The 144,179-nt window shown below is 42.0% G+C and overlaps 1 protein-coding gene, 1 long non-coding RNA gene and 1 other non-coding gene across 3 annotated transcripts; 2 read left to right on the forward strand and 1 right to left on the reverse strand.

Annotated features, from left to right (window-relative positions):
- Positions 1-9,302: 9,302 nt before the first annotated feature.
- Csnk2a1 (casein kinase 2 alpha 1) lies at positions 9,303-91,693 on the reverse strand. The gene is given in 14 exon segments (XM_003476763.5): positions 9,303-10,587; positions 10,589-10,659; positions 15,772-15,858; positions 17,195-17,343; positions 18,222-18,322; positions 19,178-19,279; positions 21,240-21,350; positions 25,803-25,886; positions 27,342-27,401; positions 28,955-29,005; positions 29,553-29,654; positions 33,976-34,087; positions 36,025-36,234; positions 91,542-91,693. Coding segments are annotated over 13 exon segments (1,203 nt in total). The 5' UTR covers positions 36,126-36,234; positions 91,542-91,693; the 3' UTR covers positions 9,303-10,515.
- Positions 11,682-14,670, forward strand: LOC134476025 (uncharacterized). Its single transcript, XR_010047437.1, has 2 exons — positions 11,682-12,236; positions 13,620-14,670. It is a non-coding gene; the product is annotated as an uncharacterized LOC134476025 (long non-coding RNA).
- On the forward strand, positions 54,784-54,919 carry LOC111753471 (small nucleolar RNA SNORA2/SNORA34 family). Its single transcript, XR_002788262.1, has one exon. It is a non-coding gene; the product is annotated as a small nucleolar RNA SNORA2/SNORA34 family (small nucleolar RNA).
- Positions 91,694-144,179: the final 52,486 nt, after the last annotated feature.

Consider the following 144,179-nt stretch of genomic DNA (forward strand, 5'->3'; position numbering starts at 1 on the left):
ACATACTCACTCCTTTTTGAAGTTTAACATTCTGAGACAAGGGGTCTCATTAAGTTGTTGACTGGGTCAAACTTACTACCTTCCTACCTGAACCTCCCAGCATGCTGGGATTATAGGCACACACCACCACACCAGTTTGGAAAAGGGTTTTTACAGTGAGGAAATGGATACCCCTTTCTTCTAGTAGGTCTTTTGTGCAGGGGTTTTTAAAAGTCAGGTTGGGCTTAAGGTCTACTACAACTATGGTCATGCTTAACTGGGTTACAGGCTTCAAATCCCTACATGATGCGTTGGACAGAGCAGGCTGCCTTACAAAGGGGTTTTCCTCTTAATGTATGCTCCACCTTGGATATTAGTGCTTCTATATGTGCAATGCCTCAAAACAGGAGGGTTTTTCTGTGCTCTTGTCCTTTTCCAGGGCTCCTAGCAGCATTCTGGTCTTTTATTCAGTTAAGCATTGATGGGTAGGGGCAGAGGCTTTCATGGCTACAGATTACATCATTAGGCACTGCATCCTGCATCTCAGGGTGTGGCTTCCTGAGTGCTGGTATTACTTGAAGTTAGAGCGCTGAGGACTGTGTACTTCTACCTGTAAATGGGCAGTTTTGTTTTCTTCCAATTTCATTTTTCCAGGGCCGTGGGATGACTGTGGTACCCTTCCCTCCAGAGTCCAGCTTTTGTGCAGTACAGTCAAGGAAGGACAAGATGGTGTGCCTTTCACAACAGCTGCTGTTGCCCTTCTCCAGATCTTTACTACAGACACTGTGTATTCCCAGTGGGGTTTGTAGAGAGAACTCTGGAAGAGGTGAAGACTGCAATTCCATGGCTCCCTCTCATGCATCTACTTGTATTCACAACAGGTCACCAACACTGTCTTCTCTCCCACCTGTCTCCTCAGATTTGGAGCCAGCTGACTGTCCTGTGATTCCACTGCTCCAGACATCTCTTCATGTGCTATCTCTCAGTTACAACTACCCAAGTCCCACAGAAGCAGGGCTGACATCCTTCCTGCTCCCCAAACTGGGGTTCTGTCAACAGAAAAGAGAAGGAATGACTGTTGGGAGACAACTGATACCGTCTGCAATTGGGAGTCTTTGAAAGGCTTTTAAACGAAAGATGAGATGATTTATATGCCTGAAAGATTTTTCTGGTTGCAGGGTATAGGATAAAATCTGGAATCAAGAGATAGGAAGGGATCAAGATCAGTCATCTGCTGTCATAATCCAGGCATGACAGAATGGGGACCCAAGTAAGGAACTTGGTGGTTAGAATGGTGGGAAGAGGATGCATTCAAAATAAATATCCATTTATTAAAATTAAGTTTACTTCTTTTTAACCAGAGTAATACATACTTTTAAAGTACATAGTGCTATGTTAACAATAAAAACATCTCAAAATACCATGCATATAGTACCACTTGTTTAATCATTTACGTCCCATTACAAAAGATGAGTGTTTGGTGCCCTAAATCATTTATCTCGCTATCAACACTACCACACATACCCCAAATTCTCATCACTCACCCATTATTATACCTAATAGTGTAGTTTTTTTTTTTTTCGTTTTTTATTGGTACCAGGGATCGAACTCACGACTGCCTGCTTGCAAGGCAGGCGCTTATGCCACTGAGCTAAATCCCCAGCCCCCTAATAGTGTAGTTTTGATTAAAGTGGCATTCATTTCTCTTATGCATGTAAATTCTATTCATAGCTGGGCCAGTGGTATGGTATTTAGTTTAACTTCTTAATAGTTTCTTTTTGGTTTTAGTTTGGTTTTCCCTTGCTTTAAAAAATTTTCCAACATTTGAATTCTTAACAAATTTACCAAACATAAATAAATTATTACACAGCAAAAGTACATGTAGCCACCACTGCAGTAAAGAGAAACCACTAGCCTCCAGAAGCATCAAAGGTTGATTTGTTTTCTGTTGTTTAAAAACAAACGTTCAACTTGATAAACATATAGTTTGTTTTCTCTTTCTGTGGGTTCCACATTCACCGATTTAACTAAGAACCAAAAATACTGGGAAGAAAATTAAGACATAACACATAGACTCTCTTATCATTATTCCTTAAACAGCACTGTATAAGAGCTATTTACATAGCATTTACATAAGGTATTGAGTTAACTATAAAAGAGACTTGAACATCTGTGCATTTTTACATCTGGTTTGGGTATTAAAGCTATCGTCCATGGATACTAAGAGCTGACCTATTCATGTACAACTCAAGGTAACAACAATGAATTAAATTAACCACAATTCACGCTCTTCAGTTAAGATCTGCTGCCTTCTTTAAAATGTACACAAACATATACACATCACAGATGAGGTCTTTAGCTTCTACTGAGTCGGTATAGTCAATTACATTACATGGCTTGCTTTGGCTGCTGCAGTGTAGGCACATGTGGCACTAGAGGCTTGCCATATGCCTGTGCCTTTGTGGTTTAACTTGGCCTCCATGTTACAGCAATCCATCAGAAGAACACATCCCAGGCAGTGCAGCTTCAGCACAGGACCCAGAAAGAACCACATGAACAGGGAGCAGCCCACCCTGCTGACCCTCCACCTGAAGCACAGCTGCTTGGCTGAACCCAGTCCAGATCAGCTGATCTAAAGTTGACCTAGATAATCCAGGGCAAAAACAAGAATAGAGAAGAGGAGCAAGTTTTTCTGTTATTATTGGCTAGAAAGCTAGTCAGGAATTCCAGGCTGCAAAGTTACAAAAAAAATTGTCTAGGAAGCTGAAAAGAACCAGGAGAATCTAATCCCAGATGTGGGCCCTGGCAGCTCAAGCTTGCTAAGCCTGCCTGGGTTCTTCTCAACTAGGCCCTGTCTGTAAGAATCCTTTAACCTCCCAGAGTTCAGGGTTTTTTTCCTATTGAGTCTTTTAGAGATGCCTATCTTGATAGCCCAGCTTGGGCTTGAATTTGCAGTGATCCTCCTGCTTTAGCCTCTCAAATGCTGGGATTGTAGGCACATGCCACCATGCCTGGCTTGGGCATCTATATTAACATTACTTCCCTAAGTCAAGCACACCTATTACTTTTATTTTCTTCCACTTCTGTTTCCCTTTTTAGTAGAGGATTGTTTTGGTTTCTACCTTGATTCACTCCAAAGCTGTTTCCTAGCCTCTAACGCACGAGGCTCATCTTTCTCTATACCTGGTATCACTGGAGGCCACTAGTGATTTCAATATTCACTTGCCTTCAGGATAAATTTTTTCTACTACCTGAAAATTTCCATTTTTCTTTGAAATGAGCTTATATCAAAGTAAAAGATGTTATTTTGGTCACTATCCATGTGTTTGGACAAGAAGTCGGTACCTACAAGTTAGATCTGCCATGGTGACTGGAAATCTGCAATTTTCCTAGGCAACTGACTGGCTGTAGTGCTGGAGATTAAACCCAAGATCCCACATATGCTAGATAAGAAGTCTTACAATGACTACAGTCCCAGCCCTCCCTAAGGAATCATAAGACAAAACAAAGAAACCAGTTGGAACTGCTACACCCCTCTCCCATTTGTCTTTCACTTTTCTATTTAAGAATATACGTTTCTCCCATGGGCCTGCACCTCTTTTCTCAGTGCTCAGTGTTTTTTTTTTTTTTTATTGGATGTTTTGAGACAGGGCCTTGCTATGCAGTTCGGCCTTGCTTTGAGCTCACTTTGTAGCCCAGGCAGGTTTCAAACTCACAACGATCCTCCTGCCTCAGCCTCCTGAGTGCTGGGATCACAGGTATGAGCCACCACGCCTGGCTAGTCCTGTGTTTAGCACAGGATCAGGCACCAACAAATGTTTGTTCAAAGCTATCCTATGTAGCAATGAACTTCTGGAAAGAACAGTCACGATGGGTAGGTGAGGAAGCCTGGATGAACCCCTCATGAGTGAAGCATGGAGTATGTACACAGAATGGGCAAGAATAGCTGAAGTAGATTTGTACTTCATTAACAAACTCAACTTGGGAGTTCCCAGAAACTGTTCAACACACAGGAGCAAGGTCCTGTTTTTCCAGCTCTGGCAGAAAATATCTGTCTACAGCTGAGACCACTGCATAGGGTGAGACCAGGAAGCCACTTACCAGCTGCTGCTTTTTCCCTTTTCTCATTAGAGAAGCCAAGATAACTCTGTCAAAACAGGTGATGCAAAGAGTGCTGCTGACTCAGAAATACTCAATCCCCTCAGGAACTTCTCTGAGAAACAGACTGGCCATCCTGTAAGCTCTCATCTGGAGGCACGTGGGGAAGGGCTTCTTACATTGTGGTCAATAAAAATCTGTAGTGATTATGGCCACACGGAAGCAAATGTATGTTGTAATTTTTTATAGTGCAAAATTTCTTGGCTTTTAGTAGAAAAATTACAAATTCAGAGGAAAGAACAATAGAATCTTATGGAAAAAGTGACAGAGGGCAAGAACGGCAATGTCAGCCTCTGTGCAAATTAGAAACTTGACATCAGTATGTTGAAAACCTGTCACAATTACAGCATAAACTTTTCTAGTAAAGACTTTACTGCCATCTCCTGGAAAACTGTCAGAAAATTGCACAAATCGGTGTCATTCTTTTATTATACATCATTTGCACAACTATACAATTCAAAGTAGAAACCAACATTTGGTTCAACTCATATATTAGACACTGTGCTGGACATTTATCATCTACTCTGAAAAACTAGCATATAAAACAGTAATTTTTACTCCCAAATTTTATAGGTGAAAATATTAGAACTCCTGGGACAGGGAAGAAGAGAAGAGTGCATGACCAGGAAAGGATACATGGAAGCTAAATCTGTACTGGTAATGGATATTTAACCTGGGTGGTAGATTTATGGGTGTTAGTTTTCTTTATAATTTGGTACATGTCAAAAATGTTTTACAGTAACAACTCAAATCACTTTTGAAGATTTAAAAAGGTCAAGTAACTGATTCAAAAATCACCTAGCCAGATGAACTCTGACTAGAAGCAGAGGTATCTATAGTTCCTCTAGGCTGTCTCTGAGGTGGTTAAATTTACCACTGGGTCAGAGGAAGGCTATAAAGTCTATAAAGTACTTGTATACGTAGATGGATTCCAGAACCAAGAGGTTATCTTCTGCACTCTCATTACAAATCTGCCTTAGAGAAGAGTACGAATTCTGTATTATTCATACAAATGGCAGAAAGCAGAGATTTCAGCATATAAGTATACTAATTTGATCAGGACCACGGCTTAGCCTTTGGCTACTTATGATTTCACCAGGGCTCATTAAACACACACTTTAGTTTCATGTCGGTGCAGCCTTGCCTGTGGCTTTTAATTATAGTGGCAAACCTAAGGACAAGGTGCTAATGACCCATATTAGACATGTACATAAGGATTTACAATCCATTTACTTATTCTCCATATGTGCAAGGGAAGGTGACAGTGGAAGCAGGCGAGCCATGCATTTCTCTTTCATCCTGAGAGAGAATAGCTCTGTTTTTTGAAAAGACTTTTACAATAGACAAGATCAGTACACTTGTAAATTGGAAGATAGACTGTTACACAAAGAAATTCAGTACGCGTCCAACTGTTACCAGGGAAAAACTGTGTTCAGGGCGAGAGTAGCAATGGCGCTGGGGAAAGCAAGAAGAGACTTCAGATGGGTGGTGCATGATGAAGGCTCTTAGACTTAGTATCTGAGGGGACTGAGAAGACTTAAGCATAAGAGGCCCTGGAAAGGTAGCCTCTCTCACACAGACCAGGCACAATGCCTAGAGATGAAGCACAATGAAAGAGAAAACTGCCAGCACGGAGGCAGACAAGAACTGGTGATTATGAAGCAACTACTTAGAGCTAATTCTAATCTTGGGAGAGAATGTGCTGGTGGAAATTTGTAGGCAGTGGTGACCAAATTAGATTTTTCAGGGCATGCTCAAATGGTCAGGGCCAATTATGATCACATTTAACAACACCGAAGATGAAATTTCAAGAGAAAAAATTAAAATTCCCTAATCTGCTACTCAATTTCCAATTTTCTCTCCTTTACAATTATAGTAATTAGCCCTGGGGTTTTGTTTGTTGGTTTTGTTTTGTAGTACTCAGAACTGAACTTATGATCTTCACACTGAGCTCAATCCTTATTATAGTCTCAATTCTTATCATTTTTTTTTTATTGTGAGACAAGATCTCACTAAGTTAAACTTGCTAAATTTTTTTGCCTCAGCCTTCCAGGGTACTGGACATACAGGTGTGTGCCACCACATCCAGCTGAGTAATTAGCCTTGCTGGGAAGACCATTTTGCAAAGTATATTTTCTCTTTGGTAGACACACTATAACAACTTACTACTCCTCTCATATATACAATAGGAATAAATACATTAGAATTAGGTGGGCACGGTGGCACATATCTATAATCCCAACAGTTAAAAGGCTGAAGCAGGAGGGTCACTATGGATTTGAGGCCAGCCTGGGCTATGTAGTGTGTTCAAGGTGAGCTTTCTAAACTACATGGCAAGACCCTGTTTCAAAAAAAAAAAAAAAAAAAAAAAAAAAAGCAAAACAAAAAAGCATACAAAAGAATACATTAAAGTACATGTAAGTTGCATGGACATTTCAAATACATGATATTATACAATGCTTCTGTATATCTAAACCTTTCTTCTCAACCTCCAGTAACTTTTTAAATTCCAATATACTGTGCCATAAAACAGCATGCAGTGAACATTGAAAGGAAATTATAGAGTCTGCCAAAAAAATACATACATCAGGAAAGAAAGACTTGTACAAATATTTTAATATTAGATTTACTGAGACTAACACAAGTTAGCTTTGGCTTCTACTATTATAAGAGGTACTCAAAGTGGTGGCCATTAGTTTCCAGACATTTGTTAGTACAGCAAACTGTTGAAGCATGCACATATTTTTTTGGTGGACTCTGAAGAAATTGAGATACTAGCATTTCCTCTGGCTTCAAATTTTTTTTTAAACCTGTGGTTAAATGAGAAATAAATGGCAATTCAAATTTATCCTTACACATTTTTTACTCATTTGGTATTGATATAGTTGTAATCTTTTACCTGATTCTAGCCCTTTTGATATTTGTATTTTAGTTCATAAATACAGCATGTTCCTACAAACTAATCAGCGCACACAGTTCAGGTCCCCAAAGACTCTCTCTGTAAGTGGCCTCCAGGGCTGAGCCTCTTCCACAGAGGTTATGTTATTCACTGTACACCGGTCTCTCCTGCTAAAACAGTCTTCAAGAGTCTTTTATTCATTCACCACTCAAACTTCCTAAGAAACCAGGAGCAGAGCTAAAAAAGATCTCAGAAGACACCTTGCTCAGACATAAACAGTGGTCCTGAAGATGGAAGGACCTTTACCAGGCAGTATACTGTGAACTATGAGAAAGTTAAGACCAAGGACTAATCATCCAAAGGGCAGGGAAATTAGATTTATCAAGGGCCTAAAGGTGCTAGATTTGATATATACTTAATCCCAAGAAAAAAGTGGCCCCTAACCACTAGATGAAACCATTCATAAGTTACATGATCTGCCTAGTAACTAAGCACGTAAAAGGGTAGGACTTAAATGAGTCTTTTCAGCAATACAGGACTTCCTTCACTGTACCTCCGTATCAAAAACTCAGATTTTAGAGGTCCTTGACCAATCTCAATCCATCCCACTTAATATCTCCATCAACCCATTATTAAATTCAAATTATGTGAAAATTAAGCCATCTATCACACACGGTGTCGGTTAGAGAAGCATATTGCTCAGGCTGCAGGGACATTTCATTTATTTAAATGTTTTTATTTAAAAAAAAAAAAAAAAAAGACCTTCATGGCACAACTTCTTCCCAGCACAGGTATGTTTTAGTTATACCAATTACAATACAGTTACAACCAATAAATCAAAGGAGGAGGAACTTCTGACTTTAAACTTAAAAAAGAGGGGGGCCACTTCAAACAAAGTTAGAAAATACTTTATAAAACCTTCCAGAGTAACTGCCAGCACAGCTATTTCATATTGGCACTCCATTTCTTGCCTTCTAAGTAAGCAATGCAGACATAGGTAGTGCTGAGAAATAGTGTCCCAATACAAGGTATACAGATGAGGTAATTTACAACAACACAGAAGTTGTTACTCTGTAAACCCTTGGCCCCCTCCCTTTTTGGATCACTTAAAAACTCTCTCCATGCTTCTGCAGTGACCTTTTAGCATAAAAACAAAACAAAAAAACAACTCTTTATTTCAAAAGGCTCTTGGTGGCACTTCAGAGTCCTCTGCATTCACCTTTAGTTCTTCCAAGGTCTGATGGTATAAGTCCAGCATCCACATCAACCTCAGCTACACCTAGATTTCTGAGCTCCAAGACTGGAGTGTGAAATCCATCTACAACCCTCCTCCCCACCTCAAAAGAAAGACTTCATTAGTTATTAAGTGTCCTGTTCAAATCACAATCCAGTGCAAATGTAATCACAAATTGCATCTCTGGCACATCTGGTGCTTTTAGTGTCTGCACAAAGTTAATATGGTAACCCTCACAGCATTCTAGGGCATAATAAAAGAGTCAAGTACAATAAATAGTCACTGTAAGTGGCCTCAAGGAAGAAAATCACCCTGCCAATCAGAATGTTTTCTCTTTAGCGCTCCTTACAGTTGAGAAGCATTGTAAGAGGAGGCATTAGCTTCCTCTAAAGTTTACCTCTATATTCCCTAACGCCATTACCTTGATAAAGTTACTAAAATCAAGATGGGTTACAAAATTAGGTAAGTTCATTAAATGTAACTTCCAAAACAATTATGTTTAAATATGATGCCCAGGTGAGAAAGGCCTGTGAATCTATAAAGGTAGGAGCATGGGGAACTAAGATTTTAGGGCTTAAAATGTCGGAAGAATTTTTCCTAGTCCCCAGAAGCAGCTACTGTAATGAAATAACAGGAAAACTACAGAGCTGATGTTTTTACTATTGTGCTTAAAAAACTAGGCTTCTTCAGTGAAGCACCTGATAAACTTAGGTGGTTGGTTTACAGTGGAAAGTCCACTATATTATACACACACACAAACACACAAAAACTGGCAACTTTTTCCATCCCCAATCCCTGCACTGCTGAGACACAAAGTGAGTTTTATGGCAAAGGATCCTTAATCCCCAGAGACGCTTTGGCTTGTGGTGCTTTTTTAAGGCCTCTCTGCCCTGCCCGGTACCATGGGTCGAACGAAGGGTATATAAAAATGGGGGCCCTAGGAAGCCTCCATGGTACAGGGCTGCAGGCCCCTCAGATGTGAATGTGAGACACCCACCCAGCGAGACTTACACAGGGAACTTAAATCTAACCTTGATAAATAAAACCAAAAGTTTATTTACACCAAAGAATTCCAACACTGGATCTTTCACATATGATGGACAAAGTATATATATATACACATAGCAAAGGGTGGCAGGGCTGTAACAAGAGTTGATAAGTTTCCCACAATTACAAGTCTACCGTTTCCATTTCACAGGAGATAGTGGCTCTGTTCCTGCCTCTCAAGATACATTTACAAGACTAAGGAGCAGGTCTTCTCACTGGATGCCATGTGAGGAAAGATGAAGGTAGGAGGAAAAGAAGGTAGCTTAAAATGAAACCCAGTGTGGCTGCATCTCCCATTAACTCTTAAGATTGCTAGCATGAAACCTAATAGACAATGTTTCTTTTGTAAAAAAGCAGTAAGTTTTGCTCAGTAACTGACTCCAAGATGGCCAAGTCAAAGAAAACTGAAAAAGATTTTGCCTTCTCTCTCCTACCACTATGGAGCATAACATGTTGAGACATAAAAGGGGAAAAGACCACGGGTAGGAGCATCAGAGGGATATTATCACAATTTTAAACTAAACTGACATCAAAATTATAAGTGAGCTGAATTTACGGTTAGGTCAATAAAACATGATTCACATTGAACAAATGTTTTCAGAATCTGTCTGCCCTTTGGGTAGATTTAACATCTCCACAAAACTAAGACATGCTTTCACTACAGTCACCAGGGTAACCGCAATGAATCACTTATGGAACAAATGACTAGCAGTATACTGCTCTTACAGATTAGGTCTTCCCTGCCTCTTTTCCATCCTGCCTCCTTCCTTCCCACCTCCCTTGAGAAGCTACACTTTTGTAATCTCTGGAGAAGAGCACTAGATACAACCCCCTTCTCCCCCTAGTACAGGATGGTGGGGGAGCAATGGTAGGAATGGGAAATTTCCACCCAAATGCAGCAGCCAGGATTGAGGCTGGTTTTTTTGTTGTTCTTTAGTGATGAACTGAATTTGGAAGGGGAGAAAAAACATTTGTCCATGAAATATTCCACCTGCAGATAATCTTTCAGGGAATCCCCTGAGTTATGAAAAGTTCGAGTTTAAAAAAAAGGAAAAAAAAATCAGCCTATTATAATTTTTTATGACTGAACTATTATAAATCCACAAGCAACGGTTCAGACACGGTGCTTCTGAAGTGTTTCACCCTCCCCACCAGGCGCAAGCTGCATCAAGGAGAGGGTGGCCTTCCCCACCTCTGCTCAGGCATCAGGAGAAAAGATGGAGCCATTACTGCTGAGCGCCAGCGGCAGCTGGAACAGGCATCCCAAGGGGGTTGGCAGCAGCAATCACAGGCGAGCCTGCCAGAGGTCCGAGGGGTGACGGGGTTGGCACTGAAGAAATCCCTGAAAGAAAACAGCTATCAGTGAGCCAGAGACATCAACCACGGCAATTTTAGCTACCACTTTTTCATAGGCCTTATCTCAAAAATAACAATGAAAATTCATTTGTTATTCAGGTTTCTTCTCAGCCATACTTTAATACATACGTTTCCAGTATAACCCTTGTAAATTCAAGTTAAAATATTAAGTCCTACTGAATTTACCTTAGAGAGTTTAAGCAGTTTGTCAAATATACAGATAATAACTGGAGACTATACTTGGATTCCACCACAGGCCTGTCTAGGGCAGCACAGTACCACGCACTGCCTGCTCTGTAATCTGTGCTTTCTAACAGGGCCGCCACCAGACAGTCACACAGAACTACTGAGCACCTGCAATGTGGCTAGGGCAACTAAGGAACTCAATTTTTATACTTCCATCAATTTTAATTACATAGTCACTACAATACTGAAAAGCACAGGTCTGTGGTCAAAGCTCACATGCTTTTATGCCATGTCACCTTGATAACTGGCAGCTCTCAAAATTACAAGTTACTCTAAGTGAGAAAGATGTATTTTCCACCTCCAAGATGAAACTGTGCTTTGAAATTTATGTCTTGTGATTCCTTCTTCTTCTCTAGTTACCAGAACTACTTGTTAGCTTGCCTTTATTATTATTATTATTATTATTGTTATTATTATTATTTTGTCTTTTTCCTTTTTATCGGTACCGGGGATCGAACTCACGACTGCCTGCTTGCAAGGGAGGTGCTTATGCTGCTGAGCTAAATCCCCAGCCCCAGAACCAGCCTATTATTTAATTTTCAAAATGCTATACACAGAGTTATACAGTGTTGTATACCTGTTAAACCTAGCACTCTGGAAGGCTGAGGCAAGAGAATTGCAAATTTGAGCCCAGCCAGTATAACTGTTACTTAGTGAAATTTTATCTCAATCCCTCCCCAAGCCCATTGGGGGGGGGGGGGCTCCAATAATCCTCCTTATTGTGTTTCAGAATGCATAAAATTACAGATATACCATGTTGGGAGCCGCAGCCCCGAGCCCGGTCGCCTCACTTGGCGGACGTGAGGCCTGTAGTAAAGAGTGAAGCCTGAGGTAGATTGCCCCTCCCATCGAGCACGTTAGTTTCCTGCTCACCGCGTAAACAACCCGCTCAACAATATAGTCTGCCTGGCAACTGATGATGTTAGCCAATCAGCTTGCCTTGCTCACTTTAACATGATTGGACACTGTACCCGTATATATACCGGTGCCACCCCTGGGCGGAAGAAGAAGCCAGGTAGAAGCCCGGAGGTAGAAGCCCAAAAGGAGCCGCGGAGAGCGGACCGGTAGAGGCTTTGGGGCAGACTGAAGCACAAAAGGAGCCGCGGGGAGCGGACCAGAGGAGGCTTCAGCTGGGAGAACCCAGGGCAGGCTGTACGGAGAAGAAAAATAAAAAGAAAAGGTTGTCCACTACCAGACTTTGTCGTGTGTCCTTCCTGCCGGCCGGGAGCGGACATCGACATTTGGAGGCCCGCCCGGGGACTGATCACCCCCGCGACGTGGAAGTGGACAACGCTCCAGTACAGAGCTGCGAGACAGGTGAGTTGGGGATAAGCCTGGGCTCTGGGTGGCGCGCACCTACAGGGCTTTTAGACTCCCCTCAGGCTCACGCGTAAGTGGCGGATTCCTTGGGCCTCACGCGGTGAGTAACATATTAAAAGATGGGAAACATGCTAGGTAGCAGCACTAAGAGCGAGGGTGGTTGTGGAGAAAGCTCTCAAGAGCTTACAAAAGTACGCAGGGTATCTGAGCAGGCCCAGTCAGGGAGCTCCCGAGAGGTGTCTGTCAAGGGGAACAAGGATGCTAAGGAGGAGGACGGGGCTCTAGCCTCGGAGTCGTCTGACTCCGAGGACGAGGGAAAGTTGAATGGCAAGGAGGCCAAAGAGACCAGCTGTCAGGAGCCTAAATCGCTCAATAAGGAGTCGCAGGGTTCTTTTCCAGCGTTGCCCCGCGAATTGCGCTCTGCTCAACCTGGTCTGCGGAGGAGTAGAGAGCTCCTGAGCGCTCCCCGGCGCGAGAGGGAGGCGAAGCCTTCCGCCCCACCTTGGGGGCCGTTTCCGGAGGCGATTCCTCGCCACGAGGCGGCCGCCTGGGAGCTCTCTCCCCTTTCGCCAGAACAGGAAGTGATGCACGGGCCCCCATTTTCCGCCCAATCACGGCCGCTGTCTTATGCTCCGCCGCCGGTGGGTTGGTATTTTTACAGGCGGCTTTGGCAGGGGGGACGCTTGTCTCATGAGGTACATCCACCTGGGATAGATAGTGGCCCCTACGAGATATTTCCTGTACAAGTAGCTATGGGCCAGGGACGCAATGTATGGGAGCCTTTTGAGATAAAGCAGATTAGAGAACTTAAAAATGCAGTTACAACCTTTGGGCCGACTGCGCCTTACACCATTGCCATGCTGGAGAATCTGTCTTCTGGGCCCCTCACCCCCGCGGACTGGATTCAGCTGGCAAAGGCGTGTCTGCCCTCGGGCAGTTACCTGGATTGGCGAGCCTGGTATGCAGAGTTCTCTGCCGAGCAGGCTGAGAAAAACGCCGGTCGAGGAAAAAAGGGGCTGGGGATTTGGCTCAGCGGCATAAGCGCCTGCCTTGCAAGCAGCCAGTCATGAGTTCGATCCCTGGTACCACTAAAAAAAAAAAAAAAAAAAACGAAAAAGATAAAAATAAAAAATAAAAAATAAAAAACAAAAAGGGGGAGTAGGCCAAGGCCTGGCCCCAAAGGCACGATTATCCATGGCACTATTCACACACAATTTTTTAAATTTAAATAATGATAATCGCTCCCCAGCTGTGGAGCACTGCAACCCTTCCCCCAACCATAAAGGGTGGGTGAAGTGGAAAGATGTCCTGACATGACAATGGATGGGCCCGGATCCGGTAATCAGCTGGAACCGAGGCGCGGTTTGTGTTTTCCCACAGGAACCGGGACGAGAACCACTGTGGATACCGGAGAGACTGACACGGGCAACAAAGCCCTCGACTGAAGATCAGACCTGCCCTACTGGAGATCCATCACAGACCAACCAATAAGATGAATAGAAATAGCAGTAGCCCGAAATGGACAAGAAGATCCTCAGGCATATGCATGGCTTGCTCAATTGGCCCACGACCGAGTCTAGATATGGCGGGCATCCCTCATTCTCCTCCATAAGGTGACAATACACAGCAGGGTAGGTGAGTCAATGACGGGTAAGAGCGTGCCTCCCCAGCACGACTCGACCTAAGCCAGGCCCTACCCCATCCTGCACGTAAGCCGCTGGACTGTTAGATGCTGCCCAGGTCTAAATTTCTCTCCGAGGGGATTTCTTTACGGAGAGGAAATGAGTGCAAGCTTGTGTGCATCCAGGTTCCGTCCAGTTTGTGCCTGGCCCTAGAAAAAGGACGAGGGCCTCAGGGCCTTGGCAGACCATGGCATGGCCAACCAGGGTCTAAGCCAAGGACCTACGGTGGGCCTACGCATAGGGCATAAGCCTCTGCACCCAGTCCAGGAAGGGCTACGATGCGCACATTCATAAAAAATAAAATAGGGGGAGATGTTGGGAGCCGCAGCCCCGAGCCCGGTCGCCTCACTTGGCGGACGTGAGGCCTGTAGTAAAGAGTGAAGCCTGAGGTAGATTGCCCCTCCCATCGAGCACGTTAGTTTCCTGCTCACCGCGTAAACAACCCGCTCAACAATATAGTCTGCCTGGCAACTGATGATGTTAGCCAATCAGCTTGCCTTGCTCACTTTAACATGATTGGACACTGTACCCGTATATATACCGGTGCCACCCCTGGGCGGAAGAAGAAGCCAGGTAGAAGCCCGGAGGTAGAAGCCCAAAAGGAGCCGCGGAGAGCGGACCGGTAGAGGCTTTGGGGCAGACTGAAGCACAAAAGGAGCCGCGGGGAGCGGACCAGAGGAGGCTTCAGCTGGGAGAACCCAGGGCAGGCTGTACGGAGAAGGAAAATAAAAAGAAAAGGTTGTCCACTACCAGACTTTGTCGTGTGTCCTTCCTGCCGGCCGGGAGCGGACATCGACAATACCACACACTATATATATTATGCTTTTCTTATACATACATATGTATGATAAATCTTAATGTGCAAAGGAGACACAGTAAAAGATCAACAATACAGAATTAGAAACTGTATTGCAATGAAAATTATGGAAATATGTTCTTTCTTGAAATACTCAAGACAAATATTTTTGCACTGGGAATAATTAAAACTATCGTAATCTAATACATATTCACGTGATTTAAAATATAAAAGGTTCAAAGAATACCCAAAGAAAAATCTGGAGAATATTTCTGGGATATATTCTTCAAGAAGAATTTTGTGCATACAGAGGAATTTAATTTTATGAAAATATTAATGTAAAAATAATATAAAAGAATGTGATTATATTTACATACTCCTATTCTTGTATATGACTCTTCATTTCCTACTCCCATTTACATTATTTTAGAGCTCGAGCTCTAACAGCCCTGAACACTGACTCATCTTTTCTCTGATCACATCATATCCCACTGAAGGGGTTTGCCATAACCTATTGAACTAGTTCCCTACTGATTGCTGTTTTTAATGGTATGCTATTATAAATTACCTTGTGAATAACCTTGGCTATGTCATTTTGCACATAAGTACGATACTCAAGAGGATAAATTAATGGCAGTACTAAACGTGACCCCATGTGTACCTAGGAGGATGTTGTCTACATGTATAATTCCTCAATTTTATTTTGGAGGCCTACTCAACTGCTGTTATTCTCAACCGTGAAACAAAAGGATTTAATTTTTCACAGCTTCTTGGGACTTCAAGCACTTCTGTAAGAAACTTTTTGTTGGAATGCTGTGATTCTGATCTGAAAGAGACTGATGGTATTCTACTTAAAACAGTCTAACTAAAGTATACCAAGTGTCAAAAGCAACTTGAAATCTGGTGGGAAAAGCTACATAGGCCAGTATGTCACTGACGCCCGACAGAGAACTACACAAGAAATCAGGTCACGAAGAAGGGACAAAATTAAGAATAGTAACTGACTTCAACTCTTTTTTCTTTTTTTGAAAAAGGAATTTACCAAAGAACTGACCTGACATCATGTTGGCGCTGCTGACAGGTGTACTGCCCCCTGGCATGCTAGATGAACCCATTCGAGCCTGGTCCTTCACAACAGTATCTAGAAAAGAGAGAGGTTAGGCTCTGTTTTGCTTGAAAGATTAAACTAATTAGTCTGGGTGGCCTCAGAGTAGCTACCTTCAATCTTTTCATTCTATTTCTACTCAATTATTATTCCTGGAATTTACTATGGCAACTGCTTTCACCACAAATTACACTACCAGGACGAAACAGAAGTATCTTTCCTAAACAACTGGAAAGATCAATTCCAAAACTGAATGATAGGATGATGAAATAATTATCTGCAGTAGAGCTTATTTAAAATAAGGCTGATAGAAAACACCCACAGACACAGAACAAAAAAACAAAGCCAAGCAACAAAAAACAAATGAAGCTAGTCATGCTAGGTTTCAATGGAGATAATACAATCAATCTAATCAGTGCAAGACAGAGATTTATTATTGGAATGAACTTATTTTACTTATTATTTTGTTTTTTTTGAGAGGGTCTTGCTATGTAGTTGAGAGTAGCTTTGAACTTGCAGAGACCCTTCTGCCTCAGCGTCCTAAGTCCTGAGATTACAGGTGTGCATCATCACACCTGTCGCAGAGTGAATGATTTTAGTGGCTCACAGTTCAGCTGTTCAGAGCATGGTGCTGAGTAGGTCAAAGCCATAGGCCTGTGTAGGTTAGTGCTATGACCACAGACCTCACCTCACTCTCCACCCCAATCAGCCTGTCCATCTGCTTCATGTAAAGGAGACAGGGCAAAAGGATTCAGTCTAAAAACCATCCTATCAGTCCTCACGAATAATCTAGTGATGAAGCTGACATCACCACTGGGGTGAGGTAGGTCTAAGAGGCATTTCATCCAGATGGGAGTTTGTGAGCATAGTCAAGGTGTTCACACAAAACAGATATTTGTAGTCCGAAGATTGCTGCAAGTTCGAGGCTAGCCTATGCTACAGAGTAAATTCAAGACCAGCTTGAACCATGTAATGAAACCCTCTCAAAAAAGAGCTTGTGGAGTGGGGAGAGACATTTATAATCCTCACTGGCTCTAACTAATGATTACTAGTGACAGAACAGAAACAGATTTATTTAATTCAACTACTCCACACCAGACATTAGAAAATGTTGCCCACATAGAATTTCATAGGTAACAATCCTCTCAACAATTCTCTAAGCAGCTGATATTACTTTCTTTATGTGAAGAAACTGACTCAATGCAAGAGAGGCAATTTGGCAGTGAGCTAACAGGAGCTGTACTGCAATTCTAATCTATAGGACTCCAGGCTGGAGCTTTCTTCACATCACATTCTCCCTTACCTCATATAGTCTGCAGGGGAGTGGTGGGAGGGCTTTCCCAGGCTCTGAGGACTGGGAGGTTGGACTCACAGAAATAGGGATGCTCCATGGCTTCTCTTGCAGTGAGCCGTGACTGGTGGTCATATCGCAGCAGCTTATCCAGGAAATCCAAGGCCTCTGGGCTGACAAGGTGTTGGTTTTCACTGTGGACAAAGCGCTCCCATCGCTTACGAGAGTGTCTGTAAGGCCAAATGAAGGAATGAAAAATGGGCCACAGAAGCAGATAATCACAACACGTCATTCCTATACCATCTTCAGGAGCCCAGTGAACATCAAGGGGAGCTAAAACTCCAGCCAGTAATCTGTCCCACTCTGCCACAGAGGGAATGGGGGTCAAGAAAGCTAACTGGAAACTAAGAATTGAGCAATCTGGGTCCTCTCAATTTTAAGAACTGTAATTCATTGGTTACTTTATTGGATGTGATGTTTCTATGCAGTGGGACGGTCAGGTGGCTGAGCTAAACCAACCTCTTTCCTATCCACACATTCTTGACATCACTACCACTTGACTAGCAAAAGACTGCACTGGGAAAGTTCAGCTCCTGCTAAGTGGTTAACGTGTGTTAGTATTGTGTCTAGCCACTAACACGGGAATCATTTGTCTGCACTTTCTATTTCTTTCCTGGGGGAGGGATCTGACATTTACAGAAGCTAAATCAAGAGATTTTAAATTTCTGCCCATATAGGAGACTGAACCTAGAGGCCTGATCCTGAGCTATACCCCTAGTTGACCAGTCTAGGTTCAAACTTGGACTCTTCCTGGCTCATTTTTTTGAGTAGCTACAATTATAGGTGTATGCACTGTGCTTAGCTAAGATTCTGATCTTTCACTCAACAGTAAACCTTCTTTCAGTATCCACGTTTCATTAATTTTTCAGGAATCTTCTGACTACAATCCCCATTCTTGCCTGTTTAATACATCACCCTGCAACACCAGATACACTTTGCATTTTAGCCATATTGGCAAAGAGAATATGATTACATTGAGGACCCCAAATACTAGCTTATACCCATAGGGCTTACATCACAGATGTACAATTTTGTATTTATAACTTACCTGCCCAAGATATCATTGAAACGGGGATCTAATTCAATGTTGTATTTGTCAATATAGTCATATAAATCTTCTGTTCCCAGAACCTTGGCTATCCTCACCAACTAGTATTGAAGAAAGACAAAAACCCTCAAAACAATTTACATTACAGGATTAAATCAACAATTAATCATAAATGAATTAACAAAGGCATCATCATGCCTACAAATATGTTACCTCCTATCACTCTGAAATTCTGAGTGTCGCAGCAGATTTCCAAGTAAAATTCCTTTTAATGCATTATGAAGATATTATGAATAAACTTTTTTTATTATATGGTCCCTTCCCTCAAAACCCACATGAAGATGTCACTTCTTTTGGAAAGTTGCCTTCCATACCCACATTAACCACCACTGCAGCCTTCTTTTTTGTTATACTTCTGCTCTGACAATATTCCTTGTCTGTTTGACTCCCTTACAGACAGACTACAAACTATTTCAGAGGAAGAAGAAAAGACTACTCTTGAACTTCAGGTAATAGTCCTTGAATTATTAAAGATGACTATCGTGCTTAAAGGTAAGGTAACAAGATTGTCTATAAGGTTCTAGAACCTTTCAAGACTCTCCTCAATGAAGCAGTCCCTTAATACTGAAAGGGAAAATGGAGTTAGTCTTAAAAAATGTGATCTGTGGGGCTGGGGATTTAGTTCAGCGGCATAAGCGCCTGCCTTGCAAGCAGGCAGTCGTGAGTTTGATCCCTGGTACCGATAAAAAGGAAAAAAGACAAAAAAAAAAAAAAAAAAGCAATCTGTATTTCTATGAATATATAAACTCATTTATATACAGAGATTTTAAAGGATCACAGAAATATCATATAGAAACATGTTGAAGAATGTGTTAGGTTCTACAATAAGGCACTATTCTTTAGTATGGATGACATTCTATGATTGTTCATTTAAGTATTATTCTCTAAATTATTACCTGATCATAATTGTCATGCCCATGGAAAAACGGCTCCTTCCGGAAGATCATACTTGCCAGCATACAACCCAAACTCCACATATCCAAACTATAATCATACATCTACATTAAAAGAAATGCATAGTTATCATGTATGAATCCCTAGCTTGTCACTTCAAAATAAAAAATAACTTTTTGCTGGACACAGTGGCATATGCCTATAATCCTAGCACTCTGAGAAAGGAAGGTACGAGGATAACAAGTTGAAAGCCAGGAATGGTAGTACATATTTGTAATTCCAGCACTATGAAGGCGTAAGTAAGAGGACTTACAAGTTCAAGACTAGCCAGGGCAACACAGTGAGTTTAAGGCTAGCCTAGACTACAAAGCAAGATTCTGTCTCCAAAAAATATTCCATAAAAAACAAAAACAAACGAAAAAATTGTTTGTGGGAGTGCATTCCTATAGTCCCAGGACTTAGAGGCTGAGGCAGGCTTGCTGTGAGTTTTGAGGCCAGTTTGGGCTACACAGTGAGTTAAAGGTCAGCCATAGAGACACTCTATCTCATAACAACCACCACCAAACAAAATTAAATGAAAATAAATAAATAAAGTCAGTAAGTCAAAATATGAGTAACTCCATGTAGTTCTTTTCAGGCTTCTGTACATTCTTTCATCCAGTTTAAAAACAATCTATACATACTATATTGAACTGCTTTTTTTACTTACATAAGAAAATTCTGAATCTGTCAGCCTATGAAAAGCTTTTAATGGGTACAATTATTTTATAAATGCCGCAATTTAAGCTTTAAATTTTCCTATATTAGGACTGTTTTTGTTTGCCATTATTTTGAAGTAATGTAAGGAACATTTTTAAGTGCAAATTGTGTTTTTGTGCTTAGGGTTGCATTCTTTAGGCCCCAGAAATGGAAATCTTAGGACTATTTTGCTTATTTGGTTTTGGTTTTATGAAGCATAGTTTTGCTTTGTAGTTCAGAATGCTTTGAACTCTATGTAGTCCAGGTTGGCCTGAAACTCACAGAAATCCTTCTGCTTCAGCCTCCTGAGTGCTGGGATTACTGATGTGTATTTCCTCAACCTAGCAGACTTTTTTGAGACAAGCTCTTGCTGTGCAGTTCAGGCTGGCTGGTGGACTTTTAAGTTTTTAAAAACACTTGGTAAAATACATTACTAGTAATTATAAACAATTTTCTGTGGGGGGGGGGAGGAATCTTTTTATATTTAGGGTGCAATTTAGTAGATATATAAAGGAACAATTTGGGGTTTATTCTTAAACTTGGTTAAGGTTAGCTTGAAATTCAACCAGTTCTGGAATTTCTGATTAGAAAAAAGTATTTTGACCAGGGATTTAGCTCAGTGGCTCAAGTGTTTGCCTGGTAAGCACAAGGTTTTGAGTTTGATCCCTGGTACCAAAAACAAATAAATAAACATTTAAAAAATGTATTTTGGGTGTGCTTTTTCTCTTACGATCTGTTATGGCTGATACATTATGTCAACTTGAAATGCTTAGAAGTTTAAGAGACTCAGCAGGTAGCCTGGTTCCTTACTTTGTAAATATGCTTATCCTGTGCAAGGGAAGGGCACAGATATTTTGTGAGTGCTACACCCGCCTGGGGGTGAGGAGTGGGGTTGGTGGACTGTGTACAACATGAAGGAGGAAAAGAGGCTTGTTCTTGCTCCTCTTTTTGCTCTGGCTGCTGCCTTCAAGTGTCGTCCCAGTGCCATGCCACTTTGCTTTAGTGCCAGCTGATTATGGACTAAAACCTCCACAAACAGTGAGCTACATAAAACTTTTCTTTCTTCATTTTGAGTGTTGGGTGTTTTGTTCCAGCTACAAGAAAAAAGTAACCAAGACAGGATCAAATGCAGAATGATTTATATTCTACTGAAAAAATACAATGTAAATTGTGCTGGATGAAGTCATTTAGATATTACACTTCACATACAGTGAACAGCTATGAATGTATATAAAGGGCTTGCTTGAAAGTATAAAGTGACATTTTTGTAAGTTATGAGCAAAGTGAACACAGAACTGAAACTATATTTGCCCTTTTTCTTCTTACCTGATAATCTACAAGTAGCTCAGGCCCTTTGAAGTATCGAGAAGCAACTCGGACATTATATTCTTGACCAGGATGATAAAACTCAGCCAGACCCCAGTCTATTAGCCGCAGCTGAAAGAAAAAAAAAAAAAAGAGAGAGAGAGAAAAGAGAGAGACAGAATAAACCATAAACAGTTTTATCTTCTTCTAAGCTATTACCATTCTGGTATTAGAATACTCTGTAAACACACACAATCTCAATCTCAAAATGATTACAGGGGTGGGGTGGGGGAAGCAGCCAGCCAGCCATTAATTGGTTGTCTACAGTGTTTAAGGTAAAAATAAAATTTGTCAGCTTAATAGCCTTCTCCACAATCTAGTTCCTGAAATAGAGACTCACTGAAAGTTTTCATAAATTTCTTAAACTGTTCATTTCAATAAAAAGGTCCCTGCTATCCAATATCCTGTTATCTACTGGTGAACAGCTTCTTATTTTGGGGGATATGAATTTAAGTTAGCTCCTCAATGAAGTCTTTCTAATCATGCAAGTAGAATGAAAAAACTACTAGTTTTCTGAACCCTAGACATACTTCTTTAAAAGAACCTGCAGCTCATTATGGTGTATTTATTTTTACCTTTCTTTTTAAATTAAGTTTATCAATATACTTTAGATATATATAATGATCACATTCATCGTAAGGAATTTGTGTCTGTATATATCTTGTTTCTTTGATCTCATTCCATTACCCTTCCTTCAACACTTCTTCTTCTTCTATTTACAAAGCTTTATTTCCATTTTCCCCTCCTTTCCCTCTCACCCCTCTCTAGTTCAACTTTCCATTAATAAATGAGTTCTGTTCTTGCAGAACATTCATAGATCAGATTCATTTGTAATTCGATAAAGTGAGTCATGCAGCACATCTGTAAAAGTTTGCAACTCCAATGTTCATAAATTGGGGACTAACTCAAAACTCAACTTCTAATTTCTAGCAAACTCAACTCCACTCATATTATCCCCCTTGGTAAAGGTGATCTCAATCATTCTGACATTTAATTCAGATGAGAACAAGACTGCCAGGATTCTTGTTTCCTTCACAATTTTATCTGCCAGCAAATCCTGTTAGTGTTACTATACTCTTCATTATGTTTTTTTGTCTTTGCCTCTGCCAGTCTGACCATTACCATCATCTCTTCTGATTTAGTCAACAGGCTCTTGTCCTAACTGGTCTACTTAATTTCATTCTTGCCTCTTATTCTCTAGATAGCATCCAGAACAATCCTTTTAAAAAGCTGTTTTAAAATAATTATAGATTCATAGAAAGTTGCAAAAATAGAAGTTCTATGCACTCTTAGTTGCCCTCAATCACAATACTTAATATACTTACAGTACAAGAAAAAAAGGAAATAGACAATGGAAAAATTCATACTCATAACTCTGATTTTACTAATTTTACATACATGTGAATGTGTAGCACAATTTTATTCCACTATCAAATTGTATTCCACCATCACAGAATTCTTTCATCACCACATGCTATTCCTAGTAGTCTCTGTTGTCAATCAACATATCTTTATCAAGAGGAAAATGTTATATAAGTAAGATCATTAAATATCACTTTGTTTTTCTGAGACTGACTTATTCTGTATTCTAGACTTATTAGCAACCCTTCCCATGATGCCAGTTATTGGAAATCCCTGCAGTGGGCTTCAATCTCCTGCCTGGGTTATGGTGGATGGCAGGAAAGTAAAGAAAAGAAAGAGCAAGAGACAAAGTAGAGGGAGGCATAGCAGGATCTGGGATCACTCTTCAGCTAGAGAGCATTTTATTAGCCAATGCAGGAGAGAGAGTAAGGGTCTTTTCTCCTGGAATAGCATTGAGGAAGAGGCCAAATGGGCAAGTTTAACATCATAAAGGAAATAGGCCAGGATTCATCGGCATGCCTGGGTGCTAATCTCACTGACCAGGAGGAAGACAATTTCTGCATTCCAAAACCAGTCATGAGGCAGGCAGGGCAAGGACAGTCTAGGACATACTACGTCAATTTATGATTTGTGGTCCCCAACAGACTGGCCTTGAATTCATGGTGACCCTCCTTAACTCAGCTGCCCAAGTGTTGGGATCACAGATGTGTGCGATTAACATATAATTTTTGGTACAGTTTTGTTTTTTTTTTTTTTCAATTACCATAAGATCATTCAAGTGTTCACATGAAACGGTTCTTTCCTTTTATTACCGAGTGATATTCAAACACTTAATACATGGTAGGGATACAACCATTCATCTACTGAAAACTATATCTTTCCTCTTTCAAAGCAGGAAAGGATCCTGCTTTGCAGTTCAGGATGGCCTCAATCAATTTGGAGTGATCCTCCTGGTTCAGCCTCCCCAAGTGCTGAGATTGCTGGCATGGAACATCATGCCTGACAGTATTTCTTCTCAATTTTTGAGCTATTAGAAATAAAGCTCCAATCACATTTATTGGTTTTTTGTGTGGAACCAAGTTTCAGGTAAACGACACATTATACAGTAAGCATAACTTTAGATTCTTATGAAATTGGCAAACTATGAAATTTTGCCATTATCTAAAAGGCCAAAAGTTTCACATTCTCACCAGCTATGTTACAAAATTTCATTGATCCTCTCCAACACCTGGTATTGTCATTTTTTTTTTAATTTTAATGAAGTGAAATAGTGAGAATATGCTAACTGTTCTCAGATCCTTCAAAAGTTTCAGAGGTCTGACAACAACCTGTAAGTGTTTACATGATTTGGTTTTTTTCACCTCTTTGACCTCCCTTCCTGCTCCTTTCCCTTCATTCTATCCCTGTTGCTATTCCAACATCCTAGTCTGCAATATTATCATGTATTTATATTCTGATTTTTTATCCTGGCTTATAATTTCCATGGCACCTGTTATACCGTAAATGTCTAAAATTATAAGGATATCTTTTGTAAAGTATGTGACTTTTTGGCCTTGGTTCCTGAAACAGGTTTAGAATAATAAAAGCAAAGACAGCAATTCTAGGAACTTTAAGCTTCAGCAAAATTTCTTCCTCTGTCCTCCTTTTCCATGTTTTTCTCCCAAAACAGACGACCGAGTAGAATCTGTTTTCCCTAAATTGGATCATAGAAACTGAATGTGTAGGGGCTGGGGATTTAGCTCAGCGGCATAAGCGCCTGCCTTGCAAGCAGGCAGTCGTGAGTTCAATCCCTGGTACCAGTAAAAATGAAAAAGACAAAAAAAAAAAAAAAAAAAAAAAAAAAAAAAGAAACTGAATGTGTTTGAAACTGGTCACCATTATAAGACTCCCCTATTTTAGAAGTTGTCCTGTGCTTAGGTCTAATCCAGGAGTAGGTTGTGAGAACTCTAAATTATAGCCTATTAGTCAGAATCTAGGCTATTCTGAGAGGAATGCTACACAAAGAAGTCAAAAAGAAACTGAACACACAAACCTTAGTGAATTTCTCCACTCAGTCTATTAGCATTAGGTCAGATCCTTGCTGTTAAATCACTCTGGTGCATGGTTGTACATGTTGCAATCAGTTATGCAATGAAATCTCCATAAAAACCCAGAAGGACAGAGTTTAGTGAGTTTCTGAGTAGCCAAACATGTGGAGGATACAAGATGGTGGTGCACCTAGAGATGGCATGGAAGTCTCTCTGCCTTTCCTACATGTCTTGTTGTATGCAACCTTTTCATCTACATCTTTCACAGTATCCTTTCAAATAATCTCGTAACTGTGTTTTAGGTTCTAGCCACTTTGGCATGTGAACTGAACCCAAGGAGTTAAGTTGTAGTAACTCCAAATTACAGCAGGTGCTTGCAGGGTATGTGGGTGGAGTGGGAGATTGTGCACCAGAGCACCAGTCCTGGGATCTAATGCTATCTCCAGGTAAACAGAGCCAGAGCCCAATTAAATTAGCGACATCTAGTTGGAATTTTCTGCTATTGAATTAACCACTGACTTACTAGCAAGGATGAATTCTCATCTTTGGGGGTCCCAGAATTGACTTGAGCTGTGACTATATACTAGGACTAACTGAATTTAATTGGTTTCCCTTCTGTTCATTCACACAAGCACACATTCTTACCTTAGGGCTTTTGTAGTTGGTATTTCCTTTGCCTGTGAGATGTTTCTTTTTGATACCACAGGCCCAGACCCCCGTTAGCATTCTCTAAAAATACCACCTTCCCAATGAAACCTTGCTTCACCCCTTATTTTAAAACGGAAACACTCTTGCCATTTCCTATTCTCTTATTTATGTTCCATATCACTTTAAACTTTCTATCTTAACCAGCCACCCACAGGATAACTTCTTTATGGATAAGCATTTTTTAATCTGCTTTGTTCACCTGAAGGCAAATGAGTAGAAGTTTCTAAGGAACCTAGTTATTCAGTAAGTTAAGAAAAGCCTCATTTTCTGGCCTACACAAATACTTTTGTGCATTATACAAATGTTTCCTTGACAGCATTCTCAGAAATATAAATAATGATTTAACTCATTCGTTAGAGGTAAGTGTCAAAGATGGGTTTTACTGCATCATAAAGATAAAATCAAATTTGTCAGTCTGTTACTTTACCTTTCTGTGCTCATGATCAATCATGACATTATGGGGCTTCACATCTCTGTGCATAATTCCCATGCTGTGACAATAATCCAAGGCCTATGAGAAAAAAGGTAAGAAAGAAAAAAGCCTGCAGAAGGGTGATTTATTTTTTTATAGTCCCAACTTTTTATTCCATGTATATATTCATTTTGGCTCACAACAATCCTGGGAATCAGGATCGGGACCATCACTCCCACAGCTATTTTTTTAAGAATTTGTTCAGGGTCTCAAAGTCAAGCAAACTCAGGTCTCTGAATCTCAAATTCTGTTCTTTTTTTAAAACAAGGGACCGCAGTCACAACCTTGTACTTGCCAGGAAGGAACTTGTGCCACTGAGCTAAATCCCTGGCCCTCAAATTCTTTATATACCAATTGAACCAGTTCTAATTTCCCCCTCTTATTCAAAGGCTAGATTATCTTTATAAACATAGCCTCTCAAAATATTTGAAGAACAGTAATTCTTCAGAGGCTAAGACTATACAATAGAGGTTGAGAAACTATAACCATGGGTTATATCTAGTCTGCTGTCCTTTTTTTGTGAATAAGGCTTTACTGACCACAGTCAGCTTACTTATTTGCATATGAGCCATGGCTGCTTCGGTGCTGTAACAGCAAAGGAGAGAATACTATGATGAAGATACCCTCGGCTCACAAAGCTTAAAAGTACTGTTTGGTCCCACTGAGGTCTTCATCGGATTTAAAAAGTTGTTAACCTCAAATTAAGGTGAACTCTGTGACATAACTTTTGGTTTGTTAATCCTGGCCTTTGAGTCAACTGATGCCATTAGCCAAGTTTCTGACCTTCCTCAAGGGCAACTTGAATTCCTGCAGTTGGCAAAGTTAAGCAGACATATCTGTAACTTTCTCAAACTCTGCTTGGCACAATGCTGCATGAGCAAATGGAAAGGTGAAGTATCTATACTAGTACAATTTGTTTTCAGTAACTTCTAAGGCTTACGTAACAGGCTTGATGTGAACCCTTGTTTAATAAGAAACCTTAGCCAGCTCCTAGCAATTCTTGCCTATATAGAGCTCATGTTGTAACTACTAGGAGCAAGATACATTTGGTGATCCCATCTTAGAAATCAAAGTTCACTTTCAATCAGTACTTCCTAAGCAGAGATTTACACAATCCTTAGGACAATAACCCTTTAAAGGCTAAATTAAAGTTTGTAGTTTTACTTGTTGGATCTTTTTAAAATAAAGTACACTAGAAACCATCAGATCAAGAGCTATTTTTTTAAGTTTTGACAGTATCACTTACACTTTCAGCTCTTTTTCAAACCCCCTGAAAAGCATTCAAAACTGCATTCCTACTGAACACCATTCTATAACCCTTACATTAGACCAAAGGTACGAATACTATTAAATTATTATTAAAAACTTACAAGTACAGGCCCTTTTTTTTAATACTACTTTGCAAAGTTAGTTCACTGGGTTTTCTTTTGTCAGCAGGACTACTTAACAAAGCTAAGGTTAATTTAAAGCTACTTAATATCCAACGTTCCTTACCTTCAGAATCTCATACATGTAAAATCGAATATCATAGTCTGTTAACGTCTGGTACAATTGCTGTTAAAAACAAATGTAACAATTCAGTCATGTAATAAAGCTAATAGGCAATTTCTCATCCTTACAGTAATTCAAAGTAAGATTTAGCTCATCTGCCACTGTTTCTAGGCTCAAATATCACTTCTATTTCTCCAACATAATGTTCATTTTGAAGAGGTACTATGAGTTTTCAACTGGGAATGTACAAGTGCAGAAATACTTAATAAAACTTGTATCAGTGAAATCATAATTCACTGTTGGGAGAAAATAATTTATAATTTATTTTGCTTTTCCAATTACTTTCAGATCTTCTTAAAAGATACCCTGGCAAAAATATAACCCCCTGAGGTGGGGAACTAGCCCACTTTCCACAGTACTGCTGATCATCAGTAGGTACGTAGACAGCATGATGCCAAATCTGTGGAGCCACTTTAACAGAACTGTTCCTGTACTACACTGAATGAACTCTGAAGAACTGTTATGTAACCTGTCCAGTTTGTACAGGGCTACAGAATCTTTATTTGTACATATCTTTAAACACTCAATGGTACACTCTGACAGGTTCGTTTTTTTTTTTTTTTATGAAGTTGTCATTCTAATTCTAAAACAATTTCCCTTTTCTTGGGAACAGGGTCTAACCATGTAGTTTAGGCTGGCCTCAAACTCACAGTGATCCTCCTGCCTCATCACTCCCTTTTTCAATAAATGTTCTTCCATTTATTGATACATAACATTCTGAATACTGTTACAAAAGCAAGTCAAATACCTTTATAACTTGTACTCCAAGAAAGTGTCCATATTCTTCTGTTACACTGGAATTAACAGGTGTTTGAAATGAAGTAGGCTACTGAATATGTGCTAGAGCAGAAATTTGACATCATCCTATCCCATTTCTGATCTTTTAAGATCTATAGCACAAAGGACTGCACAATAGTTCAGTGATATCAGTGCTTGTCTAAGCCAGGTGTGGTAGCATACACCTGTAATCCCAGCATATGGGAGGCTGAGGCAAGAGGTTTGCTGCAAGTTTGAAACCAGCCTGGGCTACAAAGTGAACTCAGAGCCAGCCTGAACTGCACAAAGACTCCCTGTCAAAAAATAGTGCTTGGCCTAGCGTGAATAGACTCCTAGGTTCAATTCTCAGTCTCAATGGTGTGGCAGTGGGATTTATAAACCAGTGTTTGTGAGAAATTTTAAGGAATAAGCAGTTTCTACTATTATAAACACAATGTGTTTGTTCTTGAACATCCTTGTCTTAAAATAACTTGCCACACAGCCAGACCCTAGATGAACACATACTGCTGCCTTTATTAGAGTGGACATGTGAAGAAACTTAATGAGTGGCAAAAGTGATTAGAGCTAAATGTAGTAACAAATAAATGGGCAAAACAGTACTATGTGGAAAATGAGAGCTACTTGTACATAAGCTTTTCTATCTTAAGATTCGGTAATGTTAGGATGAAAAGTTCTTTTAAAACAGTGAGAGACACATTCATCCATCCTATCATCCCCATAAATGGTTTTCTAGGTGGCCTAAAAACCCCACAGTTTTAAATATTTGGCTCATACTATACCTTGAAGTCTGTGTTGTTTACATGTTCAAAAACCAGGGCAGGGGTTCGTGACTAGGGGAAAGAAAAACACACACACACACACACACACACACACACACACACACACACACACATATTAGTAATGGAGTCGGCAAGTTTAGCAGATACAATGTTTGCAGATGCTGCATGGCGAATTTGGGGGGCCTCGCCTCAGTAGTAAGAAACCCTCTATTGCTAGAAGCCCTCCCCACTCTGATCAACACCACTTAGGTCATTTTAAGGATGGATTTCAAACAGAAGACATGGAGCTGAAGTCTCACCAGGCTCTAGGCAGCCCAACAATGCACCCATCGCCCATCAGCATCGGACATGAGTTTGCAAAATAGATTAAGACATTTCAGTTTCCAGTGCTATCAGTCTCTTAGCCTAGAAGAATAAGAAATAGTCTGTGGGTCTCTTTGAAAGAAAGACCTAAGCTAGTTTAAATGGTGTATTGGATTAAGCACTTATAAAGCAGGACTTAATGCTGACAGTGGGGGAAACAGCAAGAGGCTAGCTGTATTCTGGGTCCAACACCACCTCAGGCCTTGTGGGCCTTGCTAATGCCTGCAATACTCACCACAGGATCTTTTACAATGTCTGCCAATGTGATGATGTTGGGGCCTCCTCTCAAATTCTCCAAAATCTTTATTTCACGCTTAATTTTCTTCTTTTTAACTGGCTAAAAGGGTAAAAATGTATTAGGGAAAAAAATTTCAGAACATTCCAACAGGTAGTACAATAAATGAAGATGTCAGATATCTTTCTGAATCCCCTTTGCCTGGGAACTTTGCAGATACAAAAGTTAAAGGAAAAAAGATGTCCATTTCAAAGACCAGAGCTAATACACAATTAACATTTCATCTCAATCAACAGTCTTATATGCTGTTTAAAAATTTTACTTACTAGCAATTTAACTGGTTAATAATACTAAGACCTATCGTTAAAAAAACCAAATACAATGAGACATGAGTCCTTTTATTTCCACTTAAGTCTATAATGTTATAGTAGGTGGAGGAAATCAGGGCCAATAGCAAGACAAACAAACTGTCTGTTTAGTATAACCTATGGGTAAAGTGTGGGGTAAAGTGAGGCCTTCTGCTCAGACTGCATCATGCAAATCCTACCATCAACCTGCTTGCTGTGTGCTCATGGATAAATTATATAACTTCTCTAGGCCTTTCACTGTTTGTAAAAAAAGTAGCAAACACATTGCTAGAATCAAATAAAATACCTGAAAAGATTTAAAAAACAAACAAAAACAAAAAACATGGCTGGGACATAACACATATAAAGAGCTGCCTCCATTATCTCCAATACTAAATCCCTTCAATTTAAAAGACTGCTATACAAAGTCAAGCTTGGTGGCACATGCATATAGTCCCAGCAATTTTAGCACTGGGAGGCTAACGCAAGATGATACAAATTTGAGGTCAGTCTGGATTATACAACACCAAGAATAAAAACTAAAACAAATTTAAAAACTCTCAAACTGCTATAAAGAATCTACAGAATGTAATTTCCAAGTTCTTTTGTCTTTATTCGTCTTTTCCACATCTGTTTTGGGATAGAAATCTTTTGTGTTTTTCTGAAGTTCTTGCTTCATCTATACTTGTGCTGGTGCAAGACAAATCTAACACAAGACCTGTGTAATTTTAAGGATTCTAGTTGCCTTATCAAAAAAGTAAAAACCAGCCAGGCGTGGTGGCTCATGTCTGTAATCCTAGCACTTGGGAGGCTGAGGTGGAAGGATCATTGCGAGTTAGAGACGAACCTGGGCTACAAAGTGAGCTCAAGGCCAGCTTGAACTGCATAGCGATACCCGCATCTCAAAAAAAGACAACAAAAGGTCATGAATTTGAATCCCCAGTACAAAAAAAAAAAAAAGTAAAAACCAGTTAGGTGTGGTGGCCACACCTATAATCGTAGCACCAAGGCTGAGGTAGGAGGACTGCTGTGAGTTTGAAGCCTGCCTGGGCTACACATCAAGACACTGTATCTCAAAAAAACAAAACAAAAACCAGAGAAAAGGTTTTTTTTTGGTGGTGCTAGGCATTCACATCAGGGACTATCACATGCTAGGCAGATGCTCTATCACTGAGGTAAATTTTCAATCCCTTTTTAAAAAACTTGAGATACTGTCTCTGTCTCAGGTAGACAAGGTGGCCCTTGAATTTGTGATCCTCATACTTCAGCTTTCTAGAGGGCTGAGATTATAGGCATGTACTACCACATCCAGCTAATCCATAGATTCCTTATCCTTGCTCCTATCAGAACTCAATGCACCGGCTGGAAAGCAAGGTGATCAATTTTCTTTTCTTGCTTCAAGTATTCAGATCTTTCTGATGTGGTAGCCTATTTGAATGATCTTTTGTTCCTTCAGAGACTAACCCATCAACCTATTTCCTACTAAGTTACTACTTCCCAGTAGCTGACTTATGGCAAAAAGCTACTGGCTTATATAACATGTTTACAGAATCCTATAAATTTATAAAGCTGGCTCATGATATGACAGATCAGTCAGGTGATTTACACTCAAACATGATCACTGTAACTTTTCTTACTAGATGAACAGGGAGAGATGAAAAATTTTAAATGTAGTTAATGAAAGAACTTTACCTATACATATATCACCTATTGCATACTTGTAATATACAGTATAGTTAGGGAAAAAAATATTCTAAGTCACCCTTCACTCAAAAACAACAGTAAGTTTCCACCTACCTAGAGGATATATAGTCTTACAATATTTAAGACTGAAAGGAATTGTATGATTAGAATTTTAGGACTTTACCAATTTAATCTCCCTTTTCAAGTTCATCTCTCATTTACAGTCACATGACATCTACAATTCAAGTTTGCTGAGCTTTCAGCTTGCCTGTCTGGGAGGTAACGAATAAAGATGACTTGTCTTAAGCTCCATATCAAATATATAATAATAGTTAATGTATGTAACTAACAAAACCTTACCTCTCATTCTGCCTGAAATCAGTGTAAGAAGCGTTCCCTAACTTCCAACCTCTTCTGTACCACAGACCCACTACATATGTCTTTTATATAGGTATAAATAATATGCTATCTCAGTCTATCATACACCTTTCCATATGAAAACCATGCTATAAATATACAACTTCAGTCTCCAAATATGTTTCCTTATAATAACCCTGAGAGAAGTAAGTAAAAGAAAATTATTTCATTTTCACAGGTAAACTTCCATAGTTAACTGTTTTTAGAGTTTGGATTAAAATCCAGGTATTCTGATTTCCAGCCGAGTGTTCTTTCTATGTGTGATACAAATATTAAGCTCCTTGGTTCTCAAAAGGCATGAGGCATGCTAGCAAATTCATAAGGACACTTGTGGGATATTTTAAAATTGTCAGGAAAATGTACCCATCAATATTTGATATTTGCCAGACACTAAGTGTATTATCGGCTTGAAGCAGTTCATAAGTTCAATTTAGATTGAACTACGTACTCCTTTTGAGGATCTATTTTTATTTTTATTTTTTTAATTTTTGTTTTGTTTTCTGAGTCAGGGTCTCACTATGTAATTCAGGTCAGTCTTGCATTTACTATGTAGACCAGGTTGGCCTGGAACTTGCAGTGATCTTTTTGGCTCAACTTTCTGAATGCTGGAATTACAGGCATGCATTAACACGCCCAGCTGAGAACCTACTTTTATGAAGCTGGGTTTTCAGTAGTTGTTATGACAAATCACAAGTACGTTGCAAAACGAAAACACAAACAAAACAAAAACCAGCCAAAAAGCAAAACAAACAAACAAACAAAAAAGAATGTGTACCAGAAAATGAGTGATGATGTCCACCACAATTCCAAGATCTGAGAAGTTACACAGTGATTAATAGGTGCACATACCTCAATAGTAATTATGGCTACATAAAACAGATTTAGTTTTTCTTTTAATGAAGGTATCTAATTTTAAAAATGGCTATGAAGTTTACATCACAGTTATTTAGCTGTCGTTACTTTAGGTATTTCTTGTGATTCAGGGGTACCATAAAAAATTACTGAGACCAAGAAAGTGCCTAGTTGAAAAGGCTGGAAACTTCTGCCTTTCAGGGTCACTGGGAAAGTTCCTGTGGTAAGAAGCTCTGTGTATTCTTAGTATATGTTCCTAATATATGATGGTATGCAGTGCAGTAATATCTAAATCATAAGCTGTACACTGGCAACCCATTGACAAGATATTTAGTGTCTTTAAAAAAATCTTGAGTCAACATTGAAAAATCAGAGTTCATACAAATACTCTGTTACAAAACACAGCATCAACCCACACTGACTTGCACTGCTACAGGATACCAACAGCTCAAACTGAGAAGCTGCTACCTTCTCCTGAAAGTTACATTCCTATTTGCCTCAAGCCCCATCACTCACTAATCTAAGCATGAACAATTAGAGCAGACTAGCTGCACTGATGTCATCTGCTTCCCTTTTAGAGCCTGTATTTGTGACTCCTCATCCCTACAAAGAAAGGTTATCTTTTATTTATCGAAAATAAAAACAGAATATGATTAAAAATATAAGTGACTAAAAGGACAAATGGAAGTGTTCATACCTTTGTTCCCTTCCTCTACCATGACTTGACTGTATGACTTGAGTCAAATCATTTATCTTGCTTCAATTCCTGTCAGATAGGTACAATCTATTCTTTTTTTTTTTTTTTTTTTTTTTTTTTTTTTTTTTTTTGCTTGTTTTACTTTTGACACAGAATATATCAGTATAGGCTGGCCTTAAAGTTCCTTATGTAGCCCAGACTGGCTTTAAATTTGCTTGGACTCTCCTGCCTCAACCTTCTAAATGCTGGGATAATGAATGAGTACCACCAAATCTAATGCAATCTATTCTTTTGATTTTAGAAGATGATAAAATACAGGGCCTACATGACTCCAAAAAGCTTTTAAATGAGATTTAGTTTTAAGAAGCCTCACTTTTTAAAAAATCTGTATTCTAAATATCTCTGAAATAGTCTCTGTTGTACTCACCTTGAGAATTTTAACAACAACTTTTTCATTATTTGTGATGTTGATGGCTTCAAATACTTCACTGTATTTACCCCTGCCTAGTTTTCGAACCAGCTGGTAGTCATCTTGATTTCTGTGGACAAAAAGTAATAATTACAATAGCATAAGATGTTCAAATGTTTCGCTCTATTTTTAAAAATTAGGCCATTAAAAAATCTGTGTTAAGAAAAATGTGTATATCAAATCCTAGAAATAGAAAAAGTTGTCTTTCAATTACTTCAAACTGCAAATTGCTTACAACACTATTAGCAAACCACACAGAGATTGATTGCTTTCAAACATATGAGCTTTATCTTCTGCTTGCCCTCCAGAGTAAGCTGTAAGGATCATCCATGTAATAGACTGTCAACCATAATACATACACATCATAAACCCTAGTCAGAAGCCCTTTCTTTACTTTTACCCATATTCTGTGCCAATGAATATCAAAGGTCATAGGGATAAAAAATAAGGGAAATGTCAACACTTTGCCTTGTCTCCAACTTAAATGACTTTGCCCTGAAGAATGACAAACTTGGTTTCTTTAACAAGGTTTAAATTCCCTTTACTCTTAGAAAATCCAATATGCACTAAATCAGTCATTATTACCTGTTCTCTGGCAGTTAAAAAGAAACTAAATAGGGCAGGAATGTAACTCAGCTACAGAGCGCTTGCCTAGCATGCATGAGGGCCTTGGGTTTTTTTAGTACTGGGGATTGAACTCATGACCTTGTGCTTGCCAGGAAGACACTTAAGTCGCTGAGCTAAATCCCCCAGCAAGACCCTAGGCTTCAAATCAAGTATAAAAAAAAAAGAGAGAAAACGAATAGAGAATGCAAAAGGCCTAAGAACAATGGTCAATGTAATAATCCTGACAGGTACAGGGGAAGAAATCTTAGTTCTCATTGAGTTCTTCTGCAGAAAACAAGCAAGCAAGCAAATGGTACCATGTCAAAAAACTTTAAGGGGACTATTTAGTGAGTGGCATTTAAGTAGAAGTAAAATAGCACTCAATGTGACAACTGTGATGATATATACAGCTTAAAATTAAGTGTTACCCACAATTCAAAGTCTATGACAGAAAAATTGCTAGATTAAGAACTATTAGGTTATTAAGAGCATTAATATTTATTGATATTGTACCACTGGTTCTTGATGAAATCTTTTAAGGTATACAGTATCTCTTTATGCAAAGACAAAGTACTTACTATATAAGCATCATAGTATAGCCTAGATGAAAAATACATTCTATGGCAATTTATGGAATCTTCAACTAGGCTATGGAGTCATATGTAGTCCTTATAAAATTTGGTGTATAAAAGCTGTATCTGAATTTTCAAATTTTTTTTTGCACTTTAATGTCAAAACACTTTTATCAAGAACAGTATAATCTGATCAAATAAATGCATGCCACATTGGGACACGAAACGTAAACATTCAAATGAGTCTGCACAGAGAATTAGGAGGACAAACACAGCTGTTCAGGCAGACTATAACTGTTCAAGATGGAATTTGGGCTAAATTCCCTTGTCTTATGGTAAAGGCAAATGTTTAAAAGGATTTAATTGTGCTTTTCACCAAAAAGAGGACAGCTTCTTGGAAAACTGTTCCATCTTTTAGTATCATAAGAAAACATTTTCAAATCTAAAAAATACGTAAAAATTTTGTTTTCAAAATTGCTCAAGTAACAATTTTCACCTATCTCCAATATCCTTAATTTGACAGGCAAGCTGATGGGGTTAAATCTTTGTACCAGCTCCACCTCAGAATATATAAATAAGAGAAAAATTTCAGAGATTGGAATGATTTTTAAATGGTAAGCCCCTCAAAACCATTGTTAACCTGCCAAATCAATACTCTGCTTCCTCACGACCGAACAAAACCTACAGCTCAAAAAAAAAACACAGGTTGGGCTCCAACTTTGAGGTTTAAAGAAGCAGAATCAGGGAGATTTACCAGCATAAATTAGTCAACAAACTCAAAAGATTCAGCCCTTTGAATAAGTATAGGGAAGTAAATGGAAACAATTACCCCCATTCCACCACATGTGACTCATAATCCCAGTACTCTCGGGGTCTGTGAGTATTAACATCTGTGTAAACTCTGGCCCTGCTTGGCACGGGTCCCGACATGTCAGACAGGTTGGCGGACAAAGCTGAACTTGATGTCTGATGATCTGTCAAACACTGTATTCAGAGGCAGCTGGGAGGTAAGATTTGTTTCAGACTTGTTTTCTTCAAACTGCAGAAACAAAATGCAAAAGGCCAAGAAATTATTTAAGTAGATGAGAAGATTTTTTTTCCCCCAAATAATACCAGTCTCAAATATATATTACTTTCTGGGGGTTGGGGATTTAGCTCAGTGGCGTAAGCGCCTGCCTTGCAAGCCTGTGGTCATGAGTTTGATCCCTGGTACCAGTAAAAATACACACACACTATATATATATAACTTTCCTACCTGCTAATCAATGACTGTACCCCAACTATATCAATTTAATATTTCCTATTAAGGGAAGGGAAGATATATTAAAATTGGTGTCAGTGCTAACCATATTTTTGCAAAGCAGTCTCTAACTTCTGCAAGGAATGTTTAGATGCTCTTTGTAAGGTAATCTGGAAAGTAAAAATGGCATTGGGGATAGATGTCTCAGGATTACCAAAATTATTTACCCATTCCACAAAAGATATTGTCAACAACGATACTTTCCTTTCAATAGGAGCAAAGGCCAACAGCACAAACTGCCAGTCTAATTTGAGTATGTGATGAAATGGGAAGGAAATAATGACTTGCTCTCATATATATTTAATGCTATCTTACAATGCTCTAAATCATTTAAGGGACCTTATGTACTAATGTGTAGACACTTAAATATCAAAAATACAGTTGATTTCATTCAACTTAAAAGTAAAAAGTACTAATTTTAGTTACTTAATATAAAAATGAGCTAAACAAAAACTGGTATCAGAAGTCATACATATTAGCTGACCTGATTAATCTTAAAAGGATTAGTAAATTAAATTAAGACTGAGGCAAAGCCGGGCATAGCGGCAAATGCCTGTAATCCCAGCACTGGGAAGGCTGAGGCAGCAGGACTGCAGTGAGTTTGAGGTCAGCCAAGGATACGAGATGAGTTCAAGGCTTGCCTGAACTGTGTAGTGAAACCCTGTCTCAAAAAGACCATAAAGCCTGAAGGAAACCTAGAAAAAGTTTAGAAACATAATTTCAATCAATTTTTCTCCAATAAGCATATGCTACCTTGACTTCAAATTTTTTTTGTCATTGCTCTCCGATATTCTTGCAGTTTTAGCTGATTGTGTTTACTGTGCATTTAATTTAAAATGTATTGAGCCTTCAAGTAGTACTCTGAGGAGGACATCTATCACCTATGTAGTTTTCTGGTTCAGAATAACCCTCGATTTAATCGTTAACAAACACCAGACAGACAAATGAGCAAGTTTATTACTATCTTTTTAAGACAAGGTCTCACAGTATAGTTCAGGTTTACCTCAAGTGGCAATACTCCTGCCTTAGCCTATGTGGTAGTGAGATTACTGTTGTGCTACTCTGTCTGGATCTTAAAGGGTGTGTGTGGGGATAGGGGGAAGGGTTAGCTTGTAATCCCAACTTTCAGAAAACTGAGCAAGTAGGATCAAAAGTTAACAGTCCGTGCGCAGGTGTGATGGCACGACCTGTAATCATAAAAACTTAGAAGGCTGAGGCAGAATGACTGCCTTGAGTTCACAGCCAGTCAGGGGTACAGGACTTCAAGGATAGTCTGAACCAGACAGATCCTGTCTCCCTCCCCACCAAAAGATGGGTTATGGTGGTGGTGGGGTCTATAGTTTTAAAAAATATCAACTATCACATCAAAAAAGACTAAGGGAGGCTAAAAAGATAGAATCAAGACAATTAAATGCAATACCCTACTTACTGCAGACTATCCTTACTGACAAAACTGGAATTAAAATGGCAGACTAAAGTAACATAAATATAAAACGGTAAATTAGCACATAATCTTAGTTAAGAGAACATATCTCTGCCTAAGAAAATTGTCTGACTCACAAGTAAATAAGAGGATGATGTATACAACACATCCTTAAATTAAATGTTCAGGATAGAAGTGTGCCCATATGTACATACATATGTATATACAGTGTACACACAAAAGCACATTCACAAATGATAGAACAAAAGGGGTAATAGGTAAATTTAGGTTAAGGGATATAGATGTTCTTTGCCCTATACTCATTTATATATTTGTTGAAACATTTAAAAAAATTATATTAAAATATACATAAAATGAAATTTGCTATTTTAACCATGTTTAAGAGTATAGTTTAGGGGCTGGGGATTTAGCTCAGCGACATGAGCGCCTGCTTTGTAAGCAGGCAGTCGTGAGTTCGATCCCTGGTACCGATAAAAATGAAAAAGACAAAAAAAAAAAAAAAAGAGTATAGTTTAGGGCTGGGGATTCAGCTCAATGGTTTAAGTGCTTGTCTGGCAAGCTTGAGGCTGTGAGTTCAATCCCTGGCACCAAAAAGAAAAAAAAAAAAGGAGTATAGTCTAGTGGCATTGAATATACTTACAATATTGTGCAATATCACTAAACAATCTAGTTCCAGAAATTTTCACTCAAACAAATTCCACATCCATTAAAACACTATCTCCCAGATATCATGAGGCATTATGGTAGCTGTTGTTGATTTTCTATTATCTTGTTTTGAAGTCCTGTATTGTGCTTGTTGTTTTGTTTTGATGGGCTTTGTTTCGTTTTTTTGTTTGTTTTACTCTTTAAAATAAAAATTTAAAAAAATCACTACCTCCCCACACTCATTTATAATGCTATTTTCTATACACTAAGTTTTTGGTGCTTACAATTTTTGTCACTTTTGGGTAGACCATCTTTTTTTTTTTGTCGTACCAGGGACCAAACTCACAACCTTGCACTCGTCAGGCAGGCACTTATGCCACTGAGCTAAATCCCTGGCTATTTTCTATATCCTGTAGTTGACTATTATAGGTAGCTCATCCATGTAGAGTAAGATACCATCTTGTCCTTTTACATTTGGTCTATTTAATGTCTTAAGACTCGTCCATTTTGTAATATGTCAGAATTTCATTCCTTTTCAAGGCTGAAGAAAATTCCAATACATGTAAAATGCCACATTTTGCTTACCCATTCATTTATTGATCTGGGTTCTTCTGTGTTAGCTATTGTGAAAAATGCTGCTATAACAATAGAAATGTTCTAAAAGAAGAAGTGGGGACACAAACAAATGAACTATAAAAGCTATAAATAATAATCACATAAATAATCCAGGAGAATTTCCCTAATTTAGCAAAAGGTAAAGATACTCAGATGTATGAGGCATACAGGACCCCAGCCACCTACCACCCAAACAGAGCTACACCCAGGCATATAATAAATTCCAGAAATTCAATATAAGAACAAAATATTAAAAGCTGTCAGAGATAAGAAACAGATCACTTACAAGGGAACACCCATCAGAATTACAGCAGACTTCTTGGCACAAACCATCAAATCATGAAGAGCATGGGGGGAAATAATTCAAACTTTGAAAGATAATAACCTCCAGCCAAGATTGATATATCCTGCACAACTGTCCCTAGAAATTGATGGAAAAACAAGATGCTTCCAGGATAAAGAGGAACTAAGGGAATTTGCAACCACCAGTTCAACTCTACAGAGAATATTGCAGGATATTCTAAAAAAGAAAAATACCAAGATTCCAAAAACAGTGGCAGAGAGGCCAGAATGAATGGAGCAGAAAGCGAAATGAAGACAAACTGACAACAAATGACAGAAAAAGAGCTCAACAGAAATGAGGCAGAGAAGGTTGGATGGTAGGAACAGCTATTTTGGAGAAAACAAGACATCATAATAGCTAGTGCTGATTTAATATCATCTTGTTTTGAAGTTCCATCAAGCTTTTGTTCTTCTATCTCCATAGGTCTTAACATGTTGTATCTTACTGGATTTTATTATATGTGATAATATAAACAAAAACTTTTATATACAAGGAAATTATACAGAAACCATTGTTCATTTTCTGTTAGTTGATTCTAAGTACCCTGTAATACTGTCATTCCCTTGAATGGTTTTACATTGTCTTGATATGTTTGATGCTACAGTATATACGAAGTTATACTCAAAGATTTCAAGGAAAGAGACACTATGGTAACTACTTTTATGTCGGGATTATCTTGTGGTGAAACACTATTTTGCTTAAATGGTTATGTTTTGACCTGCACTGTTTTGTTGTTATGTCCTCTTTTATCTCAGTCTCCTTTTTTAATTACTTTTTTATTTTTATCCTTTTAATTAAGGGAAAAATAAAAAATAGCAGGATATATTATAGTAACCCACTTTGATTTCCTATTAAACTTGATTTGAAACCCTGTATTGCTCTCACCATCTTGTTTTGACTGATCTTCCTCTATTCTGTTTTGCTTGATAGTACCAAGTTCGAAAGTATAGACAACAACTGTGAAGACAATAAGATTCATTATGACACTCATTCTGGTTGACTATTATCTTCTTTTGAAGACCTGTAATGTCTCCAATGTTTTGGTTTTATTGGTTTTGTTCTTTACTGTTTTGTTCAATTTTATTATGACTGATGATATAGGCAATCCTTTTTAAGATAGCAAGAGGCATTATGGTAACCACTGTTGATCATCTTGTATTATGTTTTTACATTATATATTATGTCCATCCTTTTGATTTGACTGACTCTGTTCTGTTATGTCACATTTGGTTTTACTCTCTTCAAAAACAGTAGTAAGAACTGTGGGAGTAATAAAACTCAAAATGTGTAGTTGTCATTGTACAAAAGAGAGGAAAAGAAAGTGCTCTAAAGGAGTACTTTAGAGCATGTATATTTAAGTGTATAAGATAGATAACCATATTACTGAGTTTTGTGGGATCACTGAACAGAACTGTTTGCATTCTCACTGTTTGAATGTCCACTTTATATGCTTTAATTTTGTAACTTGAACAACTATTTCTAAGATGACAATATGTAATGTATTAACTAGTGATTTCCTACTGTTTATATTTTCTGAAATTCTGTATAACTTGTACCCTTTTTCTGCTTTTTTTTTCTCCTTAAATAAAATTAAAAAAAAAAAAAAACAATAGAAATGTTCAAGTATCTGTTGGTTTTTTTTTTTTTTGGTACCAGAAATTGAATTTGAAACCTTATGTCTGTCAGGCAGATGCCTGTGCCACTGAGCTGTATCCCCAGCTCAATGATCTGTTTAGGATCCTGCTTCCAATTCTTCCAAGTACTTATTCAGAAGTGAAAATGCTGACGCAAATAATAATCTTACATTGAATTTTTCTTGAGGAATCACCATCTTGAGTCTCAAAACAACTCTTACGTTACCTTTGTATCAATCAGTGTATAAGGGCACTAATTTATCTTAATAGATGTAAAATGACATCTTACTGACAGTGACTCTTAATTTGTATTTCCCTAATGATTAGGAAATGTTGAGCATCTTTTCCTATGTATACTGGCCATTTTGGGGAATGGCTATTCAAGTCTTTTTTTCATTTTGCTGTGAATGCTTTTTGTGTCACCTGTATACTAATATGTACTTTTGTCTGCTATATAAATTTCAAATTATCTCCAATAAAAGTCTGAAATGGTGCATATAAGAATACTGATAACCAAAAAGGGCAATTTAGCTAAAACATACAGCTTTTTAAAAGAAATAAAAAATAAAAGGAAAAAATAAAATAAAAGGAAAAAAATAACTGACCAAAAACTAAATTTCTGCTGGACATGATGGCACTTGCCTATAATCCCAGCACTCTGAAGTCTAAGGTAGGACTGTCAGGAATTTGAGGCCAGCCTGAACTACTTACACAGTGACACCTTGTCTCAAAAACAACAAAAAATAAAACCCCCAAATTAATGAAAAATTAAAAAAACTTTCTTGTCACTGTCTCAGGACAATGAAACATAGCAATATAAACAGGCTGTTTTGCACAGTAATATATCTACAAGTACTTATTATTTCCCAAATACTATTTTGTAAGGATTATTCCATTTAATGCTCATTATACAAGGAAGTGGTGAGCAAGTTGTCATTATCCCTATTCTACAGTTGAAACTGCAATAAAGAAAGGTCAACTTCCCAAAGGACACTGGAGGAACCAAGATTCTCACCTCTTTGACCTGGCATCAGACCTTAAAATAGAGATAACCATGTGTACCTTCTAGGTTTCTAGTTAGAATTTGGGGTTAATAGACTATGCTTATTTGAGAACTCTTGTGGGAAGCCGCCTGAGATGGCGCCCATTTCCTGCTTCCGGGTTCTTCCCGGCCTGAACAAGCCCGCCAAATTGTCATGTCTGCCCAGTTACCCGTGACGCTAGCCTATCAGCTTGTTAGACGCGCTTCTCTGTGATTGGATACTGCTTCCCCTATAAGAGGTTGTTCCTGCCCCCAACGGGCGGAAGAGGAACCAACGTTGAGGGTGGCGGACCTTGTTAGGTCCGGTTCGCTGTACGCAATAAAGTTTGAGAGCTGATCCTGCTCGAGTTTGGTCTCCTGTCTCCCGCGGCTCCGGTCATCTGGTGGCCCGTATGGGGAAAAAGGTAAAAGACTCAGCGACGTGCCTCTTCGGCCGGGAGGTGCGATTGCTGTCGCCTGCGGTACGACGGAGGACCTGGCCCAATAACAACGGAAGGCCGCGAGCGCCTCTTCTCTTCACCCAGATCAGCTACGTGAGATACAGCGGTTCCCGGGACAGGTGAGTACTGGGTCACCTGGGTTGGGTGGACGCACCTAACAGATTTTGAGCGCCACACGAGTGGACGCTGGGTTTTTTTTTTTTTTCTTTTTCCCTTTGCCTCTGTTTTGCTTTCGCTTCGCTAATACAGCCCGACAGGCTTTTGATAAAGCTCGATCGGAATGCTCAGAGGAGCCCGGAGCCACTGCCGATTGTGGGTCTCCGGAGGACCCTCAGGGCTCTAATTCTGATTCGGATTCGGAAGGCTCAGAAGAGGAGGTCGTCTTTGCTAAGCATGACCCTCCTACACCGTTAAAAGAGGAACTTAGGGCTCGGGAAGATAAAAAGGGGAACCAAACACCACCCTGCCCGAGCTACTCCGCCTTACGGGAGGAGCTTAAGCCCTTCCGCTCCTTGGCAAGCTCGCGACCCATGGTCGCCCCCTTCAGGGCGCCAGGCCCTACTGCACCGCCGTGGCCGGAAGAGGAGTTGCTCCCTGGGCTGCCACCTCCACCCGTGGCCGCCAGAGGGCGCCCACAACCTATGGCACCGCCCTGGTTAGAGGGAGAGCTACTTCCCGGATTACCTCCTGCGCCCCCTTCTGGGGGAGGGAGGAGGACGTTCCTTCCACCAGAGGGTATGGTCGCGGCTTCCCTTTGAGTGTTCCGGTCTCCATGCATTCCCGGTAGCCCTTAGAAATTAAACAACTTAAAGCTATCAAGGACGCAGTTTCAGCTTATGGGCCCAATGCACCATTTACCATGGCGCTTTTAGAGGCATTGGCAGGTCTGTGTGATCTCTTCACCTCAACAATCTATTGGTGTTAACCCGAGAGGACTGCGCCCCAATCATATTTGGCAAATGGATGTTACACACATCCCAGAATTCGGAAAACTCAAATATGTACATGTTTCGGTTGACACCGCTTCTCAGGTTATGTTTGCCTCGGCAGAACCCGGAGGAAGGGCCACCCACGCTATTAATCATTGTCTTGCAGCCTGGGCTGCTTGGGGAAAGCCCAATATATTAAAAACAGACAATGGTCCTGCTTACACCAGCAAAACTTTTGTAACATTCTGTCAACAAATGGATGTTGTCCTTAAGCATGGCATTCCATATAACCCTCAAGGACAAGGCATCATTGAACGGGCACATCGGACACTCAAGGGTGTCTTACAAAAGCAAAAAGAGGGGATAGGCCACGGCCTAACGCCCAAAGGAAGAATATCATTGGCACTCTTTACCATAAATTTTCTCAATTTAAACCACAATAATCATTCCCCTGCCATGGAACATAGCAATCCGTCCCCAACCGACAAAGGGCTGGTGAGATGGAAAGATGTCCTTACAGGACAATGGATGGGCCCGGATCCAGTGGTTAGTTGGACCCGAGGTGCGGTTTGTGTTTTCCCACAGGAACCAGGTCGCGAGCCGCTGTGGGTCCCGGAAAGATTGACGCGAGCAGTAAACTCCCCACCAGTTCCTGATAAAGCACAGAAGGATAAGCCCGCGGACACAAGTCAACTCGACCCTTCTGGGACCGACGCTCAGCGCCCGAGACCATCTACAAACTAAAATGTCTGGTTTGGAGCTTTTTCTATTCTGTAGGTTCCTATTAATCACCCCTGTTTGCACAAATTTGACCAACACTGTTAAAAATATGACAGCTTGGCTGCAAGACACCTACCTACCTAAGTTTCACAATTTGTCCCTCATAGTCGGTCAGGAACTTGACAATATGGACGGTATCCAACTAGGTCCAGTCAGGTTCGATTTATCAACTTTAGGCAGTGTTATAGCCAGTTTGTGGGAACACGTCACCTCCTGGTTCTCCTGGCCCAACCTGACTACTTGGATCCTGATTGCCGTGGCCTTCCTAGTGGGGCTTGTGGTTATCAAATGCTTGTTAGATTGCCTCATACAAACTCAGCAGCAGGTTAAGATCACAGCCATGGCAGCCATGCAAATGGCAGCAGGTGGCCCATCAGGCCAGCAGGCCGCCGCATATCTCCTTCACATTGCAGAACATCAGCTATAAGATCTGAGTGGCAAGCCAATGACGGGTAAGACGGGAAAAGCCCTCCCGGTCAACCTAAGACAGGCTCCACTCAGATATACATGGCCTATAAGGCCAGGGGTCCCTCCCGGAGTCAAATTATTGGCATTGAGATGCGAGACCAAGGGTACTGCAGTGCCATCCGCCCCAAAGGTTGGGGGGAAGGCAGGAATGAATGTCTATATGCATCCAGGTTCGGTTCACAAAAGCCTGGCCCTGCGAAAAAATGAACCACTCACCTTGAGCATGGTGCTGGCGCAAGGATATGCACAAAACAGGGTGATGCACAGCAGGGTATAGACCTCTACATTCTCTCATGCCTCGGCCTACAAGGTAGGCCCACTCCTAGGTGTCTAACAGCAACAAGGTCATAGACACCTTGGAGGGACCCACAGACCATCCTATTTTAATAAATAAAAAAGGGGGAGATGTGGGAAGCCGCCTGAGATGGCGCCCATTTCCTGCTTCCGGGTTCTTCCCGGCCTGAACAAGCCCGCCAAATTGTCATGTCTGCCCAGTTACCCGTGACGCTAGCCTATCAGCTTGTTAGACGAGCTTCTCTGTGATTGGATACTGCTTCCCCTTATAAGAGGTTGTTCCTGCCCCCAACGGGCGGAAGAGGAACCAACGTTGAGGGTGGCGGACCTTGTTAGGTCCGGTTCACTGTACGCAATAAAGTTTGAGAGCTGATCCTGCTCGAGTTTGGTCTCCTGTCTCCCGCGGCTCCGGTCAAACTCTAAAAGACCTGTGCCCTTCTAAGGTCTTATTTAAATTGGAACTTAGACATCATACTAAGAAAAATATGTCAGATAACCATTTAGGGGTTTAACACTTTTAGAGGAACACCAAGTGACTGGGATGAAGAAAAGGTGTTGATGCTATATCCCTTAAACTTGACAAAGTCAGTGATAACAGTGCTCCTGACCCAAATACATAGGAAATCAAAATATGCATTCTCTCACCCAAGAAACTCTTTTAACTTGCTTCTGTTTAATGTAAACCTTTAGGGTTCTATGACTGTAAGATCTTTTAAGTGGCTAGGGAACAATTAACTCATGCAAGTACTAAAGCAGAAAGCAGGTCCTTTTTCTCACAATTTTTTCTGGCCCACAGAATTACTTTTTCTATGACTACTGTATCTGAATTGACAGTAGCAAAATGAATCAATAAAAGTGTTGTATACAAATAAACAGCAGGAGTAAGAACAGTAGTATGCCTGGCAAGAGCAATCCCCAGTACCACACACACACAAAAAAGAACAGTAATATTCAAGCAACAGAAATACTGATCCCAGGAATTTATAAGTTTTGATATTCTCAACTTCTGAGATGAAATAGATACATTAGGGTAGGAAAAAAAAAAATAGCTGAGAGTAATGGGTCCAAATCCTGAATGGCTACACAAACTCCACTGGGGTTCTCTTGTTTTGGTTCATCACTTCTATAATCTGTCTAACTGCACTTGAAGACTAAAGTGAAGATCAAGTAAGAGGATTCTTCCATAAAGGATTTAGAAACACCAAACATATATAAGTTAAAATTAGATAATAGCTATATCATAGCTCCAGTGAAAATGATTAAATAGAGCCGGGTGTGATGGCTCATGCCTGTAATCCCAACACTGGGAGGCTGAGGCAGGAAGACCGTTGCGAGTATGAGACCAGCCTACGATACAAAGTGAGCTCAAGGCCAGCCTGAACTGCATAGAGATCCTGTCTCAAAAAGACCAAAAAAAAAAAAAAAAAAGGATTACGCAGAAACTTATTTTTACAAAGTTGTAACCTGCTAGGGTAGTGATGCACAGCTATAGTCCTGAGGAAGGAGAACAACTGTGAGTTGAGGAAGGCCTGGTCTACACAGTAAGTTGAAGGACAACTTAAAACTACATGAGACTTTGTTTTAAAAAGAAAGAAAAGGGTGGGGAGAGGACTTCTGGGAAAATGGCGCAGTGGTATGCAGCAGAGAAAGACGTATTCCAAGATTTGGCATCTAGCCACTGGAATTAGCAATGTGGGGAAGAGAAGGAGGGAAGTGGATTCCTGGAACCTAAGAAGGATGTGAGTTAAGAACTGAAACTCATGAGGAGAACAAAGAGGTGGCAGGCAGTGCTTTCTCCCTGAGCCCTGACTCACAGTATGAGAGGGGCGGCTCAAACCTGCAGGTGCACAGGTGACTACTGGTGACCCCAAAGGCCTTTATGGGGAAATCCATCAGTGTAACAACAGAGCAGTTCAGGCAGCAGCCAAGAGCGGCTGGTGAATTATTTGGGTTTGTATGTAACCCTGGAGAGGGCGACTGCCCAAAAGCTATTTTGGGGAGGAGCTGACTTACTCAGTTGGGGTCCATGCTGGTTCCATCTAGGAGCTTAATTCAGATCTGGGCTCTGTCTGCCCACACTGTGTACCAGTAAGAGCAGAGATACTCCTTTAGGTGGACATTCTCTATTTCTTATTTTCTTTCTTTTCCTGTTTCTATTGTTTTTATATGAGTGTGAACATGGTTTCTAGTCTTCTTTGTTGTTCTGTTCTTATTTATTTCTCCCAACTCCATCTTCTACACTAGTTTCCCAAATTTTACATAATCTTTTTCCGCCAGCTTTGCTTCTAATCTCTTCCTCTTCTTCTGTTTCTATCCCTAAACCCTCTTAAGCTTTCCCCCAAGATAAAACCACCATATTGAAGACTTATTGACTGTACAGTTTAGATTTAATTTTAGATTTTATATGACCACAAATCTAGTTCATACAGTTAAAGGTGGCAAATTAATAATTACCATAGTTAATCATTTTCTAGGCTATGTTTGATGGTATTGTTATTGAGTTGATTGTACTAGTTATGTCAAGGTGACCTAACTGTTCTAATCAGTTGTTTTTCCTGATATAATATGACTGAGATTGCCTAAGGATCATAAACAATACTAAAGGACACTGCCTAAGAACCAGGGGCTGGACCAAATAGGTAACAACTTCTCATCTCCAAATAAATTGAAGAGGAAAGGGTCCTTCAACAGACTCAAAATTCCAAACCCAGCTACACCTGGAAGACATTTCTGAAAAGCAGTCATTTCTTAAGGCAATAAGCTGTGCAATAAACTAGCAAAAACTGGGTGCGGTGGCACATGTCTGTAATCCTAACTACACACTGAGACCTGTCTCAAAAACATCAACAAAAAGCTACCAATATGAGAAATTTACAAGCATTAAACCTAGGAATTTAAGGAACAAGAGGAGGTAGAGGAGGAGGAGGAGGAGGAGGAGGAAATAGCAGTAGTAGTAGCAGTAGATTTTAACAAGATTCAAACCCAGATTTCCAGCTTTCCAAAGGCAAACCCAGGATCAATGAGGGAACAATTTGAAAGTCACCCACCTGAAGTGGTAACAAGTAACAAAACTGATGAAAGTGGCTCTAGAAAATAGCAAATCAGAAATAATTTCTCAGATAACTACAGAGATGGTGACCACAGTTAAGACATGCTTAGTGATTCTAGAGTAGACACAGATTAAAATCAGACAAAGTTGGCAAAATGATAGAAACTGCAAACAGCCATCCAGCAAATTAAAAATTCCACTGAAAGTATACATAGGATGAGTCAATGCGAGGCCAGACTATCTGATGCAGAAGACAGAACTGTGGTTAGAAATCATGAAAAAAGGGGCCAGGGATATAACTTAGTAGCACAGTACACCTGCCTGGCAAGCACAAGGTCATTAGTTTGATTCCCAGTACCAAAAATAAAACAAAAAATCATGAAAAGAAAACTTTTATTTAAAAAGTTAGGACTACGAGAAACCAATCCAGCAGCTGCCAGGTGATGCAAAGAAAAATAGCAAGAGATTGAAAAGAAAAATAGCAAGAGATAAATTGACATACAAATAAAGCAGGAAAAAAAAAATTGACACAGGCATCAGATCAGGCCTGAAAGAAGCCAGTGCAGCAGACACCTTGCAACTATGGGAGAGACAGACATTTCCTGCTGTGGGCTAGACCTCAAGAAAAAAGATAAAACAAATATATTCACATTAGGATAAACATCAGGGATGGATCACGTTGAGGAAGCCAGAAGAAGCCATTAACCTAACCCTCTAAAGGAAAAGGCCCTGTTCGTATTCATGCTCACCTGCTACTGGACTTACTTCCCAATTTGATCCAGATGTAATTAATTTTACCTGAGCAATTATACTCCTAATCTTATCAACTGACCATAGTTCTACCCCACCTCAAGCCCACCTTGCAATTTCCCATTTTTCCCCACTTTAGACTTGCCACTTTGAGGTTTTGTTCTATAAAATCATCCCTAAAATACAGAGGGTCTTTGGTAACCACTTGGGACCCTTTCTGTCTCTCTCTCTTGGACAGAAGCTTTCTTTCTCTCAATAAACATATTCTGTTCTTTAAAAAAAAGTGAGGCATATAGAACTTTAATTAGCCATGATAAAAAAACAAACACCCCCCTGAAAAGCTACACCAAAGCATATAATAATCAAGTTTCCAGAAATTCAACACTAGAACAGAGTATTACAAGCTGTTAGAGAAAATAAATAAATCATTTATTTATTGTATCAGAACTTCTTAACACAACTATTTAAGTCAAGGAGGTAAAGTATTTGGAGTAAAGTATTTCAAGCTGTAAAAAATCAACAACCCCACCCCAGACTGATTTACTCCACAAAACTATCTTTCAAAAGAGATGGAGATTTAAAATACTTCCGTGACAAAGAACACCTGAGGAAGTTTAGGATTGCAAGACCAGCATTCCAAAATGTTCTGAAGGACATTCTATAAAGAGATAACAAAGACTAACTCTATGAATCCCAAACAAATGAATCCACCAGGTAAGGCAAGCAATTAAACTGAGGGGGCAAAAGAAACCAACAATAGAAAAATAATATGATGAAGATAAGTCAATAAACATCAGTTATAGCCATTAATATAAAATGGTCTCAATTTATCAATCAAAAGAGATAGACTGGCAGAACTGATCAAGAAACAAGATCCAAGGGGCTGGGGATTTAGCTCAGCGGCATGAGCACCTGCCTTGCAAGCAGGCAGTCGTGAGTTCGATCCCTGGTACCGATAAAAATGAAAAAGACAAAAAAGACAAAAAAAAAAAAAAAAAAAAAAAAGAAACAAGATCCAACAATACGCTGCATAAAAGAAACACATTTAATTAAAAAGCAAATTCAGTCTGAAGGTCAAAGGATGAAAATAATACTCCATGCAACAGGAAATCAGAAGAAATCAGAGGTAGCCATTCTATTTAGCAGACAAAGTGGATTTCAAACAAAAGACTGAGAGATGAAGGTGGTCACTGCATTCTTGCTAACAATCCAAGAAAACAATCCAAGAAAAAGACAAAACAATCATAGATATGTATGTACCAAATACCTGCACACTCAACTATACAAAGCAAATATTAATGAACATAAAAAAAATCAAATAAGCACTGATTCAATTGTAATGTGGGACCTCAATACCTCACTATCACAAACAGATAAACTAGACTCAAAATCAGGGGCTGGGGATTTAGCTCAGCGGCATAAGCGCCTGCCCTGCAAGCAGGCAGTCGTGAGTTCGATCCCTGGTACTGATAAAAATGAAAAAGACAAAAAAAAAAAAAAAAAAAAAGAATAAAAAATCAACAATGAAATATCAGAACTGAAAGAAATTTCTGAACAAATGTCTACAAGGTGTTTCACCCTACAATATCAGAATACACATTCTTTTCAGCTGCACACAAAATGTTTTCCAAAATAAACCACATATAGGCTCACAGAACATGCTTAATAAAAGGAACTGAAATTCTCTCATGCATATTATCAGACAATAGTGCATAATTAGAAATCAATAGCAAAAGAAATCACAAAAACTTCAAAAATGCATGGAAATTAAGTAACACTCTCCTGAACAACCAATAGGTCACAGGTAGAATTAAAGAAGAAATGAGAGAATTTCTATAATCAAATTGTGCCACTACAACATACCAGAATGCATGAACACAACAAAAGCAGACCTATGAGGGAAAGGTGTAGTGGTGAACTCTCAGATCAGAAAAACAGAGCAAGCGCAAATAACCTAATGTTGAACCTCAAACTTCTAGAAAAGAGGAGCGAATCAAGACCAAAGCTATTACAAGGAAAGAAACTATAAAAATCAGAACAGAAACTAATTAAATGGAGACTAAGAAAACAACAGCAAGAAAAAACTCCAATGAATCAGAGATGGTTCTTTGAAAAATTAAATAAACCGGACAAACCCTTAGCTGACCTTATCAAGAAAAAGAAAGAAAAGGGTACAATCACAACAGATTCTGTAGAAATTCAGATTACCAACTCACTTTGAGAAGTTGTACTACATTAAGTTGGAAAACACCAAAAAAACAGATTCCCAGACACACATGAATCACCAAAGTTGAATCAAGACACAAGAATTCTAAGCAAACTAGTATCAGTCAGTGAGATTCAACATACAATAAAAAATCTACCAACAAAGAAAAGCCCTGGCCCTGACAGATTCACTACAGAATTCCACAAGAAATTTATAGAGGATCTAATACAGCTACTTCTCAAACTCTTTAATGAAAATGAAAAGGACGCAATACTCCCAAATTCATTCCTGGAAGCAAGCATTACCTTGGTACCAAACCAGAAGGATCAGCCAAAACAAGAGAATTAGAAGGCGGTCTTCCTAATGAATACAGATGCAGAAATTCTCAGTTGTATACTGGCACACAGAACACAGCCAATCATCAAGAGGACTATATACCATGATCAAGTATGATTCATTTCAAAGATGCAGGGATAGTTTAACATACACAAATCAATAAATTTATATATTATCACAGCCGCATGATCATTTCAGTAGACACAGAAAAAGCATTTGACAACACTCATGAAAAAAAAAAACCCTACAGAAAATTAAAATACATGGTTTTTTTCTCAATCTTTTCTTTTAATTTTTATTTTGAAAGTATACAACAGAACAAGACAGAATAAAGCCAACTAAAATCGTACAGTGAAATTGGTACAGAACTTCACAGCAGGTTACCAGGATAACAGTAATAGGTATCACAGTATATTTTGTTATCTCTCGTAATATCAAAATGAGATGAAATATAGAACACTAATAGAACTTATCAAAATAGAATATTGAATAGAGCAGTACCATTAATCAGAAAAGAGCAAAACAGTAATAAAAATATTTGCCTTCAAAGAAATGGTAGAAGGAAGTCCCCCTTATCTGCTATGGTCAACCTCCCAGGAGATGCTCAGATTTCTGATTCCCATTTGCTAATTGGGGGGGGGGGAGAAGGAGGATAGGGGAAGTGGGATATCTGACTCTAGGCCATGTAGCAGTAGGTTCACTATTGCTAAGCAGGGAGGCAGAATGGTCATTTGTTTTCACAGTGTCCTCAGTTCCAACATGGCGTGGATCTCAGTAGACACTGCTAATTCTCCCCCTGGAAGGGCTGCAGTGGGCCACACTGCTGCCGCTTACCAGGGAGGGCGGTTTTTTTCTCAATCTGATAAAAAGCCATCTATTAAAATTCAATAGCCAACATCATACTGAATAGTCAAAAACAAAGCTTTCACTATAAAATCAGTAACAAAACAAGGATGTCCACTATCATTCCACTTATTTTACACAGTTCTGGAAACATTAGCCAGGACAATTAGACAAGAGAAAGAAATAAAAGGCATAAAGATAGGAAAGGAATAGGTTAAATTATCATCATGTGCAGGAGACATGATACTCTACACAGAAGGCCCCAAAAACCTCACTAAAAGACATAATAGATTAAGAAGTAGATTTAATAACCAAATTCAGTAGCACAGCAGGATACAAAGTCAACACTCAAACATCAATAGCATTGCTGTACACAAATAACAAATTCACAGAAAGAAGAAAATAAGATCTTTTGCTATAGCATCAAAAACAAAACAAATGAACATCTAGGAATAACTATGTCAAAAGAAGCTAAAAAGACCCCTGCATTAAAAACTACAGTACTCTGAAAAAAGAGATCAAAGAGTATATCATAAAATGGTAAAAATAGCTCGTGGTCTCTGGTCAGAAGATCCAATATAGTGAAAAGGATCATACTTTCCAAAGCTGATATACAGATTTAATACAATCCTGATCAAAATACCAACAGCACACCTCATAGGATTAGAGAAATCAATCCCAAAATTCATTTGGAACAAGAGACCTAGAATAGCAATAGCAAACACAATTCTGGGCAATAAAGCAAAGGCAGGGCATCACATTCCTGACTTGAAATTATACTATTAAGCTACTGTGATAAATGCGGCATGGCACTGGCAAAACAACAAGACCAAAAGATCAATGGAATATATTAGAGGATGCAGAAACAACTCCAGATACACTCAGCCACTACATCTTTAACAAAGGAGACAAAGAAAGATAAGAAGATAAATGGTGCTGGAAAAACTAGCTTGCCACACGCCACAGATTAAAAGTAGACCCATTTTTCTCATCACGCACTAAACCAAAATTGAAATGGATCGAAGATCTAAATATTAAGACAGAAGCACTTAATCTGCTGGAAAATAGAATAGGTAGAACTCTTGAAGACACAGATGTAGGTAAACATTTTATGAACCAAACTGCAAAGGAAGTGTCACAAAGAATCAACAACTTGGATCTCATCTTATTAAAAACTTTTGATAAGCACCTGCCTTACAAGTGCGTGGTCATGAGTTCAAACCCTGTTACCAAAAAAAAAAAAAAGAAAAAAAAAGAAAAAACACAAAACTCTTGCACAGCAAAGGAAACCACCGAGAGTGAACAGACAAGCTTACTAAGAGGGAAACAATTTTGCCACCTGTCCCTCACACAGAGGACCAGAATATATATAGAACTCAAAAAAAAAAAAAAAAAAAAATCAGATCCCCCAAATTTAAACACCTAATCCAAAAATGATCATCTTAAATGAACATTCCAGATGAAGTAGAAACAATATATGAAAAAATTTTCAACATCACTTGTTATTCAAGAAATGCAAATTAAAGTAATTCTGAGATTCCATGTCACTCCAGAAAGAATACTATGAAGAAATCAATCAATAAAAATACTGACCAGAGCCAGGTGTGGTGGCTCACCCCTGCAATCCCAGTACTTTGGAGGCTGAGGTGGGAGGATCGTCGCAAGTTCAGACCAGTTTGGACTAAAGTGAGCTCAAGGCCAGCCTAAACTGCATAGTGAGAACCTGTCTCAAAAAGACAAAAAGACCAAAAAAAAAAAAAAAAAAAAAAAAATGCTGACTGGGCTCTAAGGAAAAAGCAACCTTGCTCCACTGTTAGTCAGATTGCAGACTGATGCAACCACAATGGAGATTCCTCAAAAAGCTAACTAGAGTTTCCATGTGACCCAGGTATTTCCCTTGTCGGTACTGTCTTGAAATAATTAAAAGCAATATACCAATAGTGGTGTATGCACACCCATGCTTATGGTGGCAGTTTATAATATACCAATCTTTGAAACAGCCCCAAATGCCCTTCACCCAATGGATGCATAAAGATATGGTTTTTTAATACAATGGAGTACCACAAGCTAGCTAAATGGACATACCTTGAGATCATACTCTTAAGTGAAATAAATCTGATGCACATGTTCAAATATTGCATAGTTCCTCTGGTGTGAGAAACCCAAAGTATAAATAAGAACCAAAATGTATAACAGATATTGGGAAACAGGAAGAAGTTGTTCAACTGAGTAGGAGAACAAGGGAAGTGAAGGGAGAAAGGAAAGCTGGGACAAGAGAAAAAAAGTATAGAAGCAAAAATGGAAACAAAGCTTTTGCAATTAAAAGGGAAAAAGGGGTAAAAGGGAGGAGAATGAGAAAAAAGAACAATTAAGATATATTTTGTATAGGTACAAACTCTCTATGATGAATGTTATCATTATGTATATCTAACATGTATCAATAAAATAAAAAGTTAAAAACAAAACAACAATGGCCCTGAGTTGAGGTAGGCAGTTTTCTGAAGCTGTTGGTTTCAAGCAAGAGCCGATCGTGGTATCTTTCTATGGTCTGTTGGCCATTTCAGAACTTTGGAAAGCAATGGTCAATTCATTAGAAATACACGACTCGGGGCTGGGGATTTAGCTCAGTGGCATAAGCGCCTGCCTTGCAAACAGGCAGTCAAGAGTTCGATCCCTGGTACCGATGAAAAAGAAAAAAAAAAAAAAAAACACAGAAATACTCGACTCACCTCCCACTCATACCCACCACAAGCCCTCTGCCATAGGCCTGGAGAAGACATGACCTTTGGTGAGCCAACTGCTGCAGGCCCAAAGGAGAGGAAGCCGTGACCCTGGGGGCCTATGGTTATCAGAGGAACATCAATGAGCAGACATCTCAGAACCTCAGATCAGAGAGTGAAGCAGGGTACAATCTTAGATCTCCAGCCCACCCAGGACAAGTCCAGAAGATACAGACACAAAAGAAACTAGAAGTCACAAACCTGAAATTTCTGGAATGGTAGCAAATGAAGTAAAGTGACAACTTAAGTGCTTACTTTGCATGCCATGTCTGGTGGTCTGAGCATCTATTTAGAGGATAACAATGTACATAAGAATAACTATGGTTGGTTTCCTACTGTCATTTTTGAAATCCAGTATTGTTCTCATTGTTTGTTTGTTTTATTCTTTTTTAAAATAAATACCTTACCTTTAGAAAAGAGAAAAATTGGAAACTGCTTAATCCTACTCACCAAAGCCTAACTCATGGCTGGACATGAATAAGTAAGTTTTTTATACCTGTCTCTGAAAGCAACCTGATTTGTGTGCAAAAAGAGTTCCCAACCCCTACTCTAGTACTAGTCCATGTGTCTACTCATCACTTTTATCCTTATCACTCAATCTCCTTCTGTTCTCTTAAGGCCGTGGCACTCTGTAATGATCAGAGCAATACTAATTACAATAATAAAACTCTTGAGATTCTCAAATACTCTTCTGAATTAGCTGGGACCTAATTTATGAACTGATGGATTTCATTCTCCACTGTGAAGACAAGTAGCTATTTTGCAGCAACCCCTCAAATGCTCAACTTAAATGCCATGTATATAAAATAACCTGCTTACACTAAGAGAAACTCACATGAATTTCAAATGGTTGGCCTTCATTAATTACATGGGGAGAATAGGCAGGGTTCATGAGCCATGAGTGGCTCTCCGAGTTCAGATAAATAAAAAAACAGGAAGAAAGGGATGGAGATAAATGGGATGAGCAGTGGATTAGTAACTGATGGTCAACTTAAAACACCAGCTGAACTGTAATAGCATGGTGCTGAGCAGGGAAGACTCACCTGAGGACTGATGTCAGCATCAAAATGAGATGAGGAGGAGCACTGTGGGTTCTCTTAAGTGTTGCTGTCTGGAGCTGCTGGCTCCCCTAATATGAACTTGGCTATCACGGGAGGAGTTCAGGACCTTGTTGCAGAGAATGGCTGCAGCTCACTTTGGTGGAGTTTTGGTACTTATTTTGAGCATTGCTTCCTGGCTCTGGAGGGGAGGATGTGTGTTGTTTAATCTCTAGGAGAAGCTTGTCGTGCAGGCTTCCTGATAGGTATTTGACTGTTTTCACCATCCAAGGAGGCTGGGACATCATTGTTGCTGAGGATGGCTATGGTATTTTTCAGGGGAGCCCTGCTCCTGATTTTAAGCATCACTTCTTGGCTCCAGTACAGAGCTCTTGGCCTGCTGGCACAGATCCTTCACCTTCCTGGCATTGACTTTCTAGCTTCCACCACTGATCTTTGGGCTTTCCCAGCACAGATGTGTGGGACAGATTTGGCGTGGGTTATTGTTGTGGGCTCTGGGTTTTCAGCTGAACTCATGCACGTTATTGCCATGGGATCCAGGCTCTTGGCTGAATTTTTTACATGTTTGGTATCATGGACAGATTTCTTGCACTTCCTTTGTATTTGACTCCTTGGGTGACCATTATAAATAATACTATAAATTATGTGCCCTGTATATAATTGTTCTCCCTGCAACCCCTAACTACAATAGAGTATAAAAACAAAACAAAAAAATCATCAAAGATAAACATTACTTTATTGAAATATAGTATTGTACTTGCACCTCTGTAAATATGTGCATTTCACTTGCAGCCTAGTACAAAGAAAACCCAAAGACAGCCTAAATGTCTGTTTAGTTCTTTCATAAATTTCCCTCCCTTTGTTCATCCATATGCTCAAATCCTTTATATAAAATAACTGTGAGAGATAGAATAGGCTTGTAATCCCGCACTCAGAAGGCTGAGGCAGGAGGATCACCATGAGATTGAAGCCATCCTGGGCTATACTGTGAGTTCAAAGCCTGCCTGGGCTACACGGCAAGACTGTTTGAAAAAACGAAACAACCCAACCAAACAAAAAACAATATATGATGCACCCAATACATTGTAAATGAAACATAAAAAGCTGTTAGAGAATATTTTTTAGGAAATAATAAAAATCTATACATGTTCAGTACAGATGCAACTTGTTTTTCTCAATACTGTATTTTTGACCTATGGAGGAACCTATAGATACAAAAGGCTGACTTAACACTGAGCAAGCAAGGCAGACTGAATGGGAGACAAATTAAAGATTTATCTGTATTCTGTTTATCTGGAGAATAATGGAAATCCATTGAAAAAATTTTAGAAAAACAAGCTGCATGTACATTTAGAAAACATTTACTCTGATTAGGTGTGGGACAGGTTTCTATATGGAATAAAATTTATAGTGTTAAATCAAGAGCTGCAGGTAGATTGGAAAATGCAGTAATTAGTGAAAAGTGACTCAGATTTCTGATTTGACAGTCGGGCGTGGTAGCATATGCCTATAATCCCAGCACTCGTGAGGCTGAGGTAGGAGGATGGTTGTAAATTTGAGACCAGCCTGGATTGCAAAGTGAGCTCAACAGCAGCCTAAACTGCATAGCAAGGTTCTGTCTCCAAAAAAAAATTAAAAAATAAAAAATCTAGTTAGATAGATTGTTGACATCACGGGGCTGGGGATTTAGCTCAGCAGCGTAAGTGCCTGCCTTACAAGCGCATAGTCTTGAGTTCAATCTCTGGTACTGACACATAAAAAAAAAAATTGCTGACATCATTCATGAGGACAGAAAAGATTTTAGAAGAGAACTCATGACAGGTTTTAGACTTAAAATGGCTTTAAAACACTCAAAAGGAGATTCTGAACAGGGAGTTATATATTACAAGTCTAAACCTAAAAAGCCTTTCTAGCTTTAAATACCTACTCCTCTCAACAATTCTATGAAACAAGTTTTACTTTTCATAACCTACAAATGAGAAAAGAGTCTAAGTAAATTCTGTAGCTTGATGTGAGGTTATGAGTTTGATCCTCAGTACTCAACCTCCACAAAAAAAGTTCTGTAGCTTGAGCACAAATACTCAGTTCAGATAGAATTGGGATTTAAAGTCAAACTGTTAAGTCTTTCATTCTCTACAGAACTTACTTTCTCGGTTGTTCTGTTTGTTTGGTGGTACTGGGTAACAAACCCAGGGCCCTTGTATTGAACTACATTTCCAGCTGTTTCTATTGTTTATTTTGAGACAGAGTCTTGCTATGTCACTGAATTGTTCAGGCTTAGGTGAATTTATAGTCCTCTCGCCTCAGTCGGCCAATGTTGAATTAAAGGTACATGTCACCATGCCCAAATTTAGTATCTATATATGCATACACAAATCTTCAAATCTTACTTTTTCTATTGGACATTTAACTCCCTTTTGAAAGTCAAGACCCTTATCTAATACAGCCTTTTAAACTTGTAGTACCTGGATCAAAGTTTTGCATTTTGTAGTATATTCAGTAAATATTTGTTGATCAAGTTAAATTAATGCAGGTTTATATTTAAAATCAAATGAAAATAAAGTTGTCACAAAGTGCAGTGTCAGTTAACACTTCAGACATGTACAAAACTGAACTAAAAAAAAGGTAAGAGGTTCATGAGGTAATTACTCTCTTTGCTTCCTTTCCCCCCACAGCTTCTTATATTGACAGAAGTAAAGTTAACATTCTTTTTTTCCCCCTCTAATTCAGTATGACACATTACTGGAAAATTTTTATTATGAACCCAGGGGCCCTGGCATTGTGCTGTATCTATCCCCTTAATTTTAAAACAGAGTATTGCCAAGTCATTAAACAGCGCTACCTGGGCTCAAACTTGCCATCCAACTGCCTCTATCTTCCACAGTGCTGGGGTTACACGTATATGTTATATGTCACCATGCTTAGCTTGTTTTTATAGTTTTTGTAACAGCTTACTAGAAGCTGGGCAAAGTGCCCAAGTACTGGATTATCTGGAACATCAATTTTCCTACCAACTGTTCATAATGCAAGTACAGTGAAAACTTTAGTAACAAATTCAATTCATTTGTGAGGGCTGGTTGTAACTCCAATTGGTTGTAAGTCAAGACTATTTTTCCCATAAAAATAATGGAACTATCCATAATGTGTTCTGAACCTTCCAAAGCACCCCTTTACTAACCTCTTCATAATAAAAAAGGGTGGTATATATACGCACGATTTACTAGAAACACCAAAATTTTCCTAGTGTATCCAACAAAAAGTTATAAAATGTCTGGCTTACCAGAAACAACAATTTCATATAGCACTCACTATTCAACTACTCACTATTGACACCTTTGGCTTAACAGGAATAAAAGATGAAATGGAAGGTGGTTACTGTTTGGAATGAGAATTTCCTTCTCTAAGGACATCAGGAATCTGGCTCTGTGGTGCCCTTTCTCTCCTTGGGAGTCTGTAGCTCACTAGAACCTGTTTCTAGGTTTCAACCTGTTTAGCATTAACAATTGGTCTAACATTGTTTCTTTTGTTTAACACCATTCTGTAGTATGACATGACACTGTCATTAAACAAGTGAATTCAATAACTGGTTTTCTTCTCTGAGTGGATCTTCTTTACAAATGGCTGTAGCTCTGTCCATTTTTTCTGGATCTTTCAGAACTTTGCTGCACTGATTGTTAATACTCTCCTTTCTCTTCAGAAAGCTCCTCAGTTGCAATTTCTCTGTTACTCAGTGAGAAGTTGCTGAAGTTCTTCTGTAAACAGTCCCCAAGTGTTCCTCCACCAGTTCCTTAACATTACCACTGTCTACCTGGAAGCCCATGTACTCTGCTATAATCATATCATCAACCACAGGGTCAACTGAAGGCTCAGGCTCTTCTACATAGACTTCAAAGTTTCTCTCCTGTATAATTTTAGGCCACACTTTCTTCTAGGAAGATTTCAGTGTCCTCAGAGAGACACTGGTCCAGAATTTCTCAACCTCACAGGCAAGGAAGTTGCAATGCTCCTTCCAGAGCTCGTTAGGGGTTAAACTGCTATCTGAGACCATCTGGAAGCACTTCAGGTACAGTTCCTTGGCATACAGATTTAAAGTTAGCTACAACCTGCTAGTCCATAGGCTGCAGTAGACGAGCTGTACTGAGTAGGAGGGAATTAGGCTGAAACACATGAGAGTTCTTCAGTCAATTCCTCCAAATCTTGTAGTAAGCAGTGGTATTGTTCATGGTGAGTACAATTTGAGTGGTAAACCTCTGTCCTCTAAATAGCGCATAACAGTAGGACAGAATGCCTCTCTGATCCACTCAAGAAAAAGTACCCTTGTTACCCAGGCTTTTGTGTTACATGTCAACATGATGCCTAGACTATTCTTCATGACTTTATGTTTTCTGAACACTAGAAGTCTCGGAGTGAAACCAAGAAAGACTTTACCTTGAGGTCACCAGTCCCATTGGTACATAACAGTAAGGTTAGCCTCTCCTTCACTGGCTGGTGGCCTGGCATTTTCCTTTTCTTGGGTAATATATGTTCTCCTGGGCATTTTTTTCTAGAAAATGATAGTTTCATTATAGTCGAAAACTTGAAGAGAGCAAGTTATTTCTCTTTGTCATTGTTTTGAAGTGATACATGCAGTTTTCAGCAGTCCTTTTATCGGCACTCACTAGTTATGCTATGAACCCCAGTTCTTGCTTTAAAATTGTGAAACCATACCTCACTGGCATGAAATATTTCACCATTATCATTTGTTGATGGATTATCCTTTATAAGATCTGCATTTATAGCCTAGCTTTTTCACAAATTATAGACTCAGATAAGTTATCATCTACCATTTGCCTTTTCTTCATCCACACTAGTAATATAATAGCCTTTGTACCTTGTCTAACACCTATTGTGACTTACTAATTTGAGTAACACCTTTAATAACACTGACTTTTTTATACAAATCTTTTCTCGGTAAGATTGTTAAGATAGTGGACTTTGACATATGTATTAGACTGATCACACAAATGTCACTCTCATATTTCTCCACAATTTCATTCTTTTTGATTGTGACTGCTCTCTTTACTTTGCTTCCTTAGTGTTTTCTAGCTTTGTGGAGGGTTACTTTGATAAATCATAGCAACTATATAAAACACTGACTGAAATCACCTCCATAAACATGTGCATCTAAGTTTAGACTGATATTGATGTTTACATGTGCTACATACATTTTTCTGGCACAGCAAGTCTTTGTTTACAACTGCACAAGGGGCTGGCATAAAACAAGATTTTGGTCATACATTAAACCTAAAATTCTAGTCATAACCCAAGTTATTGTTCATATGAGGCCACTCATAACTAAGATGGTCCAAAATGTAGCTTAAGAAAATCTGAATTACTAAAGTATCATCTTTTCTAACAATTTCCATTTTAAATTATCTTAATCCTTACTGTACCATGTAATTAATTTGAAAAGGTATCATTTCAGTGGCTAACAATTTCAAACCAGTATGTCTAACTAAAGGCTCAGATTGTTTAAGTTTAGTCTAAGAGAAGCTTGTGAGAAAGTATTTCATCAACAAAGTTTTCCCTGTTAATGCCAGACCACACTAAAACCTATTATGTGACTTTCCATGACTTATTCAATAAAATAAATGAAAACTATTAAACAATATGGCAAAATTATGCACTACCAAGATCTTAAATTTACTCACATAAATAGAATTTCAATATATGTTTGTCCTGCCTTTAGTTACCTTTTCTCTAGTCTTTTCTACTCTATTTAATTCCTATTTTCCAATAGAGCCATTAAAAAGAGATCTAGAGCCTTGGCACTGGTCTAATAGTATTATACACAGCTACATAAGGTAGAAATATAGTAGGAAGTCATACATGGCTGGGCCATCAGTAAGTCAATGCAATGAGATGGCATCAAGACTGGCTAGAGGCCCATCTAAAGATTAAAATCACAATGGCTAGTTTTACATAAGAGATGAATGGAGATCTAGGATTATTGGTATCACCCTTTTAAACTTTCCAATGATCTCATTAGGGGTCAGTCATCCTCTCCTACCAATACTAAAACTACTAGGACTAAAAACAAGACAAGACTAAGAATACTAAGATTATTAACAAGACTTAAAGACTATCGATTACTGAACAAGGTTAATAATGTCACCCATGTACCCTTACTAACAGTCAGTATTACCTAACTGTACTTGCAATCTTATTGATCATAATTTTAACCCATGTTGTACGTACCTGCCTTATGATTTTGCTCTATAAAACTTCCTTTGAGAGGCAACTCATTCAGGACCTTTTTCCTGTCCCTCAGGAGTTATCATACTCCCTATTCCTTTTCTCCAATAAATTTTCCTAATCTTAACCTTTGTTGTCCTTAGAATTTATTTTTTGACTTCAGGGGACTTGAACTCTGTATGTGACTTACAGCATTTCCCCTACATTAATACCAAGCAACTGTATAATTCTGATTAGTCTTTTCTGCATATGTATGTTCACACACATAAACACACACACACACATTTTTTTTTGAGACAAGGTCTTTCTATATACTCCAGGTTAGCCTCAAACTCATGGCAATCCTCCTGCCTCAGCTTCCCAAGTGCTGAGATTACAGGTGTGTGCCACCAAACCAGGCTGGATGAATTTCCTAGTATTGAAATCAGAAAGAAAAAAAAAAAAAAAAAAAAAAAAAAAAAAAAAGCTAGGCATGGTGGTACATTCCTGTAATCCCAGGCATGGGATTAATGGGAGGCTTAAATGGGAGAATCACTGTGTGTGCAAGGGCCAGCCTGAGCTACAAGACTGTCTTTCAAAATCAAACTGAACTTAACCAGGAAAAAAAAAATTTTTTTTTTCCTGGAACTTAGAAGGAAAGCACCTGTGTGAGGACAACATCTTTTAAGTACTTCTGTGGAAAACAAACATTTTTGTAGCAAGCCAGTATCATGAATGGTAAAGATGAACAAGAATTACAGAACTCACAAAAAGTATAACTATATATTCCTGTCTCCTTGTAAAAGCACAGATAAAGACTTAAGCAAACATGTTCTTTTCTCCTTTTAGAAAAGGGCTACTGATTAGAAGGCCAATGAACACAAAGAAGCACAAATAGATAATGTCTGAATTACTTGTTTCAAATGTCCATAGTTACCCGTAATTTCCAATTCTCTTTCAAATCAACACTAGAAACCTCAGTCAGTAAGCATTTAACACTTACCATGTACCAGAAAACTCTGCCTCACTGCCAGAAGGCTTTTTCTTTAGACTGTGAAAAATAAAGGGAAACTATCGCTGTTTCCAGACAAAGAAAACTGATCATTGCCATCTCAAAAATCAAGCCTTGGTGTTCATCAGACATTAAAGGATATTTTAACCCACCCACCCACCTACTCATTCACTGAATACACTCAGTACTTAAATGTTTGGGCAAAAGCTATGGGGGAGCAGGGAAGAAACCACTTAATTTTTTTTTTTTTTTTAAAGTACTGGAAATTGAACTCAGGACCTTGAGGCTTGCCAAGCAGGCACTTATGCCACTAAGCTATATCCCTAGCCCCTAAACTTAGTTTTGGTTTGAAATGTGACCACATTTATATCCCTCACCACTATTTGCTTTCTTTTTCTTTTCCCTTTTCTCTCTGGAACTCCCCAAACCCTAGTCTTGAAAACTTCACTTATGACTTATAGATTATAGTTTAGATGCTTAGTTAGCAGACTTCAAACAGCGAGAGAACTTTGGCCAAATCCACAAAAGGCCTCCTCCTCTCCCTTAACTGGCCATAAAAACTAGGAAAAGAAGAACAAACGGGTTTATCTCAAGGTGACCAAACTGCCTGGTACCCACATTCTGTGTGTCAATCACCCAGATATGTAACCTTCCAAAGCAATGATAGTGATATAAAAAAAGTGGTATCCATAGGAACCTGGTAAACTTATACAGAGGTATGTAAGAAAAAACACAGGAATCTGAGCCAGCCAGCCAGCAGTTTCAATTGCTTAAGCTGACTGACAACTAACTAGTTTTAATAAACCTTACTTTGTTTCTTGAATCTCAGTATCCTGTGGGTAAATTTACTGAACACGCCATAACAGAAAGATGTATAGGAATCATTCAGATAAAAACCAATGAAACAAGAAACTGTAAAGAACTGTAAATGATAAAAAAAAAAAAAAAAGAGCTGTAAATGATGAGAGGATTATTTTTTCAGGCAGGGTCTCACTATACAATCCATGCTGGCTTTGAACTCAATACACTGTATAGGCTGCCTTCAAACTCAGGGTCATACTCCTGCCAGCAAGAATTCCAAAGATGTGCAATTTTGTCTTCTCAGCTGACCAAAGCTCAGCATACTTTATTATCTCCTATAAGAACAACAGGTAAACAACCTTGTTATATATGATTTTGGAGCCTACCAAAGTCTATTCAAACAGTACCATTTGTGCTAAACAAACAAACAAAATAAACCACTTATTCATAACCATTCAAATTTTTCTTCCTTTCTCCATCTCCCACAAAAATCCATGTTACTGTTAAAGTCACAAAGCAAAATACCTAGAAAGACAACTAGCTAAATAAAAGGGTATAGACCACTTTTTAGATCTTTCAATGATAAAAATGGCTTTGGTGTGGCACACTTGCCATAGATTTGTCAACACTGAAGACTAACACTGAAAATGTGTTTAGAGCTTCTTAGTTTTCAAAACAAGAAATCAAGATGCAGGGGGAGGTCATCTCCCTGTTTCCATTAGTGGGCTAAATTATTTGAACCAACCCATCCACTGAGAACTAAAGAGAATGGATTAAACACACACACGCTTTCACTCTTGCAAATGCGAAAAGAAAATGAAAACTCAAGAGGAACAAGGAAGCCCAAAAGGCCTTTGCAAATCTCTAAATTTTGTTCTGATAAAAATCAAAGCCTGATGCCATCACAAGACAAGCAGTCTAAGAGAAGACTTTCCTCTAATATGGGACTTGGAGGGCTATACCCATAGAGTAAGAGTGAAAGTGTAATGGAAGGTCCAGAATAAAGGTCTCCTGGAGAAGCTATCATATCTTAAGCTTGTTTTAAAATGGTCCCTCGATACCTGATGCAGAAAGTATCTGGCAGAAAAAAATTGCCTTACTGTGGGTCTTAACACTGATTTCTCATACTGGGTCCTAGATACCCATACTATACTTTTCTAATGAAAATAATGTACGTTAGTGTAACAGTAGCTGACTATGATCTCAGTAGCTGGCCTGGGGGATTACAGGAAGCAATCTTTGCCTTTACCCACTTGGTACAAAGAATGGCAAGATGTAGACACATATGTCAAAGTATAAACAGGTGAGTTTTACGTTATGTCCTGTGTTACATTTTTGTGTATTAATATGAAAAAACGTTCAATATCAATAGTTATTCAAGAGATGCAAATTAAAACAACACTGAGATTCCATCTCAGTCTAAAACAAATGGCAACAATCAAGAAATCAACCAGTAACAAATGGCTGGAGGATCTGTGGGGAAAAAGGAACCCTTCTCCACTGTTGGTGGGAATGCAAACTGGTACAACCACTGTGGAAATCAGTGTGGGGATTCCTCAAAACTAGGATTGGCTGGGTGTGGTGGTGCACTCTTGTAATCCTAGCACTCAGGAGGATGAGAGAGGCAGATCATTGTAAGTTCGAGACCAGCGTGGGCTATAAAGTAAGCCCAAGGCCAGCCTGAACCAAACAAGTGAGACCATTTCAAAAAAGACCAAACAGGACTGGGTTAGCTCAGTGGCATAAGCACCTGCCTTGCAAGCAGGCAGTCATGAGTTGGATCCCTGGTAACAAACAAAAAAACTAGGACTGGGGATTCCATTTGACCCAGCTATTCCCCTTCTAGGTATCTTTCCAAAAGAATTTAAAACATCATACCACAGTGACATATGTGCACCCATGTTTATAGCTGCCAGATCTTGGAAACAACCTAAATGCTCACTGACTGAGGGACGGATAAAAAACATGGTATTTTTATACAACAGAATACTTACTACTCACCATGAAGAATAATAAACTGGACACTTTTATAGGTAAATGGATGCACCCTGAGAACATACTTATTAGTGAAATAAGTAAGTTACATGTGTAAACATCATCCTATTTCATTAGTGTGACAAGCTGAAAGAAAAAACATGTATATATGTATGTATATGTTTATAGGAAGTTAAGACAGTTGTATTACCGATTTCTCTGAGTTTACTGAAGAGAAAGGTTTGTACTGGTATTATTTGGACAATTGAAGGCAGATGTCTTGTGTTGTAGGTGAATAATTTGGGGATGACAATGCGCAATGTATGCACCATTGTTACCCTGATTTTGCTTTGAAATTTTGTTGCATTTTTTTCTTTTTCTTCTATGTTTGAATAAAAAATGGATTTGAAAAAATATTTTTGTGTATTTATATTCACTTAATGTTTTCTTGTAGAATTAGCCTAATTCAGTACAAGCATGAAAATCTGCTTTTATGACTATTGGAGGAGGATGAAAGTGAGTCATCATATGTAAACAGCCAAGTTAAGTAGAAATATTACTGGCAGTCAGACAGGGTTGGGACCTTGAGGGAATGAGTGGAGAAGATGAAAACATACTACAACTTTGGGTGAAGGTGCATTTGTTGAAGGTCAGGCCTAAACACAAAGATGAAATGATTACACCTACCTCCCCAGGGACAAGTAATAATGATTGATATTCTAAATAGGCATCAATTACCTGGATGGATGACCAAGACCTTGACCTATCCTTTCCAGGAAAGGTCCTTCTTTCCATGCACACACCCTATATGGCGTGCTTCCCCGCTGCATCAATATTATCTGTGTGACTATGCTTGTAATCTTATTAGTTTATCAGTTTTGCCCCACCTTGTACCTACCACATGATCAGTATTATCTAAGAAATTATACTTGTAATCTTACCGGTCAGTTTGTCCCATCTTATGATTTTGCTCTATGAAAAGTGGGGTCTGCAGCAACCCACTTTCTGGGTCACCTTCCGTTTCTCTTAGAAGCTATCTTTTCCTCAAGTATTTCCTACTCTTAACCTCCACTGTTCCTTAAAATTCATTCGATTTGGAGAACGTGAACTTGGTACATCAGACATCCAGCAGTTTAGGAGTTACAATATATTCCTTGTATTACTTGGTGGTCCTATATCATCTCTGTATCAATCAGACAACTTGGCTACCAATTATGACTTACATTCATGTAAGCCAAGAAAGTTAGCAAGATATGACAAAGTGCAGAATGAAAACCTTAATTTAGATGAGAAAGAAAACAGTAAGGTAAATAATATTTGACTAGTCAAAATACTACAAAATGGTCATATATGCCTGAATGATTCAATTTAGAAGTAAGCCAGAAGATGTTACTAGGTTTTTGTTGAGTGAGACCCAGTGGATGGAATGCCAACATTGCAATTTGATCTTGGAAACTGTTTCTGATGATATGCTTGCTACATGATGTTTTGAAATACACTAATAATGACATACAAGTAAAACATTAGTTATATAGACATCAACAGTAATATTGAAAAATATGTATCACCACACCTCACTATCTGAACTAAAAGCTTTCTCAACAGGATTTTATCATTCTAATTGTCATAATGTAAAGGATTAATGGAGAAATGACAGACATGCTGTTGAGATTTTTAAAACAATAACAATGTATATACTGTCTGAATATACGAGGATGAATAACTTGTATCACTTTGTGGTTGTTGAAGCTTTTGGTAATACATACCAAATAAACCTCCAAAATATAGTATGAAAATATATGCCCTGGTGGATGCAGACATTTTACACCTTGAATTTAGAAATTTATCCTGGAACTCAGCCACCAGGTCTTCATTTGTGCAGTAATAAACCCTCTGATTCTGTGAAAAGTCTTGTTGCACCTATTTCAAAAAGCAACCCACATTGACAACTGTTCACTAGTTACCTACTGATGTTACATTTGTTAAAGATCAGCCAACCAGCACAGAACTACTTGCAAGAACAAACCTGAGATTCCTGATAAAATGTTGCAAATTCATAATGGAGAAAAGTACTGTACAATCTTTGGACTTCAGAAAGATAGGACATTGGCTTCCTATATAGTGAAGAAAAGCTAAGTAGTACTGATACTGTCAACATTACATTGTGATGATAATGTGGTGCATACACCTGTAATCCCAGCATTTAGGAGGTTCAGGCAGGAAGATCCTGAGTTCAAGATCAGCCTGTGCTACACAGTGAGTTCCAGGTTAGCCTGGACTATATGCTTGAGACTGTCTCTGAAGAAAAAAAAATTGCTAGTAAATCCTCAACACTAATGAAGCCAGAAGTGATCACATTTTATAACAAAAAGAAAGGTGGAGTAGATGTTGACAGGTTATGTATGATGCAATTATGATGTCACTTGAAACACAGTGTTGGCCAAAAGATGTTTTACTCAATCCTAAATATGTCAGGCATAAATAGTATAGCTTATAAAAAAAAATAACAAGCACAAAACATCACAGATAAATTTTCTTTCAGGATTATGTCTGGAATTGATAAATGGCAAAAGACAATTGATAAATGACAAAAGTACGTATCTGTCCAAAGTACTCCTCAAAAGAATTCTGGAGCAGACTGGTAAACAGACAGGTGAGACATCACAAGAAACTTTTAAGAAAACAAGCAGATTGGGGTGTGGTGGCACATGTTTATAATTCTAGTACTGAGGCAGGAGGGTCACTAAGTTTGAGACCAGCCTGGACTACACAGTGAGCTCAAGGACAGCCTGAATTGCATAGTGAGACCCTGTCTCACAAACACCACTCTCCCCACAAAAAACCCAGGCAGATCAGCAAGATTTCAAGTATATCCTACCAAAGAAGACATTGTCTGTGTAAGCAATATGCTGTTCTTATGTGTGAATACTGCCTTAGGTGTGATAATTCAAGTAAAGATTATTTTTGTGGTAGAGTTTTATTTGTATTTTCAATTGTAGCTCACATAGAAATTTGTTAGTTTTTAAATTTAGTAAGCAAACAGCTGACAGAAAATGCTGATTATTTTAAACACTCAATATATTTCTGGCATTTTATTTTATTGACATTTTATTTTCCTGCTAAGTGCACATTGTATAATAGGAAGTTCCTGATAAAAGAAGACAAGAGAGGTGACACATACACCTGCCAACAGGAAAAGAAAGCTAAACACACATGCAGCAATGTAAGTGAGACTTGTGTATGAAACATGCTGTTCTCATGTGTGAAGACTGCCTTAGGAATAGTAACTGAAGCAAAGACTATTTCTATGGTAGAGTACTGTTTGTATTTTCATTGTAGTTCCACAGCAACTTATTGCTGCTCTTATTTTTCAGATGTTGTAAGCAGGTTAACATAACGAAAATGTTGGAAATTTATATATTCTAAATTCTCATATTAAAAGGATGAAGATTTTATTGGCATCTTATCTTCTTGCTAAATATACATTATTTAATATAATAAAACTCCTAAAATTGAAATTAATTCAACAGAAAAATATTAAAAAAAAAAAGTGGGCATTATACACCCACCATAAAGTGTCCTTTAAAAACAACTTGCCATGATGCCTCTGAGGGTTATGATCCCACAAATAAAATTTTAAATGAAAGTCTTCTGGAATAAGAATTGTCAGAAAAAGATCAAACAATAGAAATGGCCCACAGAGTCTTCTGATCACATCAGGTTCAAACTATGAAATACATTATGCCAATGATAATTCCTGATAGACTTTAAAATATCTACAGGGGGACCAGGGATATAGCTCAGCAGCAGAAACAGCTGCCTTGCAAGCACAACGCCCCAAGTTCAATTTCTGTAACCTCCCAAACCCACCTCTCCAATAAAGAATATATATAGGGAATAAGACACTCCAAATAATAACTTTTTTTTTGGTCTTTTTGAGACAAGGTCTTGCTATGCAATTCAGGCTGACCTTGAGCTCACTTTGCAGTCCAGGCTGGTCTCGATTTTGCAATGATTCTACTTGCCTCAGCCTCCCAAACGCTGGGATCACAGGCATGCACCACCACACCTGGTTTAATAACAGATTTTTTAAAAAAGCAAAATAGAACTTTTAGCAATAAATAAATGAAATGGATCAATTTAGCAGTAAAAATCAAAAAACTAAAAAGAAAATCAACTGGAAAAACAACTTATTGCAAAGACATTTTGAGGGGCTGGGGATTTAGCTCAGCGGCATAAGTGCCTGCCTTGCAAGCGGGCAGTTGTGAGTTCGATCCCTGGTACTGATAAAAAAGAAAAAGACAAAAAAAAAAAAAAAATGACAAGACATTTTGATATAGTTTTAAACAGGTACTAGAACAAAAAGAGTCGATGGAACAAAAGAGCTTTTGGAGACTGTTTCCCAGGAGGAAACAGATTCCTGAAGCTAACAATTTCCAAGCAAAGTCAACAAAAATTTACAAAACACATAGTAATGTGGCAGGAAAAATTAAGATGAAAATCTGAAAACAAGCAGAAAAAAAAACCCTTTTCATTTGAACATAAGAACAGCTTATTTTCCAAAGTCAACAATGAAGCCAAAGTGAATACTTACAGTGTGCTAGGAAGAATAAAAGAAAGTTTTAAATTATATTTCTACCACCTGAAAAATAACATTCTAAACTAAGCTTAGAGATACAGGCATGCAATCCAGCCCAGTTGCTCAGGAGCCTCGGCAGAAGGATCACATATCTTAGGACAGCATGGGCAACTTAACTGATTCTGTCTCAAAATTCTGTTTTATTCAGTTGAGATACAATCCAGTTTCCTACCTTTTTTTCCAGACAGGATCTCACTAAGTCTCCAAGTTGCCTGAGAAGGGCTCAAACTTGGTGATCCTACCGCAGTCTCCCAGAGTGCTAGGATTCCTGGCACGCATCACCATTCCTCATTTCAAAATAAAAAATTTAAAAGGGCAGAGAAGTGGCCCAGTGGTATAGCACTTGCCTCACATGCAGAAGACCCTGGGTTCAGTTCCCAGTACTAAAAACAAAAAGATACACTCAAACCTCAACAAACAAAAACTGAAATTCTATCAAGCCTATATTTTTAAAGATGATGATTATATATAAAGTAACAATGCCGTGGATCTCTAAAACACAAGATTTTAACTACATGACAAAAAAGTGAAACAGATGCCTTTAAGGTGGTTTAGCTGATTTTATTAACTGAAATGAAGATAAAACTTATTAATATTAGATTTGGACAAGCTATCACTACAACATCTATGATGACAGCTAACACAGTATTTCCAAACTAGAAAGCGGAAAAATACAAAAAGGGCAGTAAAACTAGGTGTGGTGACACAAGCATGTAATCCTAACAATCAGGAGGTTGAGAAAGGAGGATCATTGCAAGTTAAACAAGTCTATGCCACAAATCAAGCATGAGACCAGCCTGAACTGCATAGCAAGACCCTGTCTCAAAAAGACAAAAGTCTCCCCCCTCAAAGACAGTAAAGAGCTTTAAAATAACTCAGAACATACGATACAGGAGGGAAAAAGTGTTATACTGAAATATGACTAATTATAGTAAATGTAATAAAGTACCCAAGTAAAAGACAAAGACTACTAGGTTAGATTAAAAAAGAAATACAGCCAGGTGCAGTGGTGCATGCTGGCTGCCCAGGCTGAAGTGGAAAGGACTGTGTGAGCTCAGGAGTTCAAAGCCAACTGGGGCAACTGTAGTCAAATCCCACATCACTCAAAACAAAAAAAAAAAAAATCCAAATGAACTAGAATGACCAAAACTATTTTGAAAAGAAGAAGTTAGAAGAATCACATCTGATTTTAAGACTTATTACAAAGCTATAATTATCAAAATAATGTGAGACTAGCAAAGGGATAAAACAGAGATTAAGGGAACAGAATGAAAACAACAGAAACAAACATACACAAATATGGCCAAGACTTATAGACAAAGGCAGTTCAAGAGGGAAAGGGTAATTGTTTCTACAGATGATTTTGGAACAGCTGGAGATCAATACTCAAAAGTCATGAAATTCATGATCTTGTCTTCAACCTAAATCTACATCTTATGTAAGAAATAATTTGGCTAGCAAGAGTGGTAGATGCACTCAGGAAGCTGAGGCAGGAAGACTGCTGTGAGTCTGAAGCCATCCTGGGGCTACACAGTGAGCTCAAGATCAACCTAAAATATATTTTGTTAAGTGAAAAAATTAGACCAAAGAGTACATATCAAATATGTCTGAGTTAGAAAAAGCCAAAACCACAGAAATGCAGAATAAATGACTAATGGTTCCACGGCAATGAGACAGTTCTGCGTAGTACTGTACTATAAAGGTGATTTTGTAAAAACTCACAGTATACTGCATACCACAAGTGCTCATTACTGGATCCAAATTTCCAGCCTTGACTGTTGAGAGGAAATAAAAGCCTTAGAGTCCAGAGTTCGGCTCCTAATAAGATTGAGGCAGGAAAAATACGAAATAGCCTATAGAAAACCTTGCAGTCAAAAGGACATGGGAACCAACCTGAAGGAGTGACAATGGTCAAAGGAGGAACAATGTGAACAAAATAAACAAGAGTATTGGATTATATCTTTTATGTTGTACTTGACATACACCTTTTAAGTCTGTACTCAATTGTATTATACCAATTAATGCTAATTTCTTAGTTTTGATACAGTTTTTTGAGACAGGGTCTTGCTATGTACTTCAGGTTGACCTTGAGCTCACTATGTAGTCTCAACTGGCCTCAAATTCATGTCAATCTTCCAGCCTCAGCCTCCCAAGTGCTGGCCTTATAGGCATGCACCACCATGCCCAGTTTTAAGTATTAAGATTATAGTATTGTGTGTGGTCGTGAGTTCAATCCCCGGTACCGATAAAAAGAAAACGATTAAAAAAAATTATAGTATTAAGATTTAACCCCAAATTAACGAAGTATCTAGTTATAGCTAGTCATTCATATTACGATTAACTATTTAATGTGTCATTTCAACCAGTCAATTCTCTTTTTTTCATTTTTTGGTACCCACAATTGAACTTAGTTAGGACCTTGTGCCTACCAGGCAGTTGCTTATGTCACTGAGCCATAACCCTGGCCCAACCAGTCGATTCTTGTATTGAGTAATGTTGATAAAACTGTCATTTTTATATTTTTCTTGTTATCTTATAAAACAATTTTAAAAGGCAACCTTTGCTTATCCTGTATTTAAATAATTGGACCAGAAAGTCCAATTATTAAAAAAAGTTAAATTAGAAAAACTCTAATATATATATCAAGAAATAAAAGATCACCATTAGATCAGCACAGTTAACTGCTGCAGCCACAATCCACTGACATACTAAAATGATTAAAATTTTTTGGAGAAACATGGTACGAGTACCTCCTCAAAGATCTTCTCTATGATAGGTATTTATTACCTTGGTAGTTTAAATGTATGTCTGTAAATTATTTGATATATCTCTGTTGAGGAGGGAGTTTAATTTTTCTACCCTTTCAAAGTGACTGAACTTAGGAGAGTCCTTCTGGTGAGTAAGCATAGAATGGGAGAAATGTTAACCCTACAATGGAGAAACTTGGGAGACACTACAGAAGCAGGTAAGTAGTAAGTCATACTGACATCATATGAACCTAACATACTGTGATGAAAAGGGCCTTTACCTCTATAGATATATTCTCAAAAATCCATAACCACAATCTAATCTTGAGAAGGCACTAGTTGGGCCTACACTGAAAAACATTCTATAAAACCTTCTTAAAAGACGGTCCAGTTATAAAAATCAAGACTGAGAAACTGCAAAAGAATAGAACATAGTAGGAGACCTGATGGTTTAATGCAGTATAGTATTCTGAAATCAAGTCTATATTAAACTGTATTGTATCAATGTTAATTTCTTAGTTTTGATAAAGTATCATGACTATATGAGATGTTAACTCATTAACTTTAGGGAAAGCTGAGTAAAGGGTATATAATGATTCTGTATTTTCAACTTTTCTTATATCTAAAATTATTTCAGGGCTGGCAGTGCAATTCAGTGGTAGAGGGTTTGCCTAGCATGTTACAGGCTGCGGGTTTGATTCTAGCATTACAATAGTAAAATGATAATGATTAGTAAAAATTTAAAAGTGAAGACTAGGCATGGTGACACATATCATTACAGTAATCCCAGCTACCTGGCAGCTGAGACAGAAAAATTCCAAGAGACAGACCTGGAAAATTTAAGACTATTGGGTGAAGGGTAGGGGTGTCCTAGGGATGTACCTCAGTAGTAGAGCACACTCAAAAGAGTCAAACCTTAATACTGTGAACAGTTTCAACATTACAAGTTAAATACTGACAATACCAGGTGCTAAAGAGGATATGGAGCAACTGAAATTCTCCTGTTGCTCGGAAGAATTCAAAATAGTACAGTATAGCCATTCCAGAAAAATTTGACAGTTTTTTAAAAAGCTTTTAGCATAATCAGTAATCCTACTCAGATACTGACCCTAAAGAAATTAAAACATCACTTGCAAAGGCCTACATATATGTTTACATCAACACTAATCATAATCAACAAAGAATGGAAACCAAGGGGATTTAACTCAGCAGCATAAGCGCCTGCCTGGCAAGCATAAGGTCGTATGTTTGATCCCCAGTACCAAAAAAAAAAGAATAGAAACTAAAATATTCAAGGTTTATTACTTAATCAGCAATAAAAAGCAAAAAATTGATAAACACAACTTAGATGTATCTCAAAGGTAATAGACTATATTAAAGATGTAGTTACAAAATACTGCAAAATAAATGGCCATTTATATGACACTCTTAAAAAGGTAAAACCACAGTACTCAGAGTACTGATTACCAAAGTGACAAAGTGATTACCGGGGTGACAGGGTGGATGTGACTACTAACACGCAAAAGATAATATAATCATTCTGTGTCCTAGCTGTGATGGTAGTTATTAAAATTCATGTGTGCTAAAATTTCTAAAACAGTACACACAAAAAGGAGTCAGTTTCACAGCAAGGAAAACAATTCTATTACATGCTTCTAGAAGACACATCTAAACCTGAGTATGGCGGCACATGCCTATTTTAAGTTCGGTCTTTTCCAGCAGAGGTAGAGCATTTGAGCTCACAAATTTGACATTAGTCTAGGCAATATGGACTTCCATTTCAAAATAATCAAAGCTAGGTACAGTAAAAAATACATCTCAAAGTATGTAAGATAGGATAAGATGGGCATGGTGGCACACTCCTAAATCCCAGCACTGGGGAGCCTGAGGCAGGAGGATATTGCAAGTTCGAGACCAGTCTGGGTTACAAAGTGAGCCCAAGGCCAGCCTAAACTGCATAGAGACACCCTGTTTCAAAAAGACAAAAAAAAAAAAAAAAGATGGATGTGGAAATTTATAAATATAAATCCATATACACACTATATTAGAAAAGCAAGCTAGAAATGAAGAAGTCACATAGATCTCAAATTTAAAAGTTGAAACAAAGAGAAAGAAATTTGGAAATACAAAAGCAAAACCAGAAATTAAAAGTCAGTGCTAGGCATACTTATAATCCCAGCACTCAGGTGGCTGAGGCAAAAGGATCACCGGAAGTTCCAGGCCAGCCTGGGCTACACAGTGAGTTCAAAACCAGCATGAATTACATAGTGAGACATGGTCTAAAAAAAAACAAAACAAAATAAAAATCTGAGACAAAATCTATATAACATTAAAAACCACTATTCAGGGTACAATTTAGTGGGTTGACAACATTGTGCAACTTACTATCTGATTCTAGAACATTCCTGTCACCCTTTCAAGACACCCTAACTGACTCACTCCCAATACCTACTCTCCTGCATTCCCTAGGCAATGATCAATTAGCTTTCTGTCTCTATGGATGTAGCTATTCTGGACATTTCCTATAAAGAAATCATGCAACGCTTGACTTTTGTGTTTGGCATCTTTCATTTTATCAGTGGTTCATTCCTTTCTATGGTTGAATCCATACATATCCACTGATATAATCAGGCATGATGGCACATGCCTGTAATCCCAGCACTTACTGTGAATTTGATACCAACCTGGACTACAGAGTGAGTTCAAGACCAGTCTGAACTACACAAGGAGACCCTGCCTCAAAAATAAATAAATATCCATGGAAATATCTTTTTTTTTTTTTTTTTTTTTTTTTTCCTTTTTATCGGTACCGGGGATCGAACTCACAACCGCCTGCTTGCAAGGCAGGCACTTATGCCGCTGAGCTAAATCCCCAGCCCCGGAAATATCATTTTTAACTCACTACTCATCAGCTGATAGATATTTGGGTTGTTTCTACTTTTGGAAGACACAATTTTTTTTTTTGAGACAAACTCTCTGCTGGGAGTGCTGAATTACAGGTGTGTGCCACCATGCTCACCTTGCTAGGAATGTCTGTGTATAAATTTTCCAGTGCTTTTTAAAAAATGAACCAGTGCTTGCTTCATGAGCAGCACATGTACAAAAAAAAAGGAATCAGTTGTTAAGTTGAAGTATATATTAAAAATATTCAATATTATTTTAAAAAGTGGTTTCAGTTAATTAATTTTATTTCTCAAAGGAATGAAAGCAGAAGGGAGAAAAGGAGGTCTGTCAGACTAGAAAACACTGAATTCCTGACTCCTGCACTGACAAAAATCAGTTGTATTTGCTGAGTTGTTACTATGTAACAATGGGCTCTTTTAAAACACACCCACTGGAGATGTCACTTGTAAACCCAGACAACTCTATTTTTGTTATTGCCCTGACTCCTGAAGGCCTCCAAGTTATCAATTCTTTTTCTATACTAAATATACATCTCTAAGTAAAATTTAAAATAATTAAAGGAGAAATGATTATTTGAACCACACAAATTATGGCAATGAAAATTAAGTTCACAAATGAGCTGAGAGCCCATAAACTCCCTGCAATGTTCACAAAGTAAAATGCACATGTACATTTTTTTGAAGAAAAAAAAAAATTATTGCAGGTTCAGAGGGATCTACAAGCTCCACAGCAGAACTAGTAATAGCTAAGACAGCAGGAAATGTTTTTTGTTTTTTTTGTTTTTTTGAGACAAATCCTCACTATCTAGTCCATGATGGCCTGGAACTCTATGACAAACGCCCTGCCACCTGAGTACTGACAGATTACAAGCGTGCATCACCACAACCAGCAGAAATGTACATTTTATGTGCTTCTGTGTGTGTGTGATGTTGGAGATTAAACCTAGGGCCTAGCACATGCTAAGCATGTGTTCTACCACTGAGGTACATTCTACCCCAGAAATGTACATCTATCTCCCATTAACCCTCCCTCCCCCCAATCCAGGAATGCTGAGCTATGCCTTCCACACTTCTTACTTTAATTTTAAAAATTTTGAGACAAGGTCTCCCTATGCCAACGATGGTGAACCTTTTTGAGCTTTCAGTGATAAAAACAGCCCACTGTGCCACATGTGCCAGAGGTTCACTATCACTGGCTAAGCTGCCTAGTCTGCCTCAAACTTTGCATCCTCGTTCCGCAGATTCCTAAGCAGGTAGGGTTACAGGCATGCCTTGTAAACACATATTTCTACATGGTATATCAACTTTTAAAAGTTAACTTGGTAAACTTAAATATATATATAATGTATTTTAAAATTAGGCTACTCAGGGCAGCTCAAGTGCCCTCCTGGTAAACGTGAGGTCTAAATTGAATCCCTGCCTCCCCCCCCACCAATTTAGGCTACTCAAACTAAGCACACAGGACCTTCCTGAGTGAAGAGAAGGAAACAATGAAGCATAAGCTTCAAGTTCTATTTTGGTGTGAAACTCAAGCTTGATGAAATGATTTAGCAAAATGTCAGTTTCAGAAAAGATACAGTGGCATTTAGTTAGATGAGGACAAGATTTATAAAAACTAACTTTATTGGCCAGGTGTGGTGGCACATGCCTATAATCCTAGCACTTGGGAGGTTGAGGCAGGTGGATAGCGGAGTTGGAGGCCAGCCTGGGCTATACAGTGAGTCTAAGCCCAGCTTTAACTATGTAACAAGACCCTGTCTCATGGAAAAAACAAAAAACAAAGTAACAAAAATAACCCAAACTTCATTTTGTCTCACATTATTGCTGAAGAAAAAGACCAGGTATTTCTTCAAAGTGTTTAACCTTAAATGGTTAGTTTTATGTTTCTACTTATACAAGTATCCCTTAGACATCAGAGATACCTTAAAATGGCTGTTTCTAAACCTGAAGCCAAGATCAGTGACTCCTTGAATTTCAAAACAATTATAGGATATTTAACTTCTAAACCTCTGAAATCAGTGTTTTTACCTTTTTTAAAAAAACAGTTAAGGCACAAAGAAAATACAGTACTATTTTTATGGCACACTAGGGTAAATGATCAAAAGTCACTGTCTTGGATGCACTGTACTCCACACAAATGATCAGACACTAACACATCAGCATATGTGTTAGTTTTATCACATGTGTTTGTAGCACATAATGATTACATTTATCATGTCCATATACATAATATATCTTAATTATTTTTTCATTCTCTATCCCTCCCCTTTTCCCCTTTCCTTCGAACTCTTGGTCCCCTCTATTTGCAAACGCTCTATTTCCATTTTTTCCTTCAGTTCCTTCTTCTGTCCCTTATTCTTCTTTTCCTCCATCTCTTATTTCCCTTCCCACTTGAAAATTATCTCCTTACTTCCTCTTACCTATTTTTTATTTTGCTGTTTATTTACATTTTGGGTTTTGCATATAAGAGAAACTATACAATATTTAGGCTTGTGCCTAATTTATTTCATTATTATGGTCTCAAAGAGCATCCACTTACCCACAAATGCTTCAAGTTTACTGAGGCATATATGTAATTCCCCAATACAGTATATGGTTGAGAAATTCTAGTTTAAATAACTTGTGGAAACAGTACAGTGGCACATGTGTATAATCTCAGCTCTTGGGAGCCTAAGAGTCACAACTTTGAGGTCAGCCTGGGCTGCATAGTGAATTGAAGGCTAGCCCAAAATACATAGACTATCTAAAAAAAAATTAAAACAAAAACAAAACAACACAAAGCCAGCATCATGGTGTGCTCCTGGGGCAGGAGGATTACCCCTGGACTATATGTAGTGAGTTCAAGCCCAGCCTGATCTACACAATTGGACCCTATCTCAAAAAACCAAACTAACTTGTAGAGCTCACGACCTGAATAGTAAAAACTCATGCTACAGGTTAAAAAACTGCTTCACAACTCCCTGTATTTCAGCAGATACGCAATCACCTTTTGAGCTTTTCAATTATAACCCATAAATACCACTAATGTTTAACTACCATTTTTTTGGAAGACTACTTGGAGGTCACTGGCACAAATACAAGAACAAACACAAAAGAGATCTCCAAATTCCTAGGTTGTAAGAGTTGGTCAAAAGAAAACAGGTTAATAATAAGGGGTCAAAGTATCAATATTATATAATGGGAACAGTGGGAAGTCTCCAATGAAATTAGGTATTATAAGAGAAGGTATTATAAGAGAATTCCAGAAGTTTGACTTAGACTAACACATCTGTACCTTAAAAACTGATCAAAACTGTCAAGTTTAGTATTGTCTCTTGTAACATAAAATTAACAATACGCAGAAATTCATTGTATAAAATACCTTCTGACCACGTAACATATAAAATGAAGTCAGACTATGAAACTTTATTTCACTGGTCACACCAGCTTCTAAAAGTTAGAGTAATCTAGCATTTATGTGTGTAACAATTACCGCTACCATTGAATGCCTCTTAAAAACAGGCATGGTACAAGATGCATACTTCAATTTTAGAAATAAACAGGTTAAAAGTTAAACAACTTGCCAAGACCACAGGATTACTAGGGCCATCCCATCTATTCAGGATTTAGAACCCTAAACAGATTTACTAAACTCAACACTGTTTCCATAATTCTGCACACTGATTTATTGGTGCAGGGGATGGGGTTAGTCTCAACAGCCAGAATTATTCTTTATTCATTAATCTGAACAGGATGATCACCAAACCACTACAGTATAAAAACTAGGTTTCAAAGATGAAAAAGCTTTTGTGTGCTGATTGAGAAGTGGAGAGAGGAAGATGGTTCGTGTCTCTCCAGATGCTGTGCTGGGGGTAGCAGCAAATTATAAGCCTTGGCATTTGGCTCTACGAGATACAACAAAACCTATGCGTGTTAAAGACGTATGAAGGTTTTTCTAGTAAAATGTTTGCCAAAAAAGTCACAGAGAATGGCAGTTAAAAAAAAGCTCTACCATCATAACTATGGTACATGAAACAAGAGCACAGAGGTAGATGCAGGTGAATGCTCAACATCTTAGCTATGGTATGTGGAATTTCACTGCCTCAAATATGGCATGCAATATTTTGGAAGGAAAAATGAACTGATCAGAAGACAGATGAAAAAAAAGCAAATGATTAAAATATTTTGACATCGATAATTTCACAATAAATTATGTAGAAAAATACATGTTTAAATATTTACTATTTTAAATGCTAGGCAATAAAGGCTGTATTTATTTTTAAAAAGATGGGAGAACAACTCCAACTCAAATAGCTATTTATAATTACTCAATAAAATAAAAAACACACAAAGCCTAACTACTTTTAATAGGCATCGACTCCTGCTATGCCTAATGAGGCTATGACTTAAGAATACAGAGCAACAGCTGGACATGGTGGCACATACCTGTAATTCCAGCATTCTAGAAGCTGAAGAGGATCACCCGGAATTCAAGGCCAGCCTGAACTACATAGCAAGACATGTCTCAAAAACAAACCAGGGGTTTAGCTCAGCAATGTTAAGTGCCTGCTTGGCAATCATGAGATTGTGAGTTTGATCCTTGGTACCAAAACAAAACAAATAACAAAACAAAGAATACAGAGCAAGAGTGAGAATTTATCTCAGTGGCAATATGCATGCTTACAGAGGCCCTGGTTCAATTTTACCGTCACACACACAAAAACTGTGATGGGAGGAGACAAAGAAGGCAAAGTAGTGGTACTAGAACAGAAAATGTGTGTTTGTGCAAATGCAGTATATCCCAAACTGTGATTAAAGTACCACTGAGGAATCAAATTAAGTAGCATAGCTGGATACAAAGTCAACACTCAAAAATTAACAGTGCCAGGGATACATCTCAGTGGCACAAGCTCCTCCATGCCTGGCAAGTGCGACATTGTGAGTTTGATCCCAGAAAAACACAACAAATGAAAACAACAACATTCCACTACAACACCATTCCTGTACATACACAAACTGGGACACATTGAAGAAACAACATTTTTCACTATAGCATAAAAAAAGAGAAATATTTAGGAATCAATCTAACCAAAGAACTGAAAGACCTTTACAATGAAAACTAGAGTACTGGGCTGGGGATATAGCTCAGTGGCATAGCCCAAGGTCCTGAGTTCAATTTCCAGTACCAACAAAACAAAACTATGGTACTCTAAAAAAGGAGATGAAAGAGGATATTACAAAATGGAAAGAGAGCCCTTGCTCTTGGGTAGGAAGAATCAATACAGTGAAAAGAGCCATAGTTTCAAAACTGATACACAGATTTAATGCAATTCTGATCAAAATACCAACAGTATACCTCACAGGACTAGAGAAAACAATCCTAAAATTCATTTGGAACCAGAAGAGCCCTAGAATACCAAAAGCTCTTCTGGGCACAAAGGTAAAGCAGGGGCATCACATTCCTGACTTGAAATTCTACTATAAATTTACCAAGATAACAGCAGGTTGGTATTGACAAAAAAAAAAAAAAAAAAAAAAAAAAGGGGACCCAAAGATCAGTGGAACAGATTAGAAGATGCAGAAACAACTGCAAGCACTCTCAGCCACCTTATCTTTGACAAAGGAGTCAAGAATGTCCACTGGAAGAGCCTCCTTAATAAATGGTGCTGGAAAAACCGGCTTTCTACATGCTGAAGATTAAAATCAGACCCGTATCTCTTACCATGCAGTAAACTAAAACCAAAATGATCTAAGTATTAAAATAGAAACACTAAGTCTGCTGGAATAGAGAATAGGTAGAACGCAAACACACAAATGTAGGCAAAGACTTTATGAACAAAACTGCAAAGGAAGTATCACAAAGACTCAACTGGGATCTCATTTTATTAAAAGCTTTTACACAGCAAAAGAAACCAACAGAGTGAAAGACAATGTACAGTGTACGATCCACTTAGGATATGTAATATCTAGAATATATAGAGAACTAAAAATATGTATCAGATGCCCCCAAATTTAAACACCCAATCTAAAAATAGTCATCAAAAATACACTTCTCAGATGGAGTAGAAATGGTGTTAATAAATATATGAAAAATTTTCAACACCACTGGTCATTCAAGAGATGCAAATTAAAACAGCAGAGATTCCACCTCACTCCAGAAAGAATGGTGTTATGAAGAAATCAAGCAATAACAAACGCTGGCAGGGCTATGAGAAAAAAGGAACCCTTTTCTACTGTTGGGGGGAGTGTAGACTGGTGCAATCACTGTGGAAATCAGTATGAGTATTCCACAAAAAACTAGGACTAGAGGTCCCACATGACGCAGCTATTCTTAGTACCTTCTCAAAAGAATAAAAAGCATCATACCACAGAGATATATACGCATACCCATGTTTACAGCTGTATACAGTTTGTAAGAGCTAACAGTTTGGAAACAGCCCAAATGCCCATTAACTGATGAATGAAGACGTGGGTTTTTTTTTTTTTTTTTTATACAATGGAGTACTCTCTGCCATAAAGAATAAACTTGAGACATTCTTAGGTAAATGGATACACCTTGAGACCACACTCTTAAGAGAAATAAATCGGACTCACATCTAAAGAGTATGAGTTCCAAAACGATAGTAGCTACTGTGAAACAGGAAGAAAAGATCAAATGGGAAGGGGAACAGGGAAGGGAAAGAAGGGAAAAGAAAAACAGAAGGAAAAAATGGAAACAAAGCTTTTGTAAAGAAGGAGAGGAATGGGGAAAAAGGAAAAATCAAAATATATCATGTACAGGTAACAATTCACTAATAATGAATGTACCAATTAAGATTAATTTTTTTTAAAAAAGTGGGAGAAGGCTTCTTAGCCATTTTTCTTATCTTTGATGACCTAGATTGTTTCCTGACTTTGCGACACGAAAATTAACTCCTTTATCTAGAAGCAAGAGAAACCTAAATTCACAGACTACTAACTACTCTGGCAATATACACAGTACCTGAATAATGGAGGCAATCTATATTTGAGTATGACTTACATATGCACTCCTAAAGCAGCAGTTCAGCCTTTCACCCATGCAGTGGGCCACACCAGAAACAAGAAGCACAAGTCAAAACACTCATTAAAAAAGTAAGAATTCTTAGCAAGAGAAAATGAAAATAAAGAGTGAAGAGTAGCAGCATCAGCATTAAATATATTCTTCTCACAGACAGGGAGGAAAATAACTAAAACTGAGCCTGGTGTTTTATAAATCATCTCTTTTAATCCTCAAAGTAATCTTGAAGTGATAATCTCAGCTGGTGCTTTCATTATTAATCTTCAGAAGACTCCTCTGAGGCAGGGGCTACAAAATTCTATTTTATAGGTAAGAAACTGATGGTCAACTAAGTTGTCCAAGGTTATTGTTACTCCAATGGTAGAGATGACAAAACGCAGCTTGAGAAGTGAAGCCCGAACTCTCACTCCAAAGGTACAGTTAGTTCTTCACCACTAGCCTGCTGCCCTGCCCTCCCCACCAGCAACCTGGTAATTCTAAATTCTAACCCTACCCCTCACTGCCCAACTTCGAAGCTACTTTAAAAACTATACCTAAGATCTGAATTATACAGTTTTCTTAAGACAATGCCTCTTAAACAAGCTGTGGCATATTTTATGACAAAATGTCACTTGATTGTAAACTGGAACACAGAGACAATCTGAGGATCCTTTGCACAATACCTGCCAGAAATGTAGTGGGTATTCAAGTGGTGCTGAACAATCAGCATCTTTTGAATGATTATAAATTCAACAGTTTTGGGGCTGGGGATTTAGCTCAGCGGCATAAGCACCCGCCTTGCAAGCAGGCGGTCGTGAGTTCGATCCCCAGTACCAATTAAAAAAATAGATAAATAAATAAATAAATTCAATAGTTTCAAATGGCTATTTTATACGTTCTGATATAACCTAAGTTTTTAGAAAAATAATTTATTCATTTTTATCTGGTAGTTTCCTTAAAATTTACAGAATACTAGTGAAATTCCTAAATTGAGAAATGCCCATTAATGCATTAGCCTTAATTTCAGAAAAATTCCAACTGTTTATTTTCCCAAGGAGACTAAAATGTTCAGCTAATAAAAACCCATCAGAAAAACAAATACGACCAGAAAGTGTTAAAAGAACAGCCAATATAGGGCATTTCAGTTGAGACACATACAAAATTATAAAAGATTAATCTAGGTAGCTGTACATGCCTGTAATCCCAGCACTTGGGAGGCTGAGGTAGGAGGACTGCTTAGAGTTCAAGGCCAGCCTAGGTTACATATCCAGACCAAACAAATAATAAAAGATTAATCTAGGTATTTAACCACAAAAACCTCACTTCAGGTAACACTCATTTTCTATGCAAAAAAGCATTATTACCATTATGTTTTTTAAAAAGTTTGTCTTTTTTGCCTTGCAATTGTTTTTTCTTAATGTCTAAAGTTGAAAGACACAAAATTTGTAGAAACCAGTAAAATCTCACTCCCAGCTCTATCTCCTGATATTGTGAATTGTTTCACTCAAACTTCTTAAAGATAATCCTTGTGCCACATACCAGTAATCCCAGCTAGTTGGGAGGTAAAGGCAGGAGAATTACAAGTATGAGTTCAGCCTACACAATTTAGTAACACTCTCATCTCAAAACTAGAAGGAATGGGAATACGCACCAAAAGAGGTGGTGAGATTGCCTACAACGGAGGAGGTACTGAGTTCAATTCCTAGTACCACAAAACAAACCCAATGCTTGACTTCAAAAACATAAAAACAATCTATAATAACATCTGGTGAACAACTATGTGGAATTCTACTCTGGACCTTATCTCAAAATAAAAATAAAGGGCTGGAGACACAGTTCATGGCAAAACCCCTAGATTCAGTCCCCAGTACTAGAAAACAAAAACTATCAAATGTCTATAACCAAATCCAAATATATCCTTTGTTACCATGACAACAGCTAATTTTCCTTTATAATCTTAGAGGAATTTCTTCATTGGAGAAGCTAGCTGGCCCATATTTCTATTAAGAAACAACTACATGATATGTACTTTTAAAATTACATCCATCTTAGAAACTTAAAGAAATTTAAGAGTAAACAGAAAAGGCAATTACAAACTTGGTCCAAGTCACACAGTAAACTAATAAATCAAGGGTTTTTTTCCTTTCTCTTTTTTCTTTTGTTTTTTGAGACAAGGTCTCACTTTGTAGTTCAGGCTGGCCTTGAACCTGTAGAGACCCTCCTGCCTCAGCCTAAGTGACTGTCCCACTATGCGCAGCTCTCTCATTTTAAATCAAGCACTACATATAAGCTCTTGCTTAATTCAATGGTAAATCACAATTTGCAGTTTCTAAATTTGTACAAGTTGTACTGTTATATTTATGTAAAAGCTGTCATACAGCTGTTTAAAAGATCATAAATGTTATAAACCATTAACATCATGGAAGCAATTACTTTCTTAGATACCCTGTTAAATGTTATATACATTATCTCAATCCTCACAATGACCCTATAAAAAAACAGGCACAGAGAGACAAAATAATCAGTTCTAAGTAATACTAGAAAAGGGGCAAGACAGGGGTGCTCAGGGAATGTAGTTTGAAAGCTACAACCTTTTACTGCCTGAGGATCAGGGTTCTTTGGCCAACTCTAGAGCTATCTTGCTGGCCACTTATCCTTCATATAGCTCAATTTCCCTTACTCTAAATCAAGGTCAAACATAATCTCTCAAGTCTTTCATACCCTGAAATGTTTATTCTGATAATAAAAAGAAATTGTCTCATTTCTTCCATGCTCTGACTAAAGTCTAATTAATCTATCTTATAAATCTAATCAGTAGACTATCATTAAAGAAAAAAACAAAAGACCTTTCTTAAAATCTAAAAATTCCATTCTACAGTTATGATTTCTAAATCTCACACCCCCAAGTGACACTGACAGAAAAATCTTACAATTCTGGGGTAAAATGGAAAATGTAAGAGAACAGGCTACTTAAATGTATAACTTTTATTAACTAACAAAAACATATCACCCATTTCCATCCTGTTTAAAAACAGAAAATACCTTTAAAACATTGTTATACAAATGAACCTACCATTTTACTAGGTAATAAAAATTAAGAAATTACAGCCAGGTGTGATAGTGCACATCCGTAATCTGAGGCCTTGGGAGGCTGAGGCAAGGAGGAGTGCTGCAAATTTGTGGCCAGTTTAGGCTATACACAGTGATTTCAAGACCAACCTGACCTACATATTGAGACTGTTTCAAAATAATACAGTAAACTACGTTGTTTAGCCAAGAAGTTCACTATAGCTGGTTGTGGTGGCACATGCCTATAATCCCGCACTTGAGTGGCTGAGGCAGGAGGACTGTTGCTAGTTCAAGGCCAGCCTGGGCAACAAGGTGAGTTCAAGGCCAACCTAAACCACACTAGTGAAACCTTGTCTCAAAAGAAAACAAAAATTCACTATAGATGCAGAAGAACTTCCAATTTACAGAAATTCTACCAAAAATAGACCAGAGCTTTAAAAAAAGAAAAATCTGTATTTTACCAAGCTAGTCATATAGTCCCTTCAAACTGCCTCTAAGGACAATTAAGAGCATTTAAACAGCAAAGAAAAGTGTATGTTTCCTTTTTCTGCAACATCTTTTAGGACTAAATCAGAGAATAATTGTCTTCTCTAGAAAATATTACAAGATTGTGAAATAAAATCCTCCATTTTAGTTTCTTATTGTTGCTGTAATGTATTATCACAAACCAAATAACATCAATTTATTATCGCATAGTCCTACAGACTAGCAATTAGGTAGACTTGGCTGGATCCTCTGTTTAGGGTCTTATAGGCTGAAATCAAAGTATCTACCTAGATTCCAGCTGTATTCCTTGCTGGAACCTGGGAGGGCGGGGTCCTGGTGCCTGCTCATTCAGGTGGCTGGCTGAATTTAATTCTTTGTGGTTGTAGGACTGAGGTCTCCATTTCTTTGCTGGCCATCAGCTGAAGTGACTGGCCTTTGCTACTAGAGGTTGCTGCTTGTATTTTCCATGTAGCCTCTAGTAACAGCAGGTGGAGTCCTTGTCACACTTCAAATCTACCTCATCCAACTCTAGCCAGTCAAAATTTTGTTTTATTATAAGAGCGCCTATGATTTTACTGGACTCACTCAGAAAATCCAAGATAATCTTTCTATTTTAAGATCCTTAAAGTTCCTACAAAGTAACTGCTTCAGATTCCAGAGATTAGGTACAGGCACTTTAGGTAGCACTCTGCCTAGCAGTCCACTCCCTGGTCTCTTATGGCCTCCACAGATTTGCCTATCTCCCAAATGCAAAAGGAAAAAAAAAATGTATATATCTCATTACAAGACTAACATATTATCACAACACCAACTCAAACCCAAAAATCTCATCTAAAAGTTCAAAACTCTCAAATCTCATCCTTTTAATTCTGGTGTGGAAGGTTCTGGGTATAATACAGAAGGTACAATGCCTGGGACACAATTCCTTAAAAACAAAAAGTTATCTGCCTCCAGCATACTATAGTGAGACAGGGTCAGGGTAACAGTTATAACATTCTAGTTCAAATGGGGAAAATGTAAGAGGAAACAGCACCATTCCATTTCATAGCCTGGAAAAAAACAATTCTCTGAGTCTTTAAGTTCTACTCCTCTAGGTTCTTGGTTCCACCCGAATCACTTTTTTTTTAAAATTAAAGCAACACAATGACATGTGAGTACTGTTTTCTCAGTTAGCTTCTGGTTAGTAGAATTTGGGAGGGCCTAAGAACTCTGTTTAATTTCTTACTTTCTGTCTCTTTCGATCAAAGCTAGTATTGTTTTTCCTGGCACAAAATAACCAAGAACCCCATAGGCTTACTCCCTTCAAAAGACACCCACAGCCAGGGATTTAGCTCAGTGGTGTAAGTGCTTAAGTGTGAGGTTGTGAGTTCAATCCCCGGTACAAAAAACAAAACAAAACAAAAACCACCCAGAAATAAAAACAGGCTCTCAGTTTCAACATTTTCCTTAAAAACAAAACAACTCTTTAGCTAAACATCCAAATTCGTTACTTACAAATTCTGCTTTCCATACTAAAAACAGTTCTGCTAAGAGTATTGACCACTATGTGGCAAGTATCCCCCACCTGTCAGTTTCCAGTACATCTACCTCATTATCTGAGCAGAGTCATTAACATTCAAATTCTTACTAACAATCTGTTCTAGGTCTTTCCTATCATTTTCTATCATCAGGCTCAAATTTCTTTCAGCCTCCACCCACTGCTACTTCCATTTTTAGGTAACAGTACCCCACTCCCGGCACCAAAAATCTGTACTAGCTTCATTGCTCCCATGACAAATTATCAGAAACTTGTGACAATATCACAAATTTATTATCTCATTTTCTGTAAGTTGTAACTTGAGAAGACTCTGCTAGACCTTGTCCTTATAGTTTTAAGGCCAAAGGTGAGCTATTTGCAAACATATATTCTGGAAACTGGAGGAAGATCCTACTTTCAGGTTGTTGGCCAAATTCAGTTCCTTGTAGTGTCGGTTACTAGAGGCCGCCTAAATTCATTCTGACACTGTCTATGTATCCCTTTTGACAACAGCAAATGAAGGCCCTCTCGTGCTTCAAATCTGATTTCCCAGTTCTGCTCATCCAGTGCATGCCTTTAAGGGTTATTGATAAGATTGGGCCTGCACAAAAATCTAGGATAATTTTTGTATTTTCAGATTCTTTAATTACATTTGCAAAGCTCCTGTTGCCATCTACATTATTTATGGACTGTGCAATTATAGTATTTACATCATGGGGGCTGTGCTGTCACTGCAAACCCAAATCCCACATAAGGCTTCTGAACTTCCTGAGTTCTCTCAATCTTCCTGCCTCATACTCCCACAGCGCTCTGATTATGGAAGGATTACCAGTGGGTGCACATTCCTGGCTTCCCTTTTTTTTTTAAAGTCTGTATAACTGAGGCAGAACTTCAAGTTTAATCCTAGCCTGATCTATACAGCAAAACCCTGTCAAAAACAAACAAACAAATTCAAAACAGTAATAAAGCCAGGCATGATGGTGAATGGCTGTGATCCCAGCACCTGGGAGTTCGAGGCCACCCTGGACTGCACCATGAGCTCAACACCTGCCTGAACTACACAGTATGACACTGTTTGACAACAACAAAATAAGTTTTTTTTTTTTTTTTTTGTCTTTTTCATTTTTATCGGTACCGGGGATCGAACTCACGACCGCCTGCTTGCAAGGCAGGTGCTTATGCCGCTGAGCTAAACCCCCCAGCCCCCAACAAAATAAGTATTTTTTAAAAAGCAAAACTTCATCCTTGGAAGAGTGGGTGGGCAGCAGTGGAATGCAAAGTGCACTGTGGAAAACTTGCCAGTTGCCACTTATTTCATCCTCAAATAGCAAGGCAATTCCTCCAAAACTCAAACTAAACCATGCTCCCCTTAACTGTGTGGTCTTCCTTTACTGTTTTCTGTAAAAGAGAACATAACTGGGCCTGCTTGGTATGTTTTCTTTTTTTAAGGAAAGTTGCCACATGGGAACCTAAACTTTGTAACCAAGTAATAAAATTAATCTGAGTAAATAGTCAATGTTTTTTTTTCTTTCTTCAAATCACACATCCCCTTCCAATAGCAAATGAAAGCCAAGAGTCACAGGATAAACCTGTTCTGGGAAGACTACAGAACTTTTCCAAATGATATAGAGAACTAGTATCGATCCTAAAATTTCAGTCTCAGGTTTACCAAGTCAGTTAAGCCAAGCGATCTGCAATCAGCTACAAATATCTGAAGCCTGGTTCTTGACCAAAAATCTACCCAGGACAAAGGAACCCCATATATATCAGTTCCTCCCTTTAATAACAACGACAGGTAAAATCCACTGAGCACTTCCTGCCAGGCACTGCAGTAAGCTCGTGATACAATTTATCTTTATTCACTCCTTGCCATAAAGTTATGAGCTAGAAAATATCACTACGCATATTTGACAGATAGGCAAACTGAGGCTTGCATAGTTTGTCCCCTAGCTTACTAGTGGCCCTGATATTTGAGACCCTACGGAATCAATTAACCACTGCCACACCTTCGATGAAAGAACGAGGGTTCTAGCTCTTGGAAAAAAATCTTTCTTCCTAATTTTATTTTCATATCCTCTCAAGCCCCCTTTTTATTGAATCTAGCAGGTGAACGGTAACCTTTCCCAAGTAACTTGTCACCCCACTTCCAGAACTCTTTCTCCCTCACAAAAGCAAAAGCCAAAAAGCAATTCTGACCCTGATTTTGTTTCCCCAAAACAAACTACACAAGCTCTACTCATCACCTGCTTGGCATAGCTATGTTCCAACACTGCAAAACTCAACCAAGAAGAGATAAAATCAAAAAGCCCTACTCTCTCAAAAGGTCACCAACACACGTACACTCACTCTCCCGACCTTTCATTCTACAAACCCCGCTCTCCCTCTCCACCCGGACTCCCAAACAGCCCTGAACCCCAACTCCGCCCATTCTGTCCCACTTTGCGGTTGCCTCCTTCCTTCTCTGCAACCACTCCCCGCGGGTCCTCCCTTCGTTTCCGGGGTGCAGGTGGGGATCTCAGCCCCGCCCAGACGGACCCCGGGCCGGGCGCCACGCCAGCTGCCCCGCTCCGCCCGCGACCGCACGCGCCCTACCCAGCAGGCGCCACTCCCTCGGCTCCCTCCCCTAGCATCCTCGGCCCCACCCCCAGGGCCCCCTCCCCCTCCCGCGACCCCTACGTCCAAGTTGCTCCCTAATCTCCACCCTGTCCAGCCTCCAGCCTCTCACCACTCCAGCAGCCAGAAGAAGCCCGACAGCCGGTTCCCACCCTCACATTGGCGTCAGCCTCGAGGCCTCGCCTTTCACCCTGGGGTGGGCTGGCCCCGGGCCTCCCCAGTGGACTGCAGGAACCTCGACTATGTGTGTGTGTGTGTGTGTGTGTATGTGTGCGTGCGTGTGTGTGTGTAAAGAGGAGCGGGGAAAGCGAAGCACCTCTCGGGAGTGCGCTAGTAGTTTTAGAGGCGGTCTTGACCCGCTGCCCCATCCTGGGTCCACCCCCAACCCCCTACGACCTCTCCCCACGTCTCCCTCTGTACCTGTGATGGAAGCGGCGGCGGCACTCGCCGCTCTCCCGTCTCCTCACACAGACAATATGGCGGCGGCGGAGGAGGAGACACACGACTCGGCCGCCAGCCGCAGGGACCAGAGCGAGGCTGCAGCCTCCGCTGCCGGAAGCGGAAGCCCCCTCCTACTCGGAGGCGGGGCAGAAACGCTTCCGACTCCGCCCCCAGCCGAAGCCAGCCGACCGCCGCCATGCTGGGACTTCCTAATGCATTCATGGGGTTTCGGTTCCAGATTGGAGCGCAAGATGAAAAGGATTGTCGATGCATTGCATGATAATGAGATTTCCCATAGCCAAGGTCATTTTATTTCAGTATCTATGCTAACTGATGAGAGAAAGAACACGAACCTCCCACCAAGCATACAATTGGTTTGACCCAAACTAACATGGCGGTCCCTAGGTTTCCCGCACTTCGTCCAGCTGGCGAGTCCCATCAGCCCACGGTTCACCCCCGCCCTTTCTTGAAAAGAAGCATGCGCGACCTGCAGAGCTGTAAAGCGAAGCATTTTGGGAACTGAAGTCTCTCTTGGTCCGACCCTTCAACTAGAATTAGGGTTCCCGCAGACACTTTTGTCCTCGAACTTTGAGTGTGGAACAAGTGAACCAAAGTTTTGTCCCGGGAAAGGTGTGGCGCAGGAGCCCGGGAAGTGATGTTAATAGTCTCCTAGAGACCGAGGCCCAGTTCCTTCCTCCTACAGAAGGACTACCTAGAGCTGCCCACCTAGAATATTAGAGTTTTCCTTTTGATCTGCTCCCCATTTGCACTCTTTTGGCCTGGATTTCTTGTCCAAAGCAGAGGCAGCACTTTTCAACCGTGAAACCTGATCATAGTCTCCTCTTGGTCAAAAACCTCCCATGACTTGTTCAGCAACAAACTCTGTTTGACATTCAAGGCCTTCTTTAATTTGGTTATAATTTGCCTCTCTACTCTCCTACTCTACTATCCTCTCCCAAATTCTTTATGCTTCCACTAACTAAAACTGCAAACAATTCCTGACACTTGACTGTGTTGTTTCCTTTTCTTTACACTGACAATTACTGTTACTGTTAATGTTACTGTTACTGGATAATTTGTATGTTCATTGAACTAACTCAGGGTCTTTTCCTCTGCTGATCCCTCTCTCTGTCTCTCTGTCTCTGTCCTTGTCTCTGTCTCTGTCTCTGTCTCTGTCTTTCTCTCTCTCTCTCTGTCTCTCTCTCTCTCTGTCTCTCTGTCTCTCTGTCTCTCTGTCTCTCTGTCTCTTTCTTTCCCCCAAGCCCAGACATCTTTACTCAGCAACCGGAGGCCCTTTGTCAACCTCCAACAGACTGTGAGCTCCTAGTGGACAGGGCTGGATCTGATGATCACCCTTTCCCCTGCCAGCCCTGCTAGAAGTTGGTGTGTAAGTGTTGCTGAGAGGAATTTAAGTGTTAGCCACACCTCTGGTAGGGCAGAGGTGTAAAGGCTGAAACAAGGGCGAGGAGGTTGTGTTATTTCTGTACCAGCCATTATTCCCAGCTACCTCAGAATAGCGGCTGTTCCAGGGATTGATCTCTCCACCCTCTCCAGCTCTCCTTTCACAGTTTGTCAGCTGACTGGCACCTCTGATCCCAAAGAAACAACCTCCACCCTTGTGAGATGGAAGTAGTGGTGGCCTCAGAGAGGGGTCCATGACCTTTTCTAAGCCTCATCTGCCAGAAAGTTCTGGAGTTTTGATCCATCCCAATTGCCTGCATATCTACAGCAGTTGTTCTCTGGATGTTCCCAAGATGGTCATTCTTCTTCCCTGAGCTTTATTTTCCCTACTTGTGAACTGAAGAGCGTGGACAAGGTGATCTCAAGATTTCTGTGACTCTCTTCCAGGAAATGACTGGCCTTCCATCCATCTCTTGGATCATGTCTTTTTGTTTCTCATGGCTTTTTTTTTTTTTTCCTCTTTAAGACAAGGTCTCACTATGTAGTTCAGGCTTGCCTTGAACTCACTGTGTAGTCTAGGTTATCCTTAAATTCATGGCAAGCCTCCTGCCTCATCCTATGGGATGCTGGGATTACAGGTGTGCACCACCACGCCTGGCTCCCTTTTTCCACTTTTATTCATATTTGTTCAACTCATAGCTATTGATCACTATCGCTGAGCCAGGCACTGTGCTAGGTACGAAGGATGTGGGATGAGCAAGACAGATAACAGCTCCTCAGTGGCAGAACTCATCTCCTGAAGTGAGAAACAAACAGTGCACAGGTAATCAAATGAATCAGCAATTTTACATAGCAATAAGTGCTCTGAAGGGAATAGATAAGTAGTTGTGAAGTAGAATAAAAACTTCAGACAGCGCTAAGTGCTCTGAAGAAAAAGCTAAGTAGGTTTGAAATAGAGAACTTTTGCTTAAGTGGCTTAGAATCTCCCTCTGGGAAGGCAATACTATGTACAGTGTCCCAAGGCAGGAAAGAGCTTGCTGAGTTTGAAGGAGGCTACGTGGACTAAAGCACCATAAAAGTAGGGGGTAGAAGGGTGGGGAAAATGAGGAAGAAGTGGACAGGTCATTCAGAACACAGTAAGAAAGCTGGACTTTGACCTGAATGAAGTGGGGTCTTCCTATGCGTTAGCCTCATGCCTGTCTGATGACTTCAGTCTCTCCTATAGCGTCTGTTCTTCCTTCTTCTCCCCAGTTCTGGCCTCAGCCAATAACCTCATTAAGAGAACTCACCTGGCACATATTTACAACCCTTCATAGGCCTGCAGAACACAGCTGGTGCTCAATATCTGCCACTTCCGAGCCACTGGTACAGGCTCTGGTTTCAAGAGGCTCCTAGTTCCCGATGTCTGCTTTATTATGGACTTAATATTCATTTTAAGCATTCTCTCTGTCTCCTGCCCTCCCAGATTTCCTTCAAATAACAATCACAGCACCAGCACCAGTCAAGATATTGAGAGAACTTGCCCTGAACCAAACATGTAATGTTCACCACCTCATTTAATCCTTATATCAACTTGATGAGGTAGAAACCAAAGTATTCCATCAGACTGATAAGGCAAAGAGGCTCAGGGACTACATGGAGCTTGCATTCCAACCTGAACCATTAGTTTTAATCATTGCACTAAGAACCTAAGTATATCAGTGCTCTATTGCTACTGACAAGTTGTCTCCAAAACATAGTAGCTTAAAAACACCCACCGTGTATTTGCTTATGTTTGTGTACATTTGCAATTTGAACACATCTCAGCAGGGACAGCTCTGTTCTGTTCTGCGTGGTTTTGTGTGAATTTGCAGTCAGGAAGCAAGTCAACAAGCTGGCTGTGGAAGTTGACTGGGGTTACTTGTTTAAGTACCTTTTTTTCCCTCTGGGTGGCTTCGTCCATAAACCAGCTCAGCTTCCTTACATGATGGTCTCCAAGGGAAGAGGAAAAAAGTAGCAAGGACTATTGCGAACTGAACTCAGAAGTGTGGTAGCATCACTTTTACTGTATTATATTGATCAAAGCCTTCATACAAGACTCACCAGCTCAGAGTCAAAGGGCTAGAAAGAGATTCTATCTCTTGATGAGAAAAATAAGTCTTATCACAAACAGTCATGTGTACAAGAAAGTATGGAACCATTGTGGTCAATTAGTAATAATTATATCACATGAAGTAACTACATGAAGCTAGATTTGGTGGCTCATGTCTGCAATATTAGTACTCTGGGAGGCAGAAGTAGGAGGATTTTTAGTTTGAGGCCAGCCTATGTTACACAGCAAGTTTCAGGCCAGCCTGAATTCCATTGTGTGAGACCCTGTCTCAAACAAAACAAAACTACCAATCAAACAAAAAAGAATGGCATTAAACCAGGCATGATGGCACATGTCTGTAACCTCAGTGCTCTGGAAAGCTGAAGCAAGAGGATTATGATTTTAAGCCTAGTGTCACAAAACCAGTAATAAAAAGGGGCCAGGAATGTAGCTTACTGCAAAGTCCCTAGGTTCAATTCCCAGCACATCCCCATACTCACACACACCGCAACTATGTTTGGAGCTGGTTAAATAAATTAGAGCTAACCATGGAGCTACTCACATAATGAGGGCTAACATTTTTTAGCAGTTGATATGTGTCGGACACTGCAAGATCCTCATCTACAGTAACTTATTTAATTCTCTCTGTGAAGCTAGTACATTTTTAGCCCCACTTCAGAGATTAAAAACATCAGGTTTTAGAGAAGTTAAATAACTTATCCAGCTGGGAGTGGCAGTAGACACTAAGGAGGCTGAGGCAGGAGGATTGCCATGAGTTGAGGTCACCTTCAACTATATAGTGATTTCAAGGCCAGTCTGGACTACATAGTAAGAACCTGTGTCAAAACAAAAATAAACAAACAAATCAACACCAAAACAAAATAAAAACCAGAGCCTGTACCAGTGGCTCAGAAGTGCAGACATCCAAAGTCATACTGTCTGGAAATGACAAAGAATGACCTTATGTTCTGAAACAGAAAACTGGCCCTGACTTGCTGTTGGGTGTTAAAAAGCAAGAGACAAAATAGTAGTTTGGTTAAAGTATTTAAAAATGTGTTTATGGTAAAGTCCATAATATACTGGGAAAGCAGGTACATCTAACATTCTTGCTACATTAACAAATATGCCACGTTACAGTTTAGAGTTCAGGAAGAATTTGCCAAGCTATGAATAATGTTCCTCTCTGAAGAGGAGAAGAGGTGGAGATTTTACTTTTAAGTTTGTTGGGGTCTTTTGTTTGTTTCTTTGTTTGTTTTGGGGCTACTGGACATTGAACCCAGAGCCTTTGGACTGACCTCCATCCCCAGATCTTTAATCTTTTTTTTTGTTTTTGAAACAAAGTCTCATAAAATCATTAAATTGCCAGGAGAGTCCTGGGACTACAGGCATGAACCATCGTAGTCAGTTTAATTTCAAAACTACTATCTGCATTGTTTGAATTGTTTTTAAAAGATAGGGGCTCACTATGTAGTTCAGGCTGGACTTGAACAACTTACTAGGTAGCCCAGGCTGGCCTTGAACTCACAGTGATAATACTGCCTCAGTCTTCTGGTTCAGAAATCACAGATGGATGCTACCATACCTAGCTGTTTGAAAAAAAAAAAATTTACAGCAAATATGAACTGTGTGTCAAAGCTCCATAAGGAATGTGATCTTAAAATGCTCCGGATTTGCCCCCACCTCTGTCTTTTGTTTTGTTTTGTTTTTGTTTTCAGTTTACACCACTCAGCCCAGCCCATTATCCGTTCTGCCCTCCCCTCTTCTGCCGCACACCCTGCACACTACCTCTGCAGGAAAGTTCACCACGCCACATTCCTTTCTTGCTTAAGAGTTTTGGATGGCTTTGAGTTGCCTGCACAAAAAGTCCAAACTCTTTGTCCTGGTATACAGGACCTTTGTCAGTTTTACTCTAACTTGGTTGCATTCCAGTTCTGTTGTCAGCACTGTGAACTTAGACAAGTTCTTTGACCTCTCCGGGGTGCAGTTTATTTATCTGTTATAAAAAATATAAGTAGATACGGCATTGTATATTTTGTGGCCACTTAGTTTATTTGGCGACTGTTCCCTCTCTCCTCTAAACAGGAGCGGTTGATAATTCCTGTTCTTATTGGTGTGAGGCTTGGTCATGTGATTCGCTTTGGCCAGGGGAACATGGATGACAGCAACAAGGTACAAGTTCCAGCCAAGGGTGTAAGGGTTCTTTCATGTTTTCAGTTGCCTCCTTGGAATTTTGTCCCTGCTATGAAGGGTGGGACTCTCCTTGGTGCAGGACATCTTTTGAAATAGATTCTCAAAGTTTCTGTAGGCATGATAAGACTAGAGATAAAGAATAGTTTTTGTGCTATAATGCAGTGTTTATCTTATATTAAATTACCAGTTTAACTTTTCATGAACTCTATCTCTTTTGAGCAACAGGAAATTAAATGGACAGGAAGAGAATGCTGCTTCAATATAGGAAAGTGGTAGCTTCCAGCCAAACACCACAACCCCCAGTATCAAATAGGCCAGTCCCTAAAGAACAGATGACCAAGGCTGGGGTTATAGCTCAGCACCATAAGTGCCTACCTGGCAAGTGTAAGCACAAGGTCCTGAGTTTGATTCCTGGTACTAGGAAGAAAGAAAAAGAAAAAAGACTCATTCAACTGATCTGAAATGGACTCAACCCCAGCAGAGCTCAGCTGAGACCAACCAAGCTCAAAGGGCAGCAGGTGACATAGGGGACTTATATGACTTAACTATATTCTTTTTTTTCTTTTTCTTTTTGTACTGGGGATCAAATTCAGGACCTTGCACTTGCTAGGTGGGCACTGTGCTGCTGAGCTATATCCCTGGCCTGTTAAGTGATAGTCTTATTTTGTAAGACTTATCAGGATTAAACAGATGGATATATCAAAGCCCTTAGAATTACACTGGTACTTTGCAAAGGCAATCGAAGTGTTGTTGTTAGGGAGGGTATGTTAGGGTTTGGCTCTGGAATGTCCCCCAAAAGCTCCTGTGTGAAGTCTTGGTCTTCAAGGCAGCAGTGTGCAGGGGTGGAGCCTTTGGACAGTGGTCAGAACATGAGGTCTCTGACCTCATCCACAGCTTCAGAATTGAATGGGCTATTGGGAGACAGAAATTTAAAAGGTGGGCCAAGTTGAAGAAAGTGGTCCACCCCCGAAGGCTAAACTTCATCCCAGTGTCTCTTTCTTTTGCTCTCCGGCCACCACGACAGGAGAGCTCTGTTCTACCACGTGCTCCCTCCCTATCCTGTTGTTCTGCCTCAACACCGAAACAACAGCTGAGTGACCATGGACTGAGACCTCGGACCTGTGAGCCAGAACTAACCTTTTCTCCTTTAAATGATTTTTCTCAGGTATCCTCACAGTGATGGAAAGCTGACAACACAAGGAGCAACTGTGAACAAACAAACAACACAAAGTCCCTGTTCTTGTGGCTGCTACACGGTAATACTGGGAAATGATGCCAGAAGGGAGAGAGCTGTGCTGTGGCACCGCTGCAGACCACATGGACTGATGAGGCTCCCTGGGGAGGAGGGCTCCAGCTAAGGCCTGGGAGAGGAGGCAAGGCAGGGCGATGAGGGCTTTGAGAAAGTATTCTTCCATGCAGAGGAGACAGGATAGGCAGAGACTCCAAAGTGGAATTGATGGGTCTCAGAAGCTGCCAGCAGAGAGGATGGCCACGCTGAGTGGGCAAGGGGAAGGTGATATTCTAGAGACTCACAGGGGTTTGAGTCCTGCAGGCCTTGAAGGCCATCAAATGACTCTGGCTTCTGTGTGACTGGTGGAAGATGTGGAGGAGTTTTAGCCTGAGGCAGAACAGGACTTGTTTGCATTTTTACAGGACCGTCTAGCTGCCAGTATAGAATGAGTGGAACGGGATGAGGGCCAGGCAGGGAAATAGGAAGAAAGACTGTAGCCCTTGTCTTGACAAAAGGCATAACAGTCTCCCCCAATTTGTTATTTTTTTTTTTTTAAGCAGTCCTGGGGATCGAACTCACAACCACAGGCTTGCAAGGAGGAACTTACACCGCTGAGCTAAATCCCCAGCCCTTGTTATTGTTTTATGGTACTGGGGATTCAACCCGCAGCCTTCATACAGAGCTACATAACCGGGCCCCCACCTCACAACTTATTTTTTTAAATTTTGAGACAGGGCCTTGTTAGGTGCTAAGTTCCCCAGGCTGGGCTTGATCTTATGATCCTACTACCTCAGCTTCTTAGAGTGCTGGGATTAAAGATGTGCACCACCACACTCTGTTACAGTGGTGATTTAAAAATATTTAAAGAAAATAAAAAATAAAATAAAATATTTAAAGAGTAAAACTGTTGTAGGAAAATTCCTAAGCCAAGCCAAACCAAGCCATGCTAAACCAAAGATTCTTTGCACCAAGGAGATAAAGACGGCAGCGTTTAATCTCAGAAATTGAACACAGGACCTTGCACTCTCCAGGCAGGCACTTCTGCTGCTGAGCTACATCCTCAGCCTGCAATCTTTATGCTGGTGTTCCAGAGATTCGCAGGGGGAAAACCATCTAAAGATTTTGGCTTCTGCTATGATTGGTGATGCACACCTGTAACTCCAACATTGGGAGGCTGAGGCAGGAGGATTGCAAGTCAGATCATCACACCAGCGGACTGTTGCAGGATAATTCCACAAAATCAACAGCGTTGAATTTACAAACAGCTTACTTTATATAGAATTTAGAAGTAAGAGGTACTGGGGGCTGGGGATTTAGCTCAGTGGCATAAGTGCCTGCCTTGCAAGCAGGCAGTTGTGAGTTCGATCCCTGGTACTGATAAAAAAGAAAAAAAAAAAAAAAGAATACATCTCATCTTAGGGGCCTGGGGTTTTAGCTCAGCGGCATAAGCACCTGACTTGCAAGCAGGCGGTCTTGAGTTCAATCCCCGGTACTGATTAAAAAAAAAAAAAAAAAAGAAGTAGGAGGTACCAAGCCAGTAACAAAACGTTGCATAATTGGTTCCATGCATTGACACCTATGTGACAGGCAGGCTAGTCTTGAACAGGTTTGCTGAAACAAAGGAATTGTTTATCATAATATAGAAACACCTCCAGGAACAAGGAGAGGGGCCCTTACAGAGTGAGCATAGTTAAAGGAATTACCATACTATAGAAATATTCCAGGGAGAGGACCTCACAGAGTGAGCGTAGTTAATGCCATCCTTGACTAGCCCAGGGTGCCTTAAGGTAGAGACAGTTACTTTCACTCAGTGCTTATCAGAGGCGTGCAGCTGGGCTTTAGACACTATCAAGGTCAGAAACTTGATCAGAGACCTCTAATAGCTCTCTATAAAATACCATTTTTTTTGTGGTACCGGGGATCAAACTCACGACATCACACTTGCCAGGCAGGTGCTTATGCCCTGCCCTATAAAATACTTCTAAGTTTGCTATTTTATCAATGTGTTCTTAGATTATGATAGTGCCCCAACAAAGATATAAGAATTTTCTGATAAGGTGTGTATGAGATATTTGAGAATTGATGAGGATGACTAAAGTTTTGGGTCTGAGGAACTAAAGAAAGTAATTTGCCAGTCACTGGAATTAAGAAAGCTATAGATGAGATCTGTTTCTGAGTGTGGCAGTGCACATCTGTAACCCCAACATTGGGAGACTGAGGCAGGAGGATCGGTGTGAGCTTGAGGCCAGACAGGGTACACAGCGAGATGTACACTGAGGCAGGAGGATTGCAAGTCAGAGGCAGGACTGGACGACACAGCTAGACACTGAAAAAAGAAGTAGGGTGAGGGAGGAGAGAGAAAATGGAGCACAGGAGGCAGAATCAGGGAAATGGGTATTCGAGTTCTTTCTTTCTTTCTTTGAGACAGGGTCTTGCAATGTAGTTCAGGCTGGCCTGGACTTACTGTGTAGTCCAGGCTGGCCTCAAACTCATAGCGATCTTCCTGCCTCAGCTTCCCAAGGGCTGGGGTTCCAGGTGCACCACCACTCCCAGTTTCTCTGTATTTTGTAGCTTTTCTGTAAGTGGTATAGCAAAAGAAAGTCTACCCTGGGAATGGAGGGAGCAGGAAAGACAGCAAGGCAGCGACCCAGGTCATTTTTTCAGGAGTTTGCTATAGGACTGTGGATGCAGCAGCAGGTAGAGGGAGAACAGGACCAAAAGAGATGTGCATTTTATGCAGATGACAATGACTGGGTAGAATAGAAAATTATGACACAAGAGAGAAACGGTGGCTTGAATGACATCCCAGACAGACTGAGGACAGATGCTGGGCAGGCTGGGTACTCACAGGAGGCAGGGCACAGTTCTTGGGCACCAGTGCTGTGGGCCGGTGGCTCAGCATAGATGTCTGTGGAGATGCTCTTACTGCCACAGTTGTCCCCGTGATGTGGGAAGCAGAGTTCTCAGCTGAGCATGAGGAGGGGGAGAAGGGGACAATGGTTTGAGAAGGAGACAAAAAAAGTCACCTGGGGGGATGAATCAGATGGATCAGAGTGGTTGTCAACCAGGTCCTAGAGACCTCCCTGGGGCCACACGTAAGTTAAGTGAACCAGGCCACACGGTGGTCTTCCCCAGAGAGTTGCCATCAACTAGAGGGCGTGTAGGCAGAAAGAGGAAGGAGACACCCCACAAAATGAGGATGAAGATACAAGACAAGAAAGGACGGAGGGAGGCCAGGCTTCAGAGAGACTTGCCTAAGCTTGCACAGCACTTGTGACTGGTGAGTTGGGCTCTGAGTCCCGCTAGTGTGGCTGGAAGCTGGTTCTGTCACAGCCTGGCATAGGCAAGCTCTCCCCAGCAGGCAGCGTGTGCCTGGCGGGGGAGGGAGGGACCCTCGTGCTAGCAGCTGATGGAACTGTGCCTGGGATTCCCTTTGCCTTCCACTCCCCTCATTTCTTCCTTCCCTTCAAGCTGTCTTTGATGGCTTAGCCACATGGCACAGGGAATCGGGCAGATATGATGGTTTGCGTGCCTACGATTTGCAGAGTTGTTTGGGCTGTGCATTTCAGCCTTCGGGATGCCCATGTCATGTGGGATGAAACCCTTGCTCCCTCTAACAGATGTTGTAATGCTTCTTTTCTTTTATAAAGGAAAATTCATGAATAATGTAACCTACTGACACACATACATTAAACATAAATAATATCCTGATTGTAATTTAACATGAAAGACAATTAGAGTAACTTAGAATAAATTAATATGTAAATATGTAGGGAATATTACAAAGTGGATAGGAAGGCCTTGCTGCCTGGAATCACCTTGACTCTCTGGACTGAAACCCAAGCGACAATGTGGCAGTGATGTTTGAAATGGAAGTGGTTTAAAGAAAATTCTGAATCTGGTCTGTTCCGAGTTGGTCTAGACTAAGTGCTATGTCTCCCCCACATCCATCTGTCCAAAGGAGCCTCAAGATTATGATGTTTAGAGTGGGGTCTGAGGAGGTGGTCGGATCACAAGGGTAGAGTCCTCATGAATGGGATCTCTGTCTTTAGGAAAGAGACCCTGGGGAGCTCTTGTCCCTTCCACCCCTTGGTGACACAGTGAGAAGCCATCTATGCACCTGGAAGTCTGCTTTTCCCCAAAACCAAACTGACTAACTCTGATCATGGGCTTTCCAGTCTCCAGATATGTAAGAAAAACGTATGTGTTGTTTATAAGCCACTCAGGCTATGGTAATTAGTTGTAGCAGCCTGAACCAACTAATACAGCAATTTAAGTGGAGATTGCTTTCCCTGACAGAGGTGCTATGTATTAAAATCCAGCAAACACATTCTCCAGGAATATACAATGCCATAGAGATAATAAAAAGATTGGTGGTTGCCTGTGTTCAGGAAGAGGGCGGAAGGGAAGGGGCACAAGGCAGAGCTTGGGCATTTCATGAGCAGCAAACTCTCCCAGAGATTCTGTGCTGGTAGATACAGGACATTATGCCTCTGTCAGAATCCACAGGACTGCCCAGCGCAAAGAGCAAACCCTGACAGGGACTACGGATGTTAGCTACAGTAATGCATCTGGACTGGCTCATCAGCTAAGGTAAGAGAACCACACTAATGCAAGATGTTAATAATGGGAGAGATTGCACTTGGGAACACTGCAATTTCTGTGCAGATTTTCTGCAAACATAAAGCTTCTCTAAAACATTAAAGTTAAAGACGAGCCCTTGCACACATATTTTGTTTATGTGGAAAATAGCATTTGGCCTTACATTCAGATCCTTTAAATAAGAGTTTTTGCCAGCAGGAGATTTGAACAGCACATATGCAGGGCTTGAGGTGGTTCCAGTTGCTGTGTGTTTCCAATGCTGCCCAGATACCCCCAACCCAGGGGCTGCCAGCACTCCCAGGAGTGGTGTTCGCTGAGGTGGTGTCTCGGCCTGCTTTCTCTGCCTTCTGTCCTTTTAAACATCAGAAACACCCTTTCAAGCTCACAGTTGCTGACTTTCTGGGTTTTAGTATTGGTAACACGGGGGCCTGATTGGGGTCTCCCCAACCCTAGCAACCTCAGGGTGCCAGGGTGGGAACAGCTCACATCTCAGAAGCTCTACTCCAATCTAGATGCCAACCACTTCTCATGTACTCAGTAAGGAGTCATATCCCTTCGCCAAGCTTCAGTTTTCCCATTGGTAGGGAAAAGGGTGATAAAACCTGCCTCACAGTAAATTCTTTCCCTTAGTAAATATTTATTGACCACTTACTGTTTGCACCAGGTTACAACAGTGAAGACAAACAAACACCTCTGTCTTATTGGCTCTTCTGGTCTCATGAGGAAGACAGAAAAAAAAATCAAACAAATGTGTAAACCAATGTCAATAATGAAGAAAGGCCAGGGTCATAGGGAGAGAGAGGGTAGGGCTGGGCCTCCTCACTGAGCGTAGTCATGGAAGGTTTCCCAGGGGAGGTGACCTCTGAACAGGCTTTGCATGAAGTGAAGGAGTGGGCTGAGCAAGTGTTGGAGGGAGGAGGCTTCCAGAAAGAGGCGACAGCAAATACCCACGGCCTGAGTGGGAGTATGCATGATGTGTCTGAGCAACAGCAGGAAGGCCAGTGTGGCGGGCAGGGAGTGAGATGAGGAGAGGCGAGAGTCTGCAAGAGATTGGGGTTCATCTGAAGCATTGTGCATGGTGGAGGCCCTACTATGTTGTGTGTTTGCAGTGAGCAAAGGAGCCCGACACACTGTAAAAGCCACCGGGCTATCCTTCTGTCCATGACCAGGGTCTGGGGTATTTTGAGCTGCAAGGGTCCTGTTACCCTGGAGTCACAGGGTCGGTAGTGGATGCGGTGGAACATACAGTAGTTCCCGAGAAGCACCGCCAGATGGCGACTCTGGGTCGTGTTTCCCAATTTGGGCTGTTGCTTGCTGGAGGTTCCTCCATGCCGCTTCTGGGCTCCTGGGTAAGGACGGCTGTGGCGGGGGCAGAAGATATGCTGCACGCTGATGATGCTGGTTCAGGGGCCTCACTTTGTAAAAATCTGATTTGGAGCCCTGAGGAAGAAACCAGCACCACCTTTACAGTGCTGTATGGAAGGTGTGCTCTTCTGTTTGGTAGTATGGGGACTGAACTGGGGGCCTTCCCTCTGAGCTATGCCCCAGCCTTTTTCAATTTTTTGTTATGAGAGAGGTCTCACTAAATTACTCAGGCTAGACTTGAATTTGCAAGCCTCCTGCTTCAGCCTCTCTTCAGGTGGGATTATGCTACTATACTTGGCTCCAAATGTGATCTCGTCATTACGTTTAGAATAAAATCTGGGTCTCTTGCTTGGTCCTCTCTCCACCCTCACAAAAGGGTTCCTGTCTTCCTTCCCCACCTCGGCTTCCGCGGCTCTCTAAATAACGGCTGCAGCTTCTCTCCCTTCCTTAAAGGCTGTTCCTGCCCCGGAGCCTCCTGTATGATATGCTTTCCACATGGGGTATCTTTCCCTCAACCTCCCATTGACTGGCCCCCTCTCACTTCTCAAGTACAACTCAGTTGTTTTCTCATCAGGGCAACTTTCCTGGCAATCCTGCTTCAATAAAACCCTGTCCTTTCCATCAGCACGGTGGCAGGTTGTGAGTAGTCTCTGTCTAGATTCTAGACCTTTGAGGGAAGAAACTGGGTCTGTCTTGTTTTCTGCTTCATCTCAAGTACCAGGTCAGTGCCTACCAAAAATTAAGGTCCTATGAAAAAATTGTTGAATACACGAAACTGAAACATTCTCCCCAAGAGCCCAAGGCTGAGTGGGGACTCCATGTCAAAGGGCTTGGGGATCATGTGATGTTCAGTACGGTCTTGCCCTGCTCCCTACCTGGTGCTCAGTTTCTCTGGAAGGAAATAAACAAAAGACCATGGATTCTAACTGTTTACATTGAACCCCCAGGCCTTTGCACTGAATTACATCCCCAGGGTCTTGCTAGGTTACCAGGCTGTGCTTGAACTTGTGATGCTCTTGCCTCAACCTCCTCGAGTGCTAGGCTTGGAATAGTTTACATCTTGTGGATCTTCCTGGCTCACTGTCCATTGCACTTGGATGGTACATGGGCTGCTGGCTCCCTTAAGGGTCCTGGGTTTGGTGAGCAGACATTGCACAAACCACAAGCCAAAGCATTTGCAGAGCTTTCGCATTTCATTATTATGCTACATCCATCCCCCAGGTAAGAAAAGATCACTCTCAATTTATTTTTTTGTTTTGATTAACTGATTGATTTTGAGAAAGTGTCTCATAATGTACTTCAGACTGGCTTTGAATTCATTATGTATCTCAGGCTGGCCTCAAACTATTGACAATCCTGTTTCTGCCTTCTGAGTGCTGGAATTACGGGTGTGCACCACTGCAGCTGGCTTCTTGATTTAGAAATAGTGCTAAAGAACTGTGTGTCCCATCAGCGAAGTGCTGGTGTGCTGTCCAGCAGGCCCAGCTGGGAGCTACTGACCTCTCTAGGAATGGAATAGATTTGTGTTTGATTTGTCCTTGAATTATTCTTTAGGACTTAAACTTGGGGAAGTTACATATTCACTGGTGTATTTAAGTCACAAAGGGTTTTTGTCCAGTAGGAAGCTTAGCCCACAGGTTGCAAAGCTTCTGTGGTCGTACCGACACGAAGCAGCGCCACTCGCCCACCCTGGCTCAGCACTGCAGCTCTCACGCACTGTGAGCATTTCTGCCTCTCTCACGCTCTCCAAGGCAGCTATGCCACCCTGCTCGGAGTCAGTGCAGAGGAGTCACGTATGATTTTGGCGCATGCTCAATTTTTACTCACATGAGATTCATATTTTAGATTTTTTTAAATCAAGCTTTGGCATTAGCACCATCTTCTTGAGAGGGGTTGATGACCCCTGTTCTGCAGGTGTGCTTGACAAAGCTCAGAGACATAGATGTGCAATCTCCATAAGCAAAAGGGCAAAGGTAGACTTTGACCCCAGATCCACACACCTCACCACAGTCTGTCCCTTGGTGAGGTCACACGTGTGTCCAGTGCCACTCTATACTTTTAAAACTTGTCCAGTGGGTCGGGGGTTTAGCTCAGTGGTATAAGCACCTGCCTGGCACGAATGAAGTTGAGTTTGATCCCCAGTACAAAGAAACAAAAAACAAAAGAAACCCCACAACCACAACAAAAAAATGCAAACAAAATAAAACTTATCTAGTTAATCTTTAAAACTCACCAAAGCCCATGAAGTGTCACTGTCTCCATTTCGGAGATGAGGAAACAGGATTAGAGCTGAAAAATCAGTCACCCAGCACCCGCCAGCCACTGGAAGGTTGATATAGCACGGTCCGGAGGCAGAGACCCTGATTTCCCACCCGGCCACCACTCCCAGCACTACCCTCTTGCTCCACTGGTTTCTCTGAGCCAACCCTTAGGCTGGGAAGAAAATCCCCTTGCGCCCAGTGGCAGTTGGTGTTATTGATGATCAAATCTAAGCTGGGCCCCCAAGGCTGTCAGGGACACCTGCATCCTCCAGAATGAGGAGGGAAAGTATGTTGATCTGGCAGTGTCTGTCCCCAGAGCGGCAGCAATCAGAAGGGCTCGGAGCGGCAGGGAGGGATGGGCAAGTGTCTGGAACATGCACGGTGGGGGGCTGCTCAAGAGTCCCCAAGGCCTGTCTGGAGTGAGCATTGGAGCATTGGAGGGATTCTAGGCTGCCAACTAGGTACAGGGACAAAGCTTGGGCTTTGGGGTCAGGCAACCTAGTTCTCTGAGCTTGTTTCCAGATCTATAAAATGGGTGCTAATGACTCTTTCCTGGTTTCTTTCTTTCTTTTCTTATTTAAGAAAAAAAAAATTTTTTTTTTTTTTGAGATAGGGTCTCATTGTGTAATTCAGGCTAGCTTTGAACTAGGGGCGATTCTCCTGCCTCAGCCTGCCTCCCAAGTGCTAGGATTACAGGCATGCACCGCCATGTTTGGCTTTTCCTTGCTTGGAATTATTACTATTATTGTTATTTGGTGATGGTGATGCTGGAACTCGGGGCCTTACATGACAGGCAAGTTCTCTGCCACCGCTCAGCCCTGATCACGGGGTACTGTGGGGCTTTGGGGGACTGCATGCCCAGCTAGAGTGTGCTGCTCTGAGTGTTCCCAGGAGGTGGTCTTTGGGAGTGGCCTCTCTGGAACCTGTGGTTGCAATGGTCTTGTGGTGTGAAGGCTCGTGAGAGAAGAGCCCTTCTGAGGCCGTCCGGGAGCCTGGAGGTCCTCTCTGAGTCCAGCTGGAGATGCCCGCAATGTGCAGCCAAATGTGGCAGCAGGGCTTCCCAGCTTGCAGAACCGTTCCACATTGCCCGTGTCTACATAGCCAGGTCTCTGTGTCTGACGCCCTGCTAAGTGTATGTCCTGCCTTAGCTCACTCCTCCAGGATACTGAAGTAAGTGAGAAACTGAGGAACGCAGAGGTCAAGTGCCTGCCAAAGTCCTCACAGCAGGCCGTGACAGGGCTGGCTCTGGGCACAAACAGCCTCGGGAGGGACACAGTCCTCCTGGAGCCTCCAATCTATGGGAAAGATGGGCAAAAGAGGGAAACAATCTGTGTCTTGATCACGTTGGGGCATCGGTGTGGGTGGGGCTGATGAGGGTGGTGGGTGGGAGCCTCTCTGAGGTGGTGACATTGGAACCATGAAGGTGACTTGAGTCAGCTACTATGTGAATCAGAGGCTTCAGGTGGAGGGAACAGCCAGTGCAAAGGCTCTGAGGCAGAAGTGACACCAGACATGAGGTGGGGCCAGGACTAAGAAGCAGCACTGCTGGGAAGTGAGAAGGAAGGGACAGAAGATGAGAGCAGATGGGGTGGGGCTGGGTGGGGCGGATTCTGTAGGACTCGTTGTCCTCTTTGGGGCTTTAGTTATTTCTCCTGTGAGCAGGACATGGGAGGATTTCGAACAGAGGACTGTGTGACCTGACTTGGGTCTTTCATGATCTCCTCTCTCCCAGGCTGCCTTTAGAGAGAACTGGGGATGGGCTGCTGGGGCTGAAGCAGGACCCCAGCTAACAGGCGGAGAAGTCAGTGAGGCCAGCAATCGGGGCACAAAATACCAAGGGGATCACAAACTTTTTTTTTTTTTTTGTCTCTTTGAGACAGGGTCTCACTATGCAATTCAGGCTGGACTTGAGCTCTCTTTGTAGCCCAGGCTGGTCTTGAACTCGAGACGATCCTCCTGCCTCAGCCTCCTGAGTGCTGGGATTATAGGCATGAGCCACCATGCCCGGCTCGGATCACAAATTTTTACTGCATGCTTGGTGTGGGGTAGACACTATTTTAAATGCTTGATATTTAATGCTCTTTTAATATAGTTTCTAGGTGGCTTTTTTAAAGTAACTTTTTATGGGTAGTAGGTGGCCTTTTTAAAATTGTATACATACCCATTTGTATGTGGATACATTTCTTTTTTGATTTTTATTGAGGTGAAATTCACAGAACATCCTCCCCCTCACCTCCCCTAGACACAAACCCCAGACCTCCCATATGCCAGGCAAGCGCTCTTCCACTGAGCTACAGTCCCAGCCCCACGCCTGCATAACATACACTTACCATTTGAGAGCAGACAGTTCAGTGGCATTTAGTAAATTCACAAGGTTGTGCAATCACATTGCCAGATCCAAAACACTTTCCTCATCTTCCTCCCAAAAGAAACCCTGTACTGTTAAAGGCAGAGAGTGCTTTTACAGATGAGTAAGAGGAGGCATGGACAAGTAGCCACCATGTGCCCCAGGTCACACATAGGAAAGGGCGCAAGCTGGCCTGGGTGTTGGTGGGAACACATTGATGAGCTGCCTCACATGGGCTTGAGACCCTTTGGGGGGGACCAGAGAACAACCCCAAACTGCCTTCTTGAGGGTCATGTCTGCATCCCACTGGGCTTCTGCTTTGTGTAAGGGACTGGGAACAAGCCAGGAAAGAGACCATCAGAACCTGAACCCAGACTCCAGCACCAGCCCAGGGTGTCATAAGGCGAAGAGTGAGGGCTCTGGAGTCAGGCAGTCAGGACAGTTTCCTTCTCCCCACTGGAAACTGCCTGACCTTGGGCAGGGCCCCTCCCTCCTGCCTTTCCCTCCTCTGTGTGGTAATGGCTGTTCCCTGCTCTGGCACTGGGGGAAAGTGTGAACAGCCACCTGCCTGCCCTCTGCTGTGTGAACCTTGGTGGCCAACTTCGGACAAGTTAAGCACATACCAAGATGCAGCTAGGCATAAAACTTTCAAGAGAGCTGGAGATGGAGGTCAGTGGTCACCTGCCCACTACACAGGGAAATCCTGGGTTTAATCCTTAGTACTGCCACTTCCCCACCAAAAAACGTGAAAAAAATTCTTAAGAAAGAATGCGATCATAAAGTTTTTAAGGTTGAAAAGATATTAGTTTTTAAAAATCAACTTTATCTGACTACAGTTAACATAAAATTAAAGTTAAAAGCTTCCACTTAACCCACTTATTGTAAACCCAAATATTGAATTCAGTCATCCAAGTATTGTAATCCTCTTTCTAGTTTTCCTCATAATCCAAAAAGTTATATTTGTAATCCCATTGAGATGTTATCAGAATCCTAGCAAGTTAATCCCAATCTACCACCACCAATGCAACCCACCATGAGAGTAAAGACACCAAGACACATTCCAAGCGAAGGGCAGCCAAGGGGTTCTAGATGCAGTTCTCTTGAGGACATGGGGACGAAGGCCCTAATCCTAGGCCTCTCCTGGAATGTATTACCTTGTGAAGAAGGGGGGTGGCTCACAGATGATGGGGGGAATTACATAAACAAGCTGGCCAAGGCCAAAATTGGCATCTCTGTAAATTGCAGAGATAAAGATATGCAGATGAATCAATTTACGTAATCCAATTAAGGTAGCAGTGGAATTGTTTTGGGGGCTATCACTTTGGCTTCTGATATGCCAACTCTTATGTCCTGGGGAGTCATAGCCTCTTATCTTGAGGCTTGTACCCAGTTGACATTCCCGGAGCTATTTGCTCTAACATCTCACATGCTCATATCTGTATGTATGGAGAACACTATGCAAGGAAACAGGTCTCTCTGTTGGCTATAGAGGTTGCATAATAGCACCTCGGCTAGCCTTATTTGCAAAGCTTAGAGCCAATTGAAGACAGAAGGAAATACCCTAGTCAGTTTTTTCATATCAGTATAAGGAAATGAGTCTCCAAATAATCAAAGTCACAGTAATTGTTTTGGATTCAAAGGGGAGTCACTGGAGTTGTCTCCCACACCACTTAAAGTGGACCTTTCCAGGAGTGGCTCCCCACCCCCACCTCCATGGATTGGATTTGCATTGAGCTCAGTCTCTAGCCCTTTGTGATGAATGGTTGCTTTGAGCCCCTAACTTGTCCTGACTGGGTTCGAATTTATAATGTGCCTGCATCAGCCTCCTGGGATGCTAGGATTACATGTGTGTCACTACCTCTGGGTCCCATATGACTACTCCTCAATCAAGAAGCAGAACATTGTCACCATTCCAAGCTTCTTGGTGCCCCTCCCCCATTCCATCCCCATCTCTCACCCTCAGGCCTGCAAGGGCTCAGATTTCAGCCTTTATAGTGGCTAGAACTTCATGTAAATGGGGTCAGATAGCCTGGAGTCCTTCATGATGCTCTGTGCACAGGTCCTGGTGACTCCGGTGTCCACCCGTGTGCCGTTCACTCTCATTGCTGTCCAGTGTCCCCTGAAAACTGCATGACATTGACAGCCAGCCACCCCGTGCCTGTCCAGAATCTCTTGATTTCTCTTCCTGCTCCTGGGATACAGCTCCACCCAAGCAAAGGCAATTCCAGCTTTGGGGAGCTCCTGAGAGTAGTCTGTGTGTGGTGTGTACCTCATTTGGGGAGTAGACTCCCCCAGAGTAAGCTCACCGCTGTCAGCATTGATTCCTCCCTGAGTGACTCTCATTCTCTCTGTTCTAGTGCACCTCCACCTTCTCTCCTTGGGATTCAGCCCTAGGCTGTGTCACACAGCCCTGTGAGTTTAGTCCACTCACACCTCATGCCTCTTAGAAGAGGTCTAAGGTGTAGGTGCAGCCTGTCTGCGCCCTGAGCTCCAGACATTGATGCTGGGTCACCATATGGGGTCCTACTGCAGCTGTGTCTGACTCACGCCCTGTCACATCATTTCTCAGCCCCACACCTGGGGAGGCCCTGCTTTGGGCCTTCAGCGGTCCCATGGGCTGTGCCTTCATCTCTTGGCTGACCTGGTGAGCCATGTCCTCAGCATTCATCTTAAACCAGAGAACTGACAACGGACCAGGTGTGAGCATGAGGGACATAGTCCCAGGCCAGGTAGAACTGTGTGTTGGCCACCTCTCCTTCCTCAGTTTTCTTCTCCCTGAAGTGGGGATGGATGTGTCTGCCCCACAAGTGGCTGAGATGGTATCCATCACTTTGCCCAGGAGAGAGAGGGGAAGAAGGGTTTCCAGGGGGAGATGCAGACTTCAGAGGGATTGCATGCCAGGTGCAGGCTTACTTCTGGGGGTGTCAACAGACTAGGCTGTCACTGTCTTTGTGCCCAGAACTTAGTGGGAGTGGGAGAACAAGAGGCAGAGGATCCCTGGTGGGGTCACAGCATAAACAAGGGTGTGGAGGTGGAACAGGAACTGGCAGTACGGAGGTCAGGTTGGGGGTAGGAGAATCAGTCTCCACCTTGGTCACGGGCGGACACATGAGAACCTCAGCCATCTGCTGCAGTCCAGGGCCTTTGCTGGGTCCTACGGGACACTACTTAGAGAAGGCAGGGCAGGCTGTGGGGAACCACATTCTGCTGGAATCATACAACCCCCTCAACCCCTCAGTCCCAGCCCTAGGCTCCTGCTTCACCAGAGGGCCAAGACCTGGACAGGGTATCCAGAAATCTCTCCTGGTCCCCCAGGCCCATTCCTGCATGATCCGCAAGACCTGTCAGCAGGACCTCCCCTCACTGGGCCCCCAGGCCCAGCTCTCTGCCTCTGGGTCTGAGAGGGAGGCAAAGCCCTGCTTAGAAGTTAATGACACACACAGTGTGTATGCGTGTGTGCGTGTGTCCCTGTGTGTGTGATTAGTGTGTGAGAGGACAAGTGTGAATGTGAGGGCTGGGGAGTATCGTGTGTGTGTGTGTGTGTGTGTGTGTGTGTGTGTGTGTGTGTGTAAGGCATGAGTGGTCCCCTGTCTGCTCGTCAGGCAGCTGGACCAACTGACCATTTCCCTCTGGTCAGCAGCTGCCCTGATGGTCCAGGCCAGCCCTCCACTGCAGCCCCCAGCCGCTCCCTCGGCTTTCCTTGTATTGTGCGCAGCCTGGTTCCTCGAGGAAATGGGGCGGTTGCTGGGTGTGGGGGCGGCTGCCAGCAGCCCCACCTCCTTCCCCCCATTGTCACTCCTGGCTTCATGGTCACCTAGCCCCCGCTGCAGACTCTAAAAATAGGTTGTTCACAGGGAGCCAAACCCACCCCTGCGTACTCCATGGGGTTGAGGTTGCCAGACCAGAGCTGCCCTGGGGCCTGAGGTGTCCCTTCCAGGTGACCAGGGTCAAAAATGTGTTAGGGCTGCGTGACCTCAGGCCATGATTTCACCTCTCTGAGCCTTGTCTCTTCAACTTCAACCCTGCCTGTAGTGGTCACTGAGGAGGTCTGGTTCCCCCAAATGCAGAAGCTGAAGGTCACATGCAGATTTAAATTTGAGCTCTGGTGGGGCCCAGCTCCCTTCTTTGATCCATGAGCTAGGTTAGGTGGCTGGGCTGAAACTTGAACCTGTGTCTTTGGTCTCTGAGGGCTGTGTTTTTTTGGTGTGTTTTTTTCCTGCTTTAAGAGGCTACATCCATCTGATGACCCCAAGGACTTCCTGGCTGGGATACCCCTGCTTTTTTAGTCCACAAATACGTGATTCACCGGAAGATGCTGGGCAGTAGGTGTTGAGATCTTAGCTGGGGGCTGGGTGATTGCCCAGAGCCCTTTTAGCCCAGTAGCTGTTCTCAGATGCCAGCAGTGGCCACTAGATAGAGCCTGCAAAAGAACTCTCACCGCATGTATCTGTCTGTCTACCTATCAGCCCAGCCTCTTTCCTTGTTTTCTTTGTGTGTGCGTTTGCATGCATGTGTGCGTGCATACTTGTGTGTGCACACGTACGTGTGTGTGTATGTGTGTGTGTGTGTGTCTTGTTGGAGATTGACCTCAGGGCCTGATACATGCTTGGCAAGTGCTCTACCACTGAGCTAATTTCCCCAGGTATTTTAATTTAATTTTTTGTTCTGAGACAGGGTCTCACTAAATTGCCTAGGCTGGTCTCAAATGTATGATTCTCCTGTCTCAGCTTCTTGAGTAGCTGGAATTACAGATATGTACCACTGTGCCTGTGTGATCATCTGTATCCCCCACTAATTCTGGGTTCTAGAGTATTGACCAAAGCATTACTGATAATAATCCCCTTAGCTCCAGGAACAAATACTAACAAATATTAATTCTTTCCCACAGAGATCATAAGACTATGGAGGTTCACATCTACATGCCACCATGTATTTTTTTGGATCTGTGGGGATGCCTGGTCACCTTGTTCAGGGAATTTGGGTTTTTATACTTGCTTGCTATGCCCATTCTTAAGTGGAGATCTGAACTGCAGCAGGAGCCATCTTCCCAGGACTTCGACTCTTTCTGAATTTATATGCACTCAAAAAAAAATCAGCACCCACAGGATCCTGCTACCGGTCTCTCTCCATACAGCGCTTAACAGTGTACTCAATTTCTATGTATATTACTTGAATTTTTTAACAGTACTTTCCCCCTTAAAGATAAAAATGGCTGTATCTAAAGTAGAATGTTTTGCTTAGTGTACCAAGGACTTCCTTGGCATCTGATGTTTTAAAAATGCATACAATAATGTGGGTGGACTGTAAAGGCAATCAATTGTATTGAAATGCTGTTACTGTATTATTATCCTTATTTATTTTGGCACTGAGGATGGACCCCAGGGCCTTGCCCAGGCTAAGGGCAAGGCTCACTGACACTGCCCCTGGTCTTTATTACTGCAGTATTAATGAAAGCTTCTGATGTAGTAATAAGCGGGCTTCTTTATTATCTCATTAATTAATGCCGTGGAGAAGCAGTCTTAATCACCATAAGAACCAGTAATACATGAAGTGTCTCTCATCTCTGTGATGTGAAACCAAAGTATCTTTAACTTCTGCTTTGATCAAGTCCTGCCAATCCTATTGTGGCAAATGTTCACATTCATATTGGAAGGAAATACTGGTTTATTAGTGAATATAAAGTTAATTTTTTTCCCACCAAGTTCATGGTGTCCTGAGTCTGGAACCCAGGTTAAGAGCCTTTGCTGAGAAGTGTGGCTGTCCCTTGTTTTATTAACCAGCCTCTGATTGGAAAGTTACTCATCTCACATTTCCTTGTCTTGTCATGTAGCAGACAGGGAAACTGAGTCCCATGCTGAGGTGGACTGAGTAATGTTATTCTGCCCTGATGGCAGCAGAGTCCAGTACCCTAGCTCCTGACCAAGTTATTCCCCAGCTTCTCCACCACCAGGCTGGTGGCAGGGAGCCCACCTGCTAGCTAGGAGCAGGTTGGCAGCTGGCGTCCTGTCCCGGGAGTGACCCGGCTCTGCCTGTGCCCTGTACCACGCCCTGGCCAGCACAGCTGTGGATGTGACAGGAGGCTTGGCTCTGATTCACCCCGGCACATTCCTGGCCCAGCCAGTGTTTTGTTTTTTTCTTTGTGTGTGACTTTTTCTCCCACACCCCTCCTACCCCCTTTCCTCAAAAATGCTGTGTCTTTCCCCAGAGGGTCCCTCTGGGCGGCGGCTCTGGGAGGGAAATGTGGCCTGGATTTCCTGGAACACATGGAGCTGGAGTCCCAAACACCACCCCCCACTGCAGACAACATAAAGGAGCCTCCCTGGAGAGAGGGGGCAATCATTATGTTCCTGTTCCCTGGGCCCTCTGAGCATAGGCACCTGCTGTCTGTGGGGCAGCAGGACAGCCCCTGGGAACCACGATGTGTGACCCCGGGCAAGCTCTGCTTCTGTGAGCTTGGGTAGAGCTCAGAGCCATGATGAGGATGTGCCAAGGCTGCCGGGACAGTCCAGGAAGGTGATGGCTCTGCACAGACCTTCCCAAGCAAAGGGTGCCTCAGGATGCTGGCCCAGGGAATCCTCTAGGGAAGCAGGGGGGCCAAAAGCTTCCATCCTTCCTTCCTCTGTATATCTGTGTGACAATATTTTCTGAACAAGTACTGTTGTGTCTCTAGGCAGCACAGACAATCACTAGATGCCTCCTGTGTGGCCAGGTAGAGAAGAGTACTTCAGAGGACAGAGCAGGGCACTGAGGTGGCTACAAGCAGATGTAGGAAGGGAGAAGGGCTTGTGGATCAGGCAAGGACTCTGGCTAGATCCATGGGAAGCCACCCAGGAGCTCTATGCCTGAAGTGACAGTGCCTAAAATGACCTGAAGTGAGGCCTTCCAAGAGCCAGATCATGGAGCATGGGCTTCCCAGCCAGCCTGCTTGTGCCTCCCTCTGCTCCTCAGTCATGTGGCTGAAGGTGGAAGACGTCCCCTGGAATGGTGGCTTCCCTTTGCTCTCTAGATAAGGAGCAAAATCCCAAGGGGGTTCTCTAGGGGTGGGGGCTGAGATCTGGCCTGTGCACTTCCCCTATCCCAGCTCTCATGCCCATGGTTCCCTGTGGCCACATGCACGGGCCTTTTGACTCTTCTGCCCTAAGCCTAACTTTATTCTGGCCTCTGGGCCTCCCCATAACTCCCTTCACACTTAGGCCGGCCTCCCTGCTGAGCTGGGCTCAGCTCCTCTCACCAGAAGAAGCCTGCCCAGACCTGTGGACTGGGTTGGGTCTCAAGGTGCACCATCTTCATAATGCCACCTCTCCTCCTGTCACCTAAGTCATGTCATGCTTCTGCCAGCAATGACCCAGTTATTAACTCACTCCTTATTAGGACTGTGTCCCATGAGGGCAGGCATGTTTTCCCATTATAGCTGTATCTGCAGCATACAACCCAGAGTCTGCACATAGCAGATGCTCAATAAATGTTTGAGGGGTAAAAGGTGAAATCAAATCCTCTTGATAATCAGAGCAAAGAAGTAGAACGAACTCCCTTTTGCAGATAAGGAACAAATGGTGAGCCAGAGGTGGTCTTTGTAATATACCCCAAGGGTATATTAAGCCAATGTGTAATATACCTCAAGGTCACACAGATAAGGTCACACTCTTTCCAGGTGTGTCTCTGGGCACACTGGGTCCAGAAGGTGGGCAGACAGGGTTCTGTAGGGAGAAGCCAAGTCTGTCTGGTCAGAGAAGGGGTGTGGGTGAACCCCACCCATCCTTGTTTTCTCCTTGCGGATGGCAGTTTGTGGCTGTTTTCCTCAAGGGCGACTCAGGTGACCTTCAGGTTGGGGGCCTTCAGGCTCCCAAGGGCCTGCTGGGTGGAGGGCCGGGTCTGGCTGAGCAGCTTTTCTTGCCCCTTTGCCCGCCTGCTGGCTTCACGCACAGATTACAACTTCCCCTCCGTGGCTGTCTTACGCAGGCCACCTCCGGCTGGCCATTGTCTCATTGTTTGCTGAGGGAAGCTCCAGGAGGAAATTAACCTGCTGCTCACCCCAGCAGAGTTTCACCCCCAGCCCCGACTGGGAACGCCTGGGTGGGAGGGGGCAGGTGACTGCTGATACCACAGGCAGCCTGGAAAGGAGTGAGCCAGGCAGGGACAGGCAAGCAGAGGCCACTTTCAGTGGTGAACTTCCATCAGGCCTGGTGACTGGCAGGCAGTGTCAGAATCAGCAACTGGCAATCTCCACCTCCTCCCTAAGGGCCCTGCGCAGGAGCTCAAAGCCAGATGCCTCAGGGCCCAGGCAGGTAACAGAAACCTAAAGGCAGGTGAGCACCAGGAGCCGAGGGGCATATAGCAAAATGAGGCTACTACTGGAGCCCTCCAAAAACCTTTAGACTCAAATTTTATTTCAAACAAAATGAACACCATCTCCAGTCTGATGCAGTCTGTAGACCTTTTACACTGTATAGACCTTTAGGAAATAATTCTTGTTGGGTGAAATTGGATCATTACTTGTTATTGATGGCCTATACTTCTTCCCCTTGGTCCACCGGGTGCCCATCAATGTTTGGGCTTCCCTGAAGCCTTTGGAACGCTCTCAGCCTGGAACTGATGCTCCTAAGAGCAACCCTCAGTTGATAGGAGCAAACTTGTTGGGTAAATACCCCAGCCTCTTCTCCATGAAGGTGCATTTCCCCTGGCTGCTCAGAAGATCTGTGGTGGGGTGGCAGACTGGCTGCCCGTATTAGAAGCCGCTCACTAACTCACTTTTATGTTCTTCCTCCTTTCTCATATTCCTATGGCTTCCTGAGCTGCAGGTATCCAAATCCTTCCCTCAAGCTCTGCTTTCAGAAGGAACCAGTCTAAGACAAATCTCTCATGTTCTTTGTGAGTACAGTGTACAATTCTAACCATAGATTCAATGACTTCAGCACTCGGAGATTACAAATTTTTGTAAATTAACCTGTTTTTCTAGACCACTTTATTCTAAGGAGGCCAAAATATGTTTCTCTGACATGTGTGCAAAGAATGTAACACTCCATATTCTGTAAGAGATTAGTACTTTTCTTGAATGGTTACTTTTCCTGATACCATAAAATGCAAACTTTAATGAAATCTAGACAAAATTCAGTTATTTTAGATTGAACAAATGAAGTTTTCCTCTTTCTTTTTTCTGGACTAATTTAAATTGTAAATAAGTGAGGTATCTTGGTATTATTAGGAGCGAAGCTGGTCTGCAACTGGTATTTCTCAAGAGGTACCTGAATGTTTGGCTTCCAGTATCATCCTGCCCTCTTGGCATCTATTGAGAAAAGCCTGATATTTTGACCTTGCTTATCCTGGGCTACTAACAAGAGTCTAGTCCACTTAATTTTTAGCCATGTGGGAAAATAGTTAACCTTTTTTTGGTATATTGTAAAGCTCTGGTACATATATTCATCATTTAATCAAATGTATTTTTACTGAACGTCCACAGTGCATTGGGCCAGGCACTGAGAATACACCAACAGAGGGAAAAATGGTGTGGCCTTTTTTCTTTGTGTCCTTTAGAAACCAAATGATGCCTATGTTTATATTTACCACTTGCGATGCTCATTATGAAGGAAACAAATAAATTAGGTAGAGAATGTCTCTTGGAGGAGTTAAGTTTAAGGTTTAGAAGTTTGTGTCTTCAACTGTAGAATACTTTGTAACATTGAAGGCTTCTCCTGCATGTTATCATGGCCTTTTCCTTTTCTTATATGTCAGTGGTCTGGCTTCCATTGTCTCAGAGAGGGGATAACGAGGCAGAAGTGAGAGAAATTTCTTTTGAGTCTCAAAGTCCATGGCTTTGGTTTCTGAGGGCCATGGATGTTTAGCCAAAGTCCTGAGCTAGTTAAGGGTATACATTCATGCCATGCCTAATAGATTGAGAAGAACAGATGTGTCACGTTGGTTTTCCTCTTTAGGAAATGAGATAAAGATTATCTGGAAGGTGGGGAGAAGGGAAGTGTGGCAGAGATGCCTTGTGTCAATAAATCACGTGACTTCCCCTTCTACTGCTGCAGATGGTCATGAGGCTGAAGGCTCCATTTCACAGTTCCCTTGCAGTGAATTGTGCCCATGTGACTGGGTCTGATAAAGGATGTGAGTACTGAACGGTGTATGCAGTTTCTGGGTTGTACACTGCAAAGAGGAAAAGGAGCACACCTCTTCTTATCTCCTACCAGCTGGAGACTGTCATGACGGCCAGAGTTGGAGCGGCTGACTGGGACCCCATGTTGGAGGGGCATGATAAGGACATCAGAGCAACAGGATGGAAGGAGACAAGTTCTCTGAGGCCTGGAATTCCCTTTCCCTGGATTGCTTGCCCTCTCTTGGCTAGTGAGAGGGAATTCTGTACTGAAACAGCATCCCAGGCCATCAGTAGGCCATCAGAAACTGAAATGTGTAGACACGGTGTGAATCAGAAAAAGTGACAGAAATCTCGTGTGGTCTTCAGAAATCCCAGGGCAGAATCCAGGGCCTTATTCTTGAGTGGCACCTACGGAAACTGTGAGTCTCAGGTCATTGGACCAGGACCCTCCCCGTGTACGTGGGATCAGGGAGAGGCAGGTGATCCAAAAGGAGGAAGATGAAAGGAGATGCCCAGAGTTATCCAAGGTTGTTCCTCCCACCTGCTGGAACAGAAGCTTTTTATTTTTGACGTGGAGTGGATATTATACCTGCTTCACACTTTATCATCATTATATTTTTATTCCTGGAACCAAGGCCCACTCTTCCAGGAGCCTGAGTAGAGGTCGAGTTTTATTAATAAACTTTTACTGAGTGTCAAGTCTTGGACTTAGGTCCTAGCCTACTCCCCAACTTGCTGGGTGGCCTTGAGAATGTCACAGCTCTTCTCCAAGCCCTGTGATCCCACAGGAAAGGACTGAACTCTGGGGCTTTCAAAGAAACTCTTTCTGCATCAGTATTCTTGGTTCTTTTCTGTGTCTGGCACTGAGGAGGGGGTGTGTGTCAGGAAAAGTGTGCCAGTTAAGTGTCTTCTTCCATTCCATGAGGACAGCAACACCATCTCATGGACAGTCACATATGCACACATATAAACAAATGAGACTCACCAAACATCATAGTTACAGAGGGAAATGCAGCCAGGAGGTTGAGGACAGGACTGAGTTGCACAAATCAGTTATTATCCCCTTTTATTACTAAGTGGTTTGTGACCTTGGACCAGTGAATTCATTTTTCTGAGTTTTGCTTCCTCATATCTGAAAGGGGGATCATAATACCATTGGTAGGGGTCTTGCAGAATTGGCATGAGGTAACATATAGAGCATCAATTATATGGTAGGTCATCAATAAATGGTGGTTATTTTGATGAGGACTGTGAGTCAAGGAGAGGCCAAGAGTTGGTGCAGTGAGAAATGGTCCCATACTTCTGTGGTCCTCTGTTCTTGGGACCCTTGATGAAAGACTTCAGTCAGGACACATGGGCAGACACAGGAAGGATTTATTGTAAAGCAGATGGAGAAAGTTATGCCTTCAAGCAAGAAGGTGGACAGTGCTGCAAAGGTGGCTGTGCTGAGTGCGAGTTTGGATACATTTCTTTGCACCTGGAAGTTATACCTGGGGTCGGGGAGCCGGGGTGACTATGATACTTATTAACATCCAGGATTTACTTAGGAATTATGAAATGTCTTTTCTGTCCTTATTAGACAGTCAGTAGTTCCTCACAGGCTTTCATTATTTAAGACATTTACAAAAGATAAATTCTCAATCTAAACCAGGTCCCAGTCCAAGACAGGATGTAAAGAACGATCTTTAAAGAACATTTCCTTCCCTGATTTCATCGGGCTGTAGGCTATGGGAGCCAGGAATGCTGTGTGCCTTGTCCTGGAGCTAAAGGGCCAGGTGGCCTGGAATGTGCACAATGTGTGACCTCAAGATGTCATTATGTTCTGAGGGACTGCTTTAGATCTGAGACCTAAGAAATTTTTATAAATGTATTGTAAACTGACATCTTGTTTCTTTACTTAACTGGCAAGGCATGCTATTTTGAACCCACCAATTTGTCCCTTGGGACCACTGATGTCTAGCTACCTGCTTGACAATGGTAAGCACCAAAGGAAAGAGGGAGGAAGTGATGGCTAGGAGGCCCCTACTGTGGAAGAGAGAGATCGCTGAGGTCCAGGGCATGGCAGGCTCTTGGAGGAGGCAAGTCACGAATGGCCAGGGTTGTGTAACAGGGTTAGCACAAGGGACAGGATACCACTCCTCATGAGGAGAAGAAAAGAGGCATGCAAGAAGGTGAGACCAGAAAAACACCACTTCCTCTTCTGGATCCTGTCTCACCTCATTTGTAAAGTGGGCATAACTATCTTGTCTTGGTTGCCATTGCAACAATTACTTGCAATGATATAAGTCAGGCCCCAGTAAGATCCCTGGCTCATCTAATTACCAGTTTCATTGTCCACCCATGAAAGGGAACACATCAAATATCAGGACTAGCAGAACCCTCGAAGATTTTTTTGGGTATCACACATATCTACTCATTTGCTGCTCACCTGTCATTTGTCAATCTGCACAGCATTTATCCATTTTCATCCTTCCATTCAAACACTAACAGTTCATTCATCCATCTAGCCAAGAGCTCATTCTTCCTTCACTCACCCTCTATTCTTATCCATCATCGTGCATTCACCACCAACCTGCCATCCATCTACCTATCGTCTTTCATCAGTCTTCTTCTTGGTCACCCACAATTCAACCAGACACTCCACCAGTCATCAGTCTTTCATCTGTGTATCCATCCATCTTCCACCCATCATCCATCGATGTGCCACTCACCAGAGAGTAATTAGCTATTCATCATCTCTCATGCAAATCATTTGCTCCTCATCCATTCATTCTTCATGCACCTATCCATCAATTTAGCCCTGTCATCCATCCATCTATCCATCCATTATTCCATTCATCGTATATCTAGCCACCATTTTTCATGTATTCATCCACAATCTACTTATCATTCCATTCTTCATTTCTACTGTTCACAAACCATCATCAAACCGATCATCAAACCACCACTATTCTTTACCTAATCATCTTGTATATTTTATTTACTCTTTTATTAAATGTCTGTCATTTGTTAGCTGTGTCTGTCATCATCTATGCATCTTCCATAGAAACCACCTACAATTCATTTAATCATTTTATCTTCCATCTGTCTCCACCTATCCAGCCATCCCTTCAATTAAGATGCATTTTCCTTATTACCTGTCAGGTAAGATGCACTATGAATGCAAACTAAATAAGCCACAATCTGTCCTCAAGCTGTTCAGAGACTACTAGAGGAAAATATGAAAACCAGGAAGTATGTATAATAAGATAGACTCTGTACCAAAGAAATGCACCCTGAGGAAATCCACCAAAGAGATAGCCACAAACTCTCTGGGGAAATGGAGGGAGGGCTTACAAAGTGAGTGACAGTTGAATTGGATCTTGAGGGATAAGTAGAAATTTAACTGATATTTCTATGGTGGAAAAATGAGCCCTAAAGTGTGTGTGGGGGGGGTGATGGTGATTGTGCATAGTCACGCTGAGAGTGATCACCAGGGCAGAGGTTTGTATGCTGGACCACAGCCTGCTAGATTAGCCCTAGTCCACTTTCTTGTGGGAAACTGGAAATTTGGGGAAGGCACAGAAGCAAAGTAAACTTCCTCCAGGCATTGGAGAAGGCTGATCCTTTAAAATCTGCTTTGACATGGGTGGAGGAGGGGACTCACTTAGATCTTACTCTTATTCAAGAGTAAGATCTTACTCACCTCTTATCCAAGGAGAGGCATGACACACGCCCCAGGAGCTGGCAGGACTTTGACAAAGGGCAGGAAAGAATGGCCTTGGGTAGGGAAGGGAGACAGGGAGCAGTGAGGTGAGGATAACTGAGGAGTTAGCTGCTTAGCTGAAGTTTAATCTGGAGAGAGACACGTGGCATTTCCTTGGTACTTTCATCAGTTAATTACAGTAATCATAACATTGTCTTTACTTCGGCAGCCGTTTATTAGTTTATTATTGAGCAGAGACTCTGTGTTAAACATGGTGCTACACACTGGGTCCACGGTGCACTCCTGTAATCCGAGCACTCTGGGAGGCCGAGGTAGGAGCATCACAAGTCTGGTCTCAGTCTGGGCAACTTAGCAAAATCATGCCTCAAAAAAAAATTAAAAAGGCCTAGGGATGTAGCTCAGTGCAAAGGCCCTGGGTTCAATTTCTAGTACTGAAAATCAAACAAAAAACTACAAACAAACAAAAACAAAACTCCACAGTGCTACCTTTTCTATGCATTAGACCATCTCATTCTCAACCCCCAGAAATTTAAGAGGTAGTTATTTCTTTTGTCCCCATTCTACGGTGTGGTGGATTGACAACTGGTGGTCACCTTGTATCACCTAACTGCACTGCTGCTGGATGGCCCAGCTGAGGGTTGCTGCCAACAACATAAAAAGAAGAACTGGAGAGAAAGTAATGTTGACTCTGTTGCCTGGAGAAGCTTGTCACGCTGGCTTCAGGGGGTCTCATCACTGGAGGAGCTTGGGACCTTACTGTCACTGAGGATGGCTGTGGTACTTTTGGGAGAGCGCTAGTCCTTATTTTGAGCGTTGCTTCTTGGCTGTAGTGCAGAACTCTCAGGCTGCTGGCACAGATCCTTCATCCTGATGACACAGCCTTTCTAGCTTCCCTCTGACCTTTGGGCCTTCCCAGGGCAGATCTGTGAAACAAGCTTGCATGAGACGTTGTCATGGGCTCTAAACCTCCAGCTGGACTCATGGGAGGCATCATCATGGGCTCTAGGTCTCCAGCTGGACGCCTGCAGGATGTTGCCATAGGATCCAGGCCCTCAGCTGAATTCTTTGGGTCTTTACTGTGTGGACAGATTTCCTGTACTTGTTTGTGTTTGACTCTGTGGATGTCTGTTATATAATAATCCTGTAAATTTTATAAATGTGCCCTGTATTAAGTTGTTTTCCTTGCCAACTCTGACTACAACATGTGGATAAGAAACTAAGTGTCCAGGAGGTTTTGCTGAGATGTGAGTATAGTTCGCATGACCACACTTGTACACCCCTTCTGCTCTTCACTGCCTCTCTCAACTGAGTTTTGGGTGTGGAGTGTGGTTACACTAATCACTGAGTGTAGGATAAGTGAGGAAGGAGGGAGAGGAGACCCGTAAGTGACTCAAACACAGTTGTGGATTTCCTGGGACATTTGCCGCATCGTACTGGAGATCTCTGGCATATAACCAGATACAAACATTTGCTCTTGCTTGAATTCTATTGTGAAGAAAATAGATGTTCAATTAGGAATAGAGGGTCGAGGGAACTGTGTTCTGATACAAACCCAAAGTTACCTTTCTCAGTCCTGGATATAAATATTCCAGGACTCACTTGATGGTATTGGGTCCCAGGCCTCTGCTGTCTTGTCAGTTTGTTGTCCGAGGGTGTTGTCCTCATCCTATGGCCTCAGATAGCTGGCCCTCAGCCACATGGCAGCCACAGGACAAGGGAAAAGCAAGGAGCAAGCCCTAGCTAGCACTCACAAGGTTAGGTGGCATGGGTCAGAATTTAGTCACTTGGCTCGACCTAGCTGCAAAGGGAGTCTGACAATACTCTTTATTCTGCATGGGTAAGTGTCCAGCTAAAAAAACAGAGGTCTGATATTCCTAGGAGAATGGGAGGATGGACGTGAGGGACTGCTAGGGTTTCTGCTAGAGACAAGATGTGTGGCACTGATATTCACCATGTGTCACATCTGCCTTTGGGCTGCAGTTCCTGAGGGCAGAGGCTGCATTAATTACCCTGAGGTCCCTGGAAGCTTCTAGCAGAAGGAAGGAGACTTCCTTGATGCTGGATAGTGAGTTGATGGTCTCACAGAGCCAGAGCAAGTGGGTTAGAGGGCTTTTGCCCGACCAGGACCAAAGTGGAGAGGACTAAAGGTCAAGCGGGACGTCTGTGAAGGGGCTAGCAACAGTGGGAGACACAGGAAGATGACTCGCCGGGGGGGCGGCACTGGGCCAAGGGCCAGTGACCAGCCTGCAGCGGAGGAGGACACAGTGCAGGGGAACAAGGGGCAGCTTAATAATTACAGCTCTTCCTTCCACAGAATGTTCCACAGAACGTTCCACAGCTCGCACAGCGGCTTGGCGCCGTTATCTTGGAGGTCAGGATAGATCGTGCTGAGGGTAGAGGCGGGGAGGGTGCTTTTAGGAAGAAGGCCACCATCCATCCTGCTGCTAGACAGAGCATTCGACTCTCTCTCTCCTTTCTTTTCTTTTTCCACAGGGTCTCCCTGTGTAGTTTAGGCTGGCCTTGAACTCATGGGGGAGCTTCCCGCTTCAGCCTCACAAGTGCTGCTGTTAGAGGTGTGTGCCACCACACCCTGTTTATTTTGAGTTAATTTTCTAGATGTTGTAAGGTAATGGCTCAGATTTATTCTTTTGCACATGGTGAGGTAGTTTTGCTCACATAATTTGTTGGAGAGACTGTCTTTTCCTATATCGAATGGCCTTGGTAGTCCTGTCAAAAATAATTTTCACAATATCATGTGAGGGTTTATTTCTGGACTGTTTGGTTCCATTGGTGCATGTGTCTGTTCTGATGCCAGAACCACACTGCTCTGCTTATGACAGTTTTGTAGTAAGTTTTGAAATCAGGAAGATTATAAGATCTCCAACTCTGTTCTTGCTTGATATTGCCTATTTAGGATCTCTTGAGGTTCCATAAGAATTTTAGAATGTTTTTCTTCCTCTTTAAAAAAATTTTTAGAATGGACTTTATCCTTCTATAGAAAGACATTTGGATGCTGAGTGTGGTACATGCCTATAATTTCAGCACTTAGGAGGCTGAGACAAGAGGATCAAGGATCACTTTGAGTTTGAGGCCACCATGACCCCGCCTCACCAGCTCCCCAAATAAAATTTTTTCAGGTATTTTGCTGAGGTTTTCACTGATTCTGCAGATTGCCTTGAGCAATATTGCCATCCTAACCATATGAAATCTTCCAGTTCATGACAGAGGGTGTCTTCATATTTATTTGTGTCTTTCTTAATTTTTTTCAGCAACAGTTTGAAAATTTCAGTGCATGAGTCTTTCACTCTTTAGGTTAAGTTTACTTCTAAGTAAGTGTTCTTTTTGATGCTTTTGGTATGGATTCTTTCAGCTTTCTTTTTTGGCTTGTTTATTATCAATATATAGAAATGCTACAAACTTGTGTATTGATTATGTATTTCTGCAACTTTGTTGAATTCATTTATTAGTCCTAAAGCTGTGTGTGTGGTAGTTTTTAAATTAATTGATTTATTTTTTTGTAGCAGGTCTTGCTAAGTAGGCTTGGCTGGCCTTGAACATGAGATCCTCCTCAGTATCCCGAGTAGTGGATTATAGGTTGCACTGTCTTGCTCAATAAGAGTTTTAAAGGGACAAATACATCAGTTAAACTACATCCACATACAAATAATAGCACAAGCCCAACTACCTTAAAAATGATATTTATTATCTACCAGGAAGCCTGGATGTAAGGTGACTCAAGCAATGGTTACTTAAGCAGCATTAGCAGTTACTTGGGTTTTCTCCCCATTTTTTTCTATTCTGTCCTTAGCGACACTCTCCATAGGTGCAAGATATTTGCGACAGATGTAGGTATCACATTCTCATTCAACAAGGTTCAGAGGTGGAAAAGGGTCACTTCTTTCATATACGTCCTTTTTTTTTTTTTTTTTTTTAAAGAAATCTCAGAAGTCTTTCTCTGAGCTGACTTCCTCTCATATCTCATTGGCCAGAAACAGCTCATGTGACTAGCCTAAACCAATTACAGTAAGGGAAGGAAGCCATGAGGATGTATGTGAACTGATCAGAATTTTCCCAAGGAAGACAGGAATAGAGAGAAGAATAAGGTAAGGAACTGCCAGCATAGAAAAAGAAGGAAACACTGGGTGGTAATTACTTTACTTAGTCTTAGATTCTGTTGCAAATAACAACAAGCTTAAGAATTGATTTAACCAGGAAAGGCAGAGCATGAGAGGCAGAGTAGATGCAAAGCGGATGCAAATGGAGAGGAATCTATGCAATTGGGGCTTAGGAATCCCATGAAACTATAAGAGCTTTGGGGCAGAATGGGGGTCAGGATCAGCAGGGATGGCCAGAGTTTGTGTGGCATTCATCTCAGCACCAAAGCCTGCTCCTCCATAATGGCAGATCTCCTATGCAGAGCAGGCTTTCAGGAGGTGGCCTCACACTCTGTCTAGCCTCCTTCCCTGCTGGAAGGATTTACAGAGCCCTGCAGTATCTCAGGGGGCATCTTTTGCCCCCACCCCTTGTATGAGTTCTGTCCATTGTCTGGCGGCTGGTACGTCAGGGTGCCTGCCTCTTCTTTGGACTAAGCTCCTCGAGGGCAAGGGCTCCTGTTGATGCATCCCCACATGACTTATCCATACCATATCCAGAGTGATGTGACTTGATTGGCTGAATACACACTTTTGGTGCCCAGTATAGAGCTCCATCCATGGTTCCTGCTAATGCTTGTTAAACTGATCATTTATAAGACAGTGAATGAATGAATGAACTCACAGGGTCTAACACCATGTCTGTGTACATATAGATGCTAATAGATACTTGTTTTGTTTAAAATTTGAACAATGTTCATGTGGTTCATAAGCTGTGAAAAGCTATGCTGATAAAGAGTCTCACACTCCATTCTATTTTCTGTCTACCTGTTTCATACCACTTTGACTGGTTTCTTAGCTTTCCAGTGATTCATTATGCAAATGTATACAAATCCATGTGACTGACTGAAACCTGCTGTTCTTCCCCAGACCATGCTTAGTGGTAGTGACATAGGGGAATGAAACTCCCAACCTACGTCTGTGAGTTTGTGTTCTCTAAAACCAAAGAATGAATTTTAGGAACAAGGGAGGTTAAGAGCAGAATATATTTATTGAGAGAAAGAAAGCATCTGTCTGAAGAGAGACAAAAGGGGTCCCAAGTGGGTTGTCAAGGACTCTGTCTTTTTCCAGGGACTTTTATAGAGTAAAACCATGGGTTCAAGGTCAGGGAAGACTGGGAACTCACAAAGCAGATGGACAAAAGGTGAGACATAACTATAGTTAGCCAATAAGACCAATAGTTCAGGTAAAATTGATTACATTAGGGACAAATGGGGAAGCGAGTCACGTAGAAAGCAGGCATTCTTGGGGAGCTGTGACTCTTTCCTAGGGGATGAGAACTATTTAGGGTCTCAGTCTTCAGGATATGAGTGCATTTGTTTGGTCTTTTATCTTGAGGCCTGGTCCACAGCAGAAGGCGTCAGTCTCCCCTGAAGTTGCCAGGTATCTGTACTGGCTCCATTGAGGACCTAGCCCTGTCTCACTGCTTGTAATATTTCTAACTAACTCAGCTGCCTTGCAATAGTAGTAGTTAGGACTGAACAGGCTAGAGCCAGTGGGCACAAGGCCAGAAAACCTAATCAGTTCATCCTCACTGACCTTCTCGTATGGTCAGTGTGGTAGTCAGATTTTCAGTCCTATAACAAATAACCCTGATTATCAACTTTAAAAAGAAGAAAAATTTTATTTTGGTACATGGCTCTTAGGTTTCAGTCCATGGTTGCTTGACTCCTTTGCTTTGGGCATGTGGCTGGCAGCCTATCATGGCAAGAGTACATTGTTGGGAGCCGCGGCCGACACTGGTCGCCTTACTTGGCGGACGTAGGGCCTGTGGGTGGGAGCGGAGCCTGAGCTAGATTGCCCCTCCCATCGAGTGAGTCAAGTTGGCGCCTGCTTCCTGCCCCCTGATTGTGCTGGCGACTTAAACAACCCGCTCTGTAAGATAGTCTGCCTAGCAACAGCTGATGTTAGCCAGTCAGCCCGCATCGCGCGCTTTGAACTGATTGGCTACTGTTGCCCTATAAAAGTGAATGCCTCTCCCGCCACGAGAGGAAGCACAGAGAGAGATAGAGAAAGTCCACCGGCGAGAAAGGGCTGGTGACAGAGAGGAGGCCTCGCGGGGCCCACGTGGAGACAAATAAAGGCAAGGTTGCACACCGTCAGAATCTGTCGCGTGTTCTTCCTGCAGGCTGGGAGCGACACCGACATTTGGTGACCCGCACGGGGACTGATCAACCCCGAGACACGGCGGTGGTGTGCAACGCTCCAGCGTGGTGCTGCCGGACAGGTGAGTTGGGGATAAGCCTGGGCTCTGGGTGGCGCGCACCTACAGGGCTTTTAGACTCCCCTCAGGCTCACGCGTAGGTGACGGGTTCTTTAAGTCACACGCGGTGAGTTACAGCCCTTAGAGGTTAGAGATGGGTAATTTACCGAGCGCGGAGGCGCGGCCCTTGGTAAAGGCCCTTAGAAAGCTTTTAAAAGCTAGAGACCTCAGGGTAGGTCAAAAAACACTGGAACTATTCATAGCAGAGGTAGATAGGGTAGCTCCCTGGTTTTTACCCACGGGGCATTTAAACCTGCCATCATGGGAGAAGTTAGGCGGGGACCTCGCCTCGGCGGAATTGGAAGGGGATATTTCGCTGGCTATTCGCCCCCTGTGGGAAATGATACATGCGTGCCTTGAAGGGGAGGGGAAGGGGTTCCCGTCAGCAGTTAGAGACGCGGAAATCATAGACGCACGCAAGGCTTTTGAGCAGGCAAAGTCGGAATGCTCTCGGGAGGGATCTGTCCAGGGGGAAAAAATCCAGGGAAAGATAGAGGACACCCAAGCTCTAGAGTCCTCCGACTTAGATAGCGAGGAGGAACCAGAAGGTGGGGCAGGAAGCCGAGAGGCCAAAAACCCCTATGCCGAGTTGCGCCGTGAATTGGAATTGTGTGCGTGCGCCGCCCGGGAAAAGCAGAGAGAGGAGAAAGGGCCCCTGAGCGCTCTCTGGCGGGGAGGAGACAGAGAGCCATCCGCTCCGCCCTGGAGCTCTTTTCCAGAAGCGGCTCCCCGCCGAGAGGCCGCTACAGGGAACCCTCCCTTCTCTCAGCCGGCACAGGAAGTGACGCCCCGTTCCACTCTGTCGCGACCGCCGTCTTATGACGTTGCGCCGCGGGGCGGACGATATTTTCATGGGCGGTTATGGAGGGGTGAACGATGGCCCGGAGGGGATCCACCGATGCAAGGAATGGATTACGGTCTTTATGGAGTATATCCTGTGCAAATGGCCCCAGGCCAAGGGCGCAATGTTTGGGAACCGTTTGAAATAAAACAGATTAGAGAATTAAAAAGCGCTGTCACGACCTTCGGGCCCACAGCTCCTTATACTATAGCTATGCTAGAGAATCTTGCCTCTCAGCCTCTTACACCAGGTGATTGGATGCAGCTGGCCAAGGCATGCCTTCCTTCGGGTAGTTATCTTGATTGGCGAGCCTGGTATGCCGAGTTTGCCATCGAGCAAGCAGAAAAGAATGTTAGCAGGGGGCATGCAAGGTGGAACGAAGATATGCTCCAGGGCTCAGGTAAATATAGGGATGACCAAACTCAGTTCCCCAATGAGGTGTATGACCAAATCTCTAATATTGGGCTCCGCGCATGGAAACAGGTGAACGGTGCGGGGGCGGCCTCATTATGCCTTTCAAAGATAGTGCAGGGTGCCACAGAGCCATTTGTTGATTTCGTGGCTAGGATGCAAGACGCGGGCGATAAAGTTTTTTCAGACCAAGAGGTGGCAAAGCCCCTGATCAAACAACTCATTTTTGAACAATGCACAACAGAGTGCAAAGCGGCTCTTGCCCCGCATAAAAACAAGGATCTCAATGCTTGGATTAGGATTTGTAGGGAGATTGGAGGGCAGATGACTGCAGCAAAGCTTGCGGCGGCCTTTGTAGCCGCGACAGCACAAGCTAAGGATGCTTCTGGACCTAAGCGAGATCGTAAGCCCAAAGGATGTTTTGGCTGCGGGGAACCAGGGCATATTAGGAGAGACTGTCCGCACAGTGTTAATACACGGGAAGGGCCAATAGGCGTGTGCTAACGATGCAGGAAGGGAACACACAAAGCGAAAGATTGCAGATCAGTTTTTGATGCCCAGGGAAACCGCATTAGTGGCAGGGGGATTCAGGAGCCAAAAAACGGCCAGAGGGGGCCCTCCTTACGGACGGGCCCCCGCCCCCTAGACAGGACAACACAAGGTGGCAGCCCTCCACAAGGGCTACCCCTGGGTCAGCAGGCGTGGACCTCTGTGTTGCCTCCAGACTCCTATTAACGCCCGATATGGGCGTTCAGGTGGTCGGGACCACCTTCAAAGGACCGCTACCTAAAAAGTCAGTTGGTTTAGTGATTGGACGGTCCTCCACAGCCCTCCGGGGCCTTACCGTGCTCCCTGGGGTTATAGACTCAGACTACACAGAAAACATTAAGATTATGGTCCAATCTCATGTAGGGACCATGGTGATTAATGAGGGGGATAAGATAGCACAACTTTTATTGCTCCCCAGTCTCCATGAGAGATTCCAGTCTAGACAACGGGTTAGAGGGGATCAGGGTTTTGGCTCCTCTGGAGAAATTTTTAAAGGACTTCATATGACTCTTGATAAAAGACCCATGCTCTCGCTCAGGGTTAATGGTAGAAATATAACAGGACTCCTAGATACAGGGGCAGACCGCTCCATTGTCTCCAAGAGGGACTGGCCTTCTAGCTGGCCGACCAATACAGCTGATAACACACTCCAAGGGTTGGGGATGGTGGCTGCCCCCCAGGTTAGTGCCGTGACCCTGCCTTGGTGTGATGAGGAGGGTCACCAAGGACATTTTCAACCTTTTGTTCTACAGCTGCCGGTATCTTTGTGGGGAAGAGACATCCTCACTCAGATGGATGTCACTCTTACATCCACCTGCTCTCCCCAAGCCAAGGGTATACTTAAGAATCAGGGATATGTCCCCGGCAAGGGCCTGGGCTCTGCCCTGCAGGGCCGGACATCTCCCGTACCTGTAGAAAAAAGGGAAGGTAGACACGGGCTGGGTTTTTCCTAGGGGCCGCTGAGGAAGTTCTCCTGCCTACTCCAATTAAGATCACTTGGAAGTCCCTGAATCCGGTTTGGGTACCTCAGTGGCCCCTACCCAAGGAGAAGCTTTTAGCGTTAACCGAGATAGTCAAAACCCAGCTTCAGGCAGGGCACATAAAGCCATCAACCTCCCCTTGGAATACCCCTGTTTTTGTTATTAGAAAGAAATCAGGTAAGTGGAGGCTGCTCCATGATCTAAGGGCGGTCAACGCGCAGATGCAGCCCCTGGGGGCGGTCCAGAGGGGGCTGCCAGCTCTCTCAGCCATCCCTCAGTCCTGGCCAGTTTATGTTATAGATCTTAGAGACTGTTTCTTCTCAATCCCCCTGCATCCAGAGGACACCCATAGGTTCGCCTTTACCTTACCCACCATTAACCAAGAAAGCCCTGATCTCAGATACGAGTGGATAACGCTGCCCCAAGGTATGGCCAACAGTCCCACTATGTGTCAGATTTACCTTGATTCCCTACTGGCCCCCCTACGCAAAGCCTTCCCCAGAGTTAGGTGCATTCATTACATGGATGATCTGCTGATCAGTGCGAAGGACATAAATAGGTTAGAGGATATGCTAGGCCAACTGGTCAAGGCCCTGAGAAAGGCTAATTTACATATTGCCCCTGACAAGATTCAAGGAGGAGACATAGTGACTTACTTGGGTACCAAAGTCTCCCCTACATCGATTTCTCCACAGAAGGTAACCATTAGAACAGATAATCTTACAACCCTAAATGACATGCAAAAGTTACTGGGAGATATAAATTGGATCAGACCTTACTTGCACATCCCTAATTCGGACTTAAAGCCCCTGTTTGATCTCCTGAGAGGGGATCCGGATATTGCCTCCCCTAGAGAGTTCACCCCAGAGGCCAGAGTTGCTCTAAAAAAGATAGAAGAGGCCCTAAGCAAAGCTACATTACAGAGAATTGACCCAGAACAGCCTTTTGAGGTCTGCTTGTTGCAGACCAGTTCCCAGCCCACGGCAGTGATTTGGCAGAAAGGACCACTTCTGTGGGTGCACCCTAAGGTTTCACCTGCCAAGATTATTGAACATTACCCGGAAGCAGTTGCTTCTCTGGCTCTGGAGGCACATAGTAGAGCCATCCAGCATTTTGGCTCCACGCCTCACGCTATTCGGGTGCCTTATACTGCTTCTCAAATAAAAATTCTGACTGCTTGCATAGATACTTGGGCCATCCTGAGATGTGTATTTCTTGGGGAGATAGACAATCAGTTCCCTAAGGACCCTATACTACAGTTTATTACTCAACATCCGGTGATATTTCCAAAAATCACCGCCCCTGCACCCCTTACTCCTGCAACAACAGTCTATACTGATGGGTCAAAAACCGGGATAGGGGCCTATGTGGTCTCAGGCATGCCTCCAGTTAACATACAGTTTGAACCAGATCAACCACAGGTGGTGGAGTTACAAATTGTACAAACCGTCCTCGAGAAGTTCCCAGGGGCCCTTAATATTGTTTCTGATTCAAAATATGTTGTCAATGCCATGCAGGTCCTTGAGACTGCAGGCCCAATTAAACCAACCTCCAAAGTAACTAACTTGTTTTTGTCTATCCAGACATTGCTCATAAATAGACACAACAAAATATACATCACTCACATAAGAGCACATACACACCTACCAGGGCCCATGGTACAGGGCAATGCGGCTGCTGACGCGGCCACTCGCCCGTTATGGATTTTCAATATGTTATCTCCAATAGAGCAAGCCCGTCAGTTCCATGACAAATTCCATGTCAATGCCAGGGCGCTAGCCAACCAGTACCGCATCTCCAGGGCTGACGCGCGGGACATCGTGCGACTGTGCGGCTCATGCGCCACACACACTCCTGCCATATCAATGGGGGTTAACCCCAGAGGGTTGATCCCTGGCGATATTTGGCAAATGGATGTCACACACATGACAGAATTTGGATCTCTTAAGTATGTCCATGTCTCCACGGACACCTGTTCTCATATTATATTTGCAACTGCAGAGACAGGTGAAAAGGTATCTAATGTGATCAATCACTGCTTAAGCGGCTTGGGCCGCGTGGGGCAAGCCCAAAATATTAAAGACAGACAACGGACCAGCCTATACAGGAAAAGCCTTCAATGAGTTCTGTAAGACTATGGAAGTACACTTAAAACATGGTATCCCATATAATCCTCAAGGCCAAGAAATTATTAAAAGAGCTCATAAAAGCCTCAAAGAAATCTTATATAAACAAAAAGGGGGAGTAGGCCAGGGCCTGCCCCCAAAGGCACGGCTATCCATGGCACTATTCACATACAATTTTTTAAACCTGAACAATAACAACCACCCCCCGGCTATGGAGCATTGTAATCCATCTCCTAGCAATAAGGGATGGGTAAAATGGAAAGATGTCCTGACGGGACAATGGATGGGCCCGGATCCGGTAGTCAGCTGGAACCGAGGTGCGGTTTGTGTTTTCCCGCAGGAACCGGGACGAGAACCATTGTGGGTCCCAGAAAGACTGACGCGTGCGACAAGCCCTTCGACTGAAGACTAATCCTGTCCTGCCGGAGACCAGCAGCAGGCCTGACAGCCAGATGAACCCGAAAAAGGCTGCTTTTTTCGTTGGGGGCGTTGTCCTAGCACTCCTCAGGATAAGTATGGTACATGCGGGGCTGGGGGGCCCCGCTTCTGGAATAGATCTTCGCACGAGCCTTCTTGGCAGTCCGTGCGATTGCGGAGGTGGCACGGTAAGCAGTATACCACCTAGCGCCAAAAAAGGACCAGGGACCGATTGTGGGGATAAAACAGCATTCTCAGTTGTGTACCCCTCCACTGCAGGAGGATTTAGTCAACCATCCTATCAGTGCATACTTAAGCCTAAGGTGAGTCCCTCAGGGCCTGGTGATCTCGCCACATGTCCCTGCACTAAGTTTGAGGAATCCATGCATGTTACATGCTATACAGAGACAAAACAATGCAAACTTAAGAGTACAACCTATTGGATGGCAACGCTAACTACAACTAAAAGCCCTGTTGCCCCTAACCATATTCCCGCTGCTGTAGGCAGTTCTCCATTCATGCAGTCGGGTTGTAATGGAGAGGTTGGAGAAACGGTCTGTTGGTCTATGACCGCTCCCGTTCACATCTCTGACGGTGGAGGGGTCCAAGACCAGTACCGGCAGGAACAGGTCATCGAGCGATGGGAACAATTAAATCCGTTCCCTGAAGTCAATTACCATCCACTCCTACGCCCAAAATCCCGAGGCATTAACCTTGACCCCGCTACTGAATCCATATTAGAGGCTACCCACAAAGCACTCAATCTTACTGACCCAGGGCTGGCCTCCGATTGTTGGCTGTGTATGATGATGGGAGAATCATGGCCGCTGGCCATGCCGTTTAGAGACTATGAAAGTGAACCTTACAATTATAGCACACCCTATAATTGCTCACATGGGCCTCCATTTCGGGTCCAGTTTATGGGACAGTTTAATGCATCCTGTTTTCAAAAGTACCCACAAAATAATAGTTATGATATTGTTGTTGGAGCGCTGGCAGTCGCCTCGTGTGAGTCCATAACCAATGTAAATAGTAGCTCGCCGCTATGTGCCCCCTTTGGCAAAGTATTTGCTTGCGGCAATGGTCATGCTTATACCTACCTGCCCAGTAATTGGACCGGCCTATGTGGCCTAGCTTACTTGTTGCCTGACATTGGTATTGTCCCTGGGGACCAACCCATGCCCATCCCAGCTGTGGACACCTTTATAAAAAGACATAAGAGAGATGTACTGATTTTACCTCTCTTGGCTGGTCTGGGGATAACTGGAGCCCTGGCCGCCGGGACTGCGGGCCTAGGAGTTTCATTAACCAAATATACTCAGTTATCCAAGCAATTGATAAAAGACATGTCTATAGTTGAGAGAACCCTTCAGGAGATACAAGATCAAATTGATTCCCTTGCAGAGGTTGTTCTGCAGAATAGAAGGGGCCTAGATCTACTCACTGTAGAGAGGGGAGGTATCTGTATTGCCTTACAGGAAAGATGCTGCTTTTATGCCAACAAGTCCGGAATCGTTCGAGACCGATTAAAGAAACTGCAAGAAGACCTAGAAAAGAGAAGAAAAGAACTACAAGACAATCCCTTTTGGGGAGCCTGGAATGGCTTGCTCCCCTATATTTTACCATTGTTAGGTCCCCTGTGCTCCTTGCTTCTGCTCTTACTTATAGGACCATGCTTGCTCCGATGGGTCACATCATTTATTAATGGGCGCCTTGCGGCGGCCCAGCGTCAAGTACGCCTGGTTGCCCATGCGGCCCTGGCAGCAGCCCGTGATGGGCACAATGACCCCCAGGCTTACGCATGGCTCGCTCGACTGGCCTACGACCGGGTCTAGATGTGGCGGGTCTTCCGCACTCCTTCCCTATTGACACTACACAGCAGGGTAGGTGAGTCAATGACGGGTAAGAGCGTGCCTCCCCAGCACGACTCGACCTAAGCCAGGCCCTACCCCATACTGCATGAAAGCCGCTGGATTACTAGAATCTGCCCAGATCTAGATGTCTCTCCGAGGGGATCGCACGGAGGGGCATGAGTGCATGCCTATGTGCATCCAGGTTCCGTCCAGTTCACTCCTGGCCCTGGAAAAAGGACGAGGGTCTCAAGGCCTTGGTGGACCCGGGGACGGCCGACCAGGGTCCAAGCCAAGGGCCTACGGTGGGCCTCAACACAGGGCATAAGCCTCTGCACTCGATCCAGGGCGGGCTGCGATGCATACATTCATTCAAAGTAAATAAAATAGGGGGAGATGTTGGGAGCCGCGGCCGACACTGGTCGCCTTACTTGGCGGACGTAGGGCCTGTGGGTGGGAGCGGAGCCTGAGCTAGATTGCCCCTCCCATCGAGTGAGTCAAGTTGGCGCCTGCTTCCTGCCCCCTGATTGTGCTGGCGACTTAAACAACCCGCTCTGTAAGATAGTCTGCCTAGCAACAGCTGATGTTAGCCAGTCAGCCCGCATCGCGCGCTTTGAACTGATTGGCTACTGTTGCCCTATAAAAGTGAATGCCTCTCCCGCCACGAGAGGAAGCACAGAGAGAGATAGAGAAAGTCCACCGGCGAGAAAGGGCTGGTGACAGAGAGGAGGCCTCGCGGGGCCCACGTGGAGACAAATAAAGGCAAGGTTGCACACCGTCAGAATCTGTCGCGTGTTCTTCCTGCAGGCCGGGAGCGACACCGACAGTACATGATGGAGCAAAGCTATTCATCTTGTGGTGGCCAAAAGGCAAAGACAGAGATTAAAAGGGTTTTGGGTCTCAGTATTCTCTCTGAGGGCACCCCTGCCCTGGGACTACCTTTCTTCCACCAGGCCCTACCTCCTAAAGGTTCTACCATGTCCCAGTTTTAAACCCACAGGCTGGGGACAAAGTCTTTTAACACGTGGACTTTTGGGGGACATTCAAGATGCAAGCCAGAGGAGCCAGGGTTCTGATGGGAAACACTGCATATCTGACCCCGTATGTGAATCAGCCCCTAAGTCAAGGCTAACCCTGGCTGGACTCGGACCTCTCCCCTGGCTTGAGGGAAGAGGTAGATCCCCCACTGCCTAAGCATGGGTTTCCTGCAGCTAGTGGACAGTGGGCTGCAGCTCATCAGAACCCAGAGTGGAAACTTTTCTCCCCTCCAGCTGTCCTTCTGTTTAGTATTAAGAGAAAGTCTCTGCTGAAGGCTGGCGTGTTTCTAACACCTCTCTTAACACCTACTTCCCTTTTTAACAGAGAATAGGCCTCCAGAGCTTTGGGCAGGCAACCGGATCTGGCTAGAAGTTAATGACATTGTTTTGTTTTCATTGTGCTTATTTTTATGGTTACCTTCTATTTATGGCAGGAGATACTAGTTTTCCATTTATGGATGGATTGAAAGTTTCCTTCTTAAATATTATATTTATATTTTTACAAGGGATTCATTTAAAGAAAAAAGTATTATGTAACTGGCAGCAAAGTGGTACCTAGGCATGGTGCACTAAAGAGGAGGAAATGCTTCCTGGGTCAAGGCTGGTGCCTGGTACTTGGCCTCTGCCGGGTCCCCTGCAATGGATGCTCTTTCTCTCCTCAGCAGTAGTGCGCCTGCTCTCTCCTCCACCCCGTTTCCTTTTTATCTGGATACCTCCTTCCTGCACTGGACATACCCCTAGCATCACTCTCTGCAAAGCCATCATTTTCTTTCTTTTTGGAAACAGGGTCTCTTTGCTTAGTCAGGCTGGATTTGAACTCACTGTGTAGCTCAGGCTGGCCTCAGATTCACTGTGATCTTCCTGCCTCAACCTTCTGACTGCTGAGATTACAGCTGTGCACCACCATGCCTGTAATTGCAGCATTTGGGAAGCTGAGCAAGGCTGAGAGTACAAAGTTGGGCCTGAGTTCAAGGTTTAGTTTCCTGAACTCATAATGAGACACTGTCACAAAAACTCCAAAATAAATAGGTAAGAACTTAAGAAAAGAAAAAAAGAAATAAGTGAGTTTAGACTTAATCTTATAGAAACAGTGCATCATCACCAATAACAGCCAACCAGTGCAGACTTGCTGTGTGCCTGGCACTGTGCTCAGCAGATCAGGATCTGGATCTGACTTACTTCTCAGGGGTCCACTGTAATGAGCTTCCTTTTAGAGATGAGAAACCAAGGATTGATGAGACAAAGCAATGTTCCTAAGGCACAGAACTCAGAAGCCACAGAGCCAGCAGTCCAAAGCATCCAGTTCAAAGCCAAGGGCATAGTACACAGTGGGGAAGTGTCTTAGGGTCCCTACATGGTTTAGTGGGGTTTCTAGGAGCCCCTGACCCTCACAGGAAGCACATGGAACTTAATTGTCTGTGAGCTTCTTTGGGAGGAGAAAGTCTTTTATTTTTTTTTAAATTTTCTTTTCTTGTTCATTTTGTTTTGTTTTGTTTTTTTTTTTTGGTGCTAAGCTGAAAGCTGGGACCTCACACATGATCATGTACTCTACTACTGAGCTACACTCCCTAATTTTATTTTATTTTAATATTTTATTTTAATAGGGTGTCTCTGTGTTGGCCCCAACTCCTAGGCTCAAGGAAGCTTCCTGGTTCAGCCTCTGGAGAAGCTGGGAGGACAGAGTGCTACAAGCCTTGGCAGGATCTGGAGAATGGCTAAATGCAAACTGTTCTTTTGCATACTGGGAGTTTTAGGGAATTTTGTTTTGTGGAGGAGAGGTCCTCTATACTCTAGAGGTTCACTTTAGCTATTCATGGAGGTGCAATGCATAAGAGAAAAAAATGGGAAACATTCTTGAAGCCCACCAAAAGAAGTTACACGAATTCTGTTAGGTTGCCTGCACTGCTGTAAGAATGAAGGAAGTGTCCAGTAACATGGGATGCTTCTGAAGACATTTAAGTAAACATAGCAAAGGGCAGATAGTGTGTATAAGTTTCTAGCTGTGTTTTTATAAGGGGAAGGTATAAGAGCATAGATTTAGATGTGCTCAGTATGCACGAAATATCTTTGACAACACTCAGGTGACAAGAACCAGTGGAAACTCTACCTCACAGGGATTTTATGGGGCTTAAGTGAGTTCATACTAGATAATTGTTCAGAAGAGGGCCTGGCATGCAGTGAACACTGCGGAAGATTTTGTTGAATAAAATAGAAGAGGGGGTTTCTTAGAGGATGGGGAGCAGGCACCGGATGACATCCCTAGATTATATCTGAATTTGTATCATGGGTGAATATCATCAATCCTTTCTTAAAGTTGAAGGTAAATGGATCTGGATGGATTAAAAAAATCATGGAGGCGGGGGACCAGCGCCTGGATCCCACCCTGACCGCCCAGGAATTCCCTGCAATTGGTCAAAGGCTTCCTTGTGTGGGCGAGAAATGTGGACAGTGAAGGGGGGGGGGGCGCTCATTGAATCGGCCACGCCCCAGGGCCCACTATAAAAAGCATTTAAAAACACCCAACTGGAAAAGTTTTTTTAGTATTATTATTATTATTTTAGATAGCAAAAGCACGTCCCCCCAGGAGGCGGGTTGCAGCTGCGGCCCGGCTGTTCCCAGGTGATGTCAGCCCTGGCCCCGCGCCAGCCCCGGCCCCTTGGAGACGGTCTTGGGTTCAGCCTGACTGTTTTTCCTTCCTGAGACTTGAGGATACCTTCCTGTCTCAAAGAAAGCTGCTTTCTGAGAGCCGGGGGCAGAGGAGGCGGTGGGCCTGGGACGAGACGGAGGGAGGGGCGCGGGCCGCGCGGCGGCTCCTCCACCCGCCCATAGGGGGCGCGAGCCGCTCTCCTCCGCCCGCCTCTGCGGGTGCTTCCCGTTCCTTCCAGTCCCTCCACCAGGCGGCCGCGGCGCGGGGGAGGCCAGGCGGGGTGGGGTTGGGCTGGGGACATTCCCACGAACTTCTCAGCCTCGCTCTCTCTCCAAGTCCTGAGCCCACCCCGCTGTCCCCAGGGCTAAAATCTCCCACCCTGGAAGATACTTCAGCGCATGGGATAGACCACAGAGCAGTCCTCCTGGCTCCCCTTTGGGGAGACAGTCCGGTCATGGCTCCCCTTTGGAACCACCTGGGACGTGGGTAAAATCCATCCTGGGGCAAGATGATGCAGAGAAGAGAGATGCAAAGGCCTCTCGATCTCTCTATGTGCAGGTAGGCACCCAGTGAGGCATGGGTGGCAGCCATGGTGGCAAGACTGGAGCTCCGGGCCCAGTTCAGTGGCTTTGGGCACTTGTTCACCTGCAGAACCAAGGGGCCAAGGGTGCCAGCCCTGCACCTGGCACATCTGCGTCCAGATCCTGGTTCATCCTTCAGTGCGTGGCTACTTAGGGACCTCTGGGAGGGAGGAACCAGGAGTACAGCGCCAGCCCTAAGTCCTTGGGCCGGGCAGGAGTGAATGAGTTACAGGACTGCAAATGCCTGACACAGATGCAGTACTGTTATTACCCTTCTCTGTCCAGCAAGGCATGCAGCTCTGTCCATGGGGCCACCTGGCTGCTCTGTGTGCTAAAGAAGACTGGGTATGCCTGACTTACGTTCAGAGGACACCTAGGGACCTGCAGGAGTCTGTCTTTCCAGTGACACACTCCCACATCCCACATGCAGGGAAACACCTCCATTCCTTTTCCTTCACTTTGGTACAGAGGACAGAACTCAGGTGCTCTGCCAGAAGCCGTAATTCCAGACCCTACATTTTTATCACTTGTTCAGAGCTTGCTTTTGTAAGGTTAGGGACCCTATTTGTCCTGTTTGCTCAGCATTGCCACACCCTTGTCTGGTGGACAGAAAAGTTTCATGCATGTTTGTTGACACTGACCAACTGGTTGAGCACACTTTAAGTTGATCTATGAAATAGATCCAATCTGGGACTCCAAGGCTGTATTTCAGTAATAAAGTCCCACAGAATTATAAACTTTTAACCTTACTGTGTGATTTTTAGCAATGTCTTTCATGATTCATTTGCACATCCTCTGGTGCAGATGTGTCAGTGACAAGGGGACACTTTATAGAGAAGGACACAGTGCAACATAAATTCTATTTCCCAAGCCAGTCAGTTGACCCAAAACAGTGTGTATAAGATGTTACACGTACTCGTGTGACTTTGTGACTAACAGAGACCTTTACTGTTGTAAACGAATTTCAACCTCCCAACGTGTGTGTGCTTGTGAAGACAGGTGTTTAGTGTTATTAAGCAATATGTAAGTTTTTATATTTGACTAGTAAACTTGGACTTGTTCATTTTACTTTAATCTTATACTAAAATAGTTTAAAAATAAAGGAAGTTTTGTTACTTAAATACATTAACTATGTAATACATTTTATATATAGCCCAAGACCTTCTTCCTCATTCAGTGCAGCCCAGGCAAGCTGAAAGTTTGGACCCCGAGACCTATGACTGAGCCCCGTCCTATGCTTCCTGCGAGATTCGCCTCTTGCAGTGGCCTGGGCCATGGAATCTGAAGGGAGATCCCTGGGGATTGAATCATGGCTCTGCTGTTTCCTGGCCCTGTGGCTCCGGGCTTGGGTTTCCAGGATGCTAAGTGGGGAACAGACATACCTGGCTGAGTGGGTGGCAGTGTAGTGGGTCTCTGTGCCTGTCAGGTTGGTGGGTGAGTGCTGAGGGCCCTCTGTGGCTAGCCACTTGGATTCACCTGCTTATGCCATTAACCTCTCTATCTTTCCATTTCCTCAGCTATAAAGAGCACACACCTAGGAAGCTTGTTGAGTAGACTGTATTAGTTCTGTTATGCCTAGCATATAGACATGACACATAGTAGGCCCTCAAAAAGTTAGACTTTTTTTCTAAGCCTAGGAAACCTGAGTATTTTGGAGAAAACAGCTTTCCTTCCCGAAAATCAGTCTTGGTTCACTGTGTGCAGTCTATGCTGAGATGAGCAACAGCGAGACTCAGAGACAGGCAGACACACACTCTGGGTCACACAGGAGCAGTGGCCAGCTTACACCAGCCAGAGTCTCCTGCCTTTCAGCTGGCTCACCCTCAGCACCACTCCGCCTCTGTTTCCAGGCCCTGCTGGCCTGGCCTCTGACCCTGGCCCCCTGGGAGGCTGATCCCAGGCCCGTGGGGTCTTTGAGTCTGGTCTGGATTAGATACGCTGAGAAGCAAAGGATGGCCCCCCAGCCGGCCACCCGGTGGGACCCGAGCTCACAGCTGCTGAGGCTCACAAGGACATAAATCATGGTGGCAGGAGGCTTGGGGGCCGGGACCACCTTAGCCTCTGGAGGGGCACAGGGGCTCTGAGAGCCACAGACAGGCGTGCCTAGGTCCCCCAGATCTTTTCTGTCCTCTGTTGGGTTGGCCAAGGCACAGGTGGGTCAGAGAAGGACAGGGGATGGTTTGGCACAGCTCACATTCTCATACACCAAGGTCTTGGCTTCTTTACTCATCATTTTGCAAGCATTTATGAAGAAGCAGAGAAGAACTGAGAGGAGTGTGGGGAACCCTGGACACCCTTTACCCAGACTCTCCAGATTTACACAGGTCAGAGCATGCGCACTTTGTCCCTCTCTCCCACGGGCATAGTCTTTATTTTTTCAGATCCCATTGAGAATACATTGTTACCTATATCATGCTCTTCTATCCCTGAAGAATACTAACTTCTTAAGCACAAGGATATCCTCTTACATAACCATAGAACTGTTAGCAAATGCAGAAAACTTACCTTTGATACAATACCTCATTGTCCCAATTCTAATTCTTTCAGTTATTCTGTCAGCATCCTCCGTGGCATCCCCCAGCCCCAGCCCATAGCGCAGGCTCCCGTCCAAGGTCACAAGTTGCATGTAGATGTCCAGTTCTAGACTTTGATATCACACTAACCCAGGAGCCAAAATGCAACGTAGCAAGAGACACAGGTAGTACAGAAGACGTTCAGCTTTGCATAGACATCCCAGGAATTGATGTTTTTGTAGATCCTCTTATTATGTTCGCAAGATGATATGTTGTGCTTTGAGGCTGAGTGTAGGTGTATGAGAGTTAACTTGCTAATAATAGACTATCATTCTTCAGAATTCTTCTGTGATGCTTTTATTTACTACTATTTTTTGTGCTGGGGATTAAACCTAGGGCCTCATGTATGCTTGGAATATACTTTACCACTGAGCCATATCCCTAGCTTGGTTTTTATTTTTAAACTTATAATAGGAGCTTCATAAAATGGATGTGGCCTGGGCCAAGGCTATGTACATGTCCTCCATTACTTTCCTTCTGTTTTTCCATGGCTGTGGGTGACCTCTGAACCTTCCTGCTTATAACTGTGGAATTGCCTGGCAAGGGAGAAGACCTGGGCTTTTGGTGATCCAGCATAGTTGAATACTTGCTAGGGGACTGCAGACAGGACTCTTCATCTTGTCTCAGTTTCCTCACTGTGAAATGAGGCTTAGATCTTTGTCATCCTGAGCAATGTACTCTCCTGAGCCCTGAGCTTCTTCTCCCTGAGCAACTTGACTCCTCTGGCCTTAAGTTGGCCTGCGAAGTCTGTTGGGGGTGTCGAATCCCGGAGGCGGGAAGTGCGTGTAAGGGAGGGGCAGTGTTAGGAAAATGGCCCCCAGAGGTATTGGTCCACAGCTGTGCTTCTCCCAAGTCACGTGTGCAGGCTAGTTTTGCAGCGTACAGACTCATGGATGTTAACTGTCCATGGACCAGGAAGCC

This window comes from Cavia porcellus, unplaced genomic scaffold (assembly GCF_034190915.1).
Source record: "Cavia porcellus strain 051 isolate PalLab524CR breed Dunkin Hartley unplaced genomic scaffold, mCavPor4.1 scaffold_5, whole genome shotgun sequence".
In the NCBI taxonomy this organism is placed as follows: Eukaryota; Metazoa; Chordata; class Mammalia; order Rodentia; family Caviidae; genus Cavia; species Cavia porcellus.